This window comes from Anolis carolinensis, chromosome 1 (genome assembly GCF_035594765.1).
Source record: "Anolis carolinensis isolate JA03-04 chromosome 1, rAnoCar3.1.pri, whole genome shotgun sequence".
In the NCBI taxonomy this organism is placed as follows: domain Eukaryota; kingdom Metazoa; phylum Chordata; class Lepidosauria; order Squamata; family Dactyloidae; genus Anolis; species Anolis carolinensis.
This window is the reverse complement of record NC_085841.1, coordinates 307,427,060-307,571,238: the sequence shown is the minus strand read 5'-3', so window position 1 is coordinate 307,571,238 and position 144,179 is coordinate 307,427,060. Positions and strand designations below refer to the sequence as shown.

The window sequence follows — 144,179 nt, the reverse complement described above, 5'->3', positions numbered from 1 at the left end:
CCCATAATATTCTTGCAAACAAGCTAGTAAAATGTTGGATAGGCAATGCTACATTAGATCTTAATTGGTTGTTTGACTAAGGGATGCATCTACATCAGGCATGGGCAAGCAGTTTTGCTTTGGGGCCACATTGTGAGCCTGACCAGAAGGGCTGGGCCGGGCCAGGAGGGAGGATGGCTGGGCACATGCTGGGTGTGGCAGCCCTGGGAGGGGGAGGGTCTAGGAGAGGACGGGGCCAGGAGAGGTCAGGGCAGGGCCCGGGTTATCCTCAGGTTGTCATCCCAGCATAGGGACAGAGCTGCTCGTCACATCCTTATGCCACCGGGAGGAAGGCAAAACGTGCGGCAACTGCTCGATCCTCCTTCCCATCCTCCTCCCCTGATCCTGGGATTGTCATCTTGGCATTATGCTGGGAGGAGGGCAAGACAAGCATCTGCTAAGAGTGCTCTGAAGGGCTCTCAGCTGCCTTGTGCTTTCCTGGAGCCATACTCAAGCGTCCTCCCACCATAAGGACGTGATCCAGAGAGCAGGCCACCGTGTCCTTATGTCAAGAGGACAGGGAAAATTAGGAGGGCCTGAAGTAAGCATCCAGAGGGCCGCATCCAGCCCCCGGGCCTTAGTTTGTCCGTGCCAAATCATTCAGTTTGATGCCATTTTAACTGCCAAGACTCAATGCTATGACTTCATATGAGTCGTAGTTTGATGAGACACCAGCATTCTTTAGTAGAAAAGTTAAAAACCTTGTAAAACTGCAACTGCCATGATTCCATGGCACCCAGTCACTGGTGCCTCATTAAACTCCCAACCACATGATGCCATAGCATTGAGACCCTCTCTTCCAAAATAAAAACTGCATTAATTCTACAGTATACATGTACTACATGTCGGGGTGCTTTGAATGTGATTTTCCTGCTTCTTGGCAGGGGTTTGGACTGGATGGTCCACGAGGTCTCTTCCAACTCTATGATTCTGTGATTCCATGATTCTGCATGATAAATCTAGACCAGAGGCAAAACATGCTCATCAAGGTGTTCTAATCCAATCACCCTGCTCCCTCCATGAGACCCATTTCCTCAAAGGAGAGAAGAGGCAGGAGCCAGCATACAAATTGTTCAACAGTTACCATGCTTTGACACTTTCTTCCTGAACAGTCATTCCAAATCTTTGTTATTTTCTGCAAGTAACACACTATCCTCTGAACATCTTAAATTGTTTGTTTTTGTCCAGTTTTTACACACCCTTCTTCTGAGTCTAATCCATCTTATAAATTGGACAGATATGGTAATAAAATCCAGCTTTGCCCTATCATATTGCTAATTAGAAAGCATGCCATTTGTCCATGCTTTGTTGTTTCAGTGTCCTCTTGTCTCGAGTGTAGATCAGAACAAACAAATTTTGTGGCATACCAATTTATTTTAGAGTTTTAATGATCTACAGAATCAAAACATTTGCTATAATCTATCAATCATGGATTGATTTTTTCCTGAAATTATTTGATGTACTTCATTATTCAACATAAATTTGTAATATGATACTTAATGCCTTTTTTTAATGAAAACAGCTTGACATTGAACATTCCTGTTCCATATATGGTAAAACTCCTTCTTGTACATCACATTAACAGCATGGGAAACTAATCCAGTAATCCAGTGATGACTGCAATTCCCAGTATCCTTTTTCTTGCCAAATGGAATGTACATAGAATCATAGAGTTGGAAGAGACTTCATGGGCCATCCAATCCAACCCCCTGCCAAGAAGCAGGAAAATTGCATTCAAAGCACCCCTGACAGATGGTCATCCAGCCTCTGTTCAAAAGCCTCCAAAGAAGGAGCCTCCACCACAGTCTGGGGCAGAAAGTTCCACTCCTTAACAGCTTTCACGGTGAGGAAGTTCTTCCTAATGTTCACGTGGAATCTCCTTTCCTGTAGTTTGAAGCCATTGTACTGTGTCCTAGTCTCCAGGGCAGCAGAAAACAAGCCTGCTTCCTCCTCCCTATGACTTCCCCTCACATATTTATACATGGCCCCCATCATGTCTCCTCTCAGCCTTCTCTTCTGCAGGCTAAACATGCCCTGCTCTTTCAGCCACTCCTCGTAGGGCTTGTTCTTCAGACCCTTGATCCTTTTAGTCGCCTTCCTCTGGACACATTCCAGCTTGTTGACATGTCCCTTAAATTGCGGTGCCCAGAATTGGATATAGTATTCCAGGTGTGGTCTGACCAAGGCAGAATAGAGGGATAGCAGGACTTCCCTGGATCTAGACCAGGGGTCCCCAAACTTTTGAAACAGGGGGCCAGTTCACGATCCTTTAGACAGTTGGAGAGCCGGACTATAGTTGGCCACAGAGCAATAATAATAATAATAATAATAATAATAATAATAATAAAAAGAGGGTTGGAAGAGAACCTTTGGGCCATTGAGTCCAATCCCCTTCTGCCTTTGTGCACCGAAAGCACAAACAAAACACCCCTGACAGATGGCCACCCAGCCTCAATGTTAATTATTATTATTAATAATAATAAAGAGGGTTGGAAGAGACCCCTTGGGCTATTTAGTCCAATCCCTTTCTGCCTTTGTGCACTGAAAGCACAAGCAAAGCACCCCTGACAGATAGCCACCCAGCCTCAATGTTAATAATAATAATAATAATAATAATAATAATAATAATAATAATGCAATTTTGTGATACAAAATCCAGCATATCTATCTTGTTTATTGTGTCATACAATATAATAATAATAATAATAATAATAATAATAATAATAATAATAATAATACAACTGCAAAAGGCCACCCTGCTGGGATCTGCGTGCATCATCCGAAAATACATCACACAATCCTAGACACTTGGGAAGTGTTCGACTTGTGATTTTGTGATATGAAATCCAGCATATCTATCTTGTTTGCTGTGTCATAATAAAATAATAATAATAATAATAATAATAATAATAATAATAATAATAATAATAATGGTTGTAAGAGAAGAAGAGACCCCTTGGGTCGTTTAGTCCAAACCCCTTCTGCCCTTGTGCCATGAGGGCCGGATAAATAGCTTTGATGGGCCGCATCCGGCCCCCGGGCCTTAGTTTGGGGACCCCTGATCTAGACACTAGACTCCTATTGATGCAGGCCAAAATCCCATTGGCTTTTTTGCTGCCGCATCGTGTTGCTGGCTCATGTTTAACTTGTTGTCCACGAGGACTCCAAGATCTTTTTCACACATACTGTTGTCGAGCCAAGCATCCCCCATTCTGTATCTTTGCATTTCATTTTTTTCTGCCTAAGTGGAGTATCTTGCAAATATTTTCATTGTTTTCTCTTCCTTATTTCTTGGCAGACTTTAGTTGAATTGATTCTGTCTCTGTGGCTTGAAACAATTCTAGCAATATGAAGTCTATTCCTAGTGATTTCTTTTCCCCGTGTCCTTTGAAAATGGCTTCCATTTCCTTTTTTAAAACCAAGGACAAAAATTCTTCTTTGGGTGAATCTTTAATCCTTTCATCTCTTTTACATTGTTCTTCAGTGTATTGCTTCTATCATCCCTTTTATATTTTTTTTTTCTGATCCTGTTCCCTTGATGGTCATAGTGCACTCTCTTGAACTCTAGAGTCTTTAGCAGATAATTCTACAGAGTTTAATAAACAGTAACTGCAAATTCAGTTGGATGACACTAGGGCCACTTCCACACTGCTGCATAAAATCCACATTCAACCGGATTATATGCAAATGCAACGTAAACCCAGATAACCCAGTTCAAAGCAGAAACTTTGGATTATCTGCCTTAATATTATGGGTTAGATGGCTGTGTGGAAGGGCTGTGGGACAGAAAAACTGGTATTAAAATGCTATAATTCTATGCTGTAGATACCCACCAGCCCCTTTCTTTATATAATGTTAGGGAACATGAAGATTCTCATGTAGTATATGCTGTGCATAATGTTGCATTTTATGGAGAGACAAGGTCTTACTGTATTTGATTTCATGCTTTGGGCAAATGGCTTGATTGCATTCCTGCTGTCTTTTGAGTGTGTAGATGGATTTATTTATTTTTATTTTGGGAAGGACATTTTGGGAAAGTTGCTTGACAAAAAACATTTAAAAGAAAGCAAAAGTAATATGAATTTATCTGATCAGTGGGTGCCCCCTAGTGATGAAAAATATTTAAATCCTGTACAGGCAGTCTCCAGGTTAGAAACACGATAGGTTCTGTAGGCTTGCTCTTAAATTGAATTTGTGTAAGTCGGAACAAGTACATTTTAAAGTGTAACTCCAGTTATATATACGCTTTAGATAGCACAGGGAAGGGTTAACACCCCTGTGGTGTTTCTTTTGCTGTCTGTTCAGAAGATTTCACCTCATCTTCTGTCCCTGTAATAATTGGATTTTGAAAAACTTGACTTGTGGAAACAAGGATTGGTGAGAAAGATTCAGTTGAGACACCTTTAATAATAATAATAATAATAATAATAATAATAATAATAATAATAACAACAACAACTACTACTACTACTACTTTATTCTTGTACCCTGCCTCCATCTCCCTGAAGGGACTCGGGGGCTTACATAAGAAAAACAATCCATACATTTAAAACATTATATAATAACATAGTTAGAAAACAACATAACATGACAATTATTAAAACCAAGACATCAATTGCTATGTACAGAGGGTGATTAGTGCAAAACTCTGAGTAAAGTCCATGAGTAAAATAGAGACAGGTGGGGGTTTTACCTTTTCATCATGACAATTATTTCAGGAGTGAATTTCCCTTCCCGGGGGTAGATTTCTCTCACCTCCTGTTGTCTGTCCCATACTTAACTATGAGCCGTTTGTAAGCTGGATGTTTGTAACTCAGGGACTGCATGTATTTATAAACTGAGAAATAATCTTCATGCCTGCCTATTTGGCTTCAAACTACAGGAAAGGAGATTCCACCTGAACATCAGGAAGAACTTCCTCACTGTGAGGGCTGTTCGACAGTGGAACTCTCTCCCCCAGACTGTGGTGGAGGCTCCTTCCTTGGAGGCTTTTAAGCAGAGGCTGGATGGCCATCTGTCGGGGGTGCTTTGAATGCGATTTCCTGCTTCTTGGCAGGGGGTTGGACTGGATGGCCCATGAGGTCTCTTCCAACTCTACTATTCTATGATTCTATGATTCTATTTAAATTTTCTAAACATCTCCTTTGGGACAAGATGGGAAATGTGAATCTGGAGCTGACTCCTGTATTTGTGTGTCCAGAATTAGAATCATGGCACAAATGTAAGCAGGGCAGAGCAACCATGGAAATGTAGAAACTGGTATTTTCTATCTGAAGGGATGGGTGTGCTCCAAAGCTGTAGCTAGATGGGAGGGGCCAAAATGAAGGCACTGATCTCTCCCCTTAAATTTTTTTTCCCCAGATACCATGAATTTTTTTCCACCCCCAAATTTCTAGAATTGCAGTAATGTAATAAGGAAGGCTGAGCAAAGGAAGATAGACACTTTTGAACTGTGGTGTTGGAAGAAAATTCTGAAAGTGCCTTGGACTGCAAGAAGATCCAACTCCGGGAAATAATGCCTGACTGCTCACTGGAGGGAAGGATATTAGAGGCAAAGATGAAGTACTTTGGCCACATAATAAGAAGAGAGGAAAGCTTGGAGAAGATAAGGATGCTGGGGGAAAAGGAAGAGGGGCCGACCAAGGGCAACATGAATGGATGTTACCCTTGAAGTGACTGGCTTGACCTTGAAGGAGCTGGGGGTGGCGACAGCCATGAGGTCAGGAAGAGTTGGAAGTGACTGAATGAATAAACAACAACAGATTATCCAATTAAGCATTTCGAAATGCAGTTTAAAAATTCAAAGAAAAGGGACAAACAAATTTAGCAAGGGAATGGAAGGCAAATACATACAAGTATAAGAATTCATGGTGTGAAATGAACGTGGAGAATTAAGAAAAATTTGAATTGGGGATAGCAACATTCTGATAAATTCTGTCTGGAGAAATTGAGGGTCACAAAAAGCATTGAGGTTCTGATTTGATCCTAGGGCCACACTTTGCTTCTTCCCTTGCTATAAATGTAGCTAATTTGTCTTATGCACAAATCTGATATAAACATGACAGAATAACAATTGATCTTGTGCTTTTGGGGGGGGGGGGTTGCTGGATTCTTACCTCTTGCTAGATTATCACCTTGTTGTGATGAGCAAGCTTGTGCATTCCAGTGAACTTATGAGCAAAGTCGTTGGGGGTCATGTGCTCCCAGAAGGATTTCCCTTGGTGGTGAGGTCACGGATAGGGGAGGGGGACACAAAAAACAACTTGAAGACCTCAACGGCAGAGCAGGCAGATGAAAATATGGTTCATGAAAATCTGATTTCTTGTTAAAATTTGTGAACATCCTGTGCAGCTTCTTCATAATGATGATGGTTATTATTATTATTATTATTATTATTATTATTATTATTATTATTATTATTATTATTTTACCTGTCTCTCCTCGTGGTTCAAAGAGGATTACAGAATAATTAAAACACATAAACATTGTAAAAATACCACAAATACACATATTAAAATATATCTCTATAAAAGATACATATTAAAACATATTTCTATAAAATGTATATTAAAATACACAAAATAAAGTTGAAACAAAGGACACATGTTTAAAATTCGTGTTAAAAAATTGTTTGGGTAGGCCTGCCAAAAGAGATAGGTCTATAGATGTTTTTTAAATTCTGACAGCTCATTTAGCTGTTGGAGCTCTTCTGGCAGGTTGTTCCACACTCTTAGAATGGCTGATGAATACGTCCTCTGGGTGACATGATGGCAGCAGTCTTGGACAACAACGGCTCCCAAAATGACCCACTTAAGGTGGGATCAGGTGTCAAACAGGGATGTGTTATTGCTCTAATTTTATTTTCCATCCTCATGGCTATGTTGTTGATGGGAAGTTTCCCACCGGTGTGAAAATCACATATTAGACAGATGGCAAGCCCTTTACCCTCAGCAGGCTGAAAGCCAAAGGTAGGGTAACAACGACTTCTGTTATAGAACTCCAGTATGCTGACAGTAATGCAGTCTTTATTCTCAGCTCTAGAATGGATAATGGTGTCGGAGGACAGCAAAACAGATTTAAAGATGGGCTTAAAGCTAACCTTAACAAATGTGGAATAAACATTGAGAACTGGGAATCTCTGGAGGTGAGCTGTTACCAACTGAGGAGGCATGAATAGAGAGCAAAAGGGATAAACGTGCAGAGAGGAAAGCATGTCAAGCAAAACCTTGTTTTTACTGGCTTCTATCTGGAAATCTATGTCCTCATTGTGATCCAGGATAGGTTTCTACAGTCACTTTTGGGTCCACCATAGACTCTACCCTTGGAAGACAATCATACTCAGGCATGAGTGATAGCCTATAGTAATTTGTCATCACTCACTTTCTGGAGTCAGGAAAGGAGAAGGTAGTTTGCTAGGAATCTGCATCTCCTCTTAACAGTAGTCTCTTTGAGTTGGGGGGGGGGGGAGTGGCTTACAGGGGGTCCAACACCTCAACATGAGGTTGCAGATAATGAAGACCCATTACCATCATTCATTACATGACAAACTTTAATTGGGCACCATCTCTTGAAACAGTTGCCATAAATCTCCCAGCAATTCCCTGGTAGCTTTATTGCTTTCAATCTTCCTTTCTGGTGATTAGCAATACTTTTCCATGTTTAAGTTTTCCTTACCTTGAACTAACTGTGATTTATGATGCTGTTTTACTTCTTGCTGGCTTTGCTTATCTGAACTGCATACATGCTGAACAACTTCTGGACCAGCTGATGACCACTCTTGTTTTTCCATTCCTTCTGCTGAATAACCTGTGATTGATCTGTACTGAATGAACTCAACAGTCTTACAGTCTCCTGTGGAGAGAAAAAGAGAGGAATAAACATAAGCCTAATAATAATACAGTTCCGAGATCACTTGCTGGTTCCTGGGTCATTTGCTGATAGGAACATAGGACAGTATGCCAGACGACTGATTCATCTGGATTACCAACAGTCAGCTGGCATAACTCTATGTGAATTATGGTATCAGTGGAACTGTCTCATTGTATCCTCTATATCAGGGGTCCCCAAACTACGGCACGCGGGCCACATGTGGCCCATCTGAGCCGTTTATCCGGCCCCCACAGCGGTAACTCCCTTCTCCTCCCCCAAGGAAGGCACGCAGGGAAAGGCGCTCTCACCTTTCCCGCCTCCTTGCTTGCCCCACGCACTCCTTTCCTGCTGCCGCCGCTGAGGAAAGCACACACGGAGCGAGGGAGCAGGGAAAGGTGCTCACCTTTCTGGCCTCCTTGCTCACCCCGTGCACTCCTTCCTCGGCAGCGACAGGGGGAAAGGAGCCCGCAGGGCGGGCAAGGGAGCAGGGAAAGGCAAGCACCTTTCCCTGCTCCCTCACTCCATGCATGCCTTCCTCAGCAATGGAGGAGGTGAAACAACAACAGAGGTGTGCCTGTGGCAAAAGGAAGAGGCCTCCTGTTTTATCTTGCCATGCAGACTCCCTCCTTGTGGATGTGCGCGTGGCAAAACATGGAGGTAGTCTGCGCGGCGAGGTAAAGAGAGAGGCCTCTTCTTTTCGCCACAGGCACGCCTCCGTTGTTGTTTCATCGTGCACGTGCATCCACTAGGAGGGAATTCACACAGCCAGAGTTAGAGCGAGGTGCGTGCGTGCACAGTGAAACAAGCACGGAGTCTGTATCTGCCTCTCTCCCTCCTCCCCAGTCATTCCAATGTGAATGACTGAAAGCCCTGTTGTGGATTCATTTTTCTTGAAGGCTAGTGGTCTCTTCCAACCCTGATTACTTCAATATTATTATTGTTGTTGCTGTTGTTGTTGTTGTTGGTCAGGGATACTTAGATTATGTTTTGGTGCACAAAAGCAGAAGGCGGTTGGACTGGATGGCCCAAGGGGTCTCTTCTTACCATGTGTATTACGGTATTATTATTATTATTATTATTATTATTATTATTGGGTGGCTGTCTGTCAGGGGTGCTTTGATTATGTTTTGGTGCACAAAAGCAGAAGGGGGTTGGAATAGCTGTCCCAAGGGGTCTCTTCCAACCCTCTTTATTATTTTGATGATGATGATGATAATGATGATGATTATTATTAACAACAACAACATTGAGGCTGTATTTGTTCCCTTTTTGTTTTGTTTTTGTTTTTTTGTTTTTACTTCAAAATAAGATATGTGCAGTGTGCATAGGAATTTGTCCATAGTTTTTTTAAAAAAAACTATAGTCTGGCCCTCCAATGGTCTGAGAGACCGTGAACTGGCCCCCTGCTCTATATTGTCTTCCCATTAAAAAAAACATGTAACTGGCAAAAGTAATGGCACTTGGTCAGAAAAACAATTTTGCCGACTGATGTACTCATTAACTACAGCAGCCCCATTAAAACATGTCCCTTTAAAAAAGGCCTAGCAATTAATTTTCTGCTTACGTAGTTTATTAATTTATAATCCCTAGATCTAGATTTATTCAAAGGAAGCAACTAAGATTATGATATGTAGCTTCTGTATTGTTTTATGTGGCAACTGTGTTGTATATGTCCTACTGTTTCCACACCAGTGCAATAGGCTATTGGTTTTCTAATGAAGCTTAAATGCTGTCCGCTTACCTTTTGGAAATGGCATTAGGAAGACAAATGTTTTTGTTTGTTTACTCAGCCTTGTAATTAGAAGACAAAATTAAAAATGTATACATCACACAACCATTTTTCTTCTGATTGTAGATTATATGTTCTGTGTTTGTCTCAGTATTTTTAAGAAAAAGGTAGTTCATTTAATGACCCAGTAATGAGAAAATATCTAATTAACATCAGTGCAGATTTCCTTACAAGCTGATTCCAAGAGTAATACATTTGAAACACACTGACTTCCGTATATGTAGGCTTAACTCTTCAACATCTGGTACAGTGTGGCTTATGCCAAGCATTATCGGAGTTCAGAAGATTTCCTTCCAGCAATCTCCAGTGTTGGCAGCTTTCCGAGATAGCTATGGAATGAAAATTTGAATCTGCGTGGCTCAGATATACAATTTGCATGAACATATACTTCAGCCAAAATATGTTGATCCCATTAAAAGCAAAGGATCCCATCCATCAACAAGCTGTCCTGCTCAATCCTGCTGAAATGAATAAATGCTGTACAATAACCTGGGCTGAAATTAACCAAATGTCCTTGATAAGAATTTCAAACCTCTGACATTCAAAAAAAACCTTGGGTTTTGTGGTGGGGATCTCTTAATGAGGGAAGGAGCATTTTTGGGAGCACATACTCTGATTTTGAAAATCTTGTCTGTCATGTGGATAAGAAAAGCAGTTCAAGGCATTTTTACTGAATCCACAAACTGACAACTCCAAAAGATGCTTGTTGACAAATCCCAGAAATGATGCATGTGTGCACAACTTGTAAATATTTTTGGGAAAAATGTCTGATTGCCTGTGGTATTGTTAAGTGGAGTAAAAGCCCTGTGAAATCTGTAGCAATGCTACCGAGCCTAGACAAGATCTGGCTAGTTATTTGAGCATTGTAAGAAATATTTTACTAGGAACCAAGTCCAAGCCGTTTAGCATCAGAAAGAACAGGTCCTCAAGTGACCCTCTGCAACATGAGACTGGAGAACTAGTAGTAAAGAACGAATCACATCCAAGAGGACAATGTATTAAGCGGGAACAAAGGCACGAGGGACCATTTTTTCCTCCCAGTTCCTACAAATGGAAATATCAGTGTGCACAAACATTTGTAGTTCATTACAATCAAATGAAGTTTTATTTACGACTTACTTGGAAGTATGAAGAACTTGGACCAAATCACTTTCCTCAATCAGGGCATAGCAACCCTAAGAGATTTTTTTTCCCAGTAAACCCACCACTAGCAAACTTCTGCTGGCTCTCTTAACTATGGTAGTGTGTTCTTCTTCATTAATAATGATTGCCACCATAACCCCATTCTGATGGTCCTTGGCCATATGCATCCTAGTGCTTAACTTGAAAGTATAAGAGCATTTATTTGCATCTATAATTCCATTTTTTTTAAAAAAAAGGAGAACTAGAGATGGTTGGATCAGCCAGTCTTCCATAGAAACGCCAATTCCACTTGACAGTAGCCCTGAAGGAGTTGCATCTGAAATAAACGTACATGCTTAAGATGAAAGATAGGTGTGGATAAAGTGCAGTTCTGGACCGCATGCAGCCCCCAAGGCTATTTTTGTTGTCCCCGATTTCCCTGCATATATTCTTTGTTACCAAAAGGGAGGTGCTGTGTGAACCCTGGGCACCTGGAGGTGTGTTCAACAAACTGTAAACTTCCCCTTCTCCCAAGGTTGAAGTTTGGGTCATTTCTGAGTTTAGATTTGTTCAAAACTTCAGAGAGTCTTAGGGGCAGAAAACTTCCCAATCTATGTGACAGGTTACCCTCTGGTCAAGGCATCAGAAGTGGCCTGAATGTTAAGTCGACTAACACGCAATCATCACACTTTGGACACATGACTCATTAGATGGTAAAGACAATAGGAAACTATGATTCAGCGTGCAAGACCTGATAAGCCTCTTGAAAGCAAAGGTATTGAAAATGTTCAGTTCATAGAGTCTCTATGTCTTGTTTTTCTTGTGGAGTCTTTAAAAATCTATGTATAACAGACTCTTCTTCTGTGTATGTAGCACCAAATCAACCTTAGAAGCTGTAGTTCCATAGATTTTCCTTATTGTTTCCCTCAAGATATTTATTTATCTCAATGCTGTCTCAATAGCTGGGGGCAGACCTGAATATCCCATAGATATCAGTCATTTATTGTGGTTATATTCAAAGCTGTCTTCTTTTCTAATGAGCTCAGGGCATCAGGTATGGCTCTCCTCCTGTCTTCACACCAATCCTGTGAGGTAGACCAGACTGAGAAGGAGTAAGCCCCAACAAGATTACTCAGTGAATATTATTATTCAGTTGGGACTAGAACCTGGATTTTTCTAGTCAATCTTGAACAAACAGACTAGTTGTGTAGAACAAGCATAAACTTAAGCCCTATATTTTGCAGGAACCCCCCCCCCCCCCCTCTTGCTCTACTAACGTTCAGTATATGCCAGTGGCAAATTAGTCTATTTTAGAACCATGAATCTGGTCTGAACTTCAAAGGGGCTATCCCAGGTGCTGAATCTTATCACACAAATAGATTAGCACCCTGAGCAGCTCTTTTAAAATTCAGGCTGCCACTGGAGTAAATTTTCATCATAATCAATTATTTTTAAAATGATATTGTAGGCAGATAGAAGCATTACACAGTTATAGCAGCACGACTCCATTTTTACTGCCACTGCAACATCCTGGGGCAGTTTACATAGTGGAGAGTTCTACAGCTTCATCAAACTACAAATGCTGTGATTCCATAGTTCACAGCCATGGCTGTAAATGTATTTTAGTTTTTAAAAGATTTCGGTTGCATTCTGTCATGTGCTTTGTAAATCTCAGCCCTCCTTCTTGTCTCTTAGTGGCCCTTCTTTGATGATACACCACTTGAGTTGAAGTTATGTGGTGTGATCTTTGTGTATATGTGCCTTCGAGTTGCCTGCTGAGTTATAAGGACTACAAAAGTAAAAGTTGACACTCTCTTCATTTGAAATTATACCAGGAATTCATGTACAGTAGGTCTTTGATATCTTCTTGGGTTTGGTCCATGGACTTGACCATGGATAGTCAAGGCCCAGTATATACAATGGTGTAGAAAAATGGTGTCCCTTATATAGTCAGTCCTCCATGTTTGCTGGATTTAAGGACATAGGGTCCCTGTGAAAGTAAAAAATCATAAAGGAATTGTTACTCTTTTATTGCAATGGTTCCCAACCTGTGGTCTGTGAACAACCAGTGATCCACAAGAACTAAAATATGGTCCACTACCTCACGTTACTACAGATAATAACACAACACAACAAAAAAAATGTCTTGGTGTCTTTATTTTTAGACCTGTTACTGGAGTTGTTTGGGGTGCTGATTCAGAAAATTGCATTGGATAGACCACATCAGCTCTAGATTATTAAATATGACTTTATGTTGGGGAGCAGATGGTGACTACTGTATGGCATATGTTCTGTATCAGAAACTAGAGCCAATGTGGTCTATCCAATTCACTTTTCTGAATCAGCACCACAAATAACCAAATCGAATCTAAAGTTGACCAAAAACTGATTTGTAACTCTTTTGGTACTAATGTTGGAGAGTGGTCCCTTGTCAAAAAAAGGTTGGGGACCACTGTTTTATTGAGAAAACACCTCTCTTGGAGAGGTCACACCTGCCAATTTTTTTTTCCGTGTCAGGAGCAACCTGAGTTGCTTCTGGGGTGAGAGAATTGGCCGTCTGCAAGGACGTTGCCCAGGGGACTCCCGGATGTTTTGATGTTTTACCATCCTTGTGGGAGGCTTCTCTCATGTCCCCGCATGGAGCTGGAGCTGATAGAGGGAGCTCATCCGCGCTCTCCCCAGGTGGGATTCGAACCTGGCAGCTTTCAGGTCAGCAACTCAACCTTCAAGTCACAAGGCTTTTATCCCCTAGGCCACCGGAGGCTCCATACACCTGCCAATGTGGAGGCAGAACTGAATTGTCAAGGGAGAAAATCTGCCAGTTTAGCTCTAGGCTGAGGGGGGAAAGGAAGAGGCCTGAGACTGTTTAGGAATGGTGGGAGTTGAAGTCCAAAACCCAGGGAGGGTTGAAGTTTGCCCATGCCTGGGTTAACCTGTTTTAATGTTGGCCCTCTTACTATCTATCGCCAAATGGTGCAGGCCTGCCTTAGGGCCCATTCCTGACGGGTGCTCCTCCTTCCTTGTCCTCCTCTGACCTCTCTCGCAGCGGGTCCTCTCCCTTTTGGGGGAGATCTTCCTCCCTCCCTCCCTCCCTCCGCCCGTTCGGAAATCCCTCGCCTGGTTCCTTTGCAGCAGCAGCAGCAGGCGGCGCTCTGGAGGCGGCGAAGGGATTGGGAGGGAGCCCAACCTGCCCGGCGGAGGTCAGTTCCCGGCAGCGGAGATGGGCAGCCGCTCTCCCCTTCCTCCTCCTCCTCCAGCCTAGGAGCCTTTGGCCAAAATGCTCGGGGTTTCCCAGCAGCAACCGGCGCCTCGCCTCCTCGGGGCTGCGGCAGGTAAAGGAGCCATGGAGGGGCCGCCTTTGCTGCTCTGGCTGCCCATCACTTGAGCCGCCCGAGGTCGGTGCTGCTGGGGGTCCCTCTGTACCGGAAGCCAAGCGACGCCCAGGAGAGGGTGAGTGGAGCCCGAGCCCGAGCCCTGCACAGACAGGGCGAGTGACGGTTCTATGCCAAGCAGCCTTCTCCTCTCACGAACTCAAGGGGCTGCACTGCAGAGAGAAAGAGCGGGCGAGGGAAGGGGAAGGGGCGCTCAAAGGCGGGGAGGACAATCCGGGAGATGGACGGGGTCTCCCTTGGCCAGATGTTTTGGGAAGGGGATTCGGGAGGTGGATCTTTCTACCGCCAGGCCTCTCCTTCTCCTCCCGCTTTTCCCGGGGAGACCCTGGAGGTTGCTAGACAACAGCCTGCGAGGAGGAGGAGGCAGGAGCAGGCGGCGGGAGGGGGGCTCCTGGCCTTTTAGCTCCACCCCTTCTTTGGCTCAAAGGCACCCCTCCTGGTGGGGGGGGGGCGCCCAACGGAGGGCGAGGGGCTTACGACCCGCTCCCGGACCCCCTCCTTGATGCCCGCTCAGGCCTCCCCCGCTTCTTCTGGACCAGCATCCCAGGAGCCATCCTACACAAGAGAGGATCTTCTCCCTCCGCCTCCTCCTTTCTGCCGCCACACAAGCAGCCCTGGGAAATGTGTTGTCATGGCCGGAATCACTGGGTTACTGTGAGTTTTCCGGGCTGTATGGCCATGTCCCAGAAGCATTCTCTTGACGTTTCGCCCACATCTACGGCAGGCATCCTCAGAGGTTGTGAGGTACTGTATATTGCAAACTAGGCAAGGGTGGTTTATGTATCTGTGGAAGGTCCAGGGTGGGAGAAAGAACTCTTGTCTGTTGAAGGCCAGTGTGAATGTTGACATTAAACACCATGGTTAGCATTAATGGCCTTGCCAGCTTCATGTCCTGGCTTCTTCCAGCCTGGGGGAATCCTTTGTTGGGAGGTGTTAAGTGGGCCCAGGGATTACCCTGTTTTTTCAATGTTGTTCTTTATTTACTGTACAGATTTTAGAGTTTTTTAAAATATTGGTAGCCAGATGTTGTTCATTTTCATGGTTTCCCCCTTTCTCTTGAAATTGTCCACATGCTTGTGGATTTCAATGGCTTCTCTATGTAGTCTGACATGGTGGTTGCTAGAGTGGTCCATTTCTGTGTTCAACATTTTTATTAATGACTTAGATCAGTGGTTCTCAACCTGTGGTGTTTTGACCTACAACTCTCAGAAATATCATCCAGTTTACCAGCTGTTAGGATTTCTGGGAGTTGAGAACACAGGTTGAGAACCACTGACTTAGATGAAGGGTTAGAAGGCATGATCATCAAGTTTGCAGATGATGCCAAATCGGGAGGGATAGCTAACACTCCAGAAGACAGGAGCAGAATCCAAAATGATCTTGGAGAGATGGGCCGAAACTAACAAACCGGAGTTCAGGAACAAATGTAAGATACCCCACTTAGGCAGAAAAAATGAAATGCACAGATACAGAATGGGGGACGCCTGGCTTGATAGCAGTACATGTGAAAAAGATCTTGGAGTCCTCGTGGAAAACAAGTTAAACATGAGCCAACAATGTGATTGGCTAAAAAAAGCCAATGGGATTTTGGCCTGCATAAATAGAAGTCTAGTGTCTAGATCAGTGGTTCTCAGCCTGGGGTCTCCAGGTGTTTTTAGCCTTCAACTTCCAAAAATCCTAACAGCTGGTACACTGGCTGGGATTTCTAGGAGTTGTAAGCCAAAAACATCTGGGGACCCCAGGTTGAGAACCACTGGTCTAGACCCAGGGAAGTCATGCTGCCCCTTTATTCTGTCTTGGTCAGACCACACCTGGCATACTGTGTCCAATTCCAGGCATCACAACTGAAGTGAGACATTGACAAGCTGGAACGTGTCCAGGGGAGGGTGACTAAAATGTTCAAGGGTCTGGAGAACAAGCCCTATGAGGAGTGGCTTTAAGAGCTGGGCATGTTTAGCCTGCAGAAGAGAAAGCTGAGAGGAGACATGATGAAGGCACTGTATAAATATGTGAGGGAAAGTCATAGGGAGGAGGAAGCAAGCTTGTTTTCTGCTGCCCTGGAGACTAGGATGCTGAACAATGGCTTCAAACTACAGGAAAGGGGATTCCACCTGAGCATTGGGAAGAACTTCTTGTCTGTGAGAGCTCTTCAGCAGTGGAACTCTGCCCTGGAGTGTGGTGGAGGCTCCTTCCTTGGAGGCTTTTAAGCAGAAGCTGGATGGCCATCTGTTGGGGTGCTTTGAATGTGATTTTCCTGCTTCTTGGCAGGAGATTGGGCTGGATGGCCCACGAGGTCTCTTCCAACTCTATGATTCTATGGTTCTCAAATAATATGCTGTGTTTAGGTTGGTTCATAAGGTGCTCTGCTATGGCCGACTTCTCTGGTTAAGTTAGTCTGCAGTGCTTTTCATGATCCTTGATTCGTGTTTGGGCCGTGCTGCTGCATTTGGGGATCTCTACGTAGACTTGTCCACAGCTGCATGGTATATGGTAGACTCCTGCACAGGTGAGAGGATTCCTCTTGTCCTTTGCTGAACATAGCATTTGTTGGATTTTCTTAGTGGGTCTGTCACCTCTGCAGGAGTCTACCGTATGCCATGCAGCTGTGGACAAGTCTACATAGGGACCCCCAAATGCAGCATTGCCTAACTCAACCAGAGAAATCAGCCATAGCAGAGCACTTGATGAACCAACCTGGACATAGCACATTATTTGAGAACACAGAAATGCTGGACCACTCTAACAACCACCATGGCAGACTACACAGAGAAGCCAATGAAATACACAAGTACTGTATGTATGAAACAAATAAATAAATAATTTTAAAAACTCTAAAATCAGGACAGTAAATAAAGAACAACACTCAGAAAACAGGAATTCCAGGCATGAAACAATCAGGGCCAGCTAACACCTCCCAACAAAGGATTCCCTCAGGTAGGAAGCAGCCAGGCCTTGAAACTGCAAGGCTTTTCAATGATAATCAAGGTGATTAATATATTAATTACATGGATTTTTAAACTGATTCTATTGTAATAGAGCTTGTGTTATCCAATTTATTTACCTGATTTATGTAATGTTATAATTGTTTTCATGTTGATGCTTTTTTAATTTCATGCATTATCTATTTTATGCATGGCATCTTTGTGTGCTATTTTGTAAGCCGCCCCGAGTCACTATGGGAGATGGTGGCGGGGCATAAATAAAGTATTATTATTATTACTATTAATTGCAACATTCAGTCTTGCCTCCAACAGGCAAGACTTCTTTCTCCCACCCTAGACCTTATACAGATATACAAACCTCCCTTGCCTAGTTTCCAGTATACAGTAGAGTCTCACTTATCCAACATAAACGGGCTGACAGAAAGTTGGATAAGCGAATATGTTGGATAATAAGGAGGGATTAAGGAAAAGCCTATTAAACATCAAATTAGGTTATGATTTTACAAATTAAGCACCAAAACATAATGTTATACAACAAATTTGACAGAAAAAGTAGTTCAATACGCAGTAAAGTTATGTTGTAATTACTGTATTTACGAATTTAGCACCAAAATATCACAGTGTGTTGAAAACATTGACTACAAAAATGCGTTGGATAATCCAGAACATTGGATAAGCGAGTGTTGGATAAGTGAGACTCTACTGTACTTCACAACCTCTGAGGGTGCCTGCCATAGATGTGGCGAAACGTCAGGAGAGAATGCTTCTAGAACAGGCATGGGCAAACTGAGGGGGAAAAGGAAGGGGCCTGAGGCTGTTAGGAATTCTGGGAGTTGAAGTCCAAAACACCTGGAGGGCCCAAGTTTGTCCATGCCTGTTCTGGAACATGGCCATACAGCCCCGAAAACTCACAGCAACCCAGTCCTGGGGAAGATGACCCCCTTTGGAGGACACCTCCCAGCGGCCAGGCTGTGTGGTGGATTCTGGGAGTTGTAGTCGCGCTGGACCCAGACTTCCCGCCGTGGAGAGCGGAGGCCACCCGCCCTGCCTGCCCCGCTTCCGCGCTATCTCTCCCAGAGAGCCTTTTCCCGGCCCCAGGGCAAGGCCGAGCCCGGCTAATCCCTGCTGAAATCCCGGCCAGGTTAGTGTCGTGACGGAGCCCCTCCCTCCGGCTCCTGCGCGTGGCTTCTCCTCCCCCGGGAGAAAACAATAACACTCTCCTTCCTTCCTTCCTTCTTTCCTTCCCTCGCAGATGGTGGACCCGGTGGCGGAGGAGGAGGCGGGCGCGGAGAAGGGCGGGAGCGCAGCAGGTGGAGGAGGAGGAGGAGGAGGAAGCGGCGGCGGCGGCGGGGCGGCGGCGGCAGCGGATGGGGAGGCGGCGGCCCCTTCCTCAGCCGCGGATGGGGCGAGCGCCTCTCTCCCCGGCGCCGCGGGGCCCGGCGCGTCGCCCTCTCCGTCTTCTCCGGCTCCGGCGTCGGCGGTGGCGGGAGAGGCGTCCCCGCTGCTGCACCTGGACCTCTTCAACTTCGACTGCGCGGAGGCGGAGGGCAGCCGCTACGTGCTGACCAGCCCCCGCTCGCTGGAGGCCTGCGCCCGCTGCGCCGTCAAGCCCGTGGAGCTGCTCCCGCGCCCGCTGGCCGAGCTGGTCAAGGAGGCGCCCGGGCGGTCGCTGCGGGTGGCGGCCGGCCTCTACGAGGTCTACGAGGTCGAGCGGCAGCGCAAGCTGCTCCAGTGCCGCGAGGAGCGGGAGCGGATCCTCCGCGAGGAGAAGCGGCGCCTCTTCGCGCCCCTCCTGGGCTCCAGCGCCACCAGCCTCCCCGCGTCCCCGGCCTCCGCCTCCAGGATGGCCCTCCGCGGCGCCTCCTCCGCCAGCCTCGGCCTCAACGGGACCTGCAGCCCCAAGGGCCACCAGCAAAGCAGGCCTGGCCAGCACCCGCCCCCTCCTCGGGCGTCCCGGGCCAAGAAGAGCCACTCGCTGGACTCCTTGCAGAAGAGGCGTGAGGGCCTCTCCGCCAAGACCTCCTCGGACTCCGGGGCCTCCTCCTCCTACAGTGGGGACAGTTGGAAGGACAAGTGGCCCAAGGGAACGGGCCCGCCGAGGACTAGGACCGTGTCCACTATGACCTCCCTGGTGGGCCGCAGCTTCAGCCTGGGCGACTTGTGCCACTCCCCGCAGACCACACAGAAGGTGGAGCGCATCGTGACAGAGGTCAAGCGGCGGGGGGGCCTGCGGGAAGTGCCCGAGAGGGACCGCAAGATCGCGGCCCTGATGATCGCCAAGCGGCAGGAGGAGAGCCTCCTCAGCGCCCAGCGGTACAGTGCCCACCTGCAGTGGGACACCCAGCGGCGGAGGGCCGAGCAGCGGAAGGAGCAGGAGGAGCGGGAGAAGCACCGGGCCCTGGTCCAGGGACAGCGCATGTGGGAGTCCCGGCTGGAGAAGCACCGGCGCCGGCGGAGCTCCGAGCAGGAGGAGGCGGCCTTGCAGAAGCAGCGGCAGAGCTTGATGGTGGAGGAGAAGTGGCAGGCACACCTGGAGCGGCAGGAGGGGCTAAGGAAGGCCAAGCTGGAGAAGGCCGCCCAGGAGGACAAGCGGAAGAAGCGCCACCAGGAGCACAATCTTAAAGCGCAGGAAGAAGGCAAGAAGGAGGCGGTGGAGCGAGAAGTCCAGCTCCTGCAGGACAAGTTGACCCTGGCTGCCCAGAAGAAGCTCCGGAAGGAGCAGCTGCTGCAGAAAGAGAAGCAGCTGCTCAACCAGGCCGAGAAGCGGAAGCACGAAGCCATCCTCAAGGAGCTGGCGAAGCAAGAAGTCGAAGAGAAGGCCATGCTGCGGGCTTCCGTGGAAGGGAGCCTGAACAAGGCTCAGGAGAACTATGAGCAGCTGGTGGAGAGGAGGAACCGGGAGCTGCGGGAGAGAGCCAAGCGGGAAGACCAGCAGATCCAGAGGGCCAAGCTGGCTGCTGAGAAGAGGGAGAAGGAACAGAAGGAGCACCTGAAGGCCTTGGCCAAAGTGTCCGAGAGGAAGCTCCAGCATGCGACCCAAGTCGCTGAGGAAGTTGTCCAGCAGAAAGCCCGGAAGGTGGTCCAGAGCCGGCTGGAGAAGGAGAAGGTGCAGAAAGTCAACAAGAAGAAAGTGGAGCAGTGCGAAGACATCCGACGCAGGGAGCTCCTCCTCTCAATTGAGAAGAAGCTAGAAAGGAGTGAACAGATTTGTAAGGAGAAGAAGAACATTTTGGAAAATGCCAGGTCTGTTGCTCGGGCATCATTCCATGTTCGGGAAAAGGTCCGGGAAGAGATGAATATCCGTACGTTTGACAAGATGGCCTTTGAAGCAGAAATGCAGGCCACCCTGGTTAAAAAATAGATCCTCCCCCCTCCCTTTCAGATTAAGTGGAGATATATCTTCCAATGGCCATTGTCAAAAGTTTGGACATTTGAAAACCTTTATGTATTATTTTTAAAAGCACACAAACTATGGCAGCTAAGTCACAGACCTTTTTCCTCTCCTTTTGTTATACATATGCAAAATCTGTTTCAGGTGTATCTCATTCTTTGTTGAACAAAAAAGTAGTATACAATTAACAAAACAGGGACATGCCATTTTTTTATATAGCCGAATGCTATGCTAATAACTTCCCCGAAAGCTAAAGGCCATTGCAATTTCCCTTCAAATAATGAAATAGCAACTTTCATTGAAGACCTTGAAGACTTAATTTGAATGCCATTCACTTTAGAAGCAGGCTGCTTGCTGGAACTTGTACAGAGTGGCCCAGAAGTCACAAAGGGGTCCTATATATATTGTATATGACATTATAGTATTGGATGCCATTTATGAAATATGATTTTTCACACGTAATGTAAATTTATTTCCTATATATACTGTATATGATGCTATGCTATTGTAAATTAAAAGTAAAAAATAAAGGAGTTATTAAATATTGAAATCCCTTTGTGACTTTTCGCCCATCCCGTACTTCTTTATCCTATGTGTCCTTACTTAAGAAGGTTTTATTTTTTAGTGTTTGGTCCATACAGTGCACTTAATCCATGCCATTGGAAACATTAGGGCTTATAACATAATTTAAAAATTAAATGCAAATAGACATCTGATTAGTCCTGATCCATGACACAAAAGCAATGTTCAGACATTTTATTCAAATAAAATGACAAACACTCTAAAGGTGTTTATAGTCCCTTTCATTAATTATTTGACAACAGTTGTATCTGATTAATGTTTGCAAGAAATGGCAGTGATAGCAGGCATCATTAGTATTGTCCCACATCCTAGTACGCAATTGCTTATTATGCCAAGAGTGATTGGAACCAAATTCAAAACCACACGTAGCTGCATTCAAGTGTATTTCATTTGTGTCATAACCAGTTCTGACCAATGTACCCAATATAACAAGAGAGCATTGTGTCTGATTGTGGTGCATGGAAACTAGGCCATATGCTGAAGGTAACAACATCTCCACTTATGCAGAGCATGAACAGGAATGCAAATACAACTTGCTGCAGGGGAAAGCTTATGAACAAACCACAGACTAATGATAGCATTGTTTCTTCAGATCATCAACAGTCTGCAACAAGGTCTCTTGGAGTGTCTTTTGTTTATTTGTCCAACGGTGCTATAGTGAAACAGAAATACATAATTTTGTTTTGTTTTGTTCAGCAGATATATTTAAAAGCCTTCTTTTGTGTGTGTGTTTTGGGGGGGGGGGGGTTGAACAGCGGCTGGATGGCCATCTGTTAAGGGTACTTTGAATGCGATTTTTTGTGCTTCTTGGCAGGGAGTTGGAGTAAATGGCCCATGAGATCTCTTCAAACTTTATGATTCTATGATTCTAGATTATGCATTTTGAGGAACCAGTCTCTGGAAAGTGTGCCTGTTCCCCCTTAGAATCATTCTTCTAGGAAGAAAATTGTTATCTTCATTCTCTGTTTAGCACTTAACTTAGTTATATACTTAGGTGATCCCTCGTTATCCAAGTATGATGGTCCTCCAAGTGTAGTGCCTTGGCGGTGGGTACGTAGGTGACTGTGGAGTCCTATTCTTGACCCGCATGTTCTTCCATAGTGAGGGCATCTGTTTCCAGGTGGAAGGCGGTCTCAGTCAGGGTTGACCTGACTCACCTTCCTCTTGGCACATTTCTCCTTTTCCCCCTCCATTTGTGCCTCTTGGAATTCCACAGCACTGCTAGTCACAGCTGACCTCCAGTTAAAGTGCTCAAGGGCCAGAGCTCCCCAGTTCTCAGTGTCTATGCCACAGTTTTTGAGGTTAGCTATAACCCCATCTTTAAATCTCTTTTCCTGTCCACCAACATTCCATTTTCCATTCTTGAGTTGGGAGTATAGTAACTGCTTTGGGATATGGTGATCTGGCATTCGGACAATGTGGCCAGTCTAGTGGAGTTGATGGCTTACGAGCATGGCTTCAGTTCTGGTAGTCTTTGCTTCTTCCAGCACATTGATATTTGTTCACCTGTCTTCCCAAGGGATTTGCAGGATTTTTCGAAGGCAACACTGGTGGAATCGTTTCAGGAGTTGCGTGTGATGTTTGTAGACAGTCCACATTTCACAGGCATATAAGGGTTTGGAGGACAATAGCTTTATAAACAAACACCTTGGTGTCCCTACGGATGCCCTGATCCTCAAACACTCTGCTTCATTTGGAGGAATACTGCACTTGCAGAGCTCAGGTGGTGTTGTCTTTCAGTGTCAATGTTGACTTTTGTGGATAAGTGGCTGCTAAGGTTGCGAAAATGGTCAACATTTTCTAATATTACACCATTAAGCTGTATTTCTGGCATTGCAGAGGGATTGGCTGGTGCCTGCTGGGAGAACACTTTGGTTTTCTCGATGTTCAGTGAGAGGCCAAGCTTCTCATAGTTTTCTGCAAAGATGTTTGGAATAGCTTGTAGGTCTTCTCTGAATGCACACAGCAAGATAAATCTTTTGATCTGTTCCTTGTAAATCCAAGGTATAGCAGATGCTTCCAAGCAAAATATATTCTCTATTTGTGCTATTGCAAGCTGCTGTTATGAAAATGCAAATGTCACGAATGGAAGAGTTTATCACTTTAAATGTATAAATCTTTATAATTCTGTTTTTATGCCTGTGGATGCAAGAAGGTTGAATATACAGAATTATGACAATATCTGGGCTGGGTGGGTTTTGTAACGGGATGTTTCTTTAAAGTTGTCTTCAAACCAACTGTGATATTTGATGTTATTTTTAAAAGCATACAGCAGTGTGGCACATAATAAGAGTAATATGAAATTGGGCAGCAGCTAAACATGAAAAGGTGCAACACAGAAAGAAAGAATGTTAATGAATGTTTATGTATGAATCTCCCATTTGCTCTCTGTGACTCATATAGTATAACTTGTAAAAGGGGTCCCCAAACTAAGGCTTGTGGGCTGGGTGCAGTTCTCCAGGGTCATTTACCTGGCCACTGCCCTAAACTTTAGACATAGGGCTGCCCTAAGTCTGAGATGTCTTGAAGACACACAACAGCAATCCTAATTAACATGACTATCTCATCAACCAAAAACAGTCCCATATTTCCCATTGAAATACTGGTTAGTTTATGTTGGTTAAAGTTCCTAGGAACAAACTCAGGATGTGCTGTAGTTCATTAGCCTGCTTCCAGCGTATTTATTTGGAAACAAGTTTTCACTGCTAAATTGGATTTTATTGTTGTTATTGCATGCCTTCAAGTTGTTTCCAACTTAATGGCAACCCTAGGGTGAACCCATCATAGATGTTTGTGGCAAGATTTGTTTAGAAGGGGTTAGCCATTGCCTTCATCTGAGATATGACTAGCCTAAAGCCATCCAGTGGGTTTCTATGGCCAAGTTGGAATTTGGATCCTAGTCTTCAGAGTTATAGTCCAGCATTTAAGACACTAAACCATGCTGGCTCTCTAAATGGGAAATATTTTATTTGCCAAATCAAATTAAAAGTGGTGTGAGATGCTGCAGTCTTGAGTAAAAGGTCAGCATACATCAGAGGGAATACTTAGCCTTTTTCTACCCATTTCCCAACATTGTGAATAGCAATTTGGGAGCTGGTCAGGAAGGTATAACTGTGCCCACATAAACACCTGGTACTCATTGACTGAAACTAGCTGCCTCCAATGCTATTTCTGGTTTAAGAAACAACACATGCATGCAGTTGTGAAAACTATAAAGTTTGGCTGCCTGGCACCATGCAGGTATATTGGACTACAACTTCCATCAGCCCAGCAGATGTGGCTAATGTCAATCAGGCTGGTGGTTTTCCATTAAAAGAACAACAAAATAATAAAATGCATGTATTTATTTAATTGCATCTCAGATTATGTATATTACCTTCTTCTCAATTAGTGTGCAGCAGAGCTTGAAATATTATTTTGAAAGCAATTAGTTATTTTACTATGATTACAAAACAGATCATCACTTGTTATCGTTACTGCAGTCCAGAAGGGTAATGCATAGAGTTAATCATTGCTAATGAGGATTTATTGCTGTTACTATTGTTGTGGCCCTTAACAAATTGGGATATACATCAAGTGATGATGATAATAATAATAACAATCTTATATTGCCTCCAACTCTATCTGCCCCAGCCACTTTCTCTAAATCTGATGCCTCAAGTATGCAGAGAATCACCTCAATATATATATAAAAAGCAAACATTGAATTCACGTTTTATGTAAGGGACATTTACTATGACACTGTATATAATAATAATAACAACAAGAACAACAACAACTTTATTTGTATTCTGCCCTTCCTCCCCAAGGGGATTCAGGGTGGACTTAGACTTAAGCATTCATTGATTTTAGTATCCATGGGCTCCTGGAACCAAAGCCCCGTGGATACTGAGGTCCCACTATATTTCCTAGCTCTGCTGAGACCACAACACAATCTATTATTTGTTTCCATAGTTTGAATCTAGAAGGAAATCCTTTAAAAATTGTAACTACAACTCGGAAAATCAAACTGATAAAAGATAACTTTCTTTGACAATCCTGACGAGAACACATTAGATTTCTGTAACATTTTAAATAAATATGCAACATGCTGGGTGATTGGGTACCCTATTTTAATGAAGACCATCTTCAGTACTGGGCTTTTACACCAAACAAAGCACGTGTTCTATCTGGGTGGTAAAGTATCAGAATTGGCTAATTATTCCACCACCGCAAACCAAGAGGCACTCAAGGCAGGGATGATGTGTGTCTTCAACTGTCAGGCATTGTGACGCTTTCTGCTACCCCTGACAGTCTTCTATGTTAACTTCCACCCATGTTAATATTCCTTTTCTTTCTTTGTAAAAAATCTATAATTTAAATTGCTGTACATATTATTGTCTGTTGTGGACATGGAGCCCACAGTCATGCAGTAGCCAGTTAGGGCAGCTTTCTAGTCACAAATACTAAGTTCAGTATGGCATATTTCTCAATTAGTGGATATTGGATTGCTGACACTCATGTATAAACTGGCTGGTCCATGACAGTAATATGATAACTTGGTAAGGTTTCCAGAGTGAATGCTGGAGAAGACCCCTGTCCCTTTTATGGTTGTGCAGGAGAGGGCATTTCAACAAGTGTTGTTTCATATATGATTGCAAATTCCTGGTGAATTTTCCTTTTCTGCACCACCATTAATTTGCTTATTAATTATTATATAACAAGAATTATTCAGAATGCACCATTTTGGATTCCCAAGCACAGCTTTGGACTTTCGGGAAATATACATTACAGAAGAAAACACATGCAGCTTTATAGTATAGTTCATTTGATAAATCTATTATGTATAACTATTAGTTCAGTGCAGTTACATACCTCTCATAAAGTTCTGTCATATCAGATTGCTATTTCAATCTAGCTACATTTCTCTTTCAAAGACATTACATAATGTAGGAATATATTTTTTACAAGGAACATTTCTATACATTTAAGGCAAATGGACCTTATACATTTGCTAGCAGTGAGGCATTTTCCCCATCTTATGCAACATATTTGCAATACATTTGTTTTATGAGGCATCATAGATGTCACACTTAATCGGATGAAGAATTTCAGTTCTCATAAAGATTATTCACATAGGTTCTATGGTGTCAGCATTTCCTTATGTTCAATACAGTGCATTAGTTAACTATGGCTACAATAATTGTTTTAAAGTGTGTAACTGCAAAACCATAATCAGAGCATTCATGGTTTTTTTCTTGTCAGGAGTGATTTGAGAAACTGTAAGTCACTTCTGGTGTGAGAGAATTGGCCATCTGCAAGGATATTGCCTAGGAGATGTCCGGATGTTTGATGTTTTTCCATCTTTTGGGGGAGCTGGAGCTGACAGAGCAAGCTCACCCACTCTCCCTGGATTCGAACCTCCAAACTGTCAATCAGCAATCCTACCGGCACAAGGGTTTAACGCATTGCACCACTGGGGGCTCCTTTAAGTATTCAGTGAATACTGAATGCTCAAAGGAATGCACTGAATACACTGAGCACTGAACAGGGTATTCAGTGTAAATTGTGCAGTCAGAGTAATGTAATTAGGATAAATCTTACCCTATATTCTGAAGGTTGCAATTAGTGTGAAAGACTATTTATTTTGCTTGGTACTTTGATAGTTTAGTAAATAATTGTTGCAGTTATAAAGTTCATATAATTGTGCTTTTCTGTAGTTCCTCCTCCTCACATGAGTCAGTTCTCTTGTACTCTTCTTGTTGGGTTGCCAGGGTTGTATTTTTTCTTGAGCAAATGGAAATGTTCTATTGGGATTTCTGATAGGACAACTCCTTGTTTCTGTAGTGAAACACCAGTGTTAATAATGTAAGGACCTCATCACATGGAGGCCAAGAAGGAAACTGGGGCAGCGTACCACTTCATTCCCTTGGTCGTGGGATCCCTTCCCACGACATTTCCTTGCTATACCCGGCTTCCTCCCGCATCTCGCCCAATTCATCGGGGCTCCTTGTCTCTGTGCTGCTGGCACAGAGCCCAACTGAGCCCCGCCAGAAGTAGCCCTGCGTCATCTGATGGGCTCCGGTGGACTCCATGCTGGCAGTGCCGAGAAGCAGGGAGAAGATGTTTCTCGGTCTCCATGTGATGAAGTTGTAATTATCACTGTATTATTTCCTCTCTGACCTCCATGGCTACAATCACCATCCACAAGCACAGCCCTATTCAGGTGTCATGTTATTTAGTTTAATTAAACTAGTTTAATGACACTTAAAAAAAATCATGCCAAGTGCGACTTGTGGCAAGTCGCTTCTGGGGTAAGAGAATTCACCATCTACAAAGACGTTGCCCAGAAGATGCCCAGATGTGTTACCATCCTGCTGGGAGGCTTCTCTCATGTCCCTGCAAGCTAGAGCTGACAGATGGGAGCTCACCCTTTCTCGCGGATTCAAACCGGCAACCTTCAGGTCAGCAGTTCAGCCGGCACAAGGGTTTAACCCATTGCGCCACCATAGCTTCTGACAATTAAACTATATAATGATGTTATTCTCTGATTATGAAGAACTATTGTCCTCATAAGATAATCTCCTCTATATGAGGAGGCTCTCTACATGATCAGGAACTCTCTTTTCAGAGACCCTATATGCTGGGTGGTGTTGTACTTTGATTTCAAAGAACTAGAGTTTGAATCTCAGTCAAGCAACAAAACCCAGTGGGTAAGCTTGAGTAAGTTACATTCCACCAACTTCAGAGGAAGACAATGGCAAACCTCTTCTGAATAAAGTTTGCCAAGTTCTGTGATAGTGGTCACCATAAGTCAGAAATGACCTGCAGACACATAATAATGCCTTAATAGAGCTTTAGTCATGTATACCTAAAATTCTGAGTAATACTCCTGCATCTAAAGAAGTAACCTGTAGTTCATGCTATAGTATTTGTTAATATTTAAGATGCCACAGGACTGTATTTTTTTGCTGCAACAGACCAGTATCTCTATTTTGGAAGCTGATTGTTAATCTCTTAAGTGTTTCAAGACTTTCCATATCTACACAATGTTTTCATTCATCTCACATTCATTTAACAGTGTAGAACCCATTCCAAACCATGAGGAAGGAAGGAAGGGAAGGGAAGGGAAGGGAAGGGAAGGAAGGAAGGAAGGAAGGAAGGAAGGAAGGAAGGAAGGGAATTTTTTCTAATGTGAACTGTGCACATATCAGCTATCTTTGGACTCAGTGGACAAAAATACCGCTGGGATGCTGATGTTTCTAAGCCTCTGTACAGTGCAGACTTCTCTGCCATATGGCTACATACCCACAAAATCAAAATGTCCTACTTAGGTAATAATAATCACCAAGCCATCACTGGATGAGGAGATCATCATAATGTACAAAAACATAGCTTTTACAAGATCTCACATATAACAGAGAAAGACGGCGAGGTCGTGCTCTGGGGAGTGGAGGACCCCTATTCTGAAAATGTGGTCAAAGATATGCAAAATTTTGTCTAATACAATATTTTAATTACACAGCAAATCCTTCATCTCCTGACCCCTAGGTTAAGGATTTGTCTCTGAGAGATAACACAGCCAGCGCTTAGCACATGCACGAGAGGCTAAACTCTCACTATCAGATTGGAAGAGGATTTTACCTCTTATGGACTTTGGCTTTATCGTTGCCTCTGGAAACCCCTCAAGAAGTCAGTCAGTAGAGATATGTAGAGAGGAAGGATGCAACCTCCTTTGACTTCAGTGACCTCCACTGACGTGATACGTGGAGACACACGCCCCTTTGCACATGCATAGGCATACTATCTCCAGCACTATTTTTGACTGCCAAGTGTAGTTGGTATCAAGGGCTTCGGAGGGCTAATGCCACACAGGGAACAAAGCTTTTAATAGTGCCAGTGGTTATTAGTGAATTAGTGAGCCCAGCTCAAAGGAGAGATCACGTGTCCAAAATAAGATTTTGGGAAGGGCAAAGGGTAACATGGGCATTTGCAAGCAATTAAGACATTGGGGAGGTTCTATATCACAGATTTATGAATGGACAGGAACCACAGACTAGCAGCTTCTGTAAGGCTATAGCCTGCCCATCCATGGGCTCTATCATTTTGTAATAACCCTGTTAGGCTAGGAGAATGCAAGGCACACAGTAACTACTTTCCAATATCTATCTTTGAAGGAATGACAACTGAACTGCTGGCACAGTTGTGGGGAGAAGCATGCATGCTACACATCCTCTCCCATACTGTCTAAAGCAGACATAGCTCACTGCTTTTTCCTGACTGTGCACTGAGGAAACAACCCAAATGAGCTGGCAAATGTAAAGAAGCCTCTCTTTTCCTTTGTCACCAGCAGGACAAGAGAAGTTGTGTCCAGGCTGGACTGAGATGCTTCATGATCCAGATGTTCCCTGCCAAGGTATTAAATCTACAGTTGACTCCCCCCAGCCCATTTGTGTCAGATTTCATGATCCTGAGCCTGATGCAAACATGCATACAGTAAATAAAATCCCTCATCATTTAAACCGAAGGATTAAAAACTGTCTTGCATCAGCAACTACTCCTCAAACGTCCTTATTACAAAGTAAGCAATAAGTTATCACCTGAGCTGTTTCCCTAGATTAGTTTTAAATACCAGCCTTTCCCCCCAGCTCTTTCCTTTTATCTCCTCAGATCTACCACACTCACTTTGCTCATTTTCATAACATAAGAATCCACAGCGGCTTCACTTTTATGCTAGTATAATATGGTATAGCTCTGCAGGATCACAATCACAGCACACCACCACCAGCAGCATGTGAGCCTCACACACAGAATGTGAGCCTCACACACAGAAATCATAATTGATATGACAGAATGTGTGGAATGCAGCTCATGTCACATCTCACAAACTTGGAGCTTGCGATTCCCTCCATGAAGTTTTTTTTCCCAGTCTTCACATTTCTAGAATGGCAGAAAATGAGACACTGAAAACATTTCATATCTAAAATCATCAAATACAGATGGCATCCATATAGAGCTGTTTTAAGTTACAGAGAAAAAAATTATAATTAAATTTTAATTAGAATTTTGTCTCTGCGGCTTAAAACAGCCAAAATTCTAATTAAAATTTATCAACAGACTGAAAACTCCCAGGCCCCATCTGCACTGCCACTGCTATATAATGCAGTTTCAGAATTTATTTACATTATTTACAGCATTTATATTCCGCCCTTCTCACCCCGAAGGGGACTCAGGGCGGATCACATTACACATATTAGGCAAACATTCAATGCCTTTTAACATAGGACAAAGACAAACAACAACATAGCTCCGAGCGGGCCTCGAACTTATGACCTCCTGGTCAGTGATCCATTGCAGTTAATTGCACTGGCTTGCTCTCCCGTCTGCGCCACAGCCCCGGGAGCTGTTCAACTGCACTGAACTGGATCATATGAGTCTACACTTTCATATAATGCAGTTCAATGCAGCAAAACTGCATTCCGAAACTGTTATATGGCCGTGTAGATGGGGCTCCAATATGCTTTCCAATCCCAAAGAGAACACCAGTGACTATAGTAAACATAGAACTAATGCAGTGATTCCCCATGCAAGCAAAATGATGTTGGGGATTTTAGAAGAAATATTTTTTATTTTATATGGAGCAAATTTATTTATTATTTAAAACATTTATATTCCGCCCTTCTCATCCCAAAGAGGACTCAGAGAAGAGCACAACATATATACAGCAAACATTCAATGCCAGAACATAAAATAAACCATAAATACACATAAACACGAAAATCAGTTATCTTCACATTACAATAATTATTTTAAACCATTACAAATCAGCCACTTTTATTTTCAGATGTTCAAGCTGGGAGTCTATTCATACTACAGAATTTTAGCACTATTATTCCACTTTTAACTGCTGTGGTTCCATCCTATGAAATCCTTGGCTGTTTAGGGAGATATAGGGATGAGGCATTTAGAATGCTGAGCTAGAGAGCTCTAGTGCGCACCCAACTACAAACCCCAGGAATCTATAGGCTAGAACGATGGCAGTTGAAGTGAAATTCCTATCTTGTGACAACATGACTCACTGAAAAAGATGATGATGTTTGGCAGAGTAGTAGGAAAAGAGTGAGACAACATTACAGGTAGATTTACTTGATCAAAGAAGCCACAGCCCTAAGCTTGCAAGGCCTGAAGAAGGCATTTGATGATTTGAACTTTTGGGAATCTCTTACTCATGGAGTTGCCATAAGCTGATGTTAACTTGATGGTAAATAACTATAAGAAGGACCTGCATTTCAAATGAGTACACCGCTCATCCAAAGAGTCAAGTGCTGAATATTTCCCAGCTAATGACTACTCTGTTTTTCCCTTTGCTCTCCAGGGGTCTATGATAATAGGATACACAAACAGCCTATTCTGGAATGATCACAAATAAAACCAGTTCTTCGTCCAGCAGCAGTTATCAGGATCTTGCTGGCTGATCATTCATGAAAATGAAGGAGTCTTAAATACAATTAAGTGAAAACTGGTGCCACAGATAGGAAGGGAGACAGGCATTTCACTATGAAAGGATGGCGAGTAGAAGGAAAAGAGGAAATCATTATATGCAGAAGGCAAAATTGCACCAAAGAGCTTAATACAATAGATACTATGGGCAAGAAGACTGCTGGAAGTCAAGGGCACTCTAAGTCACACTCTCAAGTGGAGAGGTAAATGCTGAGAGTAGAAGAGGAGACTGCATTTCACTTATTGATTGAATTAATCAGCCCAGGGTTAAGCTGCAGGTCTCTAGGGAATCTTTATCATCTGTCTGTAGGATTGAAAGATTATCCATTATTTAAGGCAGATTTTGAGTTAGCCCAAAGATGGGTTTAAAGAAAAGGCAGAGTGTTCATTATTCATGTCTAGTATTCCAGTAGATGAGAACTTGCACGCTGTGGTTTCTTCTACAAATTTGGCTTTATTCTGCAGAGGAAAGGTATGACTAATTCTTTTTTCAGCAACAGCAGCTCTTTTGCTAAAAAGAGAAAAGAAACCATGGTTTCTATTATATTTAGAATCAATTCTAGGGTGGCCACTGGCCATGAGGCCAATTGTACTCTATTTCAAGCCGTGCCAGACTGCTGTTTTCTATTTGTAGGTGACGTTTGTTTGAAGGGACTGTTTAATCTAAAGTAAGAAATGAGACAAATGGCCTTCAAGGTTCTCATCAACACTTAGCACTTGGAGTGGAGAAGACACAAGTCTGCACAATGATAGTTTTATTGAGTTTATTTTAGCAGTAACATCTGCATCTTACGGAATTCCAACGCTGGTCTATGACCGTAATAAAGATTTTTGATTTGATTTTCATTTTGTAGTTTGGTGAAGTACTAGTTTTTGGGTGCTCCTAAACACGAAATCTCAGGATTCCAGAAGATGTTGCCATGACAGTTAAAATTGAATCATTTTGCAGTGCAACAGACCTCTGGCTATGGCCTTTTCCATTATAATGAAATTCATCAAATTGCTTTGTAAATTGTGGTACGGGTTAAGTATCCCTTACCCCAAATGTTTGCTACCACAAGTCTTCTGTATTTTGAATTTTTCCAAAATTTGATACACTTGCATAAATACAATGATATATTTTAGAGATGGGACCCAAGTCTAAACATGATATTCATTTACATTTTCTATACACCTTATACATATACTAGCCCTAGGGGTAATTTTATACTCAATTTTTAAATAATTTAATGCAGGAGACAACTTTTATATCCATTGAACTATCAAAAAGCAAAAGTGTCAGTATGTGAAGTACCCATGTTAGGAACCACGGTGGCACAATGAGTTAAACCCTTGTGCCGCCTAACTGCTGACTTGAAGGTTGGATTGCTGACCTGAAGGTTGCCAGTTTGAATCCGTGAGAAGGGATGAGCTCCCATTTGTCAGTTCTAGCTTGCAGGGACATGAAAGAGGCCTCTGAGCTAACACATCCGGGCATCCCCTGGGCAATGTCTCTGTAGATGGCCAATTCTCTCACACCAGAAGCAACTTGCAGTATGTTCTCAAGTTTCTTCTGACACAATTTTTAAAAAGTACCCATGTTGGGCAATTTTAAATTTTGGAGTAATTTAAATTACCTTATAAGGAATACTCAACTTCATTTGTATTGATATGTAAAATAAATATATGGACATTTTTATGCTGCTGAGCAACTTCTTTCCTCTGTACATAAGTAGAAGCCCTGGTTACAGTAGCCCTGGGGTGAGGAGGGATGAATGACAAGGACAGTATACATGGCAGATGCTCACCTTCTGCCTTGCAGCTGAGGACATGGATCACTTTATTCTCCCTGGGGTCTCACAGGGTCTTTCAAGAGCAGATGGCCTGAGTTGCTTCCAGATATTCTGACTAAGTACTAAACATGAACACATGGCTCCGTTTTCTCTCTCTCTCAGCCTAACCCCAGCATTGCTTAGTGTGCCCTGTATTATTTATGTCATTTGCTATTTCCCTAGAAAGGCTCTTGATAAATGTCATGCAGCCTTTTTATAACCATGTTTCTGTGGAAAGTACATCGCTATTTGATATAACAATAATAATAATAATAATAATACTTTATTTGTATTTGTATTCCAGCCTATCTCCCCGAGGGGACTCAAGGCAGATTCCAGCATTCAAAAACACAAAGTCAAACATTCAATGCCTAGAAACAACGAAACACAGATAAAAGTAAAGGCTTCCCCTTCCGACTCTGACGGGTGGTGTACATCTCCGGCTCTGGGGGTTGGTGCTCATCTCCATTTTTAAGCCAAAGAGCCTGCGTTGTCCGTAGACACGTCCTAGGTCATGTGGCTGGCATGACAGCTTCCCGCTGAGGTCACATTTGCACGTTTCTGAACTGCTAAGTTGGCAGAAACTGGCACTAACAGCGGGAGCTCACCCCGTCCCACGGATTTGAACTGCCAACCTTTGTAATTTAATTCCAGGCAGGAGTGGTGTAGCATTTTGAATATTGCACTCTGACTCCAGAGAGCTGGGTTCGAATCTCCGCTCAGCTGTGAAACCCCACTGGGTGACCTTGGGAAAGTCACACACTCTTAGCCTCAAATAAACCACGGTAAGTTCACTTAAGGGTTGCCATAACTCAGAAAGTATTTGACAGCACACAACAACAGAAACAGAAATAGTTGGGACTGTAGCCCTAATAGGATAACAGACTCTCCCCCAAACAAATCCCAGCCTTCATGGCCTGCTTTTTCAAAGCTTGATGCCTTTATGTTAGGGCCTAACTGTCCTCTTTGGTATTATTGCTATGGTAACCTGAAAGTTATCCTTTCTTTCAAGCTATATTCACACACCTTTGTCCCACCTCTTAATATCCTATTGAAATTCTGCTGCCTTGCATTTTAGCCCAACTCAGACTGAGAGATGTCAGCAACACCCTTCGTGTGTGTGTTTTTTGACTGAATAATTTGAAAGAACGAAGCAGTTTTGTGAACAGAAACAAGGCCTTTTGTTTGTGGTTTGGCTGTGTAAAAGCAACATTTTCAAAAGCTGCTCATTTTGCAGGCTTGAATCCTCAAACTCTTTTTAAAACATATACCAGAGTAGAATTGGTCTTCTGCACAGTTTAACCAGTGCAGATGTAAGGATCTTTCCTTATCTGGGAGGTTAGCATCTGCAATTTTTCTTTGGCATTGCCATGGTTGTAATTCCCTGTGGCAAGATGTAGAAACATTATGATTTGTAGGTATTTATTAAACAGTTCAGTCAGCCCTCCATATTCACTAGGGTTAGGAGTGCAGGGCCATTGCAAACGTGGGAAAATTGTGAATTTGGGTTTGTTTTTTTAAACTTCAGAGTACAACTTCTCTAGGAATCCCTGGGTCTTCCAGTACCAGTGCCAAAGTTTGATCATAGAATCACACTGGAGGACCTACAAATTCTTACTGAAGTGTTTTCTCTAGGAATCTCTAGGTCTGCTAGCACAACTCTATGGCAGAAGTCAAGAAATTTTGTGAAATTTCCAAACTGAGGTTAAATCAGAAGAGTTTTTGAAATGGCCAGATTAAACAAATTAAATTGGGCTCCAATATTTGAGGAATTGAAAGTTTGGCTTCAAATCACACACACACACACACACACACACACACACACACCAGGAAAATGAGAATCCAAGGGTTCTAGGCAGAAAATATTATTACTATTAGTGTTGTATGTATATACTTGTGTTTCGTACTAAGCACCCATGCAAAAGTCAAGAAATTTTGTGAAACAACAAACTAATAAGATTGAGATGGGCTATAAAATGGATTTGTTATTTAGAATTACAGTATATAGATTTGAGGTAATACAAAAAGAGAAAAAGCATGATAATGATAATGATAACATAACATAAATACTAACCTACAAACAATTTAAATGACTAGAAATTTCTTCATGGATAATAATAATAATAATAATAATAATAATAATAATAATAATAATAATAATAATAAATTTAAGAAAAGATTTAATGTGAAACAATCTGTTATGAAAAATTAAGATAAATTTTCACTGAAGAAGAACTGGAAAAGAATATCTGAAAACCAGGAGACAAAGTAAGAAGACATAAGAAGAAACAGCCAATGGACTTAACATTAAAATTGTTAGAATCTTCAATATTTATGAAATTTGTGTTAAAAAAATAGAGATGGAGACTTAGTTGTAATAATGGTAACTTTGTAAAAAAAAATTCCCCATATCTCAGCAATCCCCACCCTCTTTGTTTTCTCCTTGTGACATTCGATTTTTGCAAAGATGCAACTAACCAACAACAAATCTACTATCCCCAAATATTTCTTTTTCCTTTACTCCCGCCCCAACTCTCCTAGTTAAAGTTCATTAAATAATTATTTGTAAAAAAGAAAAGAAAAGCCTTTCCCAACTTCAGGAAAATCAATAATATGGAAGTGAAATGTTTCTTCTTTGGAAAGGAGTGCAAATACGTAGGCACAGCCATGAAAAAGTAGTGATTGGTCCAAGATCATGATGTGAAGTTGGTGCCAGAATGTGATTCTGAAGCTGTTCCTTATCTGACCAATTTGCCATCACACTACATTGGCTGTTCAGTTGGAAGAACATAAGAAGAGCCATTCATCAGGCCAAAACCCCATTTAATGCAGTGTTTTGTTCACACAGTGTCCAAACAGATGCCAGATCTGAAACCAACACATCCATGAATACAACAGCACTCCCAAGCTGTTCCATCAAGAATGCAATGCTGCCAAGTAACTATTTCTTTTCATTGATAAACTGAACTTGCTTGTAGCTCTACAGTGTGGTGGCCTTTTGGTTTGATTTCACCAGCTTGGGTTTCAGTCACAACTAGAAAGAAAGGATGGGAATAGTAACAGAGGACAATCTATGCCGGGATCAATGCAAGAGAAAATATGTGATACTCTGCAAGCTGAGCTGCAGGTCACCGAAGAGATCCACTCAGCATGCCAGACAGTAATGCATGGAAAAATAAATGAAAGACTCACACAGAAGGGGCTTCCCTGGAGATGCCACGTAGGCCTGTGAATTGATGAAAGCATCCTGCTAAGCTGTCAGCTGAAGCACAGGCAGGAGGGATTTGTTAAAGCAGGCTCAAAAATCTGAGGGGAAAATACATCTGTCTGGCAGAACAATAATTGATACACCAGGAAAGAAAAACCATTGTTAAAATCATTTCTCATGTAAATTATAACAGAATGTACTCAGAAAAAAACGAATAATAATTTTTAAACACCCTATTATTTTTCTATAGGAAAAGACATTGCAGTGATACTTTTAGAAGGCCACCTAGAGGTGCAAAATTAGATTTCAAAGTTGATTTGCTTCATCAAGAAAAATTATTTTTAAAAAAATTAAGAAGGGTAATGTTTGGGTCACTTTGGCTGGCTTGTTTGTTAAGCCGACTGTGAGGCCAGACCACACTCCCATGACCATGAATGATTATAAACTAAAGCAATGAAAGAAATGCAATAAATTTTTCATTCTCCATTGGCAGCAACAAAGCAACTCACTTTGAGAAGTGGTTCTTGTTTCTGTCTTGTGTGAGACCATGGGACCCTTTGTAGGCAGGAGAGACCACAAGGACCATTCAGACCAAACCCATTCTGCCATTCAGGAACATACCATCAAAGCACTCCCAACTAATGGCCATCCAACTTCTGTTGCTGGAGTTTGTCATACAGTTAAAAGGGGAAGCCAATCATAGTCAGACGTTAAGAAAACTAGTTTCTGTAGAGAATGTAGGGAAACATGGTGTGATCCTGAAAGAGAAGGGAGTTCATGATGGGCAAGAACACATGATGACTTCATCCCATTAGCCACTGTTGGCTAAGATAAGAGATAAAACAGCTCATTCTCTTGTTTTCTCTTCCATCATAAGGACAATGTGTTGTGTCCTTCAACTGGAGGTATAGACAAAATGCCAACCTGTTTCTAAAAGTCCTTTAGATTACTGCCAGGGGCTCACAATCCCTGTTATTCAGGTCATCCATCCACAAGTATTTATATTGTCCAGAAGACAAATTCTAAAATACTCCATACTTTCCACATTTCCTGATTTGGCAGGAATAGTCCTGAGTAACCCTCTGTCTTGTCCTTCCCACGTTATGGTTGCTTTTAAAATGTTCCCCACTTCACCCCTTTTTCTTATTTCAGTTTCTTCAAACTAATTTCAAAATGCAAACATAGTTTCACCTCAGTTAACTCAGGTGGCCCTCTTCTAGCTTATATGTTCTATTTTATTATAATACCTTTTGCCTTCTTGTCACTTCCTTTGGTTAATACAGGCAGTTATATCAAAAGAGAGGCTTTGAGGGGAGTTTTATCACTCAAGAAGCATGCACAGGGTGAGAATCACTTTTTTGTGACCAGTACAGAATATGTCAAGATTTATTTGTTTGTTAATACAGATGTTTCCATGGCCTGGTATTGTATGTCTTTAGATACTGGTTGTTGACCCTGGTCACATAATATTGCAGTTACAGCATTTCTAGCATAGCTGAAATTACAGAAGTCAGCAAACTATACAGGCCATAGTGAGATGTCAACTATTGTCAAAATAGAGTCAGTTAGGCCTACTGAAACAGATCAACATACAATTGAATCTTTAAGTCTTATTTTTCACCATCAGCAGGACCAGATTATCAAACAAATAAACAAGGTTATGGTGTAAATTCATGGTCTCTGCAATACAGTGCAGGTGTGGTGTGCTTAATTTATCCCTCATCTTTTACCAGTCACACAATTTTGGTCACACAAGCACAAGCCTTGTGTTAAGTGCAAGTCTACCATTATTAAAGACAGTATAAGATTTAATTTCTAAAACCAGAACAATGCTTGAGGAGTAAAGATGAATGGTTTCCAATCACATAAAGTACACTTGGAACATTACTTGTAGCCACAAATCCATTTTTGAGATCCCAAAAAAGGACTCCCCCCTCCTAGTTTTAACATTTTAAATTTTTAAACTTGAGATCTCTCAGTATCTCTAGAGGCCTAGGGATCCATATGTGAGTAGATCAATAGGTACTGATCCAGCGGGAAGGTAACATGCAGTCATGCCAGCCACATGACCTACAGACAACGCCGGCTCTTTGGTTTAGAAATGGAGTTTGACATGATTAGACTTAATGTAAGGTGAAATTAAGGGGACTTAATGTTACTTTTACCTATAAAATAATTCAGAGGCAGGATGCTTTTATATATAAAGTGCTTAGAAGTATGAGATGGAAGGTTGAACATAATTTCGCTATGGCTTGTGCCATAGGCAATTGGTTGACTAACTGATCTAGACCAGGCAGATCTTTGGTCTAATCTAGTTTGGCTTTCTTTGTTTTCAGATAGCTGGCAAAAGAATGAAAGGTAAGGGAATGCTATATTCTTACTTGTTGGCATCAAAAGAGATACAGTTTAACTAGATTATTATTATTATTATTATTATTATTATTATTATTATTACTATTATTATTATTATTATTATTATTATTATTATTGACACAAAGACATAGTAAGACACAGCAAACGGGACATATACGCTGGATTTCGTATCACAAAATACGAGGACTGTGTGATGTATTTTCGGATGATGAGTGCAGATCCCAGTAAGGTGGCCTTTTGCAGTTGACAGATTGTAATTTTGTCAATGTTTATTGTTTCCAAATGCCGGCTGAGATCTTTTTGGCATGACACCCAGTGTGCCAATTACCACCGGGACCACCTGTACTGATTTACGCCAGTGCCTTTGCAGTTCAATCTTGAGGTCCTGATAACGGCTGAGTTTTTCCGGTTGTTTTTTGTCAATTCAACTGTCACCTGGAATGGCGACATCAATAATCCAAATCTTTTTCTTTTCCACAACCGTGAGGTCTGGTGCTTTGTGTTCAAAAACTTTGTCAGTCTGGATTCAAAAGTCCTACCATATTTTTGTGTGCTCATTTTCCACTACCTTTCCACTACTGTATTATTATTATTATTATTATTATTATTATTATTATTATTATTATTATTATTGACACAACGACGTTGTATGACACAGCAGACAAGATAGATATGCTGGATTTCGTTTCACAAAACCACAAGTCGAACACTTCCCAAGTGTCTAGGACTGTGTGATGTATTTTCGGATGATGCGTGCAGATCCCAGCAGGGTTGCCTTTTGCAGTTGGCAGATTGTAATTTTGTCAATGTCTATTGTTTCCAAATGCCGGCTGAGATCTTTTGGCACGGCACCCAGTATGCCCATCACCACCGGGACCACCTGCACTGGTTTCTGCCAGAGTCTTTGAAGCTCAATCTTGAGGTCCTGATAGCGGCTGAGTTTTTCCTGTTGTTTTTCATCAATGCGACTGTCACCTGGGATGGCAACATCAATTATCCAAACCTTGTTCTTTTCCACAACTGTCTGGTGTGTTGTGTTCCAGAACTTTGTCAGTCTGGATTCAGAAGTCCCACAGTATCTTTGCGTGTTCATTTTCCATGACCTTTGCTGGTTTGTGATCCCACCAGTTCTTTGCTGCTGGCAGGTGGTACTTGAGGCATAATGGATCATTTGGGCCACACAGTTGTGCCTCTGTTTGTAGTCTGTCTGTGCAATTTTCTTACAGCAGCTGAGGATATGATCAATGGTTTCGTCAGCTTCCTTGCACAGTCTGCATTTTGGGTCATCAGCTGATTTTTCGATCTTGGCCTTAATTGCATTTGTTCTGATGGCTTGCTCCTGGGCTGCAAGGATCAGGCCTTCTGTCTCCTTCTTCAGGGTCCCATTTGTGAGCCAGAGCCAGGTCTTCTCCTTATCAGCTTTTCCTTCAATTTTGTTAAGGAACTTTCCGTGCAGTGTTTTGTTGTGCCAGCTGTCAGCTCTAGTTTGTAGTGCAGTTTTCTTGTACTGGTTTTTTGTCTGTTGTGTTTTGATGAGTTTCTGATTTTTGACTTCAATCAATTATTATTATTATTATTATTATTATTATTATTATTATTATGTTTATGTTTATGTTTATGTTGATGTTTATTTAAACCCCACTTTCTCTCTCTACAAAAGACACTCAAAGTGACTTACACTAAAATCAAATGAAACACAATTAAAACCTAATTGTGAGAATAAACATTAAAGTAAATGCTGACAATAATGTTTCTTTTAATGCTTTTACATTCCTTTATGTTGATTATTTTGAGGAGAAATATGGAAAGCTGAAAGGAAGTTAATATTTTGGGGCTCTGTGAAAGATTGGGATGCCTTGTACTTCCCAAGCTGCATTAAAAGGCTGTTCTGATGAAAAAAAGGTCAAGGGCAGGAGAAGCTGGCTTCATAATAGGCTGCCACCGCCTCTAGCAGGCCTTTTGAAGTTCTCTTTCCATTCAGGTTCAAGATATTTCTGGTAACCCAGGATTGAAATTCAAAGATACTTTGAATGTTTGCAGCTTTCCAGTTTGCTGGTAAGTTCATTATATAAGCCTTTGAAAGGATTTCTGCTAATGAAACATTAAAAAAAACAGCTTTGCATCAAGCTGCTGTTTTCACCAACACAAGACCTTTTTATCCTTCCCTGATACCGTGTACAAACCATTCATCCTGGTCTCAGATCAGAGCCTGGATGTTCAGCTTTTGGTGGTGGCTAGGAGTAAGTTGGCATTGTTAAAACTGATGTGCCACCTGCACCCATTCCTGGATGGGTCTGATCTAGTTCTAGTAACATCCCATTTTGATTATTTTAACAGGCCCTGCATGAGGCTGCCCTTTGAAACTATTTGGGAAGATAACTGAATCCAGAATATTACAGCCAGTCTGCTGAGTCTGACTGATTACAGAAAACTCCCTTACTGCGACAGCTTCAGTGGCCATCATTCCTTTTCCAGGTAGAACCCAAAGTACTTGCTGTGACATTTAAAACCCAGACTTAGATCTACAGTGTATAATGGATCCAGCATGTGTAAAATACGGTATCTCCATATACAAGCCTGCCCAAGTTTTAATGTGGAAGATCCTTCAATGGGATGTCATATGCTTTTATCCTTTTGTATTGGTTGTTTTGTCATATGCCTTCAAGTTGTTTCCAACTCCCTAAGGCAAACATATCAAGGGATTTTCTCAGGGCTGAGAGTTTGCAACTTGCCCAAAACCACCCCATGAGTCAAACCAAAATGTCCAGAGTTGTAGTCCAATGCTCAATTTAGCATTATGCTGGTTCTTATCTTTTAAAATTATAGATTAGGCATCCTTTATCTGGAATTCTGAAATCCAAAATACTCTAAAATTCGTAATTGTCCAAATGGGTGGCTGAGATAGTGACACCACTGGTTTCTGATGGTTCATTGTATACAATCTCTGTTTTGTGCACAAAATTATTAAAATATTGTGTATAAACTCACCTTCAGGTGTGTATATAAGATGTATATGAAACATACATGAATATTATGTTTAGACTTGGGTACCATCTCCAAGATATCTCATTGTATGTATGTGTGTGCATGTGCACACATGCAAATCAAGGTATTTCAAAATTTGAAACCCAAAACACTTCTGAGCCCAAGCATTTTGGATAAGGGATCCTCAACCTGTATTAACACAAAAGTTGTAGTTTTAAAAGTAACTTTTCTGAGCTTCGGTGTAATGTAATACAGTGCAGAACCATTGAATAAAACCTGATAAGCATTTGTCACTGATGGCACTCACTGACTAAAGTTTGGCAATCGGAAATGAGTCCAGGTGGTCTTTCCAATGCACAATTCAGTTTTATCTTCCACCAATGGCTCTGTTTGTAGAAAAAGATAAATCACTCCTGAGGTTCTTGAAGGAGTTTTCACTGCTCCTGTCTGAAGCCACTCAGAATGTTCTGTCCTTCCAAAGTGAAATCTAAAATAATTTGTTACATAAAGTGAATTAAGTCACAGCTGACTAGTGAAGAGTTCAACTGATAGGTCTCAAAAGACAGAATGGGAACACGTATAGACCTGCAGAGAGAATGCAGCCTAGGAAACTGCCATGCACTGTCAGAACCACACAAAAGTTACGTGCGGGTGAAGGTGGTACTCACAGTATGTTTGCATTCTGCCCCTATACATATTTGCTTGGGCACTTACACAGAACTAGAGCAGTGCCCAGGATCCACAGATAGCAGGGGAATTGTATCTAGATAGATAGATAGATAGATAGATAGATAGATAGATAGATAGATAGATAGATAGATAGATAGATATCGTGCCTTTCTCTCAACGTGGGATCTAAGGCAGCTCACAACACTGATAAAAACAAAATGTAGCTTTTAAAAAGCCTCATAACAAAACAATAAACTTCCCTAGTAAAAATACACTATTTTGAAACATGTTAAATGCATTTCAAATGTAACAATGAAAATGAAAGGATAGTATACCCCTCCCAATTAAGCAACCCATCAATAGTCACACTTTTGTCGAAGTAAAAAGATCTTTGCTTGCCAGTCAGTGGAAGAAAAGCAGAGAGGGAGCCAGTCTAGCTAATGTAGGAGAAAGTTCCAGCATATAGAACTTATCCTTACCAATCATGCCCTTTTGTGGTCCAAAAAGTAACTTTTCTAAATTCTGAATGTATTTATCTTTTTTTCTGATGAAAAAGTCAGTGGAGTTTCAAAAGCTTGCATGATGTTGTTTTTCGCATTTTGATTCAACAATAAAAGTATTATTTTATGGATTTTGTTTTATTCCTCTGATCCATCAGTGCTTGGGAAAGTAATTTATTTTACTACAACTTCCAAAATCCCCCATCCAAGATGGTGCAATCCCTCGCTGCCTAAAGATATCACATGCAGAGCTTTAAATTAATGTATTTTATAAGATTTTTAAAATACTCCGATAAATAAAGCAAAAAAGTGATCAGGGGGTCCATCCCCACAATTAGATCAGGGTGGACAAAGAACATTTTGGTTTCATGACAGAAAATCTAAATTTCATGTACCCTGGGTTGTAAAAAATAATGATCCAAAACTCATTAATTGACACTGCTGCCCTTTGATAGACTTGAAAATTTGCCTCATGGTGGGCCAGTTCTGGAGAAAAGCCTCTTTAGTTCATCACAGGAGAGGGTTGCCAAGCGAAGACCAGAAAGAAGGCCCCTATTCCTTTAATAGTTGTGAAAAAGAGGGAATTTCAGCAAGTGTTGCTTGTCAAGAAATCGTACATGTTTTGTGAACTGACTTGGTCAGATTCATGCACTGAGCATTCACAAGGATGACCGGCCACATAAGTCTCTTATATGATTAGGTGAACTGACATATGAAGGAGTAAAACCTAGGGAAAAAAACTTTTTGGGAATATCATTTTGACAACCTTCTAGTCAGCATGACCACTGGCTGTAGATGGCTGAGGTAATCTGCAACTCCTGTCCAAAAAGAATAATTTTTATAAGATCAGGAAATAATGAGATATAATACAATGTTTACTGTATTTGTTTGCTTTGTGACCCAACCGTCCTTTGGGCAGAGAGCATGGCAGCCAAATTGTCACTTGTGTGTTCCAGGGATATAATAATACCACAAGCCACTAGCTTTTAATTTGACATGCTGTCGCATCTCAGCATCATGAAAATCTCAAACGTTGGTCCCTGAAAGGGTTTGGTAAAAGCCTTGTAGAAGTGACCCTACTTGCTCCCAGCAGAGATGTTTCGAGTTGACAGGTTTCAAAGATACTTTGAACTGCCTCATCAACTCCTGGTTTTGTCAAGCGTTCACCGGACTTCTCTCCATTCGCCTTTGCAGGCACACACAAAGCTTCTCCTCCCTGTGGCAACTACACAGCTAAGAAGACTCTTGAGGAAACACAATAGGAACATGCTTCATTATTCTTAATTGCTTCAGTATTGATTCAGGGACCTGAGGGCAGTTTTTTTTCCTTCTCCACTGGTTCTTTTGTACCAGTGACTTAGGCAGCTGAAGTGACTCCTCCTGGTTTTGAATGTTGATGCTATAAACATTCCTGAGTTGGGGTTTGTGTAAACCAAAATCAGCAGCTGGAAAAGCAACTGGGGACAGAATCAGAACCAACCAATATAGAAAATGCCAATTATTTGCAGCAGATTTAATGACTTTGCAGCTTGGATTTATTGGAAACATTCCATGTTCAGATTACAAGTTCCAGAATCCCTCAGCCAGCATTGACCAAGCTTTGGGAGTTGTGGTCAATGTGTGTCTTTGTGCTTTCAAGTTGCCTGTTACCTTATGGTGAACCTATGAATTTCATAGGATTTACATAGGCAAGAAATAAGCAATGTGGTCTTGCCAATTTCTTCCTGTGTTGCTGCAGCAGCTGGTATACTCTGGTCATCTCCCATCCATGTACTTACCAAATCTGGCCCTGGTTAGCATTTAAGATTTTTATTAATTTTATGCAGAAATGAAGAAAAAAACAGAAAAAACAACAATACAAAATAATATATGAAACCAACCAAAGTTCTACATCTAACAATCACGCTAGCCTAAAGCACACCTACATGAATTAGATTTATTATTTTTTTAATTTACTTCATTTTTTTACCCCTAGCTGCAAAATTACTGGAACTATTCTACTTCTACTCTTTATAACATTCCTTTAATTCATAAATCCAAATTTCTAAGATTGTGTTATATAAAACATCATCTCATAAATGCTTTGCTCACAATCCTCACCATTCTAATATATATGCCTTTATCCAAAATATCCTCAAAACACTCCTTCAATTTTTTTTTACATTTGTCAGCAACTTTTCATTCTGAAGATGGTTTCATTCAGCCTCCACCTAAAAAGATCACCTCCTCTTCTTGATAAAGACACTGGATTATGATCTGAGAACATCATAGGATCTCCACCTTGACTAGCCAAAGTTTTAGGGATCAAAACCATGTCTATTTTTGAATGGGAGATCCAGGCCTTGAAACACCCAGGACATTGTGCAAAGAGAACTCTGTTTACCTGATGGTCCTGAATAGACATCTCAGCACCTTCCTGTTATCTGTTCAGTCTGAAAATAGACAGCAAAGATCAACACTTATTGTTCACAGGAGAACTGGACGTAACCCTATCATTTGCGCTGTTCTTCAGGTCCCTGCTATGAGCACAATCCTGCCAAATATGGATTGCACTTCCTGTGGGCCCCTCTCCACCCAGGCCAGCTGATTTGTGGCCTCAGGTCTGCCCAACACAGCAGGGAGGAGAACCCCGGCTGTGTCATCAAGCCTTGCTCCATTCACAGCCCAAGCCAGCAAAAGCCTGCCTCCTGACCAATCATGGGTGGAGGCAGAGCTGGACAGCCTCAGCTCTCAGCCAATCAGAGACTTGGATAGGAAAACTTGAGCACAGATAATGTTCATGGATGAAATTTCTACTGTATAAGAATGGTTGCATGTCCCATAATCCCCACACTTGTACATTTTGGGCACCCGTTGCAGTACATGTGTCCTTTCTGCAGATTGAATAAGGCTTCTCTCATTTGCCTTCTACTGGTGAGTCTAATCTTCCAGGAATATTGGGTTAGCTGGACTTGCCAGGCCTGGACTCCCGTAAACAGTTTCCGCTGTCTATAGAACCAGTAACCACAGTCTATAGGATTCCAGTTCTGACTTCACTGGCCATGTGGGAGGCTGGTCTTCATTGCACACTCTCTCCTGGGCAAGGCTGTTGGGAGATGGACTCCCAATGTTTTATGGGGTAGAAATAAAGAAAATCAAAGGGTGCAAGTATTATCCATATCTCCATGGTAAAACATGTCAAAAAAACATCATTCTTTTTAAAACACAAACATACACACCTGGTGAGTATGTTATTTTGCAATCAAAGAGTACTGTGCCAAAAACCAGATTATTCACCAGAATAATGGAAGATAATCAGCATTCCAATTTAGCTATATTTACCTTTGGAAACCAATGTTAGATGAATGAATTGCTACATCAAAAATAGAAACGTTTGCATCATTATGTTCCTAGGGATAATGGGAAATAGTTGTGCAATAAAAATTCATTGATTTCATTGCCCCATGTTAGGATAATACATTGTACACATAGCAATATTTCACCAGTCACAACGGAGGTATTCCCAATAATAATGTGTGTTTATTTGTCAATAATACTTCATAGTAAAGATCTAGAAAAGCACTGTCCCAAATACATCTGCTAAACTGATATTTAATAATTTGACATTTGTTCTTTATAGCTATTACAGTGGAGTTAGTCCCATCTCAGCCCTCCAAATGTTAAAACTGAAAATACAATAATCCAGGTCTATCTGTAACACATTGTCTTTTTCTGCAAAGTAATCAGTGGATGCAACTGGAATCTAAACAGGGAAAGAATTGCAGAACACAAAAGCCCAAAAACAGGCAGGTAGACAGATAGGCAGGTCTCTATGCTGATGTAAGCTAGCATCTTATGAACTAGAAGGGGCAAGAAAAATTGCCAGTATAACCATGGCTTTGTTTAGTGCTCACAGGCAAACTACTACATACTGGAAATATATTGATGGCTGTTTCATTTACCAACTTCTTTTTCAGGCTCCTATTCCTCCCTTCTACTTTCTGTTTCATAGTAACCAAATAGTCATAACATCTGAATCAAGCAAACTATGGTTCCACAAACCACAATTTGTTTCCTACTCAGAATTTGAAATGTAGTTCAAACCTTTGTTTTGAGGAAGCCATGATTGGTCAAACTGCAAACTATAATGACTGAAACCAGGAAACAGGAGAGAAGGAATCAATCTGTAGCATTTTCTCAACTGTCCAACTGCAATTTTGTCACAACATCTGAACTCAATCCATGATTTTAATTGAGATATTTAGACTATGCATCCGTGGAAAACATGGACTCTATTAATCAAGAACTTAGATTTGTATTATGTACAGAGCCAGTCCAACAATGAGGCAAATTAAGCAGTCGCTTTGGGCACAAAACATACGGGGGCGCAGTCGAGACTGCTTTTTCTGTTGATTTGTTGCAAAACATGATGTTTTGGTGCTTAATTTGTAAAATCTTAATGTAATTTGATGTTTAATAGGCTTTTCCTTAATCACTCCTTATTATCCAACATTTTTGCTTATCCAACGCTTTTATTTTTCAGTGGTTTCAGTGATTTTTCAGGATTGGGGCGGGGGGCAAAATTCTGTTCGCCTACACTTGAAAAATACCTAGGGCCGGCTCTGTGTACAAAGCAAACCAGCAAGGCAGAGGCACTATCACAATTGTCACCATATTCTTTGCCACAGCCAGCCCAGCCTCACTACTAGGTTTTATAGATTGGGAAACTGGCATAATGAATGAATGAATTCACACTGTTCCTGGGTTCTAAGCAATACTACTTTGGGAATCACATTTTTTTTTATTTCAGCTTTCTTGTCCCTACAACAGAAGTCACAATTCAGACAAAGTGAGACATAAGCGATGGTAAGTGTGAATGAGCTCCCAGGAGTCTCAGCTTTCCATGCTGCCTCTTCTTCTCATGCTCTACAGTTGCACCCTACTGAATCAGAGTTTTTTATTCAACAAATACTCCAAACTATGGCAAATTGTTATCATTGTTGTATTACTACTGCCAGAGAGGAAGAGATGTGATTTTGAGATTTGCTGCTTGGGGTACCAAAATGAGAGGCCTAGGTACGATGCTGTTTGACTTGAGGTGGTGAATTTTGCTGCTGCAGCAGCAAGAAAGGCATGACTCTTTAAAAGCCAAGTTCTACTGAAGTGTTAAGAAATGTATTGACCTACCATAGAAGCAGGCAATGAAACTTTAACAAGCTTTATTGGGGTTATAAAATGTTCAGCACATGTGGAACCCCCTTCCTCACTCACATTAGACCTTGTAATTCAATGCTTCTCCAATTTACTACCAGACTTATTTGAGGGAGACTGGAAAGTGGTCAAAGTCTGTAATAAGCTAAATCAATCCCAATATCCTTTCAAGTTGCCTGGCCCCATTGGTAGCAAGAACAGTGTGGTATTGCTTTTTAAACAAAAGTTCTCTTAGCTGTCTAATTTGCATGAACACCCACATCACTCTTTAAATAAACTGTATGGTACTACACTGATGGCATGATTGCGTCAAGGTTTGCACTGACAATGAAAAGAATACCTCTAGCAGCTCAATGGGTAAAGCTAAGATGGGAGAGAAAAAGTAGATTCTCCTATACATTCAAAGCATCACTTGTTTTCATGGAGGCATTCTTTATGTCTGCAATCTATTTGCATTGTTATTGCATTTGTTGTTGTGTGTCAAGTATTTTTGTGACGTTTCCTGGACAAGACTTGTTCAGAAGGGGTTTGCCTTTACCTCCCTCTGAAGTAGAGAGTGTGACTTGCCCCAGGACACCCAGTGTGATTCCATGGCTGGATGGGAATTCAGATTCTGGTCAAACCAACATACTGGCTCTGCATTTGCAGTCTCGAAAGGACTGAGGGCAGTATTCTAGTTATGGAGTGCCACTAGAGGGAGCCAATGTTCCTCAAATTACATGTCAATCACTGCTAACCCAATATTTCTTCCACTTTCTATTACTTTTGCTAAGATAATGCAAACAAGGTATCAAAGAAATACTGATGTAACTGGGTTCAGTTGCCAAAGTTCCTCATCTCGTGGACTATCTGCACAATTGTATTGCCATGTTCTATTTCTGTCTCTAACCACGGTTAGAGAGTGCAAAATTATATTGAGGTCAACAGCTGTGCAATTTGCCACTGACCATTATGCTGAGCTAGTCTATAAAAAGGCCTTGAAGAGTACATTTCTAAGGGAGCTTTTCAAAGCTATGTGTGTCCTGAACAATAATATATTCAAAGTTTAAACGACCATACGCATTCAGCACACACTGCCAATCAACATATGGTGATACTATAGATTTCACATAGTTTTCTTAGCAAAGAGGTGGTTTTGCTAGTTTCTTCTTCTGAAATGTAGCCTTCAGTTCCTGGCATTCATTGGTGGCCTCTCGTCCGCACACCAGCCAGAGATTACCCTGCTTAATTTCCAAGATCAGAAACAATGTGGTGCATTTAGGGTATTTAGTACGGCTCTAATACAATACTTATTTGAATTTGATCACATCCAGGCCTGCAACTTTATGTCTCTGTTCTGGTTCTTCATGTTCCCTTTCTTCCAGAAGGAAACTTCTGAATATGTCCCTCAATAGAGCAAAAGCAAGAAAGACACTGAACAGTTTAGCTAGACGTTATCATTATTAGTTTGCTATATTGCTTGGGGGCAGATTAATCAAAGGGCAAGGCCTTGTTAGGAAATGACTCACATCTGTATCAAGTGAAGAGAGGATCACATACCAAAGCCAAGGCTGGACAACTTCTGAGAGTCAGGGAACATATTGTCATCAGGGTGGTATTTGCTGCTCTTGTCCCAGTACTCAGACTGGTTGGTGGCAAAAGAAACCCCACCTTAATTCAAACAAGCATTGGTTTTGAAACAAGGCAGGCAAAAAGCATGCACCCGGTTCTGGAGTAAACACATTATTCTGGGGAAAATGGCTGCACATTTAAAAGAAAGGGAGAAGGGTCTTCTCTTTATTACTTTCTTTTGTTGTGTTACCAGCCCATAACCTCAATTTTTGGACAAGTTGGCTAATGGGTAGTTGCTCTCCCCAAATGCTTGGAAGGACCTGCCAATCTGTAAGTGTAGGTAAAGGTTTTCCCCTGAAATTAAGTCTAGCCGTGTCTGACTCTGGGTATTGGTGCTCATCTCAATTTCTAAGCCAAAGAGCTAGTGTTGTCCGTAGACATCTCCAAGGTCATGTGGCCAGCATGACTGCATGGAGCGCCATTACCTTCCTGCTGGAGTGGTACCTATTGATATACTCACATTTGCATGCTTTTGAACTGCTAGGTTGGCAGAAGCTGGGGCTAATAGTGGGACCTCACCCTGCTTCCTGGATTTGAACCACTGACTTCAGCAGCTCAGTGGTTTAACCCACTGCGCCACCGGAGGCTCCAACTTCTCAGTAAGGGAAAGTGTGGTGAGGGCAATGAAGTACTAAAATGTAGGTAGTTAATAAAACATGAATGTTTCATTGCTAGCCAGTAAGACAGAGCCTTGGGCAAAACTCCAAAAGCATTAGGATTGCTAGATGCAATAAGAGAATGGGCTCCCATCATCTAATGATTGCTTACCTCTGCCAGATTCCCTCTTCTACACAACCACTAAAGGGACAGTTTCCCTATCCTATGTTTCATCTGGCAACTGCAAAATGTATGCTGTTGTTTAAAAAAAGAAACCTCTGACATGTAGCACTATCTTAATGTACCCTTCCTACTCTGCTCAGTTTGCATAATTCATAGCAAACACACAATTAATGCCATAAATCCTCCATGAGAGATTGGCTTTTAGAAAGTGTTGTTACCACTCAGAGAAAATAGGGAGTATAAAAATACATTCATTGCACGTATTTGTGACATGTACATGGGTTCTGAAACTAAACTTAGATTTATACAGCTAGCTATCCCTCAAATTTTATTATTTATTTATTTATTTATTTATTTCCCCTATTTATACCTCGCCTTTCTCTACCCTGAAGGGGACTCAAGGTGGCTTACATATGGCAATTATTCAATGCCTTAAACACATACCAAACATTGAGCTTAAAATAAATTGAATTAAAATTAATACATATTAAACATTTAAAATTGCATTCACTATTAAAATCATGCCATCCAAAAATCGTAGTCTTAGGCCATTCCGTAATCATTGCACATATTCCAAATCTATTATTGATCATCTGAATAGCAGTCTATTTAATGTACAGATGAAAGCAGCATAAGAATATAACTTGCATCATGTATAGTTTGTTACCTGCCATAAAAAGTTATTAATTACCCAGTAGAATCTATGTCTGCATCTGTTCTAAAATAAGAAGTTGGGTATTTTCTAAAACCAGTCTCTCTCTCAATCTGATCTCCTCTTTCTGTGGATGGTGGGAATTGTTATCCAATACATCCGGAGAGTACTGAGTTGGGAAGGGGTGATTACAGCCAACTCTGTGGCTCACATTCACCTTAACCTCGAAGAATCCTGCTAAAGCAGATCTAAATGGGAGTAGAATTAGCTGATGTGATGGTAGTGCAACCACATGTGCCAGGAGACACAGCTCGTCTTCACTTGGAGATAGCAGCTGAACCACAACCCTCCCCAGTGAGAAATGATTCATTCACTGCCTGCTGCATGGAAAGGGTGCCCCTCTGCTTCCAAGCATAGACAGTCATTTGGCCTTTGCTGAGTGGAACAATTGCAAGCTGAGGTTAGATTCTCTATGTGGACAGGAGAAGGAAAGCTTCACTTTTTGTTGCCCAAGGAGGAATCTTGACGTGAAATCATGATTTTATAGATGGTTTCCCGGAAGTGCTGGTCCTCACTCAACTTTTTGGCAGCTTGCTTCAGATCTTCTATGTTTTCAGCCTCTGAGTACATGAATGATTGTGACTGGCGCACTGAAAACAAAAACAACACACAATAGTAGCTGGAGTTCTGCACCACACTCAAGGCTAACTGTGAGCAGTAGACATAAGAGGTCATTATGCTATGTTCCAAAGAAATGAAATTGTACAAAAATGGTGCTTAGTGCCTGAGGCCTCACAATATACAGACTTTTGTGCAAATATAGTGTAGCAAAAAACCAATTGACACAATCATATTAACCCACCAGAACTGATCCTAAACCCGGGTTTCACTACTGAAATCTGAATGTGCTAGACACTCTTCTTCAACATTACTTGAATTTATACCCAGGGCTGGTCCTATCATTATATTGGCACATAAAAATAATAAAATTGTAGAATTCATCAAGTCCAGCTCTATGCAGGATATCTGCAACTAAAGCTTCCTTGACAGATCACCATCCAACTTGTTTTAAAATCCTCCAAAGAAGAAGAGTCTAACACTCTCTGAGGCAGCATACGCCACTGTCAAAGGAGTTCTTACTGTCAATTAAATTAATTAAATACAACATTCTTTCTTGTCATTTGAACCCAGTGACTGGGGTCCTCTGGAGCAGCAGATCACATTTTTTTCTTCTCCTTGACAGCCTTTCAAACATAGGAAGGTGGCTGTCATATCACCTTGAAGTCTTCTCTCCTCCAGGTTAAACATATTCCATCCCTTCAATCATTCCCTCAAAACTATTGGTTTTCATCCCATCATTGTCAACCTCCTGTGGACATGAAGAACTAATTTACCAAATTTTTTTAAAAAATCATCCATGATTTTGTAATCCCTTCTTGCATACCAAACATGCAAAATACCTGGATATGAAAAGGGACCCATGGGATTGGGGAGATGTTGTAATTGGGTATTTTACTGATCCAAGACACTTTGAGCCCTCTGGATATTGTGTGAGGGTAGATTATAAATAAGTAAATAGAAAGCCTGCAGGCCATGCACTGCTTGTTAGTTCCCCCACCACCTTCAGGATAAATAACTATGTGGAGAGAAGCCTGAGTCTCAGAAGAATGCCTTCTCAGGCCAGATGTAATGGGGCTAGAGTGTTAGAAGGGAATTTGGAAACCACAGTTTAACTCCATGGACTGAATCCAGATTCTAGTCAATCACTGAGCCATGAAACTCACTGAGTGACTTTGAGCCGTTTGCTCAATTTCCTATAAATTAAGATTTATTTTGTGGAGTACTTACAGTCATTCCATGTATTGCTGGATCTCCTGCGGTGAAATCGACAGCTTTTTATCCTGCGGGTGGCAGCCTTGTGGAGATACACAGAGTTCTTCATAATGACTGGCATCTTGGCTTCCAACTCGGCATTCCGGATGCACTCCTCAAAGAATTCTGCAGGGAGATGGCACCCAAAGGAGACATGGTTAATCCAGAGGACACCAGGTCATAGGAATAGTAATGGGGAAGGAGAAATAGGATGGCATTGACCACCCAGATGGGAATTCCTCCAATCCACAAATTACTATCATTGCAGTGAAAATCCATTCACACCTGAAACTCTTATGTTTGCCATAAGTGCATTCCCTTGATAATTTGGCCTCCTCCTTTTCTTTGAGTGCCTAAACTGTAATTCTAAATGCTCTATATTTTGAGATTTTGATTCCAAACATCTTCAAACTTTGTTTTGGGAATTTAACTTTGAGCTATAATATCACAGAACATGGCCCCTGGGATATGTTTGAGGCAACAATATTGGCTTTTTAAGCATTGTTATAATGTCTAATTTATTTCCCTCAGAATCTTATATCCATAAGAAAATGGGGGGATAAAACAGGAGAATATATATTGACTTTTTACAAACTATTCTCAGTTAAGAGAATGTCGTTGTTACTTCATAATTGCCTCTATGAGGTTTTGGGGACAGGAATTCCCAAAGGCAGTGAAGAAGATACACTTTGTTCTTGTCTCATATTCTACTTGCTTAAATCACTCACAAGATAATTTTGGCATTTTGGGGGGCATGTAGGGATAAGAACCAGAGCAGAGCTTTTAGCAGCATTCAGCTTTAGAAAGAGCAGTGTGGGTAAATAAGCCAGATTTGGGTGCAAATTTTCATTTTTCTAGAGGCCATTTCTCTGGATCAAAGACAAACCCGGAAGTGACATGATGGGCGTACCATTTGTTTGGAGAATAGAGAGAGGAAATCCATTGTTTTGTGGTGAGTGTGAGTTGTTTCTGACCATTTGGAACTGAAAAAAAAATAACTCAAGGAGGGTGTTTATGGCATTAGGGAATATTCCAAGCAGACAGGGATTTAGAGATCAAGGACTGCATGGAGCTTATGGATCACAGTTTTCTCATCTCAACACAGAAAATATGCTTAGAATATGTGAACTAATGAAAGGGTTTCTCCACGCATAAGCACAGTATTTTCTTTTATGACACTGCACCTATAGAGGGAGAGGTGAACATTTGGCCTAGTAGACAATTTGGCAGATAACTCCATCATCCCATGAAGCACTGTCAACAGAAAGGGGTCGTTCTACAAACCATCAGGATGATCACTCCACAGGTATTACAAAAACCTAATCTATGTGACAAAATAGATACTTGAGCTCTAAAAAGATAAAATATTAAATATGGATGTGCCAACTGGAACTCCCCTTCCAATGCAAGTTGCGACTACAAATGAGCTGTTTTCATGAAGAACAAAGCAGCAAAGGGAAACAGTAAATTTCCCCTTCCTCGTCCACTCCATTCACAATAGCAATCATTGTATACCCAGGCACCAGCAAATTGCTTCTTTAATAAATATAAGTTAGAAGTTCAAAGATGTATTTAATATCATGGCTAGCTTTGCCTTCAGTTATAATGTTCACACACTCTCCCCACTCTCACTCGTCTCTTAGGCTATGTTGTGTTCTGCTTTACAAATGGTAAACTGTTGCAGGAATGCTCAACATCTCTTCAGTCTCAGTATATACCATCCTGGCTGGTGTTTGTCAGGACTGACTGGTTCATCTAGGCTTTCTACCTCAGGAGCCTTTAAGGGATACTAAATGTAAGTCCCATCATCACCTACCAGCACTATCAATTGTCATTCTGGTGGGTGACGATGACAACTACAGCTGGAAGTAGCCAAATACGTGCCAGTTTGGGAAGACTGAGCCTCACTCCTCTTTCAAGGTCATGGCACCAACTGTGGAACCTACTTCCCAGTAGTTTGAAAGATTATCATCATCATCATCATCATCATCATCATCATCATCTTATTTCTATCCCGCTTTTCTCCCGAAAAGAGACTCAAAGCAGCAAACAATACGCAGACAAAAAAATTACATAACCATAGAAAATAAACATAATTAACAAACCACAACATATCTAATGAAAATTATAAAAAAATTGAAAACCTGCAATATGCATAATAAATAGACTATAAAACACAATTTAAACAGTGGGTTGCTGTATGGCCATGTTGCAGAAGCATTCCCTCCTGACATTTCACCCACATCTATGACAAGCATCTGTCATTCAGTAGATTAAAAGTCCATCTAAAAGATGGCAAAAGTTAGTCCCTCTGCTCACTTACTTTTCAGATTGCTGACATCTGCTTTCATTTTTTCCTCCTTTTCTTTGTTCCGGTGCTTACAATTCAGGCCTTGCTCCAGACTCTGCAGGGCTTCCTCGGCCTCTCGCAAGCGTTTCTCTAGGTCCATCCGCACCTTTACCTCTGCCTAAGGAGGAAGGAGAGAGGCACAAACATAACAAGGACTTTCCTCATTATCTTTTGTGCATATTGATGTTTTCTACCAGACACAAACGATTTCTGTAAAAGTGCCCATCCTAAACTTCTTTGCCTCAAGTCTATTTTTACTGTTTAAGTGTCAGTTAAAATTGTTTGAGTTTTTCCAAGCTTTTGGCATGATATATTATAAAACTATGTTATTTTATTCATCAGCTGATTATTATTATTGTGATTTATTTTTGTTTGTTTTCCTAATATATCTATATTTTATTTTATCTTAATATTTGCATTGCAATGGGGAAATGGATTATGTAAACAAACATCTCAAAAAATCACCTAGTTTTATTATTGGATAATTAGAGTGAATTGCAATTAAGTGGAATTAACATATTAAAGTCTGCCAAAATTCTCATTACAAACAGTGGAACCGGAAAGCAAGGCAAAATGTGTGATGCCTCTGAGGAAAGATAAGCTTCATTTGCAATATATGTGGAAGCTTACCTAAATTATTGATTCTCTACGGATGACATTATTTTCCTGTTCTATTACTTTTATTGTGAAATTCTTCTCTTTATAAATAAATTATATAATGTAAAATATAGACTATGTTCAGATCTTGGGGAAGTAGCAGAAGAGAGCCTGAGATCAGAATTTAGAAAAGTTACTTAGGGGAGGAGTGATAGTCCACAAGGGTGGTTTTTCAAGCTCAATATGAAAGGCAGTTTGGTACCTCATTATCTGCTAACATCACCTTAAGGTCTCTCTCTGTCTTCTGCTTCTCAGCTGTCAGCTCTGAGAGTGAACTCTGCAAGGCCCGCGACTGAGAGGAATAAAATTCCCGCTCTTCCTCCAGGGCTCGGGAACGCTCTTCATTCTCTTTCATTCTGCAAATCAATGTAGGAAAAGAGAATTAGTCTTCATCCTAATAATTTTTGTTTGCCAGGTGGTAATAACATACCCTGCAATATTGCACGGTTAAAAACTAGAACACATGTGACTTAGCATTAGAGTCCAGTGAGTAGGATACAGGCAGAAGTTATAAATGAGGAAGAACATGCAAAACTACTAAAGCAAGAAAACTTGAAATGTATGTGCTGTGTTTAAGGGCACCAAGATATGTATTTTACACAGAGATGTGTGCAATATTATATATTTATTTATTTATTGTCAAAAGCATAGCGTAAATAAGTATAAAACTGATAAAAATAGAGGGAACACAAGCGGTTAAATAATTTTTGACCAAAACTGGGCAACAGTTTGTAGCTTTAAACAATTATTCCTCTGTGCAGTTGTCTATGCGGAGTTGTCTGCTTTGCTCCACAATCGCACAAGATGGAGGATTCTTTTAAGTAGTGACATTTTGCCAGGTTGTCTTTTGATCTTCCCACTCTGCTTTTGAGTCTGTTTAGGGACTTCCAAGTTGTCCATTCTTGGTTTGCCCCTGAAGGCAGACCCTCATGGGAGGCCATCCAGTTGAAATTGCCTGGTTTAACTGCCCAGAGGGATACTCTTGATGTTGCTGGGGGAACGTTAAGAGGAGTGGTGGTTCCCATTAAGCTTTTCCTTGATTTGAGTCTACTGGGAAGAGGCTAATAGCCATGCAGAGGATGGCTTTCACAGTGTTATTTCTCTCACAGTTGGCAGCAACTTCCCGTCGCACATTGGGGATCAATGCCAGCTAGCTTGTAGAGTTTATCAACTGGTGTGGGTTTAAGACATCTTGTGATTATTCTGCATGTTTCATTCAATGCTATGTTCACCTGCTTTGCATGGACAGACTTGTGCCAAACAGGACAGGCATACTCAGCAGTTGAGTAAGGCAAGACCAGGGCTTTTATTTATTTCGTGTCAAAAGCATTGCATAACAAATACATTTTAAAAATGATGAAAAAATAATAATAGAGGAAATCACAAAACAACTAAATAGTTTTAGACCAGAAGCGGGCAACAGCAACTGCATTGTCTGTAGCTTTAAGCAACTCCTCCTCTGTACATGAGGCAGGGCATTGTGGGCAAGCATACATATGCAGAGTTGTTTGTTCTGCTCCACAGTCACACAAGGTGGAGGATTCCTCCAGGTAATGCCACCTTGCCAAGTTGTCTTTAGATCTGCCCACTCCGCTTCTGAGTCTGTTCAGGGACTTCCAAGTTTCCCATTCTTGGTTTGCCCCAGGAGGAAGACCCTCGTGGGGGGCCATCCAATTGGAATTGCCAGACCAGGGCTGATGTTCTTACTAATTTTGGGTCTGCACCCCATGCATTACCAGTAAGTTTCCACAGGATGTTATTGTGTGTATCCACTTTGTGCTTGGTGTTCATACAGTGTTTCCTAAATGTTAGTGTTCGATCTAAGGTGACACCAAGATATTTAGGATGGAAACAGTGTTCGAGCTCTTGACCTCCCCAGGTAACTTTCAATGTCCTGTTGGTTTTACGGGGACATGGAAAGAGCCTCCTCAAAGACTGAGTAAATATAGTTGGGCGACCCCTGGACAACGTTTCTTGTAAACAGCTAATTTTTCCAACTCAAAAGCATTCCTTTTAAACATTTTAATTTGCTTTAAAACATTTTTAAACAATATTAGATATTACAAAGCTGAATGCACAATAATATGCATACTACAAAAATGGAGCATAATAATAGGGTTCAATCTGGGAGAAATTTTATGCAAAAACACAAACATTTTGAAAGAGGTATAAAAATGTGTGCAGAATCCATACATTATATGAAATATACATGGAGACAAGGTACATTTATGCAGAAAAAAGACATGACAAACTTAACAAATAAAATTAGAAAATGCTGCAACTAATTTTGTCCATCCTTAGCTGCAATCTGACGATTTCTAACTTCTCCAACAAAGTGGCAATAGCTGCTCCCATACACTCCTCTAGGTATTTCCCCCTTCCCCTATTACTAACTGTAAAAAAATGATATACCAGTATGATATACCATTTCTAAGTCCTGCTCTACAGGCAGGGCTTAGAAATATTATTTCTTTGAGCTAGAACACCAAAAGTCTTCCAGTGAGCATCGCTACTGATTGTAGATAAAAAGGGGATCTTTCCCAAATTTTATATTGGGCAAGAAGGAGCAACTGTTGGTAAATAGGGAGAAGCATTTGACTCCAATGACACTGTGGAAGGCTGCACCCACTGCCACACCTCTGCACGAAAAAAAATCAAAAACTTTCCTCCACTCCAAACTGTCTCTAGATGGCTCAGGGGGCTTTTTGCCATATTTTTGGTCCCCACAGGACATTTCAGGTCTAGGAAAAGCATTTTTGCACAATCTTGACCCTAACATGGCCCAAGCCCTTCATAAAACATGATGAAAATACACTAGAAATCATAAAACAATGCTAGAGGTTGTATGTGACCTGTCAACCACATTTTGCCCCATTCTGTGGCCTGTTCACACTGCAGTTATAGCACCAATATTCTACTTTTAACTGCTATGGTTCCATCCAATTGAATCCTGAGATTGGTAGTTTGGTGAGGCATTACACCTTCAGTCTGAGAATTTTAAATGCCCTATCCTAAATTGCCAACCTTGGGACTCTATAGGGTGGAACCTAGCCATTAAAATGCAATAATAGAGCTATTATTGAACAATGTCCACAGCCCCTCGTCTAATGCATGCATCCATAGCAAATGTAACAGTAAAGAGCAAACCCCAGTTGCAATAACTTGGCAACTCTGCCCATCTAGAGCTGCCTCACCTTTTCTCTGCCAAGAGCTTCTCTTCCAGCAACTGGTGCATTTTTTCTTCAATTTGGTGTAAGCTGTTCTGCAGACAACCCATAGCATCAGGTAGCTCACTAGGGCTGGCCGTGGGCTGCAGCTGATTTTCCTTCTCTTCCAGCATTTCAAGAGTCCGCTGTTTTTCCAGGGAGAGTTCCTTAGAGCCCACACAAACAGATTAAGCAGTGGCCACATTGCTTTTCCTTCTCTCTGCTTCCCATCCCTCATCCTTGGATTGATTACTCTTTCAAACACAATTCAAAACAAATATATTGCCCAGGCAAGGCTCCTTTGCCCTTGACAGAATCAGAAATATAGTTTTTCACCATCTTATTGAGGAAAAAGATGAGCTGCTCAATCTTTATCTCTCGGGTAGCTCCCACAGAGGGGTATAATGCTGTTTGTAGGCCACATTTGATCCCTGGATTCCACTTCTGTGGCTCTACTTGTCTGAAGTTAACAGTTAAATGTGCATGTATCTTACCAAAAAGAAGTTGAAAATTCACAGGAAATATTTTTCATGTTGAAATGCAAAACAGAATACACATTGGGTGCCCTTAATTAGAAATGCTTGAGATCAGAAGTGTTTTTCGGCTTTAGGAATATGTGTATTTGCATATCTGTACATAATGAGAAATCTTGGCGATGAGATCCAAGTCTAAATAAGGAATTCATGTATATTTCATATGTATCTTATACACTTAGCCTGATGTTTTTAATACATAATATTTTAAATGATTTCATGCATGAAACAAAGTTTGCGTACATTAACCCATCAGAAACCAAAAGCAATTCACGTAAATAATTTTGAATTTTGGAGTATTCGTGATTTTGGAATTTCTAATAAAGAATGCTCAACTTTGAAAACATTTCTAGAATTTCAAGGGTAGAACAGTATTCTTTGACTCTAATGATAAAAAGTCAACCGTGGACCCTTCAAAGTTGCAATTCATAATAAGCCCAAAGCTTAGGCTGATTATGGTGGAGAGGTTTCTTTTTATGTCTCTTACATGTTCACACATGAACGCATTGAGAAAAGGAGCCAGGTAAGGCAGGGCTGGGAATGTTACCTTCTTGAGGCACAGTGGCAGATGGCACTGCCAATAAGGATTCAATATGTATAGCACTACCAAGGGCTGTCAAAAAGATTTTGTCAACTGAGTTAACAACATAATGGTTACAGGGAAAATGTTTGCATTCTTAAGACTTCTAAAGGTCTCAGTTCCCATGCTGTATATAAAAACTAATTCTACAGATGTACTAAAGACAAATTAATTCTCAAAGTGCAAATTCTCATGTAATCAAAATATCATACATGTGCAAGAGAGAGATCCATAGGCTCAAAAGAACCCCAAGAGTCCCATAAATACCTTTCCCTCAAAACAAAAACTAGCAAGAAAAACTAAAGAAAGAAAGACTCTAATATAAGCCAAGTATCAACTGTGTGTGCTCAATTAGCAGAGAATCGTGATTGGTTTGGGCCAAATGAAATAGATGGACTACTGCTGCAATGAGTTCACATGATGTACAGCTGGTTTTGCCGCTGAAGTGCTGCTTCCAGCCATTAATCCAGTGCAATGGCAACTTCCTGGAAGTTCTGGGGGTGATTTTGGTACTTTTGAGTTGTGGATATGGCCTGATTCACTGTCCACACATCAAACAGACCCACCACTAGATTGCCACCTAGAAACAACTCTCCAACAGAGCTTTGCTGGAGATGCTGCTTCTGCTGGTCAATGGCTGGGCACCCTATTGAGACTTCACCAGAAGGCTCTGCCAGGGAATTGCTTTTGGCTGGTGAAACAGCGGAAGCAACACAAATGCACTCTCAGCCTGCCCAGGCATCTGGATACCGGAGGGCTCTGGGAACAACCCCATCCTGCATCTGGAGCAGCTCTGCAGTACAGCTCTCTGGATTACTTTGGCACGTCTAGATGCACCTTGATGGTGTTGATGGAATGAATTATTCTAGAAGGAGGCGCAACTGGCTGACTGGCCTCCTGTACTGGAGCACTCCACACTGAAATATTTTGAGGTTTCACTTGCATGTTAAAATGTTTTAAAGAAAACTGATTACTGAATGCTGTCATCAAGAACATAATCAAGTACCTACGTACTTCCAGTGTCTTCTGCAATGTCTCTGTCAGATTCCGAAGCCCTGTCTTTTCTTCCTCCACTCCTTTGAGGGACTGGGCTGTCATTTCCAGCTCTCTGTGAAAAACATAAAGGATATTGAATCAAATCTCTAGAACCTTGTCACAGTATTGGTATTACTACTAGATGTACAGCCTTTTCTCTAGGAAGATCCCCATGCTTTTGACAATCTACACAACATATAGAAATGCAAAAGATGATCTGCACACCCATATTCTCAAAAGCTCTGGATACAGGAATTTCTACTTTATATACACCTTTGAAAGCTCAAGATCTTGGCCTTTTTCCAAAATATCCGTACTATAAGTGATACATTTTGCATGGCTATTATCAGAAATACACATATAACATCCCACAAATAAGCATTCTTTTCCCTACTTTCACATGAAATATTCCTTCAATTCAAAAATTTCTAGCACTGCAACTATGTAGAACTTCAGTAGAACATTTGGAAATACTGCTTTAACAATAAGAGAAGCAACGTGGCATAGGACGTTTGAGTGTTGGACTAGGATTTATTTTATATGTTTGTTGTTACATTTGTATGCTGTCTTTCTCCCAGAAATCCAAAGATTCAAGTTATGACTCGGCCATTGAAACCCTCTGGATGACTTTGGGTAAATTACATTCCCTCAGCCTCAGGGCAGGAAATGGCAAACCTTCTCTGAACGAATCTTGTCAAAGAAATACCTTAGGGTTGCCATACACTGGAAATGTCTTGAAGGCACACGACAACATGTTTAAGCAGTGGACAAAGGTAACAAGGAATGCAAACACACTAAATAGAAGAGGTCTAGGTGTGATCAATGTTCAACATCACATTCTGCACAAAGTTAAAAAATTTGGAATTGAGAAAAATTTCATATGGAAGCCAGACTTCTTATTCTAGAGATCAACACTCATTTTGTGTCCCTGTTGTATAAACATGAAAGTTGGGAGAATTCTGGTCTTGATAGAAACATGATGTCACTATCATAGCCAATAACCATTGAAGAGCCCATGGAAAATTGATCTTTTGATCTACACTTCCTAGGAAAGTCCAGCCAACATGGAGGAGTCTAAAAGTTGTGATTGAAAGAAGGAAGTCAACCTTCTCATGCTCTAGAGAAATGGAATTAGTAGAAATTCATATAATCTCTTTCTTCTAGCACCAGAAGAACTTTGATGCGTACAAATCTGGTTCCAAGAGAAGGATTTTAAGCTAAGATCTATCCTAATATCTATCTTAAGATGCCAACAGCAGGATCCACTTCTTAAAATATAATAATGGAGGGCTTTTTATGGCAAGGATATATTACTGTTTAATCTGGTCTTGTTCCACCCGCAAATCTTGCACCACTTCCTCAAATTGCTGCTTCTCTGCTTCCAAGACTTGGTTGAGACGTTCCAGAGCCTTAAAAGAAAAAAAAATGTAGGTAAAATCCAAAGGGCCACAGAATCCATTATTTGCAATGTACCCAACCTACACTTATGTCAGGACTATTTCAATCATGATAAATTCCTCCACGGAAAGCCTTTCAATGTGGGATGCAACACCACACTCATATGTCCATCCCTAAGCAATGACTGCAGTCTGTGAAAATTATGCACTAAAGCACACATAGGGAAGCCAAAGCCAATCACACCATCACAGTGTGTTCCTGTAACTAGCAAGAAATGCTCTTTGGAGGCTTTTAAGCAGAGGCTGGATGGCCATCTGTTAGGGGTGCTTTGAATGCGATTTTCCTGCATCTTGGCAGGGGGTTGGACTGGATGGTCTGCGAGGTCTTTTCCAACTGTATGATTCTATGATCTACAATTAAAACTAGTTACATTAGTTAGTGTTTGAAGGTTGAAACTATTTAAATTTTGTCATTTTCAAAAAATGTTTGTTTTTAAATGAGGTATCTTTGGTCAGATTTATTTGAAATAATAAAAAAGAAAAAAACTGAAGAACAGCATTCATCTTGTATTTATTTCCATTTATTTCTTCACTGATACAAGCACCTGTTATGTGTATTTCATTTTTTTCTAACAGAATGGACTTCATTCGAAAGACTTTGGTTAGTGGGCAATTGTTTAAGCATCTGTCAACAACTTTGAAGACCAGGATTCAAATCCCGGCTTGGCCATGAAGCCCACTAGCTGCACTTGACCAAGTCACACTCTCCTAGTCTCAAAGGAAAGTAATGGCAAATCTCTTCTGAACAAATCTTGCTAAGAAAATGACTTGAAAACACACAACACTACAATTCCCACAGATATATCTAAAGCAGTGAGTCTCAATTTGTGGGTTCCCAGATGTTTTGGCCTTTAGCTCCCAGATATCCTAACAGTGGATAAACTGGCCTGGGATTTCTGGGAGTTGTAGGCCAAAACACCTGGGGACCCACAGGTTGAGAACCACTGTTCTAAAGCATGTTTTTCCAACTCATGCCCTCCCATCATCCCTTAGCCAGCATAGTCAATGAATGGTAGCCAATGCTATTTGGAAGGCAACTGGTTGCATCTCAAACCCCTGTGAAGGGGTTGGGATGGCGAGCACTGTCTAATTTTCTGCGATTCTGTGTAGGTCTTGTCATTAAGAGTATTTAAAATACATTGAATAAAACAAAAGAAGGGAACTGGAATGAACAAACCTCTTTTTGCTCCCTTTGCAGACACAGCTCCTCTGTTTCTTCCATTAATTTATCTACAAACAAACAAACATAAATGATAGCAATCAAAAACAGAAAGATTCAGAGAAGTGGATTGAACACACACTGAATGAACTTTGAAAAAAGCACCATTGGTTCTTGTTCTGAACTGCATGTTTATCTGATACTGTGCAATAATGATTGTTTTAATGCAAACTCTCCTAACCTGGTGCCCTCCAGATGTTCCCAACTACCCCTGATTATTGACCAAAAAATATATAAATGGCAACCATAGCTTGGTCTTCCTCATCACCATGCTAAACTTTATAACCTTCCCATCAGCTATGATGGCACCATTACCTTCAATTAACAGATAAGAAAGAAACATTTAAAAAACATAGAACAAAGCTCAAAAAAGAAGGAACAGAAAAACTTTAAGGCCTTGATTCAATCACATGACCCTCCAGATGATGTATGAATCTTAGTCAGCATAGCCAATGGTGAGGAATGCTGGGAGGTGCAGTCTAACCACAGCTAGTGAGCTACGTGATTCCTTCTGCTTTCCTAAAAGGTGACGCTTTTGTCAATAAATATAGGAAGGGGACACACACATTTTGAAAAAGCACAGTGTTTGGCATTCCTGTGTGAATATGGAGGAAGGAGTATTTTCACAAAAAACAAGTAAGTGGGAAGGGAGGTGCTTAATCTTCAGTATAATTTGTTAGCTTCATCCACTGCAATCATAAGGTTAGAGGTCCAGAAGAAAGAATGAAAGCAGAGCAGATGGAGAAACATCTGCAAAGGTGCCAAAGGCTATAGCGCCCTATATAATTACGATATTATGTTTGCCCTTTGACTACCATGCCGTCATCCTATTTTGTGAAGTTTTGTGATGCACCAGAGATCTCTAGCTGAAGGTGGCATGCCTTCATGTTATTTCTAATTTATGGAAACCCTAAACCAACTCTGTCATGGGATTTTCCAGGGCCAAGAGTATGATTTGCCCAAGGTCATTCCAGTGAGTTTTCATGACAGAGCAGGGAAATCAACAATAGTCTCTAGAACCATAGTCCAGCACTCAATCATGCTGTCTTTCTTTCGCTAAACTGCAAACCCCAGGATTCCACTTTATGGAACCCATGGGGCTATAACTGTGCACTTTGAAAAGGTCTATAGATTCCTGCCCAATTTTCTCTAATAATATTCCCCTCCTTTTCTTCAAATTAATCTGGAGGCTGCAATCACAAATAGAAGAATATCTCTGAATCTAGGAACAGCCTGGACCCCTGAGATGCTCATTAACTCTGCTCTATTTTTGTCGGCTGCAATGGCTTATTATTAGAACGTGCTGAATGAACTCCCTTTAGGTAATGTCTTGAAAGGTATTTGGTAGAAAGATTGTGGCCTCCTCGGCCAAATTGTAGCTAAAGAAATCAAATGACTGTGAAGTGAATTTCTAGTCCTGAATGCCCTTATGCAAGGCATTCAAAAAGGTTGTATATTTACCCATATTTCTTGGACAATTCCCATGTTGACTCATCAAAATTTTCCTGATCAGTCACTGAGATCTGAAGTTGCAGAAAATTTTACAGGATAAAAGCAGTACAGTACTTTAAATTGGGTCTGGAAATTAATTGCCAGAAAATTGGTTAGAAAAAAACTACCTTGTTCTGCCAGCTCCACTGGCTGCCAGCCTGCTACCAAACACAGTTCAAAGTGTTTGGCTCTAGCTTATAAAAACGGTTCCAGCCCAGCTTACCTGTACGAATGTATCTCCTTCTATAAACCCTGCTCTCAGGCCCACCTGCTTCGCAAGCTCGGCTGGCGGAGACAAGAGACAGGGCCTTCTCAGTGGTGGCTCCTTGGCTGTGGAACTCCCTCCCTAGCGACATTAGATCAGCTCCCTCCCTTCTAGCCTTCGGAAGGAAAGTAAAAACTTGGCTCTGGGATCAGGCTTTCGGTGATTAGTATAGGGCAAAAATAGATTTGGAATATGTAGAATGATGGACTATGGTTTTTGACCTTGGACTATGATTTTTGGATGGTGTGATTTTAATACTGAATGTAACGTTTTTAAATGCTTAACATGTATTAATTTTAATTTATTTTAAGCTTACTGTTGTATGTGTTTTAAGGCATATAATAGTTGCCATATGTAAGCTGCCTTAAGCCCCCTGCGGGGTCGAGAAAGGTGGGGTAAAAATAGGGCAAATAAGTACATAAGGGCTGAGAAAAACATATCCTCCAACTTCTTGCTCTGGCAAGGAAAGTCCTGATTAATTACCCATCCTGTTCCTTTTTCAGTTGCCTTAAATGTGTCCTGGTTTCTCTCTCCTCCTTCTACTTTCCCCCGTTCTCCTCAACTTATTTGAGGACTGTGTTCAAAGTGCAGAAGGAGTTTGTACTCAATTAACTCAAGGGGGGAGTTCTGTTCCTTCCTGTAGACTCAAGCTAAAGCAAATTGCTACAGCCTCTACTAGCTTATATGTTTTTCATCATTAATAATTTTGCCATCTTGAACACAACATTGCTTGTGTCCTGGTTTTCATCTATGGTACATTAGCATGGTTTGAGCATAGAACTACAACTCTAGAGACCAGGGTTCAATTCCCTGCTCAATCATGGAAACCCACTGCATGACCTTGAATGAGTCACACACTCTCAGCTCCACAAACCCCTGAGATGGGTTCACCTTGAGGTTCTTGTAAGTCAAAAATGACTTGCAGGCACACAACCACAACCACAACAACAGGGGTAAGAATTGGTGTAATATGTTCCTGTATCAATGCTAAAAGAGGGCAATAGTCCTAATGTTAGTGGTCCTGAAAGGTGATTCATGGAGGCTCCACATTTTTTTGTTCCAACCTAAATATTCCTGTTTCTCCTTGGCCAGCTGGAGTCCCTGAGCTTCCAGGCTCTCGATCATGGCTTCTCCCAACTGAGCATTTCTCCAGGTGCTGAAAGCAAACATGAATGACAACACACGTAAGAACAATTGTGGCCCCCCTCTAAAAATATCCTCCTATAAAAATTTATGTACTTACCTACTTCTGTACCTGTGAAGTGCTGGAAGATTGGAAATCCTAAGTTTCTTTTTATTATTTAAAAGACTGAGGGAAATCCTTGTTCTCTGAAGAACAGTCAGTGTTGGCAACCCTGTCTACTCCACTACTATTAACAAAAACTGATAAGACTGGGATATTATGACATTAAATTACCAACATGGAACAGGGACTTCATTTCTCTCTAGAGAGCAAAAAGTCAGTAAAAACTATGTTTCAGGACTCCCCATAGATATAAAATCCATGGACATTATATATAATGCTGCAGTAAGGTGGTGTCCATTATATAAAATGGCAAAATTAAATTGTGCCTTTTCAAAAAATAAAATCCATGGTTGGTTCAATGATGCAGAATCAGTTGATCTGGAGGTCCAACCATAATTCACAGTGTCCCTTTGGTTTTCTCTTTCAGTTTAAGAAGACTTGAAGTCTGGAAACTCTGGCTCTTGCAACTCCAGACCTCCTTTTGTGTGACAAATCATGATTATCAGCCAGCGCTCTGGAAGGTTACTTTGTTCAGACTACAACTCTCATAGTCTTCTGATTTCTTCTTTTGGCTACCATGCTGAACATTGTATGCAGATTGTTTCTGCTTCTTGCAAGGCTTCTAAATGGATTTCTGACCTCCAAAATGAGCCCAATTAGGATACAAAGCTAACTCTACATTACAAAGATACAAAGCCCGCATTTATATAAATGTGCTTCTAACTGCTGAGGAAATGCTACTGAATGGTATCAGGCTTTCAGCACTGGCATGTCTGTAGTGGTAAATTCCAAAGAGCACGTCCTCACCAGTACAGTCTCTATAGTAACACCCTCATGGAGAATCCAAAAGGGTAGTGTTAACCTAAAACAATGTATAGCATTTTCTTTATCAGGAATGGGTATTTGGTAAAGCCACCCCTAAATAGTTTGTGTCACTTCCGAGATAGCTTATAACAATGCATCCTTGCTAGGAATCTATTTCTCATCGAGCTGTTGTGGGAGTTACAGCTAAATTCAGAGGAAACGGGACAAAAGGGGGTGGCAGATGTCATCATAGTCCCTGCTAATCAAAAAGTCCCAAAGTTGTGAGCCCTGTTTCCATTACACCTCTCAAGGGACCTTGTTACACGATAACACTTCTGGTATCTGAGGCCTTTGTTGCAGTACCCCTATTTCTCCCCTGCCTCATGGGGCTTGTGATGACTACATGGAGATGAATGGTTTTGTTGCAAATTGCCAGTGTGCAAGGTACTGTTTGCTGAACCCACATTTTTCAAAATGTTCTTTCAGCTTGACAGGCATGCTCTCCCAGTTCTCGCCTAATGAAGCAACTGCATGACTGCTAGAGCAAATCTTCAGAGTTATTTTAAACTTTCTTGAGCAGCAAAGGTGCTCTTCAATTATTGTGCCTTGATGCATGGATGGTACATATCAGTGTCTCAGAGTAAGCAGGTTTGCAAATACTTGAGGTCTAGTACAGTTCAGTGTTGGTCTGCAAACAGGCAAATACATTAGTGTTCACCTGATAGTGGCGGAAAGCCAGAAGCTAGAATCCAAATAAAGAGTAATAAGTCATCTCAGATGGGCAGAGGTAGGGAGACCATAGAAAGAAGTGGCAGGACTGGGGTTGATATGTCACTCCTGCAAGAGTTGGGGTAGGGAAGAATTAGCCTTTTTCCTGGAATATATTTCCTATAACCCTTTACCATTGGCTTTGCTGGCTGGTCCAGGGTGGGAGCCACCAAAGTGGTATGAGGTTCTTTGACAGAGATAAAAGTCAAGATTAAGAGTCAAAACTTGAATGATGCAGTTAAACTCACAGTTAAGGTTAAGGTCCAGACTTGAGTTTAGGGTTGTATTTCACAAGTCAATCCACTCAGGATAAATTATCTAGGCTCTACCCTCCCAGTCATATCTAGTTTGGCTCTTGATATTTCTCAAATGTCCCATTAACAAGAAAACAAACAATGTTGAGAAAAGCTCCACATGTCCACAATGTTGTGAGATTGACTGTGCTCTGTGATTTCAGAGGGATCACCATCTCTTAAGGCAACCCTTTAAATATAAGTTAATTTGGATTTTGGAGAGAGATAAGGGTAAGTTAAAGAGCCTTTGAACTAACTAGGCGCCTGCAACTCTCTTCCAGGTCTCTGATTTGATTAAATCAGCCTCCTGCCACTTGATGCCTTCAGATTTGTTGGGCTGCAACTCCCATGAAGCCCAGCTGGCTGGAAATGATGGAAATTGTAGCTCAACAGACCTGTGGGTAAAAGCTTTAACTGAACAATACATTGCTCGTCATAGCCCTTGGCCGACATAGAATAGCTGAGATCTCAAGCATGCCACTACTGGAAGTACAATCCAATGTATGTTCTCTCCTAAATCAATCTGACTTTGTTCAGTGGACCAGAAGCCCCCAGAAGTGTGTGTGAGGCCAGATTGCTGCCTGGGTGATGATACTATGATGCCACGTCTCATGGCTGGTTGGCTTTTGATGGATGGTCAATAAATGTGCCATCCTCGTGTTTTCGCTCAAGTGTCATATTCCTTTCCTAGCTTGAATTCACACACACATTACCTGAAATAAGCCCTATTGGGAGGAGAGACCTGTTTTTAATTGTTTTCTGTAAACCCTGATAGAATAAAACCTTTACAGCTGGGTATAAACTGCTGATATGAAACAAACAGCTATATTTAAGCAGCTTAGCTGATTATTCCTACAGGGCACTGAAAGTTCCCCATCTGTTTTGGGAGAGCCTCTTCATCCAGCTACCTCACTAGTTCTTGCCCTGCCTGAATTCTCATGAACTGGACTGAGTTTGCTTGTCATGATTTACAGCAGGCTGAAGGATCACGGACTCATTTTATTACTAGCAGCACACTATGGAGAATGTCACAAGAACAACAGTGAATGCTACCTGTAGCCAGAGGCTGAAAAATTATCACATTCCTGTCTCTTAACAAAAACCCACTGAAATAAAATAAAAGAACCCAACTTGTATCTACTAGGATTAAAGGTGAGTGGTCTTTTTCTTCAAAGAGATAGTCATGTTAGTTTGTTTCAGTATAAAAAGGAGGCATAGGGGAAGGAATCCAGATGCTCCTTTCGATTTACAGATTTATTTTACCATGAGCTTTCATGCATTCTAATCCACTTCTTCAAACACACTGATAAATTGCAATATTCAAATCACAGGCACCAATACACTGTGTAGAGGCATATACTTATGTAAGTGACCATACTTTTTATGATCAAATCTTTTTAAAAATTGGGTTGCTGCGAGTTTTCTGGGCTGTATTGGCCATGTTCCAGAAGCATTCTCTCCTGACGTTTTGCCCACATCTATGGCAGGCAACCTCTGAGGAAAACTCACAGCAACTCAGTGATTCTGGATATTAAAGCTTTCGACAACACATTGTAAAAATTGTTTTTAGCCTGTGTTTTTAAGCAGAACTTTGGTTTTCCTAGCTTTTTAGCAGGACAACTACAGCACTTTGATACCACTTTAATTACCATTGTTCCACTCTATGGGGTTCCTGGGGTTTGTCAAGCTTTCTGGGAAAGAATTCTCTCTACCTCATGAAGAAATGCAACTTCCAGGATAAGATGGAGTTACAGCAGTTAACGTAGTATTAAAGTGTTATGGTTGAGCCTTATGGCTCCAATACTGGGAGACGTGGTCGTAAGACTCCTCGAGAGTCAGACTCTCTTGAGGAGCGAGAGAGGAAACGGCTGCGAGACATCTTTGCAGAACCATCTGACGAAGACTCCTTTGAGGGCTTTACTGAGAGAATGGAGGAAGAGGTGGTTAGCTCAGAGGAGGATGACATGGAATGGACTCGTGTGAGGGAGGATTTGAGTGTTCCTGGTAATGATAGCATGGGAAGCGACTGGCGGGTTGCAGGATCGGACCCGTGGACGAGTTGGAGGGATGGGACAGGATCCACAGCTGGGGATGCTGTGGGGCGTAGTCAAAGTTGTTTTAGCTCTGATGAGGATGATGATGATGAGGCACCTGGAATTAGGGTAACAGCTGATAGCGATGAGGAGTTGTAAACTGGCATAAAATGGGGTTTGGAATCCAGGGCTAATTGCGTTGGGCAAGGTAATCTGGACGGACGCTTGGGATCTTGTTGGGAAATTCCTGAAGACGGGTGTGTTTTGTTTGCTGACTACGTAAGTTACCAAGGACACTGGGCATAGGCGGCGGGAGGAACTGTGTGGGCTTTTGTTGTGCAACCTGTGTTTAATCTTATTAGCTTGGACCTCCGTCGTCTTCTTGACGGACATTATTTACCTACTCGGAATTGACGCTGGACTGGCTGACTGACTACGATCTTGGACGACCCTTCCTTTGTCTATCGGAGGATTTCGTGGAACCTAAGACGCCTGCACCTGGTAATCGACCTCGGACCGGATTGGGACCTCGCTGACCGCTGCAACCCTTGATTGATGTGTTTGGACCCGGAGTTCGCCCGCTGCACGGAGGAGTAACAACTTAGTTGCTCAACCACAGCTGTTGAGCAGCAGAGAGGAATCTTCTGCCAGTATTTATGTTCTATTGAATCTTTGTTTACCGGCTTTTGTTTGTTTAAGGTCCCAGGCTGAAGTAACATTTTTTGGTTTAACCCGGATTAAACTCCTGTTTAATCCGGTTTATATTTTGAACCGTTTTTGAGTGACTTTTCATATTGAAGGCGAGTGTTTGCCTAGCTCTTTGTTTTTTATGAGCATTTTTGGTTCTGTACCTTTAATAAACTGTGTTGAATCTTATCTAGTGGCGTTCTGTCCTTGACATAAAGTACTATAATTGTATAGTGTGGAAGAGACCCAAGTAAGTTTGTAAGGGACTGTGGTCATAGCAAAGTAAATATTTAAATCTTTCAGCATCCTGGGAAGTCATAGGTTGCCAACCCCAGAAAACAGTAACAAACCATGCCCACTGGAGGTAGCTCTCCAGAAGTTTAGAGAAGAGTCTTCTCCAGCCTTCCTTGATGAGGTCACAATGCTGAAAACCAGACCTTTGCATACAAAGCATATGCTCTACCATTAAATTGTAAGCCTAGCATGGAATGTCAATAATAACCACAATGCTTGTGGTTTCAAAGCTGTGGAAGCTTCACTGTATTTCAAAGGAAAGACATGCACAATGGCATATCAGTTCACATACTTACACTTTTCCAGATTCCTGTAGCAACTCCAACCATTGGGCTTGCTCATACTTTGATTCCGCTGCTAGGACAATGTTCCCCTTATAAAAGAAAAGTCAAAAGGAAATAAAGTGTCTATTTAAGAAGATAAGTGTAGGTATGCTACTATGTCATGTCAAGAAAAACTAACAAATGCTACATCTATTCTTGCATATGAAAAACAAACAAGAGGAATGTAAACACCCTTTGAGTCTGTTACACAAACAGGCATTTTAAAAAAACTTTCATACATTCTGATACTTTGTATGTACTTTAGACGTATATTCAATTTCACACTAAGTTTAATTACTAAAGCTTTTTCAGAGCAAACTTGGGAAATACCGTTTTGTTACAAATTCACACAACTACAATTTTTAGCAATCACTGGTAAACACATTTACGTTGGTTATCTAATAATACTCCTCTTTAAGGGTGTATCTACACTGTAGAATTTATGTAGTTGGACATGACTTCATCAGCCATGGTTCAATGCTATGGAACCCTGGGATGTATAGTTTAGTGAAGTACCGGTACTCTTTAGCAGAAAAGGCTAAAGATTATATAATACTATAACTCCCATGATTGTATAGCACTAAGCCATGGAAGTTAAAGTGGTGTCAAACTGCATTAATTCTACAGTGTAAGTACACACAGAGTCTCAGGCAGTTCAGGTACTTGCACTACTAGCTCCCTTTGAGGAGGCTATACTTACAGAAAACACAGGCATGTGCTCTGATCTTTCAGATAAAAGAATCAATGAAACTGATATTGCTACATATTTATCAGGACGCTGTATTTCTCACATAATGTTCTTCCCTATTCATTTGGCAACTTACTCCATTATGGAAAAATATATATCAGGGTGAAAAAGAAAAGGTTATCTTTACATGGAAATCTTCGTGGGAGATTTTCATGGCATAAGGCATGCCGGGCTCATCCTTGGCTTCTACAATACAGCCTCCAAGAGGTATGACACCCTGGAAAGACACCAAAGATGTAGCATTAGTTGGTAAGAATCCCCAAAGAAAAGTTACAGAATTATGTGCTATGTGCCTTCAAGTCATTTCCAACTTGTGGCAATCCTAAGGCAAATATCATGGAGGCTTCTTGGCCAGATTCACGTACATGGAGGAAAAGCTGGAATCAACATATATCTATTGCTTCTGGTTTATAACAGAACAGATAAAATGATGGGTAAATGAGAATCAGAAAGCCTCTAGTTCAGACATTGAAGCATTACTCTGCTCAAAGCAAGGGCATGCCCTGTATATACCTTTGGGTGGATATTAAAGTAGCGATGGTTTTCAAAATTCTTTTTTTCGTTTTCAGCATAGTAAAGTAGAAAACTCTCCTTGATTATGAAGAACCTGAAAGAAAGGGAAAAGGATATTATTGAACTTTATATAAAATACAATATTGTCACAGTGCATAGCAGTATCATATGGAGAATGATCCTTCTGAAGGTATTGTATATCTGTATTTAGGAGGTACTGTGGAAACAATTTGCTAAAACCTTAGGTAGCACCTAAAGGTAACTTAACCATAAGCATCATATACCTATGCAATGAAATTATAATCTGCTAATATAACCCCTATTAATTAGTTAGGAGCAATGGGTGGCAGAACCCTTAGCAAGGGCTGTATTTATTAGTTGAGTTTGGAAAAAGAGTGGGAACTGGAGGGGAAATACAGTTGCCGGGGATAAGGATTGGGCCAGTTTCATCTTGAATAAAGTTATGGAGTTTTATCCATTTAGGATAGAACAAAAAGGGTAAATTCTTTGTAGTGAAAGTTTTGTGTTGCATTTGCATCTATTTTTATTTATATTTAATGCCTTAGGGTTGCATTTAAATGTTGTAACACTGTTGAGGACCAAAAGCAGAAGAGTCCTACAATCATGTCCTGCACTGGGACCTCATTGGATGCATGGAACTTTGAGGATGATGGATATGTGTCACATTTGACATCTAATGTGTTATATGGCTGCTGAAATTATACAATAACAACCTGATATCTACTGGAAATAGGTTCCCTGCTGGACTGTGGTTATGTGAAACCATAGATACAATTTAACACCAGATTCAGATTCCAGATCCAGCATATCACAGGGCTACTTTAGAGGACCTAGAGATTCCCAGAAAGCTATCCTCTCTCGGAAACTAGAATGTCCTATAATGCACCTCTATGGTAATTTCTGAGGGAAACATACCACAGAATCCCCCGGAGGACCTAGAAAAAGCCTAGAGAGGCCATTCCCATCCTGGCATTTGTAAGCAAAACCACAGATATGGGTTTCGTGGTTTTGAGAATCTCACTGTATTGGCATTTACCTTGTTCTCATGTTTGCAATATTTAATTATATTTGGCCCCATGAAACCCATAATCACTTACACGTTTTGGAAAATCTGCTTCCCCATAAATTTTTGGGAACAGAATACGTTCATTTCTTATCATTATATTTGTCCCCATGAAACCCAGAATCACTTAAACGTTTTGAAAAATCTGCTTCCCCATAAATTTTTGGGAACAGAATACGTTCATTTCTTATCAAGCCCTACGGTCATGAATCCAATCAATAAGTAGGTGCTATTAGTCCTGAGAGGTTTAGGGCAGGAATGGAGATTATGTGACTCTCCACTGGCATTGTCTGTGTGTTCAATCCACAAAGACAATTGTAATGAGTGCTGGAAACTGTAGTTCAGCATCATCTGGAGATCCACACAATTCTCACTCCTTGTTTTGAGGATAATCAAAGAAGATGCAACTCTTTTTATTGCTAATTACTCAAGTATAAGTATTGGAAAATACATGCAAATATCCCTGACCAAGAATGTGCATTTAAAATACAAACATGTGGATCTTAGAGTGGTGGAACAATAATATAATTTATTTTTCACTGTTGGATAATAATAGTGATAGAAGTCAAATGTTGATTTTTTTTTTTTGCTATCAAACAAATCCAAGTAATTAGATTGCCAACTTCAGTTATCATTTCTACAAATGCAATATAATGTCATTGTGATATTGCTTAGCAGCTTATTGTTAATTTTCTCTCTTCTGTATAGATTTAAATTTTGTTCTGAAATTGTATAGACTAGAAGCTTAAACAGACGCTTTGGATTTCCAGGAAGCCAATTTCTGAAAAAGTATAGTAGTCTCCAGTGATTCCCCTAATGTGTGGAATAACAGAAACAGCTCTGAGAACATATGGTAAATTGAATCTTGGAGCCCACTGATTGGGTCTGGGGATCCAAAGCCTAAAGTGGAATGTAATTATCCAGGGTGGTGATTTGTTTTGACTATATTCACCGACACAAAAGGAGCTTCTGAGCTTTGCGGCCTCTAATATTTCTTTAGGTGATGGGTTTGCTTGGCATTAATTGTGTCCTATATTTCAGCGTGATTTCTATTCTCCATTTTGGCAAAGGAAAGGCTTTTTCTGTCTAAGCAGAATAAAGGCCTGTCCTGATTCATGTTCCAAGAAGCTCTTGCTTGGGTAGCTGTTTTCTCTGGCTTCCCATAACTCAACCCAGAGCACTTCCATTAAGAGTGGCACAGCCAAGGGCAAACTGTTGCACTTCAAAGTCAAATGTCGGTTTGGAGAACTCTGTTCAGCAAAGACAGGCAAAACTGCATATATTTACCAAAACATATCTGTCTGAGTCAACAAGTTCACTAGCACACTAACAGCATACTGAACATTCTTTTTTTCTTCTCTAATATTTTTATTTTATTTTATTTTATTTTATTGTCTTATCCCACTCCCACCCTCCACCCCTCCCCCTTGATATACAATTTATACAGTAAACTACAGAAATTACATTTGAAATATCAATCTCAATTTTTCTACTCCACATCTTAATATGTTATCTAAATAATTCCTAATTGGATCCCACATGCTCTTAATTATCATAAAATTTCTTTTTTATCCATATTGTTCAATTTTAAGGTAAAGGTAAAGGTTTTCCCCTGACATTAAGTCTAGTTATTTCCAACTCTGGGAATTGGTGCTCATCTCCATTTCTAAGCTGAAGAGCCAGCATTGTCCGTAAACACCTCCAAGGTCATGTGGCCGGCACAACTGCATGGAGCGACATTAATTTACAATTTGTTATTTCCACAATTAACATATTTACTATATAATTATACTAATTTCTCAGAGTTCACTTTGTTTTATCTTTCTAACCCCTCACCAAAACAATTTGCTCACATGCTATTAATTTGTCAACCACTCTTTCTTTTTGCACATTATACATTCCTGGTATCCTTGCAGGCAATACATTTCTATTAGCTATTATAATTTGAAGATTTAACATTCTATTAATTTCTCCTACAATTGTTCTCTAGTATGTCTATATTCTGTCACATTCCGAAATCATGACTTTCTTTACATATGTGGCGAAGTGCGTTAAAAGCGCTGAGCTGCTGAACTTGCGGACCGAAAGGTCCCAGGTTCAAACCCCGGGAGCGGCATGAGCAGGCCACTGTTAGCTCCAGCTCCTGCCAACCTAGCAGTTCGAAAACATACCAATGTGAGTAAATCAATAGGTACCGCTCCGGCGGGAAGGTAACGGCGCTCCATGCAGTCATGCTGGCCACATGACCTTGGACAATGCCGGCTCTCCGGCTTAGAAATGGAGATGAGCACCAACCCCCAGAGTCAGACATGACTGGACTTAACGTTGGGGAAACCTTTACCTTTACCTTTACCTTTCTTTACAACCATGCCAACACCTGTCCTTTACCCTGGTAAAAAAGTGAAAGTTGTGCAGGAGTCCTGTACCATTTTTGTAACATTTTCCTTCTTGCTTCCCTAAGTACATTATATATTTTTCTTTTCTATATTACTTTTGATATCTTCCTTCTCAATTTCAATATCCATTCTCCACGTTTGAAATATTTCCTCTGTTATTGCTTCTTTTACTATTATAATTTGTTCGTACAAGTCTCCTGCCACTTTTTTCTCCTCTCTCAGGCATTTTCTAATCACCTTCTCAAAAGGACTGTTCTGTTCCCTAATTCTTTCCCGCTATCTATAGATATTTTTTTTTTATAGTCCAACTTTGGATCCAATTTCCTGCTCCTATCCAATTCTGATTTTTTTTTTTGCTCTAAAGGATTTCCATTCTCTGAATACAAGTCCTCAACTAATGTTTTCCCTCTACTTTTGATTAGTCTCCGTGCTCTGTCTACATTTACATCTAAGTTGCCATATTGTTGCCAGCTTATTCTCATTGTTTGGACTCAATTTCTTATTTCTTTTCCCCCACACTCTTATTGTTCCTTTATATGGTTCCTTACATTTTGTTTCCTCTCGCCTATTCCATTCCTTAAATATTATTTCCATACTGAACATTATATCTTCCAGTTGAGTGCAAAACATCCCCATTCCCATTTGTCAGAGGCTGGCATTATGTGGGGATGACTAGTAGCAAGTATTCTGGGCATTGCAGGCCACCAAGGGTCGCTGGGGCTTTTATTAGAAACCTGGAAAGGAAAGGAACCACAGTCTGACAAAGGAGAAAGTCACCCGATTCTTCTTTATGGATCAGAGCAAATCCCTTCCTGGTATCAGCCATATTGTGGTGCAATGGAAAAAGTCCAGCATCTTGGAGATCTCCTTTCAAGTTCAGATTAAATCCAAGAGTGGATTCACTGCCTATTAATATGGAAACCACTCAGTATCACTAGCCCTTCTCCTGCGAGGTAGATGAAGCTGGAGAGACTATACCTAACCCAAGTTTACCCAGTAAGCTACATGGCTAAGTGGGAGATTTGGGTCTGGCTGTCCTCAATTCAGTGCTTTAACTACTATTTTTTAGGATCTTTCTGCCTCCTCCTACAGCATGATATGACATCTTTCCTTATTTTTACTTCACCCCTGTCAAAATCACATTGAAGGTGGTTCTATTTGCTGTAAGGAACATGTTCTTGTTAAGCAGAACTTTGTCGCCTCAGTGATTTGTTGATACAATTTGAGCAAGAGGAGTGATGGCTTCTTTCCCTGGGCCTCTTCTGCTGCTTCTGCCTAGAAGAAGGACTCATGCCTGGGCAAGAATGTGCTAAAGAGGCAGGAGGGTGCGAAGCCTATGAGCATTTTATTTTTTGAAGATGCAAATGTCTCAGCAGTGGCTTGTCTGAGGATCTCGCGATGCATCCAGTTTTCCTCAGCTTGCTTCCCTCCAGACACTATAAACTCACATCTTAGAAAATGTACTCTTTAAATACACTATAGTCCCATTACTTGCAGACTCAGTAGTCATAGCTTCATTTAGCCATGCTCCAAAAAAAATCCCTCCCAGATATGTTTGTGGGACTTTCTAGGTCCTCCAGTGCTAGTCTGTAGAGTGCTTTCATCCCAAGCATAGTAAAAATATAGGGTTCACTATTACCCATGGTTTCAGATATCCATAGGGAGACTTGTCACATATCCCAATGGATACAGAAATCATGTTGTATGCTGCTCCCAGTGTTGGTTGGGGATTCTGGGAGTTATTGTCCAAAATAGGAACTGGCCCATCAGGTATATTCTAGCGTAGCTGAGAGGAATATTTCTGTATGTCATATAAACTAATAAATGTATGTGAGGGGTTTTGTTAGGAAATCTGATAATGTTATTTAAAATCCTATGTGTTGTTTCTCTGTAATTATTTCATACTTATAGTAAGCTCCAGTTTAGATATTTTTCTCCCCACTAGCCACTACTTAAACCAGATAAGCCCACATGACTATGATAATGATGGCTTAATGAAGTTTGCAAATCCCATCTGCAGCTATGCAGAGCACATCATTCTGGGCTATAGTTACCATTATGGATTTTAAGCGTCATCTCATATTTCATAACATCTCCGCTGCATGGAATTCAATAGGACAGAACCTATCTGTGCCATGCCTGCCTGCCCATTTCAAAAAGGTTTATATTTGGCAGCAAGGTTTGCCACAATCAATGACATTACTTGTCCTACAGAATTTCTCACTTAAGAGTATAAATAACACATTTCTTTGATTTTAGGACACACGTTTTCCCCATATAATCATCTCTAAAAATGGTGTGTGTCTAGTATATATACTGTATATATGGAGCTCCCAGTGGCACAGCGGGTTAAATTGCTGAGCTACTGAACCTGCTGACCAAAAGGTCAGCAATTCAAATCCAGAGAGCAGGGTGAGCTCCCGCTGTTAGCCCCAGCTTTTGCTAACCTAGCAGTTCGAAAACATGCAAATATAAGTAGATCAATAGGCTCTGGCAGGAAGGCGATAGTGCTCCAGGCAGTCATGCCAGTCACATGACCTTGGAGGTGTCTATGGACAACGCCGGCTCTTTGGCTTAGAAATGGAGATGATGAGCACCAACCCCCAGAATCAGACACGACAAGACTTAATGTCAGGGGAACCTTTACCTTTATTTATATATATATATATATATATATATATATATATATATATATATATATATATAAAGCTTTTTCTCTGTTGGTGGTACTAAAATTAATGTGCAACTTACAGTAGATGCGGTCTTAGGACTGAAGAAGTACAGTAGTATGCAGATACCTTTGGGGTAAGTATAATGTACGCATGCCCTCCAATATTCCACAGATGAAAACTGGGACGTGTGGCCAAGCAATGCTAAAGTGTGGTCAAGAGGGAAGAAGTGATCAGCGTGGAAGAACACACAAGCTGGGAGAGGCTTCAGAGGTTTGCTTTTGCCTGAACCCACTGTGAAGAACAAAATTTCATCCTTCTCTGCTCCTCCTTCCTGAATCAATGGAATAGTTTGCACTTTGAACTTAGTTTGCATAAATTGAAGTAACCTGAGGACAAAGATGAAAAGTGGTAGAAGGAAGGTGAAACTGGGGCATTTTAAGAGGAATTGGGGGGGGGGGGGAGGAATGGCAACAGAGGACAATTAAAAGTGTTTCAGGCCAATTAGGACAGTGGGAGGAAATAATGCAGTAGCTATGATTATTTTTACACAACAATTGATCTTTTAAAATATTTTCAAAGCACTAACATCAATCTAGCATTAATGGATAGACTGCAGATCACAGTGCCTTGTCTTTCGGTCTTATAGGGAAAAGAAGAAATCACTAGGTGAGAGCACTGTCTTAAAAGCATGTGTATGCGTATATGTAGGCATTATATGCACATACACATATTTATTAACTTGTTTTTTTCTTTTATTTAAAGGTCACACTTTGTTCAACTGTACTTCATACTAATGACATCACAAGGGACTGCCTCTGGAAACATTCCCCTTGTAACATCACCTAAGTCTACACACACACACACACACATATATGCACATACAAAACACATACTGTGACATAAAAAGGGGCCATCTTCTATCTCAGATTTAAGTTCCAGAAATAGCTTTAGAACAGTGGTTCTCAACCTGTGAGTCCCCAGATGTTTTGGCCTTCAACTTCCAGAAATCCTAACAGCTGGTAAACTGGCTGAAATTTCTGGAAGTTGTAGGCCAAAACACCTGGGGACCCACAGGTTGAGAACCACTGCTTTAGAAGGATGTGTAGAACAGGGAAGGTAAAATTGTGGTGTTCCAGATGTTGCTGAATTCCAAGGATGAGATCACCCTAGAATTGGACTTTTTTACATTTAAAAAGTGGATAAACTATATGGATAAATTAACATCTTTAATAAAGAAAAACACTGGAAGAGCCATGAAAGAAACAAATTAGACAACATTTGAAGAATACTTTAAAAAGGAACTTAAATGAATACCGAAGAATGAAACAAATGGAAGACAGAAGAACAGAAGTCAACATCCTCCACTTCTTTTTTTTTTTAGTAGGCTCCGTTTTCCTTGGTTCGGAAACGGACCTTCCAACCCCATTTTCCCTCCCCAACTCCCCTGTTTATTTTACCGTACCTCTTTGCTTCCACTTTTCCCCAACCCCCATTTTACCCCTAAGATCCTCCCCTTTTATCCCCACACCCTTAATTCTTCACTATACCTTACCTTTAGAAACACAAATGTACTATTTTAGAAATCTTTCAATAAAAATCATTTTTTAAAAAAGTGGATAAACCGATACCCAATATATCCTATTCACAGAATCCTCCCTAAACTTTCCCTGGACTTTCCTCCATATACTAATGGTGCACACACATGACATAGCTAACACTGCTAACAGTAGTTTGTGTCATCCGGCTGTCTAAAAAATACGTTGGACTGTAGTTCCCATCATCCAAACAGATTAAATTGAAATAATAGACATTATAGTGCAACAGTTCTCCAAAGCACCAGGTTACATTAGCCCCTGAAAAGCCTGTTTTCCAGAGATCAGGGTTTTTGTTCCAAATATTCACGGTCAATGAGATTAATCAGATAATATTTGCAAAATGTTTTTGAAAGTATAAAAGAACCATGTTAAGTATTCCATGCGGATTATAACATTACCATTGGCTTTGTAGCAAATACTGTTTTCTCCCTAAAAATAACTCCTGGAGCAAAGTATAGCTAATAATGAATGTTTGGGGCTGTTTCTATCATTGGGGAATAGCTTAATAAAAGTGGAACAAGGCAGCCTTTATAGCTGTCTAGATCTGCTTCATGTTCCATCAAAGTGGCTAAATCAGCAACATATTTTTGCCACACAAATTTTGTAAGTTGAAACAAAAGAGATAAGACTGACAGAACTAAGTGGAAGAGGGACATAATTCATGGGGATTGAGATTCATCACTGTGAATTCCATGCTTGGTTTTCAGTTGAAGCTGAAGAGACAAAAGCATGTTTCCAGCCTTATCTTGTTGAACTTAGGGACATGGTGGAATTCATTATGGACCATATTGTTTATACTACAAAGCAGCAAAGACACACACACATGGGAATGATACCATGCAGGAGAGTTTACAATGGAAAACGATGAGCATCCTCAGTATCTCTCAATAAGGGCTGAGGGAGAATTCTTTGCTTCTATAAGGGTTGCAGGAGGATCCTCAGCAGATGAGGAAGACAGAAGCTGTAAAGCACTGAATAGCAGTTTGGGTTCGTTGTGCAGGGCGAGAAGGGAGGAGGGAAAGAAGTGTGTGTTGTATGCTGCACAGCTCATGTGAAATCAAAAGCAAGCCTAAGCACCTTTCAAAGGTCTGGAAGCCTCAGGATGTGTGGCAGATGGCAGGTCACACTTCAGAATTTAGGTTTTGGCTCACCTCATAAGAAATTATGTTTCACTCTAAAAGAATTGGGAGTGCCACGATATCTGATTGTCTTGATGCATAGCCTCTATTCTGAAAAATAGGCAATTCTGGAGAAACAAAGTGGTTTCCAATTGGCAAGTGGGTCACACAAAGTTGCATTTTATTGCCCTAACTTTTAAGGAATCTGCAAGATTTACTACACATAGTAATTTGGTCACTACCATGTCACTAGCAGAGAATAACAAGCTACTGATGAAAATTAAGAAAGAAAGTACAAAGGCAGGATTACAGTTGAGTATTAAGAAAACAAAAAACAAGCCTTTGAAGATGTCTAGCTCCAGATCCTACCCTGGCTGCTACCTAGGACCCAGCTTGCACGTTACCCACTTCCTGTGACACTTTACTGTGCTAGTTTAAACCTTATTGGAGTTGCTTAACAGGCTTTGAGATTGAGAAGTACAGGCTCTATCCTGGCCACCAGTTTGCACTTTATCCAACCCCATCTCTATGCTACTTCATAGCACTTGCTCTGGCTCAGCCAATGGAATCTTGTCCATTGGCGGTTGAATTTAACCTAATGGATCAGCAATTGAATGTGGTTGAATGTTTGCATGGGTATGTTATGTTAATAGTAATTATACTGATATTTTAACATGGTTGTGCTGTATTTCTGTGTTTGGTAACTGAACGTTTTATCTATGTTGGAAACCGCCCTGAGTCCCCTTGGGGAGATAGAGTGGTATATAAATAAAGATTTATTATTATATTATTATTTATGAATTTCCAATTATTACAAATTTGTGGGAATGTTGGATAGTAAAGAAAGCTGACAGAAAGAAAATCAACTTATTTGAAATGTGTTGATATAGGAGAGAGTTCTGCAGATGTCATGGATTGCTAGAAAGATCATTGAGCACATCAAACCCAAACTAGATGACTAAACTGACTTTGTTGTATTTTGGCAACATCATGTGATTATGTGACTTATTGAAAAATATGATAATGGGAAAGATGGAAGTTGTAGTCCAGCGCAGTTGAGCATGCAGGTTAGGAAAGGCTGTATAAAAGTTTTAAAAATGTCTTGACCCTATGCCAAGCCAAGAAACTTTAACAGAGTGTGGTAGTTTCTATTCCTTAGTCCTATACATGCCAATGGGTGTGGCATAATAATAATAATAATAATAATAATAATAATAATAATAATAATAATAACAACAACAACAACAACAACAACTTTATTTTTGTACCCCGCCTCCATCTCCCCGAAAGGGCTCGGGGCGTCTTATATATGGCACAAGGTGCCTAAAACAATGCATAAAATAAACACATAGTACAATACAAAATAAAACCAGTAGTATATAAAACAATAATTTGAACTCAGAACAGCGCCCAATAACCTATAGTGTTATCTCTTGAAAAAACATGGCCAACTGTAAACAAGAAGAAAGGAAAAGGATAGTGCAAGTTGTATCTAAGGAACAAGGGAATGGGATGAAAGTGCTGTGCTGTATCATAATTGCAGACCATTTGGCTAGACATTCTCAAAGGCTTGTCTAAACATCCAGGTCTTCCAAGGCATGTAAGCTCTCCATCTTTGCCAATGCATTTCTTTCAATATTGATCAGATAATGCAAAAGAAATCAATCTACATGATAGGAACATTTCTTGCTTTTGACGCTTTCAATTATGGCTTGAGGCAGCACAGCAATGCAAGCTGGAGAGGGTTTGACCCACCACCAAGGCCATCTGTGCTCACATACGGCACCTGCCTTCTTTTGGATCACTAGGCAACAAGCAGGTAAACCATGGGAAGGGGACAAGCAGTTGCAAGTGTCTTAGGTTCACGTTCTTGCTTTGCTGAGAAGTTCACTAGAGATTTTGATCAAACCTCTGTTTTCTCAGCACGGCTGAACCTGCTCATAGAATCATAGAATCATAGAATAGTAGAGTTGGAAGAGACCTCATAGGCCATCCAGTCCAACCCCCTGCTAAGAAGCAGGAAATCGCATTCAAAGCACCCCCGACAGATGGCCATCCAGCCTCTGCTTAAAAGCCTTCAAAGAAGGAGCCTCCACCACGGCCCGGGGGAGAGAGTTCCACTGTCGAACAGCTCTCACAGTGAGGAAGTTCTTCCTAATGTTCAGGTGGAATCTCCTTTCCTGTAGTTTGAAGCCATTGTTCCGTGTCCTAGTCTGCAGGGCAGCAGAAAACAAGCTTGCTCCCTCCTCCCTATGACTTCCCTTCACGTATTTGTACATGGCTATCATGTCTCCTCTCAGCCTTCTCTTCTGCAGGCTAAACATGCCCAGCTCTTTAAGCCGCTCCTCATAGGGCTTGTTCTCCAGACCCTTAATCATTTTAGTCGCCCTCCTCTGGACGCTTTCCAGCTTGTCAACATCTCCCTTCAACTGTGGTGCCCAAAATTGAACACAGTATTCCAGGTGTGGTCTGACCAAGGAAGAATAGAGGGGAAGCATGACTTCCCTGGATCTAGATGCTATTCCCCTATTGATGCAGGCCAGAATCCCGTTGGCTTTTTTAGCTGCCGCATCACATTGTTGGCTCATGTTTAACTTTTGTCCACGAGGACTCCAAGGTCTTTTTCGCACACACTGCTGTCAAGCCAGGCATCCCCCATTCTGTATCTTTGATTTCCATTTTTTCTGCCGAAGTGAAGTATCTTGCATTTGTCTCTGTTGAACTTCATTTTGTTAGTTTCAGCCCATCTCTCTAGTCTGTCAAGATAGTTTTGAATTCTGCTCCTGTCTTCTGGAGTGTTAGCTATCCCTCCCAGTTTGGTGTCGTCTGCAAACTTGATGATCGTGCCTTCTAACCCTTCGTCTAAGTCGTTAATAAAGATGTTGAACAGAACCGGGCCCAGGACGGAGCCCTGCTGTCCCAAAATACCCCAACTCAGCACCACCGCACACACCATTATGTAATACCAGCCAATAAGATAGTCTAAATTTGATCAGAACTGTAGAAGCAAGCAAAAACCATTCATTCCTCTTCCCTTTCTAAAACAGATGATAAATTCATCACATAGCTTAATCCAAGTGTGCAAGCTTTTAAAAAAGCCTTAGGAGCACACTCATATAAGAACTTTAGCATATGGAGTGAAGACTTAAATACTTTGGGACCTCTTCTAAACCACTTGCTATTGTTAGGTAAAGGTAAAGGTTTTCCCCTGACATTAAGTTGAGTCGTGTCCAATTCTGGGGGTTGGTGCTCATCTATATTTCTAAGCCAAAGAGCCGGCATTGTCCAAAGACGGCTCCAAGGTCATGTGGCCGGCATGACTGCATGGAGCACCATTATTTTTTAGCCGGAGCGGTACCTATTGATCTATGCACATTTGCATGTTTTTGAACTGCTAGGTTGGCAGAAGCTAGGATTAACAGTGGGAGCTCATCCTTCTCTCCGGATTCAAACTGCCGATCTTTCGGTCAGCAAGTTCAGCAGCTCAGCGGTTTAATTCGCTGCACCACCAGGGCTATGCTAACTACCAGCAAATCAATTTCCATTTATGGTGATCCCACAAACAAGAAACTTCCAAGTCTCCTTGTAACCAACAGTCCTGCTCAGATCTTGCAGACTTAGTGCTGTGGCTCCCTTGGTTGAGACTTGGTTGAGAATGTGGTCTTCCTCTTTTCCTATTGTCTTCTATCTTACCAAGCATTGCTATCTATTCTAGTGAGTGATGCCTTTTTATGATATGGCCAAAGTACAACATTCTCAGTCTAGTCATCTTGGCTTCAAAGATATGTCAAAATTGATTTGCTCTTGGATCCCTTTGTCTTTTTCGCAATCCATCCACAGAACTTGTCCACACCAGTTGGCCCTGGTAATTTGTATCATTTCCCCTCCCCAGTGGCCTTAGTCCCACCTATGCATTCTCCCACATGGTCTTGCCTGATATGGATGTAGGATGATTTGTAGCCCATCACATCTGGAAGGTTCTGGGTTTTAGAAGACCATGTTTGCAACAATATCTGGGATTTCAAATAAATTAATCGTAAATGTGTGGTGGTGGTGGGGAAAGCAATGTGTAACCCTTTATCCTCTAAGTGCATGTCAGTCAAAAAGCCCCTGCTGAGCTCTGAAATTACCAAGCGAGAGAGAGAGAAATCCTAGTCAACATTCCTATAATCTTGTTATTATATCCTTTTATTTGATTTTTCATTCTTTCTAGCTGTTCACTCTCCCCTTTGGACTTTCCTCAAAGGTCACTTTAAGCAACCTCCATATTTATATGCTACATCAGCCAGCTTCTCATAATTCTAGCTTTACCACCTTTCCCCAAACTCAAGCCCTTCCAGATGTGATGAACTACAAGTCCCATTATCCAATCCACTCCATCCATACGTGTGGTGCTGGAACTCCTATTATACGTAGACAGCATGCCCTTTGCTTTAAATATTTGAGAGATCCTGCATATGCTGAAAGAGAAAACATCTATGCTAACTTAAGCAGGGCTCTCGGGATAATTAACTGACCAAAAGATTCTGGGAGTTGTTGTCCAGAAAAGTACAGTATTTACTCGATTCTAATGTTCACCCTTTTTGACTAAATTACCTTCCCAAAATTAGAATGCACATTAGATACATGTAATATGGTCAATACTTTTTTGGGTTTCAGGGTTTTGAAAACTGAGGTGTGCATTAGATTCAATGGCACATTAGACCTGATTAAATATGGTAACTGTCCAACACTCAGGATCAGGATAAAATTCATCCAGTAAATATATAATAGGCAGTGACCTCCATCTCTCACATTGGATAAGTGCCAGCCTTTGGCTCTCTTCACAAAAACAATGACTATGGCATTTTAGATATTACTTTCTTCCTTTCTTCTCCTTATAGAGTAACAAAATCTGTGTTATGCTAAATTTATGGTAGAAAAGAAAAAAAATGACAAGGCATAAATTCTCCATCAGCCGACCTTGTTGGAACAGTAGAATTAAAATGGTGATATTTCAGGTAAAGTGAATTTTAGATGTTGGCTCAGCAGGATTTTTTATTTTCAGCCCCCAGAGTCCATGATCTGCAACATCTGGGAATCACAAACATCTGGGAGATTAAAAGATAAGAACCACTGATCAGTGGTGGCTCTGAACTTTTAAGGAGCTAACCCAAGATGGTGAGCCTTGCCCCAAAATAGCTTTGGCACCTTGGATAGCTCCTTTAAAGTCCAAAGTATAATCCAGGATGGATTTCCCACCCCACGGATATGGAAGCCGCCAGCTGCCATTGGTATTGCAGTTTATCCCAATGACACTTCTGATCTGCACATCTCAATTTATTCAACGTTAAGGTCAATTTAGTTCTACAAAGTATTGTAGCTTCCAAGACAGCAACCTGTTTGTAGTATTTTCAAACAACTCTTGCTTCAGAAGTGGCTAAAATGTTATCCTCTGCTAGTGAGCAAAAATTCCCCTCTTTGTTTCCGCACTGTCACGGAAAGTTCACTTAGGCAGCTCTGAAACCACAGGCAAACATGTGTGAAGGGTTAGAGGAGAATGAAAACAGCCACGTGGCATGCCTCCTCCCACCACCCTTCACACAGTTTTTTCCCATTGATATTCCTCATACCCTGCTTCTAAGTAGATCACCAGCTAAAAGCTTTAACTGTCCCCCTTTTCTCCCAGCAGAGCAGCTTGCATTTATATGGAGGGCTTCAGTTGTTTGTACTAGATGCATGAGAATTAGAACTTCAAGATTTCCTTCCTATTTCACTTACTCGGCAAATGGTCAGATTTTTCAAGCACTGGCCCTGACCCTTTCTAAAATGAGCTCTGACAGCAAATTGAAGTGCCATAAATATTGTTGGACTGCAGCTCCCATCCTCCCTTACACTGCCTACATTGGCTAAGTCTACTGGGGGCTGTAGTAACATCTGGATGGCCCCATGCTGCCTGCTGTGGAGATCAATTCATAGTAAGGGAAGAACCCCTTCTCTCCAGATGTGCTGGGCTGTAATTCCCAACAGCCACAGACAGAAGTTGGAGATTGTGATCCTTGTAGTCCAGCACATCCAGAGGTCAGACAGGAATCTCAAAAAAAACCCCACCATTTTTGGAATTAGTTTCACCCATCTCATAACCAAAAGCATATAAAAATGAATACTTAAGTTCTTGGGAGTTTGTGGCTTAGCTATGCCTTGCAACCTATTAGAACTATATGGCACTAAAGGCAATATAATGCAGTGGGCAGAGTGTTGGAGGGGCACTTGGGTGCTCTAACTTCTAGTCCAGGGATAGGAATTATGCAGTGTTATAAATCTGTGGCTCCCACCATCCATCACCATTGGCTAAACTTGCTAGGCCTGCTGGAATTTGTAATCCTATACAGGCAGTCTCTGAGTTAAAAATATCAGAATACAAACAACTCAGGTTTAAGATTGGGGATGAGACAACAGGAAATGAGAGAAATTTACCCCTGAGAAGGGAAATCCATTCCTGAAAGGTATCTCCACTGAAGCTTTATCACTAATCCTTGTTTCCACAACAAGCCAAATTTTTCAAAATCCAATTATCACAGGGACAGAAAGTGAGGTGAAATCTTCTGAACAGGGACACAGATAACAAAACAAATGTCAAAAGGGTGTTAATTTTTCCCTATACTATCCAATGCTAAAACACACACACACACACACACACACACATATATATATATACAGTAGAGTCTCACTTATCCAACATAAACGGGCCGGCAGAACGTTGGATAAGTGAATATGTTGGATAATAAGAAGGAATTAAGGAAACGCCTATTAAACATCAAATTAGGTTATGATTTTACAAATTAAGCACCAAAACATCATGTTATACAACAAATTTGGCAGAAAACGTAGTTCAATGAGCAGTAATGCTATGTAGTAGGCTTGATCGATCCACGAAAAATTTGATTCTAAACTCGTTTCAAAACTAGAGGGGGGCAGCTTTTCGTTTCTGATGGTATTTCCGAATTTGGCCCCCCAAAAAATTCGAAATTAACGAAAATTCGTTATTTTCTAAATTAATTCGTTAATGGCGGACGCGCATGCGCAATTCCCAAAAACACCACAGAGGGAGAGGACTTTACAGGACTCTCCCACCCTCATTTTTTGAGTGATCTTCTTCCAACTTGGTACAGTGGTAGAACACATTTAACACTGATAGCTCACCAAAATTTGGAACGTTTCCCTTATCCTCTGATTTTTGGCGAATTTTCATAGCTTTTATAATAAACCATTTTTTAATAATTGCAGAAATCTGTTCCTGGTTTGAAAGTCTTATTTCCTGTTAAATTGGGTTGTCTTTACTGTGAAAGTCATTGTTCTACTTCAGAAACTTTGTTTTTGTGGCTGAAACTTTGTTAAATTGGTGTGTGTGTGATATATACTGTGTATATAGTCCCTGCATAATGTGTGTGTGTGTGTGTTTGTGTGTGTGTGTGTATAGGTAAAGGTAAAGGTATCCCTTGACGTTAAGTTCAGTCATGTCTGACTCTGGGGGTTGGTGCTCATCTCCATTTCTAAGCCCAAGAGCCAGTGTTGTCCATAGACACCTCCAAGGTCATGTGGCCGGCATGACTACATGGAGTGCCATTACCTTCCCGCCAGAGCGGTACCTATTGATCTACTCACATTGGCATGTTTTCAAGCTGCTAGGTTGGCAGAAGCTGGAGCTAACAGCGGGCACTCACTCTGCTCCCGGGATTTGAACCTGGGACCTTTCGGTCTGCAAGTTCAGCAGCTCAGTGCTTTAACACACTTTGCCATCGGGGCTCATGTATATATAATATACATACACATACACACAATGTGGAGAATATGTGGAAAGGTAGATAGATAAGTTGGGAGCCACAGCGAAGGCACCTTCCTGGGAGCAAGGTCTAATAATAATAATAATAATAATAAATCCCTTACAATATCCAAGATGGCTCACTGCTACAGAATCTTGGGAGGTTTAGTTTGATATGGTACCATTATTGGCAGAGAAAGCTAAGCTGTAGGAGTTGAAATCCAATCATTTATCCTCCCTATAGAATCAATTTTATATGCATTTTTAGCTACAGAAAAGCTAAAATCAGGACAGTAAAAGAACAACACCCAGAAAATGGGAATTCCAGACAGGAAACAATCAGGGCCAGCTAATACCTCCCAACAAAGGATTCCCCCAGGTAGGAAGCAGCCAGGCTTTGAAGCTGCAAGGCTATTCAATGCTAATCAAGGTGACCAATTGCAACATTCACACTTGCCTCCCACAGACAAGAGTTCTTTCTCCCACCCGGGACCTTCCACAGATATATAAACCCCACTTGCCTAGCTTCGCACAGATGTCAAAACCTCACCGCCGGGCCCCTCTCTGTCTCTCTCTCCCATCCGCCGCCTTCCCGCCTCACAGAGAGACACCAGGCCTGAGCTGAGGCGAGGCGGCGGCGGCGGCGGCCATTTCCCCCCTCCGTCTTCCTCCTCCTCCTCGGCCTCCTTCCCCCTCGCCCCCTCCCATTGGCTGAGCCCGTGACGCCCCTTTTGCTGAGGGGCAAAAGGAAAGGGCCTGAATGGTGGGAGTTTGGGTGATTTGCAAAAGCTGTTTTTTCCTAACGAAAAAAACGACGACATAACGAAAAACGGCCTCTCGCGATTCGAAACCGCGATATCCAGATGTGTGGACAACCAATGCTTCAAAATTGCTTCAAAACAAACGAAAATAACGAATTAATAACGGTTAACGGGGAAAACGAATTATTTGAGCAAGCCTACTATGTAGTAATTACTGTATTTACAAATTTAGCACAAAAAATATCACGATGTTTTGAAAACATTGACTACAAAAATGCATTGGATAATCCAGAATGTTGGATAAGTGAGACTCTAATATATATATATTTGACTGGAGTTACACTTAATGGCACTCCATGCCAGCCACATGACCTTGGAGGTGTCTACGGACAACGCCAGTTCTTCAGCTTAGAATGGAGATGAGCACCAACCCCCAAAGTAGGACATGACAAGACTTAAAGTCAGGAAAAAAACCCTTTACCTTTACCTAACACTTAAAAAATGTACCTGTTCCGTCTTACATACAAATTCAACTCAAGAACAAACCTACAGAACCTATCATATTTGTAACTTGGAGACTGCCTGTACCTTATTCTCAGTCTTTTTATTCTCCCTGGAATTAACTGCGCCAGTCGCACTTTTGCAGCCTAAACATAAGACTGTTGAAAGGGTAAAGTGGGGAAGAGAAAAGAGATGCATGGCGGTTTTGGTAAGCTGGAGGAAAGATGGGGTTTAAATGTAACTCAAAGAGAAAGAAAACAAACAAATGAGCTAACTACATTTATACACACCCCTACCCAGAGCTTGCCCTTTTTTTACCTGGATGTGCTGTGGTCTTATCTTATTACTGTGTTTTATGGGTGCTATTTAACCTATACTTATCTGTATTTAGATCAAGACTTTGCCAGCCTACTGATTTCACAATGCGCCACCTGATTATTACCATTATAAAAAAATCTTAGAGCAATATGGTTAAAGTGTGCTCCTCTGCTGGCTAGGGCAAATTGAGTTGCAATCCAGCAACATCTGGAGGGCTACATTTTGCCCACTCATGCCTTAGACACACCCTGCTGAACGCTGCCTTTGCAACGTCCTGAGCTCTCTAGGACCCGTCTGCAGCCACAGGGACTAGCCTGAGACGCCCTCAGAGGTGCCTCCCTGCCAACACACCCTGTTTCCCCCCTGGTTCCCCCTCCCCAACCTTTTTTAAAAACAAATTACAGCTCTTAACAAATAAACTATCCAGCTTACCTCTTGGACCATTTGGCCGAAGGCCTTCCGAAAGGTCTCTTCCAGAGCACACCATAGAGCTGTACTTTGGTGCTGATATCCAAGGCATCTGAATCGGCAGGGTCCATTGAGGGAGAAGGAGAGACAGAGTTAGATTTTGAAGTGAACATTGCTGGGAGACGGATTTGGGGATCTAATTCTCTGTATTCCACGCAGCACAGGGAATCGGATTAAATGCAATGAACCAGAAAGATGCAGCCGCTCCAGGGAGGGAAAGGGAGAGAGACTGAGGCTATGCTTTGAATCAATAACTGGTAGGCTCAGTGTTCAGTCAATCTTCATATCTCCGATGCAGAGGCTTTCTCATTACACATCAGCATCTGATGCATTGAAAGAAAAGAGCCTCCCAAATCAGCTCCGAAGAGAGTTTCTTTCATCAGATAGAATGAGGGTGTTCAAATCAGAGCAGGCCAAATGCAAAAGTTTGTACGTCACTATGAGCACTCACACAGTACAGCAGAAGTAGGTATGTGCTTAAAGTGAGCATGCACCTGGTTTTATTCCATAAGAGGTTGGAGACTTAATGCATTATACTGACAACCCAGTAATACAGTGACAGCCAGCGCCAAATAATACACCATAATATTTCACCCTCACTATAATGTCAGGTAAGAAATAAGCAGCCATTTCACATCTCAAAAGATAACCTTGTTATTGAGCCATGGTTACTCCCCAAAAAGGATTTATAGTTCATCAAAGGCTCACAAACAAATATATGTTTTTTCCTTTTTTATTAAAAAAGGCTTTTCCAGGGTCTGGAACTGCACAAGTTCATGGCTTCAGAAGATCAAGAATCAACCTAGCAGCAGCTATAGCCCCATAAACTATATCATATTAAACCCTTTAATTAATTGTATCTGTTTCATTATTTTGTGTAACTAGTATCTTTAAACTGTGTATGGTATCTAGTTCTTATATATGAAATACATATAAATAGCTTCTTAGAAATGTATCAAAATGTAATTTAGAAACAGCCATCCCTCTTTAACACTGTTCAGATGATCTCCTGGGAATATAAAAGGTTGGGCAAATTGCTCTGAGTATTCCCCAAGCCAAATAAGGACAGGTTGCTCACCTGTAACCATGTTTCTTCGAGTGTACTCTGTGAATTCACACTAATGGAGAAGCTGCGCCTGCGCAGGTTCCGACGGAAACTCTTCCAAGCTGAAGTGCAAATTTTGGCGGTAACCACGCCCCCCTTCCCAAGGGGCATATAAGGCAGCCCCAGGCGCCCGCTCTCCAGTTCCTACGCCGCCAAGGCAACGAGAAAGGGAGAGGTTTGCCAGAGGGGAAGGAAGGGCGGGTTTGTGTGAATTCACAGAGTACACTCGAAGAAACATGGTTACAGGTGAGCAACCTGTCCTTTTTCTTCGTGTACTCTGTGAATGCACACTAATGGAGACTGACACGCTAAGGTCCCGGATGGTGGGACAAGGCAAACTCGACAATTTAGTGAATGTCCAAACACATATTTATTAGGACATAATGAGATAACAGTCCCAAGAGACCAGTGCAATCAATTGTCCGAAAGGACCAGTGCAATGCAAACATGAGCATAGTAGAAGAGGAAAACATAACATAGAAATTTTCAATAAACATGATAGAAAAAAACACTCAATTGCGTATAGTGCATATAAACGCTCTCCCATCTGCTAGGTCGTTTTGGGCGCCCGGCAGGTGGATTGCAGAGACCTGTACGTCGTGGGCTATGCACCAAACCCAGAGACGGGAGGAGAGGAGCATCAATTTCCTCGAACCCGTACCGCCCTGTTTGTTGATGTAGAATACTGCTACGAGGTTGTCCGATTGAATGAGGATGGATTTGTGACGGATGAGGCGGGAGAATGCTTTCAGGGCTTTGAGAATGGCGAGAAGCTCGAGAAAGTTTATGTGGTTGGCCCTCTCGGAAGGGGACCAAAGGTCTTGAACCGTTAGACCGCTCATGTGGGCTCCCCAAGCGTAGGTGGAGGAGTCCGTGGTTATGGTTAGCGACGGCGGGGCTGGATGAAATGGGAGGCCCTTGCACACGTTTTGGTGAGACGTCCACCATGAGAGGGACTGGCGGACGAACGACGGTACCGACAGGTATCTGGAGTTGTGGTGGTAGGACGGCTTGAAAGTGTCTATAAACCACCTTTGTAGGACCCGAAGGCGTAGCCTGGCAAACGGGGTCGTGAGAACCGTGGAGGCCATGTGGCCCAGAAGAACTTGGATGGCACGGGCTCTGACCCTCCGGGCAGATCGACAAAGGGCGATGTGGTGGCGGAGAGCTAGGAATCTGTCGAACGGAAGTGAAACAGTCTCTGTGACGGAGTCGAAGAGGGCCCCGATGAACCGGATTCGGGTTGATGGGGAGAGATTTGACTTCTCGGAGTTGAGTTGGAGGCCGAGAGATTTTAGAAGACGCAGCGTGAAGGAAACGTGGTTTTCGAGAAGAACCGGATCGGGCCCGACGAGAAGCCAGTCGTCCAGATAAGGAAAGACCGTGATGCCATGTAGCCTGAGGTGGGCCGCTACGGCGGCGACGACCTTGGTAAAGACCCTCGGGGCCGTAACGAGGCCGAAGGGTAAAACGGTAAATTGGTAGGTTTGGTCGAGAACTTTGAAACAGAGGAACCGTCTGTGCGCCTCCCGTATCGCCACGTGGAAGTAGGCGTCTCGTAAGTCTATGGAGGCAAAGTAGTCTCCCCGCTGCAGCATCGGGAGGATAGAGGCAATAGAGACCATCCTGAATTTGGAAGGGCGAATGAATATATTGAGGGCCCTTAGGTCCAGAATGGGGCGTAGCCCGCCTCCTCTCTTCGGGACTGTAAAGTATCTGGAGAAGAAACTTAAAGGGTCCAGTTGGGGAGGGGAGGGACGAATGGCGCCTTTGGCCAGTAATGCCTCGACTTCGGCCAGAATCTCTGGGGAAGGAGTTGAGTGGAGAATGCGACCTGTAGGTGGGAGGTCCGTGAACTCTAAGGCGTAGCCGTCTTGGACAATGCGAAGAACCCATGCATCTGAAGTAATAGACTCCCATTGATTGAAGAAGGGGGCTAGGCGGTCTGCAAAGGCGCCGGAGGGTTGAGGCAGCGTGGGCTCTGCATCGGTAGCGGGCGAGGAGCTTTGGCAGGGGTTGGCGTCAGGTACGCCGGTTAGCCTGCGGAGGAGCGGGGGTGGTTCGACCGCGTTGCTTTTGCGGATGAGGTCCCCGACGAGGTTGGTGATGGGTCTGATTATTCGAGCCCGAGGGCCGCCTGAAAGAGTGGTGTCTGAAAGATTGCGGCGGGAAGCGGCGGGAGCGGTGCGGGAACCAGCGGGTGCGCTGAGGTTGCGGTTGGTCGCCACATTTAGACGCAAGAATTTTAAAGTCATGATTAGACTTGAGTTTGTCATCGGTACCGGAGTTAAATAGTCCGAGCACGTCAAAGGGAAGGTCTTCAATGACCTGTCTGGAAGATGAAGAGAGACCCGAAGACCTCAGCCAGGCGTGGCGGCGGATGGATATCGCGTGGGCAATCATCTTGCCCGCAGTATCACCTGTATGTTTCGCCATTTGTATTTGGTGGTGAGCAAGCGAGTCTGCTTCCTGTTGGAGGGTAGTGAGGACGGAGCGGTCTTCGTCCGACATCTTAGCGAAGAAGGGCTGTGCCTTCTCCCAGATAATCTGCTGGTAGGCACCCATGCAGGCTCCATAGTTTGCCATGCGGCAAAGCAAAAGGGCTCCGGAGTAAAGTTTTCGACCCACGGCGTCGAAGCGCTTCCCTTCTCTGTCGGCCGGAGTGTTCGACTGACGACCTGAGGATTGAGAGGCCTTAACGACCAGGGAGTTGGGGTCGGGGTGGTGTTTGAGCCACTCCAAGGTATCATCGTCGGTACGGTACCAAGTCTCGATCCTCTTCGAGGTCGGAGGAATGGAGGAAGGGGTTTTCCAGGAGGCCTGGATAACGTCCAACAGATAAGGCAGAAAAGGGAGTAGCGTGGCCGGCGGAGCTTGGGCCTGCACCCTTTTGAAAACTGGATCAGACACCGCTTTGGAAGTCTGCTTGATCTCCAAACCCAGGGCGTCGGCCATTCTGACCATTTGATCAGAGAAAGCACGAATATTGTCAGTAGGAGAAGGCGGGTCCGCCTCATACGCATCGTGGGGAGGAGAGAGGTCGAGACCGAGAGAGACCACCGAGGCCGAGAGGACAGAGTCTGGGCGGTCAACATCAACATCTTCCTCCTCAGCCCCTTGGGGGGACTGAGGGGGAGAAGAAAGCACAGTCTCGGGAGGAGGCATGGCCTCGCGGGAAGAGAGGGTCGGGAGCCGAGGATCCTTGGAGGCTGAGGCCTGAGCTGCTCGAGCTAGGCGAGCCGTTTGCCTGCCACGTTCCGGTGTCGAGGTGGGAGGGAAGAGCTGTTGGCGCGACGAGTGAGGCGGCGCAAGGGGCTCCGGTAGCGGCACCCTGACCACCGTTTGGGTAGAGTGGTGGGGTGAGTCCTGCAGCTCCCCGTCGGACAGGGGGTGCAATGGAGATTGGGAAACATCTCTAGGCCTCTGTGCTGGCACAATTGGAGAGGATCTTCTCGAGGAAGTTGCCGAGGAAGATGGCTGGTCTCTCCTTGAGGAGGCCGAGGAAGAGGAGCGCTGAGTCAGCCGTTTCTTTGCCGGCGGTTGCTTGGAAGCAACCCTCAAGGACTTGCCAGGTGTGGGAGGAACCACAGCTGAGTCAGATTGCGCTCGACGAGACTCCTCGTGGGCCCTTTTAAAGGCTATTTTGATAGCAGAGGAGGACGGAGGGGAGCCGATACGAGAGCGGATCGAGGTCACCGAAGCCAAAGAGCTCGACGTCGAGGAAGGCCCCACCTTTCCGGAGCGGGTCGATACGGTAGCCGTCGTCACGGTACACGGTGGCTTGACCGGCTTAGCGGCCCTGGAGGTCTTGGACGCCCTGGACGAGACCGAGGAGGCTTTAGCTGACGGAGGCTTAGCTGGTGGCGCCGACATAGCTCTTAGGGCTGAAGACGACGACGTACCCGACGTCGACGGAGTCGGTTCTGGCGCGAGAGATTTTTCGTAAAGTGCCGCTCTAAGCCTAGCGGCTCTGTTCTTTCTGGCCTGAGCCGTGAGAGCTAGGCAGAAACGGCAGGTACTGACCACATGAGCCTCGCCAAGACAGAAGAGGCACTTGGCGTGGCCGTCCGAGTCAGGAATTTTAGCAGCACACTGCGTGCAACGCTTGAAACGAGTAGTAGACATGCGAAGAGTCCGAAGTGAACCTTGCGGCGGAAAAAAAGGAACTGGAGAGCGGGCGCCTGGGGCTGCCTTATATGCCCCTTGGGAAGGGGGGCGTGGTTACCGCCAAAATTTGAACTTCAGCTTGGAAGAGTTTCCGTCGGAACCTGCGCAGGCGCAGCTTCTCCATTAGTGTGCATTCACAGAGTACACGAAGAAAAATCATCGGATTCGTTTTGTGTATGCAAAGATAGGTGATTTCCTTTGTTAGTCAGATAAGCCCAAAATGTTTGTACAGTTCACATGAAACAGAGCTTGCTGCTCCTTCATGGAAATGGAAAGTTAGAATATGTGCATTTGTTAAGATTTTTATAGACAGCCAAGCCCTTGACTACCCAAGATCAGCACTTTTGTCTCTTGAGTCTTGCATTTTTGTTTCCTAAGATCCATATCTTTGTTTGGCATGGGACTGGACATTTGAGCTAATCAAAAGCTCATCAACATATCTTTACCATGTGTTTCCTCCGGACTGTGCCCTCCAGGAGGCGTCTCTGCAGCTGATGGGTCCTTTACTCTGACCAATCCCCAGCTGCCATTCTCTCTCCCAGCCAATCTCAGCACAGATCCTAGCCAGCCTCTCTTCTAGCCAATCAGGGGAGGGAGCAGGAAGTCTGAATAGCTGTCAGAACTGTATAAGATGTCTTCTATTTCCCTGTATGTTTATGTTTGTACATTTTGAAGCATCTTACTCCGACTTGCAATCCTTTGGGCCAAATTGTATTAAACCTCTGTAGCTTATTTTCAACCTGGTGACATGGTTTCTCTGTCCTGGCTGATCTGGTTTAGCATACGCTCGCCAGGCACGGATCCTCTTAACTGCAGTCCTAGCTAAATCACTACTACCTGGCAGAAGTAGGCATGTTTTAAACACACAAACACTCAGTGAGAAGAGGGAGGGTGCTCATGTGCCCAGAAAGTAGGCATGGTTCCCAGTTGGTATTTTCCAAGCAGAATGGAAATCTTTAGATAAGGTTGACATGATTACTGTGACTTTGAAGACAGGGTCAGTATGGCCTTGCCTTGTTCGCAAATGTATTGTGTGATCACTGGGTCAAATAAACATTTTGTGTGGGTTTCCACAGTTGCTGGGAGGACACAAGAGGTAAAATAGAGAAAACAAGGATTCTAGAACAGTGCAATTGTATTTTTTTTTTTAAAAAAATTAAGCACTGTCAATTTTTTTTTAAAAAAAATGTGAGATCCCAACTATAATCCAAAAGCACTGCATTTCCACCATGACTTTCTGCAAGTTTCATTTCTGCAAAACCAGCTCTCTAAAATAATTTACTTTATATTTTCCTCTATCTCCCCGAGGGATCTCAAGTTAGATTACAAAACATATATACGGCAAACATTCAATGACGTTATGCAGTTAACAAGGACAGACAATATATAAACAGAGGAATATAGGCGTTTCTCATCTTTTTCCATCTTTAGCATCTGGAGGCTGTGCTCGCCTCCAGTCATGAGGTGGTGCTGTCGCTCCATCTTTCGTGTCGTGGAGCTTTTTGTTGTTTGTAAACGTCTTCCCAATAGAATTGAAGGCATATTCTTATGGGTGTCTTTTATTACCTCCCCGCTAAACGGTACCTATTTATCTACTCACAATTGCTGTTTTCTATCTGCTAGGTGAGCAGAAGCTGGGCTGATGGTGGGAGCTTACCCCAACCCAGGCTTGAACTGCTGACCTTTCAATCGGCAAGATTTTCTACAGCTGGCGGTTTAACCTGCTGTGCTAAAACCTGGGACAAGTTTATAAATGTGAAGGAAAAAGTTTGGAAGCTGGTATGGGAGGTGCAGGGTAAAGCCATCTGGTGCCTTGCTTCAATCCTCAGTTGTTTCAAATTACAATTGTCCCTTCACATTTGCAATGTTAACTTTGCAGATTTCATTTAAAATGTTCTAAGAATCTCTAGGCACTCCAGTGTGACTCTATGGTTAGCTTATTCCAGTCATGATGGAGGACCTAGGAATTTAGAGAAACCATCCCTCTAGGAGTTTCTAGGTCCTCCAATGTAAATCTGTTCATCTTCCAATGGAAGTTGACCAGAGTTATGCTGGAAGAGCTAGAAATTCCCAGAGTTCCCAGAAGTTCTTTGGTTAAAAATGCATTTTTTCCCATTTTCAGGGGGTCCTGAATCCCAGCTGACTGTATACCTCTTATAGAACCTGACCATTGATCATGCTGACCAGACTTGATAGGGGTGGTAGTGCAAAACATGCATAGAGCACAGGGTTGCTTACTCTTATACTGCAGTGCATTCATGCTCTCAGTCTCTCTTCACACTGCTCATTGATTTCTGGGCCCACACTTCACTTTTAAGCATGAAAGCAACCAGTTACTATAAAAATATTACAACTCCACTGTGGTCTCCTCCAGAGGAAATTAATTTACCCAGTAAAAGCTACTAGGAATTCCACATCATTCAGAATGAGAGAAGCACAGGAAAGAAGACATTTTGTATTTTAGTAACTGTTGTCTGCAGTGATATGGTGAGGACTGTCTGAAGCTGCTCAATGGTTTGCCACTGGGGAGTCATCTTTGGTTTTACTCACATTAAAATGCTGGCTCCTTCAATCAAACTGATGGATCACTGTTTAAGTTGAATAACAGGCACCTCCTTTATGCTTACTGTTAATGATGCAAAAAATCATTAAATCCTTTATAGCTTATTGAGAGTAAAAAGGCAGTCTCAACTTGTTTGTGTCTGATTTTGCTATTGTGGGAACCATGAACACATTTGTCGGCTGAGAGCCACATGGAGATGTTTTCTACATCTCAGAATATTTCAAACATTGTTTTACAAAAGAGCTTAGAAATCCAATGACAACTTAAATGTGCATGGACCTTCATTTCCTTGACTGTTTCTACATGCATGTAATTTTCATTCCTAAACAATATAGAAATAAATGCAATAGTATCCATATTTCCAGTGAGTCAAAGGAAGCATGAGCAACCATTCTTCCTCTTCTGTTGCAAACTCCTGAGCTCTCATAAAACCTCTTTTGAACATTGGGAGCTAGTCTGTTCCTTGTTTCTAGTGCAGAGGCAATTAATTTATCAATTAATTTGAGGCTATTCCCTCTTTCACTGTCATTGAGGGGAAAGTCCAGAGAAATTAATATTGACTGCTGGCCAAGAGTTCAGCAAAGATGGATACAACCTTATTTATCTTAGAATGAGAAAGCAGATGCCTCTAAGACACAACCCAATATATTACCTCTCAAAATCAGGTTGGAGAAGTATTAAACGCTAATTTAGGCAAATTGCTGCCATCTATTATAGGCTCCATAAATAGTTTGCACAAGCACTTAGGATTAAACTTTCTCATAGTGGTGGAAAAGCGCAGTAATGTGAAGTCTACTTTTACATGGATTACATAACCAGGCATTTTCATTCTCAATGTAATTTTTTCAATTCTTTAAACACACTGCCCCATATCATGGGCTGCAGATTTTTAGTCCAAATTAATTTCCAGCTCAGGCCTATGAAGTGGGAGAAAGTAATGAACTGCTCAGCTACCATTTGCACGGGTGCCACTGCTGATTAAACTGATTCAACCCACAAGGTTGTTAAATTTTAAAAGAGCAGAAAGTAGTAGATGGGAAAGCTGGAAATGTCCTTTGATCAAATATAGATGATCAAAATGGAGCCATAAATGTGAAAAGCCTACAAAAGGTCACCCTGCCAGTGAACTATCTGGTTAAGAGGACTCCATATAACTGGAAGACCTGATTCATGCTCCTTCAGTGCTCCTTCTGCTTCCAATGACAGTGACAGTGACATCAGCAGAAAAAAAACCAACCACTATGCCAAGAATACTGTGCTGCAGTGCTTCTTGAGCTATTTGATGTAAGAGAACAGGGCACTGTTTTCCAATCTGCCAAGTACCAGCTCTAAATTAATAACCAGTGGGTAAATTTCTTCTTTTATTTTCTTGGAACTTACCAAGAGTCAATGGTTCAGTGACCAGCATTTTCTATGGCACTGCTATACAATAAACCAACTACCACCTCTCCATACTGCTGCATACTTTAGGATAACACTCAAAACCATGTGCACACTCCTAATATTTACTTACTAGCTCAGAGAAAAACCTGGAATTGCTCCTCATTTTTTCCCTTAGTCCCAATGCCCCAAATTTAAACTTGCCAAAGCCTATGTTTAGCAGCCTTTTTGCTGTTTTTTTTTTTTGGGGGGGGGGGGGTACTGTTCCATTATTTGGGCAGAGATCACCAGGGATGCTAGAGAGAGGACTGTTCCACTTATGGGGTGGAGGGTGGTTGAAGGAGGAAAACCTTTCCCCCCATTTTCCTATTATTCCCCCCACCCATGTCCCCAACAAGGGCAACCATTGAGAACTTCACCTGCCTTGAATATGCCCATAGGGAAACAGCTGAGATGGACACCCCACCATACCCAGATATGGGAATTTTAGAAGGATTTCAATTTAACTTGTCTATAAGATGGATGATGCTATGGAGAATTTATATTACTCTTTGGGTTTTTTGAATCAATGGTTTTGTTACATTGTATATTTTAAAGTTGTTGTGAGCTGCCTTGGGTCTGCCAGGAGAAAGACGGCATAGAAATTCCCGAAATAAATAATTTGGGACAGTCGTAAAGTTGTAAGATTTATATTCTGGAGAAAAGAAAACGCTGTTCTCTGTATCAAAATAATGAATGCAAATAAAAAGCTCCCTTCTCCATAGGAACTACAAACAAATAACTGAATATTTTGAGCACAACCATTGAAAAGAAATGAGGCCAATTCCTTCCAGCAATCCAGCTAATAAAAATTTTAATATAATAAAAACATTTTTAAACCGTTCACAATTAGAGTGAAAAAAATTAAAAATAAGGCAGCCATCCATGGAATGATTTTGTGTGTAACGAATGATCTGGAAAATACATTAAAATTACACTTTAGTGCACAAAATCTGGTATACAGCTATGTCCAGGGAGGACTGTAACTGCAAGTCACAGCTGTTCAGAGACATAACTGAAGCACAGAATAACTTGTCTCTTTTTGAAATGAATACTCCACTTCTGAATGCCAATGTAAAGGGTATCCCAAGTCTCCTGTGGTTCATCACAATGAGTGTAATACAGCAGCACAATACACAAGTTCAAGTTTTCCCATTCCAATATAGCTGGCTATGAAGAATGCAACTAGCTATCAATGAATGGACCTGAAAAGACAGTTTGCACCTTACCTAATAAGCAAGGAAATGTTCTGCCATTCAAGAAATTTCAAAAAGCATTTTCCCATGTTTGCCAGTTCTACACTCCCTTTGACATGTGCATTATCACCTCCTTACAGGTATTATAAACTAAACTTTAATTCAGACCTTTAAGAATGGCATATTCTGTGAAATGATTGAAAACAATGTTGCACAAAGATACAGCTTAATTCTAAACTGATTTCCACCATTAGCCCATGTCACCACTGATTCAATGAGTAGAAACATAAATTTATGAGGCTGTAAATAAATCATCCCTTCCCATAGTTCATAGTTCCCAGCAGACTAATGTGAAGCTTACACTAGAATGCATATTGTGGCTAATAAGACTAGAATTAGACTAGAAAAAGGCTTGATTTCAAGTGCTAATTCTTTGGGTGGGCATAGAAAACTCCTCAACAAGAATGTATCTTAAGATTCTAACAGCGAGAAGAGACTAAACACCTGGTGCTTTGTAAGACCGTGTCTTTCATAATCTTAAGGAATCTGTTCTTGCCACTAGATAATTGTTGTACTCTAAAATCTGTTTAACAAGGCATCCTTGCCACTACACTGTAATTAAGATTGTAGCCGCACAAGCCTTTGTTATATTTCCTCATGTTTTAGCTCTCCTAGGCTTCGCACGTTATGCAAACAATACATTTACATTAAAAAAAAATCAAAGGTACCAAGCCCAAAACTAGTGAGGCAAGTAGCTAGAATAGGCAGAAGTTGTTTTCATAAATATGTGATTCAGTAGAGGCAGCTTCTACCCAAAACAGTAATCCAAGGAGTACTCTCAAATAGTAAAATCCCAGGAAACTGAAACTTTCATCGCATCTTTTATGCCAATGGGTTTTATACAGCATTGGATGTTCTGTTTGAATCTGTTCTTCGCCCGGAACTTTCCATTTTGCTACTCAGCTTGTTATTTTGTCCACTACTATGAACCAGTGGCCACCTTTAGTTCACTTTCGATGCCCACTTTACTTTAAACCAAGTAGACAGGTCTGATGCACATGTAAGCCATTTTTGTTCACACATCAGATAAAACAGTTGCTTTTTGTGAAATTGAGCAATTTTGTGATATAGTATCTTATACTCATTATGCCTTTCAAAAGTTAGTATTAGTAAAAACCCTGTAAAGCAGGCCCATAGATAAATCAAATTTGCCATCTGATACAGCTTATTGCCTCTTTGACAATTCCTATATTCCTTTCACTCCAGGCACATATTTAAAGAATCAAAAGACACCAAATGCAGTTTATCCCAGCTTCTGGTAGACCCACTTCTGAACTGAGTTTTCCTGATGTGCTGGTTTAGCCATCTAAAACCAATTACAGATTCAATTTATAATTAGCCTTCACAACACATGTATATGCATATTATTCTGTGCCAATTAAAAAAAATTAGGGAAATCCTGATCTTGATTATTGCGGCTGCACAAACTAAGTCAGCAAGCAGAGGTGACCTACTGAGAAAAAGTAAGTCCCTCATGGAAAATCACAACGTGTTTCTCTGTTAATTTGCCAGGATGTTACCAAGAGATCCAAATTATGTGGGCCACATACGTTAAGGAAACAAAAGAGGGGAAAGAGACCTATAATATGGAATAACTAGTACTACAGAAATGAGTCCATCCACTTTTTATCTTATTTGGAAACACTGAAATTGTAATTATTAATTGAAGAATTTTTGGCAATGGGATAGAAGATTGAAAACTCATTAAAATGTATGCCAAGAATCTATGCATACTTTCAAATCCTTTAAGGTTACTGTCCATTGCTTTTACAACAATTTCTTTCATAATGCAACAGAATAATAGCCGATAGGCAACAGATCTTACATGGAAAGGCACCAGTGATTGGCACTGCATTCCAGAATTGCATTTACACTTAAGAGTTAACTGAAATAATTCAGAAAGTGGCTCAATTTAAACAGGCTGAAAATAAATTAAAATGTTTCTTGCTTGGGATAACATTAGTTATCATGAGCTTTGCTTCTGCAGAGGTTGATGCTTTCAGGGTCCTTCATTCTTCCTAGCCTATTTTCCCTTATTGTATTTTATAAAATAACCCGTCATAAATGAATTAGTACAGTGCCTGTTTCAATGGACACTGGGTCCTTAGAGATCAGAACAACCTAAACTTCAGGTCTATGTGGCTCCCGCATTCTGCTGTATAGATTGTTACACTGAGAAACACCACAATGTGCTTTCTAGCAATCCCCAATGCAAGGTTCCTATCAAGCTTTTAAACACATACAAAATCTTGCCTAGGACTTCATTCCACAAACATTTATTTTCTGGATGCATCCTCTTAAGAGAGTTCATGCCATTGCCACCAAGTGAAAAGAAGTAGTCCCACATCGCTGAAGGCAGAGTTTAATGTCAGTTGCAAATCTGCCAGCATACGGAAATGCTTGGATTATGATTTCACAATGAGGAATTGAGTTCTTCCCAAACGAAGTCTTAATAAATGTCTTCAAAAAAGGGAAGTTATACAGAATGTATATCCATCTGTCCTGCTATATTGGTATTTTTCGCAGCATCCTCTCATATCATGCTTCTCTCCAACTCCTTAAAATAGATGGGATGGTTAAATGGATAAGAGAGACAAAGATAAAAGAGCAGCTGCCACCTGAATGCTGCTCACATCGGATTGAGAATACAACTGGATTCTGGACCTTTAATGCTGGTGTCCAATGGACAAAATGAGTGGGATCAGGCAGCCCAGAACCAATGCTGCCACCTCCAGGCGGCTGAGTCCTTTTCCTCCAGCAGATTCAGGCTTGTGGCTATGTCCTATTCCGCCCACTTCTGGGAGAACATGAACTGTGGCAACATACAGAAAAGTTCCAGCAGAGAAGAGCATGGCAACTCCAGTTGCATTCACTTCTGAAAGTGCTTGTTTGCTGCTCTGTGATATGGAAAGGTAAGAAAGGAAGAGAATAATACAAAGATGATTCCTCTTTAACAAAGGTATTTCTTCTTTAATACTATATTTAAATCACTTATTCTACTGAATGCACAAATTCAGTGTCTTCAGTAGATGATCAATATAACTGCCTGCTCAGAAATGCTTTCAGTCACTGAGAAGCAGATTTATTTATTTACTTTATTTATATCCCGCCTTTCTCTACCTCGAGGGGGACTCAAGGCAGCTTACAAACGGCACTTATACAGTGCCTCGAACATAAAAACAAAATCTTGAGATAAAATTAGGTTAAAACTGATACATACATAAAGGCAAAGTTAAAACACACTCCAATGATGTTATTGCAACATTTTCACACCAATGAAAAGGGTCAAACCACTGTCAAACATTTTTGACAAGCATTTGACAATGCAAAATAGAATTTCATGGGTAAAACTGAACAATACAGACTAAGCAATTCAATATCTGCCACAACCCCAGCTGTTAATCCTTTTGAATAGGTCAATGTGAAAACTCGTTTACCTTGCTTAGTCCCAGGTAGGTTACCATTGACAAGACAGGTGCTGCTAGTGCAAAAACCAGCAAATGCTTCCTGATTCGATTTCGTTCAAGACCAGCATGCATGAGGAAAGAGACAAGGCCAAAGGCAGCTGGTGCCTATAAAACAAGATGGAATCACAATTTCTCTACAGCGAAACTGAATGTTAAGGTAGCTCAAATGATACTGCTGTAGCTCCCTGCTCCACTTTTCTCCTATGCTTATGGCAGTATACCTGCAACACAACATATACCTTAAACAATTTGCAGATTCAACAACTGAAGCTGCTATTTGTGTAAGCACTAGAATACCAAAGCTGAATAGTTTTTAGCAAGTTAAAGCCTACTCCAATTCTGTTTTCATTTGTTATAGCTTCTAAAGAGGGAAAAATTTTACACTGAGAGATCCCTTTCCTTTTTATCAATAATGGCAAATGTTATTAAAATGTTTAAATACCTGTAGCAGGAAATCATGATTTAAGCACGAATAAGGTCTTCATATTTGAATTTTATTTTTTAATTAAGAAATAAATTATGAAGATATTTTCTGTATAAGTTTACTGATCCACTCCCTCCAAATGCTCTACTATGAAAATCTGTTCTCTTTCCCTGCAAATTAGAAGAATTTGTACACACAAAGCAGCCATCTGTTTGAAATTGCCTATTTTTTCTCCTGTGCTATCAAAATTAACTAACGCAGCACTTCTCCTCAGAAGACTACTACTGATCTGAAGGGAAAAGGCAGTTAAGTGAGATACACTGTGAAAATAGAAGTGTCTGGGGAAGGACAGAGATGGGTTGACCTGCTTTAAAGTTCTTATGTATTTCAATATCCCATGTTTCAGAAACTAGTTGCCAACATTTTCCCTCAGGTCTTATGGATATTTTCCTCTTTCATTTGAAATATTAACCAAATCAAGTTTTTCTCAAATTAAAAATATATTGAATAGCAACAACATTCTGAGCTCCAATACTATTGTTGCTTTTGAATCATATCCATTTATGCCTCTTGATGCAAATGAGAGCTGGCACTTACAGGTAACAGTAAATCTTAATTATCATATGTGCATAGGTAGATTAAAATTGCCTTGTCAAGTCAGCCAAAGAGGTTATCCAGTCTACCATTATGCCTAACTAGCAATAAGCTAGAGGTCCTTCTGCTCTTGAGTTCCCCAGAAGCAAAAAGATTGTAGCTGTTGTTTCACTCCACAATATGGCAGTCAAAAACACAGTACATTTGAAGTTTGAAGTCCTTTAGGCATTAAGGCTACAGCGAATCACCCAAGATCATTTAAAAGTCAAACGTTCATGGAAACCACCACAAGCTATCACCTTCATAACCTGTGTTAAAGAATTACACATTTTATGAAAGCATACCCCTGTCTGCAATCTATCAATTGGTCAGTTTCCTTGACTGACATGAGTTTTAATATACTTATGGCACCTAAAGCAAAAACATGGTATATTTGAGTGTTTGACTATGACACTGGAAAAAAAGGGTTTGAATGGCTACTCAGGCATGGAAACCCTCTGGGTGATCTTTGGCAAGTCACACTCTCTCAGCCTCAGAGAAAGGCAATGGCAAACCCACTCTGAACAAAATCCTACCAAGAAAATTCTATGATAGGTTTGCTTTAGGGATGCCATAAGTCAGAAATGACTTCAAGGCACATAACAACCCTATTCACATAAATCTTTGGCTTGGATGCAGCACTTCCATCTGCCATGGGAATCAGCAATCCCATTTTCTTATGCAGCCCCAGCACCACTTCCCAAGTGATTCCCCTACCCCAACCCTTTGGAACATATTTTTGAAGGATGAAATGGGGGAATCAGAAGTCACTTTCTCCCCATTTCTGCCAGGAGAAACACTTTAGTGAATTCAGGGTTGGTTGATTGAATCCCTGGATCCAGAACCTATGAATATGGAGAGCCCACTATAAAAGCAGTTCTTTCTCCAGGATGATAATGGTCCAACAACACAGAATATCTATTAGTGTAGCAGTGGGATTTATGCATTAAAGAGTTACATATAGAATACACAACAACTTCTGTGTGAACATAACTGCAAGAGGGAAGCACTGTTGTGTGCTTTCTGCACATACAGTGTATACATTAAATAATTGGGTTAGCAGAAATTCTCATATATTGGAATGCATACCTTCACTACTGTTGATGAAGTATCCTATACATCTGCTGGAGGAAATTTTATTTATTTATTTATTTATTTATTCAATTTATATGCTGCTCTTCTCCCCCAGGGGGACCCAGAGCGGTCTTACATGATGGCAAAAATTAAATGCCACATATAATATAAAATGGATGGCTGCCTTAAAACGCACCGTTCTTGAAAAACACTTTCTGCCAGTAATTCAGTTCCATGACTTCCAACAATGAACACCATTCATATATGGGCAGAACACATAAAGAATTCACACTCAAAACGTACCTTATGTAACATAATTGCAACAAACACTATTAGCTGGACACTGGTCTGAGATGTGGAAGCAGCTGCACCCAAGGCAACACCATCAGCTTAATGAGGGGAGGGAGAAAAGAAAACAAGCCACACAGGAGTAAACCCATAAGTATATCAAAGATTGGCTGAAAGTAGTTAACACAAAGAAACAAGTCTAATTACACTATTTTTTTTCTTGAAACTTAAAAATGTCCTTTCCTTGGAAAAATTATTTTGTTCCTATAAAGAACAGCATTGAGGGGACATCTATAACTACAGTTTGGAATCATAAATTGACACAACATTCTTTTGAGTGGCAATATGCACAATTCTGTTTTACTCCTTCACTGGTTTAAAGCATGTCAGATTTCATGTCTTTCCTTAAAACTGTTGCCTAGTTAGAAGTCTGTCATATTTGCTGTTCCCTTTCAGATGAAATAGACCAGGGCTTCCTTTCTGTAAAACTCAAGTGTGCATTTGTAGGGAAGGTGTAGACTTTTGAGGGCTTAAAAATAGTTCCTCTCTCCTGCAGGACCCCATTTCTCAACTTCCAAGCAAGTAAATCAGAATTGAATCTAAGTTAAGCAACTTGTGGCCTGGAATATGTTGTGTGAACACATTACTGTCAAAGATATTGAAAAATTAACAGTGTATTTTTAATTACAAAAATGATATACAGGCACTGTAAGAGGTAAAATAGTGCACTGACTCAGCTAAACTAGTAGGTTGTTATAAGCAGGTGTGCTTGTGGAGTTCGAGAGAGAGAGAGAGAGAGAGAGCAAGAGAGAGAGCAAGAGAGAGAGTGCGCCAAGAAAGTGAAAAAGAATGAAGGAGTGAGCTGCTGTGTTTGGTGTAGCTGGTACTGTTTGGTTTGTTTGTAGTTTGAGTTACCATGGATAGAAGATAAAGCATTGGATCGAGTAGGTGAAGATAAGGCATTGGATTATGCCCAGTTGAGTTTAATGAACTTTGTTTGTGTTGGAAGGAACCGTGTTTTGTAAATATTTCAAGAGTGTTATTTTTGTTACAAGAAAAAGCCTCCAGGGGAAGTGAAATACATATTAACATGGTCTGTGTGTATTTGTTCATTTGGTCGCTTTCTGGCCACTACTGCTAGGTTATGCTGCTGCTGTTAAACTGTACTACAGTTTATTTATAGGGAAGGTCTTTTATTTGTAAGCCCACTCATACACCAATTCTCTATTAGCCTCCATCACAACAGGAGTTGCTGTCCACTCTCTGGAGAGCCAAAGTTTGCCTCATCCCTGTCACAGCCATTGTGGTAGTAAATGCTTCGAGTTGACAGTGAGTCTGACGCAGAGCTCATCAGTAGGCATGGGGCCAGGTGTTATCAGTATGCTGACGTCACCCAAATATATTTCTCCATGCCTTCAAAAACGGCCTCAGCTAAGGACAGTGTGTCTTCTCTAGTAATGGCTGGATGAGAAAAAGCAAATTGAAACTGAATCCAGACAAAACAGAGGTGCTCGTCATCAAGGGTCTTAACCTGGGGATGGAGGTCTGTCAACCAGTTCTGGGATTAGTTACACTACTCCTGAAAGACTGTGTCCACAGCTTGGGAGTGCTCCTGTATCAATCTCTCCAAATGTCAGCCCAGGTAGATGCGATGGTCAGGAGTGCTTATTGCCAGCTTAAACTGATACGTCAGTTTTGCCCCTTCCTAGATTTGGAGGACCAAATGATGGTACTGCATGGTAACCTCAAGATTGGACTTTTGCAATGTGCTTTATATTGGACTATCTTGTACCAAGTTCAGAAACTTCAACTGGTTCAAACTACAGCAGCCAGATTAATTACGGGAACATTCAGGAGTGAGCATATTACATCTATCCTAAAGTCACTCCATTGGCTGCCAATTAGTTTCTGGGCATAGTACAAGGTGTTGGTTTTGACCTTTAAAACCCTACATAGTTTGGGTCCAGGTTACCTACAGGATCACCCATACAATTCCCCCATACAATCCATCTCAAACACTTAGGTTCTCTGGTGGACTGCTAATCTAGCCTGCCAGAACTCGACTGGTGACCATCACCAAGAGGCCACTCCAAGACTGGAACGACTTGCTGGAAGAGCTCTGACACCTAAATGAGCTTCAGAATTTATAACCCATCTAAAGACCTAATACTTCTGGCAGACTTACCCAGCAGGTTTTAAACATAAATTTTAAACTTGTGTCCTGTGTTTTAAACTCTGTCCTATGTATTTAATATGTATTTTATAGAAATACTTTTAAATATGTATATTTTATAGAACTACATTTTAATATGTGTGTTTATAGAATTTTTGCAATGTTTGTGTGTTTTGACTCTGCTGTGACCCGCCTCAAGCCACAAGGAGAGGCAGGTAAGAAATAAAATTATAATAATATTATAATTAAAACTTCCACCCAGAGCCCCATTATGGGGCTCCTCTGGGTCCAAAATAAATATGGAATTCCTTGCTACTGTGGGTGTTTCATACTTCAGAAGAACTCTTCAAGCATAGAGATATAAATAATCATTAAGTACATATCTGAGGTTTATGCCAGTCTTTTTCTCCATCTCTCTTTATCCCATATAAGAATATAATCAGTAAACTTGGGAGGTCTGGCAATCATGTCACAAAACATTCTTTTCTGGCTAACAATGTCAATTGTTAATATCACATCCTGCCAAGCAAACTTAATTTTAACCCACGTATGCAAACAATACTAGAACACCTTGACTTTATTCCAAAAGAACAACAAACAACAGTTTTACCTGCAGCATGAACAACTAGTCCCAGTGTGGTAGTGATTTTGGAATTGCCCGACCTTGCTGCTTCTGGGTCTGAAATAATTAAGAAATCTTAACCAAATAAGTGATGAACAAACATGTAGAGAACCCTAAAAGAAAAATATTACAGGTGTTTATGCACAAACTTTAAACTAAACTAAGCTACAATGTATTTTTCACCACTTTCAGATTCTTAAGTCTTTTGAACTAGGGAGGTAAACCAATTAATATGTTTTCTTTTTTTAGAGTGCTTGCATTTCTTATTACTCTCTCCCTTATTTCACAAGATATTATATCTCAGCTATCACCACCAATAGGATTTTCACAGATCCCTGAGCTTTAGTTAATTTTGGACTTACCCAATACTTGTAGAAACCAAATTGTCATACTGTTCACTGTATGATTTAACAGTAACAATCTAAAATGCTATATTTATTTTAAGGTTTTAAGGGGAAAATACTCATAGATTCTATGCACTGAGAGACCACCACTGAATTTTACAAAATCTTTGAAGACGAAATCTCCTTTAAAATCCTTTCAGTGTAACATTTAGTTTGTTTTACAGGACATACAAGACTTCTGAGAAAACTTTATTTAAGAGCTTTAACATTTTGATTTAGTAGGAAATAATCTTGTTCTGTCTTAAGAAACCATACTTAAACTTGTCAAAGAACTCTCAAAGAAAATTTAATCTAATGAAGCATTGGTATACACACTGCCCATGTATATTATACATGTATATAAACTAACGTAGCATTCTAAGTAATAAGTATTTTTATTTTGGCTAACTAAATGGCTTGCTTTTACTGAGGCTTCAGGTGCCTGAAGACTACCAGATTCACTCATTCTTCCTTTACGGTATCACTTGCTTTGCCTGTCAAGAAAGATTAAACTCACCGTCTGCAGTGTGGACATGAGAACTTCCAATTTGATCCACCAGAAGCATAAAGACAAAACCAAGGACGAGGGAAACACCAATATAGGCATGTAATCTCTCATGGTCATGACTGTGGTCATGGACATGCACTTCTGGTACCTCGACTGCTTTCTCAGATTCAACCATCTTTTGAGTCTCACTGGCTGGGTGATGCTTTGCTAAATGAAACAAAATAAATAAATAAATTGGGAGTTATAATCGCAGAGACTTGAGTGCTATATTGTGAGAATATTTTAATTATCAACAGACCATTATCCCAGGCAATTTTACAGTCAAAAGAAACTCTGGCATAATTTTAAATTATGCTGGAGTGAATCTGAAACTATGAATTTTAACGTTACATGTTATTAGTATTGGTGTTTTAATTTTTGTTCTATGTATTTTTATAGACTTATTTCAATTGTATTGTATTTTATATATCTCTGTTTTAACTATATTCTACCCCAAGCCATGGGAAGAGTCAAGTAACAAATAAAATTTATTATTATTATTATTAAATGCAACTTAATAAAAAACAAAGATCACTCTTCTATTAGCAGCCACATGGTAGCAGCTTCTATCTGCCAAAAACGTGCTAATTTGAAATATGTATTTTCAGTTTTTGACTCATGGAATACTTCAGAATACAATTTATTACATAGTGTATAAGGAAACAGGATTTTAATAGTTATATTAGTTATTACCAGCACACATGCCTTATTGTAAACATAAATATGTTCATTAATCTCCAACATTCAAGCAAATGCAAAAAAGAGCTTGGCAGATAGGGCAAGTACACAATGTGTGTCACATGTGGTTTCTGTAGGAATCTAGAACTTATAGATATCAGCAACAAGCATTTCACGGAAAATGGATGATGGGTCTCCAAGGTCCTTAATGGAACAGCCAGAACCTTTCACTGAATTTCTACATCTGGCAGTATGTATTACAGCTCCTACTAGTGCTAAAAGGCTTCTTCAGATATGACATTCTGTCCTAGATACTGGGCACAGCCATGTTCAATTTCCGTGCCCTCTGCAGTGAGTAGTCTATTCTCAATTATGATCTATTTCCAATTGAACCTAAATAATATAGTACATCCATTTTAGTTACCATTTAAAAAAAACACATTACCTCTGATGCTTTTCATAAGGGAGCAAGCTAAGTAGGGTAAGTGCTGACATGCCCTATCTTTCCCTTTTCAAAACTAGCACTGTAGTATGAGCCAAGAAATGTTGCCCCATAAGTCCCTAAACACTTGCTCTAGTTTCCAAAACCGAGGAATTGCAGGACCATGCCACTTTTCTCTAGGAGCTGCTTCAGAGTGACCATCAATATAAATGCATGGTTTTCTTTACACATCAGGAAGTGCAACAGTATTGCTCCCTAGGTATACTACAACAAGACCATATCTGTTGGCTCATAGCTCTGTGCACTAATCATTTTGTCACAAACTTTGCTAGTAAAATGGAATAAAAAAGGAGAAGAAATGAACACTTAACAAAGATGATAGCAGGTTAAGGTATCAGTGGTGTGCACTTTATATATTTCTTCCTCAGCAATAGATAGCTCCAACCTTTATCCACACTTTACTTACTGGGTCAGTAAAATAATAATTTATCAGTTAACCAAAATGGTTGTTTGCTTTATGTCAAGCTTTTATCATATCACAAAATATTGTTTAAGACAGTGGTCTTCAACCTAGGGTCCCCAGATGTTTTTGGCCTACAACTCCCAGAAGTCCCAGCCAGTTTACCAGCTGTTAGGATTTCTGGGAGTTGAAAGCCAAAAACATCTGGGGACCCCAGGTTGAGAACCACTGGTTTAAGAGAACAAGTCCCATTACACATCATCTGTCTGGGTGCGACTTAGATTTTTCCCCACGTATGTATTAATTGTTCTGAAATATGTGCTATATATGCACACTACATCATCAAATATAAAATATAAATACAAGATACAGTAGAGTCTCACTTATCCAAGCTAAACAGGCCGGCAGAAGCTTGGATAAGCGAATATCTTGGATTATAAGGACTGATCAAGGAAAAGCCTATTAAACATCAAATTAGGTTATGATTTTACAAATTAAGCACCAAAACTTCATGTTATACAACAAATTTGATAGAAAAAGTAGTTCAATACACAGTAATGTTATGTTGTAATTACTGTATTTACGAATTTAGCAGCAAAATATCACGATATATTGGAAACATTGACTACAAAAATGGCTTGGATTATCCAGAGGCTTGGATAAGCGAGGCTTGGATTAGTGAGACTGTCAAAGACAGAACGCCACCAAATAAAGTTCAACACAGTTTATTAAAGTTACAGAACTAAAAAATGCCCGTAAGAAACAAAGGACTAGGCAAACACTTGCCTTCAATGTGAAAAGATACAAAAAAAGACTCCGCTGGTACTAAAAACGGTTCAAAAGATAAACCGGATTAAACAGGAGTTTAATCCGGGTTAAATCAAAGATGCTTACTTCAGCCTGGCAATTTAAACAAACAAAAGTTGATAAACAAAGATTCAATGTAACACAAATAATTGGCAGCAGATTCCTCTCTGCTACTCAAAAGCTACAATTGAGTAACTAAGGTTGTTACTCCTCCGTGCAACGAGCGAAATCCGGGTCCAGGCACATCAATCAGGGTAGCAACAGTCAGCAGGGCCCCAATCCGGTCCGAGGTCGAAAGCCAGGTACAGACGTCTTTAGTTCACAAGTTCCACCGATAGCCACAGAAGGGATAGTCCGAGGTCGAAGTCAGTCAGTCCAGCGTCAATCCAGAGTAGGCAATTAATGTCCGTCAAAAAGACGACGGAGGTCCAAGCTATCAAGATTAAACACAAGTTGCACAGAAAAAGCCCACACAGTTCCTCCCGCCGTCTATGCCCAGTGTCCTTGGTAACTTACGTATTCAGCAAACGAATCACACCCGTCTTCAGGAAGTTCCCCAACAAGAGCCCAAGCGTTCGTCCAGATTACCTTGCCCAACGCAATTAGCCATTGATTCTAGACCCCATTTTATGCCAGTTCATAACTCCTCATCGCTGTCAGCTGCTATCCTAATTCCAGGTGCCTCATCATCATCATCCTCATCAGAGCTAAAACACCTTTGACTACGCCCCACAGCATCCCCAGCTGTGGATCCCGTTCCATCCCTCCAGCCCGTCCACGGGTCCGATCCTGCAACCCGCCAGTCGCCGCCCATGCTATCATTGCCGGTGACACCCAAATCCTCCCTCACACGAGTCCACTCCATGTCATCCTCCTCTGAGCTAACCATCTCTTCCTCCATTCCCTCGGTAAAACCCTCAAAGGAGTCTTCGTCTGTTGGTTCTGCAAATAAGTCCCGGAGCCGTTTCCTTTCACGCTCCTCAAGAGAGTCTGACTCTCGAGGAGTCTTACGACCTCGTCTCCCAGTATCGGAGCCAGAAGGCTCAACCATAACACTATCCCCTCTCACAAAGGCCTCCTCCTCCAAAGGTGGAGACACAGCAGTGATCTCCTCGGCTACAGTGTTACGGCGCCCAGAAGTATCTAACTTCAATAAAGAACGGTGAAAGACAGGGTGGATCTTAAAAGAAGATGGCAAGCGCAATCTAAATGCCACAGAAGAAATCTTTTTAGCAATAGAAAAAGGTCCCAAATACCGTGGCGCAAACTTTCCCCCAGCATGTTTAATATATTTAGAGGATAACCAAACCAGATCCCCTTCCTCCAACTCCTCCCCGGCTTGTCTATGGCAGTCGGCTTGAGTCTTCTGCGCTGCCTTAGCTTCTAATAACAACCGACGAGCAACATCATGTAAGGCAGCCATTTCAGAGGAACGGTACACCGGATCAGAGGAAACCACATTGGTTGACGGCGCCACCCCTCCCCGCGGATGGAAGCCATAAGTTAATTCAAATGGTGTGTGTTGACTAGACGTATGTACAGCGTTATTATAGGCGAATTCAGCCACCGACAACCATTTTACCCAAGCACTTGGTTGTTCTAGACAGAAACAACGTAAGTACTGCTCCAACAACCCATTAACTCTCTCAGATTGACCATCCGTTTGTGGATGAAAAGCAGAGGAGACATTCAATTTGGTTCCCAAACACTCATGGAAATGCCTCCAAAAACGAGACACAAATTGAGGAGCTCTGTCAGAGATAATAACCTCAGGAGCCCCATGCAACCGGAAAATGTGCTTGGTAAATAGTAAAGCTAATGTAGGAGCCGCTGGAATTGTTGAACATGGTATAAAATGAGCCATTTTAGAAAATAGATCCACCACCACCCAAATACATGTATAACCCCCAGACCTAGGCAAGTCAGAAATGAAATCCATGGAAATAATCTGCCATGGTCTCTCAGGAACAGGCAAGGAAGATAATAATCCCCTAGGGCGCCCGACAGGCGTCTTACTCTGCTGACATACTGCGCAGCTATCACAAAAACGGAGAATGTCCTGTCGCATTTTAGGCCACCAATAGTTTCTGGTAATGAGTTGTACAGTCTTAAACCTGCCATCGGTTCATCATGATGTGCCCTAATGACTTCCAACCGGAGTGCACCCGCCGGCACATAAACCTGTCCATTACGTACCAATACCCCCTCCTGATCTTGTAAATGAGGCAGCACAGTACGAGTCCCTACCGAAAGTAACATGAGTTGCTCTTGAGTCCAGTTATCGTCCTTCTGAGCCTCTAGAATTTGAGCGTGTAAACCAGCCTCGTTTTCTACCACGCATAAAGAGGCAGTAGGCAAAATTGTCTGACACACTGTCTGCTCGCAAGTTTTAAACTCAGGCTTACGAGATAATGCATCCGCCCGCAAGTTTACCTTCCCTTCCACAAACTGAACCTTAAAGTTGAACCTAGAGAAAAACAAGGCCCATCGAATCTGACGTTGATTCAATTTCTTGGCAGTTTGTAAATGTTCTAAATTCTTGTGGTCAGATCTGACCATAATTTGATGACGTGCGCCCTCTAACCAGTGCCGCCACACCTCAAAAGCCACCTTGATAGCCAACAATTCTTTTTCCCAGATGGTGTAGTTTTGTTCGAAAGGTGTTAATTGTCTGGAGTAAAATCCACAGGGACGCAAAGTCCCTGATGAATCCCTTTGAGATAATACAGCCCCCAACGCATAACTAGAAGCGTCTGCTTCTACTATGAACGGTCTATCAATGTCTGGATGGATTAGTATATTATCAGCCTGGAAACTAGACTTCAACTGAAGAAAGGCATCGTGAGCCTCCCGTCCCCACACAAACGGTTGCTTTTTACGCAAGAGTTGCGTTAAAGGTACAGTGAGTTTGGCAAAGTTTGGGATAAACTCTCGATAGTAATTAGCAAACCCCAAGAATCGCTGTACATCTTTTTTAGACTTGAGTTCTTGCCACGAGTTGACCGCGTCAACTTTGTGCGGGTCCATTTTTAGTTCCTTTCCCGAAACTACATGTCCCAGGAACTCAACTTCAGACACGTGGAATACACATTTGGAAGCCTTAGCAAAAAGCCCATTACCCCGTAGACGTTGTAATACCTGCTTCACATGCTGCTGGTGTTCCATTTCATCCTTAGAGAAAATTAATATATCGTCCAAATAAACCACCATAAATTGATCAATTAAATCCCTAAATACATCATTTATGAATCTTTGAAAGACAGCAGGTGCATTGCATAATCCGAAAGGCATCACACGGAACTCGTGACATCCGAAACACGTGTTAAATGCCGTCTTCCATTCATCACCTTCTCGTATTCTAATCAAGTTATACGCCCCCCATAGGTCAAGCTTGGTAAAGATCTTAGCCCCTTGCACTCTCGATAGTAATTCCGAAATCAAAGGTAGCGGGTATCTATCACGAATGGTGTGCTTGTTAAGAACCCGATAGTCACATACTAGTCTAAGCTCCCCTGTCTTTTTAGCTACAAAGAACACAGGTGCAGCAGTTGGAGAGCTAGATGGGCGAATAAACCCTTTAGCTAGGTTCTCGTCAAGAAACTCCCTCAAGGCTTGTCTTTCTGGTACCGTTAAAGCGTACAACCTTCCTGCTGGTAACTTAGCGCCCTCTATTAATCTAATCGCACAATCGTATGGTCTATGAGGCGGCAACTTATCCGCTTCCTTCTTACAAAACACATCTTGAAATTCCCTATATTCAGCAGGCACTCCCTCCATGTCAATCTGAGAAGGATTTAAAGCAAAACATTCCTGCCTTTTAAAAGCTATAGTACGCTTCACCCAATCCACTTGAGGATTTACTAAAGTTAGCCAATCCATTCCCAGGATTACATTGTATCTTGGTAACCGTGTAATGTCCCATACAAACTTTCCAGTTACTCCTTGTACCTCCCACGTTATTTCTGAGGTCTCACGATTAACCACCCCAGACTCCAGTAGTTTCCCGTCCGCTCCTTCCACCCATATATCGCATGCTTTACGTACTGTAGGAAGCCCATGCTTCCTCGCAAACCCAACATCCACATACGAGACCGTAGCCCCTGAGTCCAGCAGTGCCAGAGTAGAAGCAAGTTCTTTTCCCCAAACAGATAAGGAAATGGGTACAAAAACATGTATCTTCCCCTCAAGTGACTGCTTTATAAGCCCTAATGCGTTGGACTCATGTCGCACTAGGGCTGACCTTTTCCCGAAAGCTGAGAAGGCTTAACATTACAATTCCTAGCAAAATGCCCAGCAGTCCTGCAATATAAACACAATCCCAATTGCCTTCTACGGTCTTTTTCTGCCGTTGACAATTTTCTAAACACCCCAAGTTCCATAGGCGCCTCCCCCTTTGCCACAGGTGCCCTAGGCGCAGATACAGATGGCGCATACATTGCCCTAGACTGTTTGCGAGATTCGAACCGGGCGTCCAAACGCAAAACCTTAGCCACCAAAGCGTCCCAGTCTTCTGCCGGCTCTAAACGCGCCAATTCATCCTGGAGATAATCATTCAAGCCAGCAATAAGCAAAAGCATAAACGCGTTCTCCCCCCAATCTAGTTGATGACGAAAAGAGTTAAACTTATTTAAATAGTCCAAAACAGACCCCTTTCCCTGTTTTAACCGATAAAGAGCCCAGCTAGCATTCTCCATACGGAGGGGATCCCCAAAAGTGTCAGATAATAATTTCTTGAAATCATTTAAATTGTCCTTGACTGGGTCATTTCCCAAAATCAAATTAGTGGCCCATTGTCCCGCAGGACCGGTCAATAGACTCAAAATAAATGCCACCTTGCTGGTGTCCGTAGGAAAAGCTTGTGCGCTAATCTGAGAAAAATAAAGTTCAATTTGCGCCAAAAAAGTGGGCAATTTGTTTCGAGACCCATCAAAACGTTCAGGAGTCATTACATGTCCTTTAGCTGGCTGTGCTGCTTGTGCAGCGTAAAACGCAGCCTGCAGCTGGTCAAAACGGGCCTTAAGCTCCTCCATCGTCTTCTTGACGTTAATACCTAACTAGAAAAACTTTTTTGTGGGGCGTTGGGCAATCTGTCAAATACAGAACGCCACCAAATAAAGTTCAACACAGTTTATTAAAGTTACAGAACTAAAAAATGCCCGTAAGAAACAAAGGACTAGGCAAACACTTGCCTTCAATGTGAAAAGATACAAAAAAAGACTCCGCTGGTACTTAAAACGGTTCAAAAGATAAACCGGATTAAACAGGAGTTTAATCCGGGTTAAATCAAAGATGCTTACTTCAGCCTGGCAATTTAAACAAACAAAAGTTGATAAACAAAGATTCAATGTAACACAAATAATTGGCAGCAGATTCCTCTCTGCTACTCAAAAGCTACAATTGAGTAACTAAGGTTGTTACTCCTCCGTGCAACAAGCGAAATCCGGGTCCAGGCACATCAATCAGGGTAGCAACGGTCAGCAGGGTCCCAATCCGGTCCGAGGTCGAAAGCCAGGTACAGACGTCTTTAGTTCACAAGTTCCACCGATAGCCACAGAAGGGATAGTCCGAGGTCGAAGTCAATCAGTCAGTCCAGCGTCAATCCAGAGTAGGCAATTAATGTCCGTCAAAAAGACGACGGAGGTCCAAGCTATCAAGATTAAACACAAGTTGCACAGAAAAAGCCCACACAGTTCCTCCCGCCGTCTATGCCCAGTGTCCTTGGTAACTTACGTATTCAGCAAACGAATCACACCCGTCTTCAGGAAGTTCCCCAACAAGAGCCCAAGCGTTCGTCCAGATTACCTTGCCCAACGCAATTAGCCATTGATTCTAGACCCCATTTTATGCCAGTTCATAAATCCTCATCGCTGTCAGCTGCTATCCTAATTCCAGGTGCCTCATCATCATCATCCTCATCAGAGCTAAAACACCTTTGACTACGCCCCACAGCATCCCCAGCTGTGGATCCCGTTCCATCCCTCCAGCCCGTCCACGGGTCCGATCCTGCAACCCGCCAGTCGCCTCCCATGCTATCATTGCCGGTGACACCCAAATCCTCCCTCACACGAGTCCACTCCATGTCATCCTCCTCTGAGCTAACCATCTCTTCCTCCATTCCCTCGGTAAAACCCTCAAAGGAGTCTTCGTCTGTTGGTTCTGCAAATAAGTCCTGGAGCCGTTTCCTTTCGCGCTCCTCAAGAGAGTCTGACTCTCGAGGAGTCTTACGACCTCGTCTCCCAGTATCAGAGCCAGAAGGCTCAACCATAACAGAGACTCTACTGTAGCTGTAAGAACGGCAAAGCAGCTTTGGAGAGTGATGACAAGTACCCCAGCCAAGGACATTATTTCCACACTTGAAAGCAAAAAGCACTCAAACTATCAAGGCCAAAAGAGCACATTTAATTTCTCTCAGCTAAAAACGTTGGCAGATCAATGAGCATAACACAATGCACCCATTTACAATGCCCTGGTTGCAAATTTAATATATGTATAGACCAGTATAAAACAGCACCCATTCCAAAGATGGCAACAGGTTGTTAAACAATAATTTATTTATTTATTAATAATTTATTCAGTTATGGTCTGAATAAAACACTGAAAATTAATATACTACCCCTGACACATCAGAAGTACAGCTGTACCATATGTATTAGTATATTAAGTACACCGTTTATTTTGAATATTTTGTACTACTACTACTACTTCTAATGGCAAGAAAAAGACTAAGGAGTTAAGTGTCCACTGATGCCATGATTGCCAATTTCAGAAAAATCTTCAGACTTTCCCTAACCATTTTCTATTAAAACTCTAAGGGAAATGGAGAAAGCCGAATTCCACAGGATGCTGAGGTATACCAATACTATCAGCTGCTCTTGCACAATATCATCAAATAATTATTACATATACCCTGCATGGGATCAGCTCACAGAATTCCATTAATATTTATGAAAGCTATGATTGTTACTATACTAAGTCATAGACCTAGATTTCCTACAGCCTAATTCACCTCACAGAGTCCCTGGGTGGGGAAAATGGGGGCTTGCTTAGAAAATAGATGGAATAAAAGTCTGAGAAAGAGCCATGTAGAATTGTTATGTATCATTATTAAATTGCTAGAGCACATCATAATCTGTAATTCAAAGCCTCCCCACAAGTCAGAAGACCATAAGAGCTATTTAAGGATAGCAAATAGAAATCCCCATGGATTCAAGACACAATTTCATGGCTCTCTAGATCCTGGCCCTGATCTTTAAATTAATACAAATTAATACAAAGATAACAATTGTCAAACATATGTTGAAATTCAAAATAGATTGTGACAAACACAATTTGAAGTGAAGGTAACCAAACATGCAAGGATGTGTGCCATAGGTGCAGGTACTTGATATATGAGAAAAATGTCATCTTCAATTATGCAGAATACTTTTAAGCAGAACAATATTTTTGGTCTCTTACCCTCCAAAACATCTTCATAAAGTGCATGTACACCTTCAGGCACAATGACAGCCAAAGCAGTTCCACAAAGGAGCCCTGCACCAAGAACAGTCACCAACTTTAGTCTTTCCTGCAAGTAAAATTCAGATTGTTAGTTTATAGGAAGCAAATTCTTCACAAATTCAACATCTGAGAAAATGTTGATTTTTCAGATGCACATGAGAAATCAATAGTAGCTGAACTTGGAATGTTGTTGCTGATTTTTAATTAGCAATCTGGGAAACTGCTTAGAGTCAAGGGAGGGGAGCAGTGGCTTGTTTGGATGCAAATCACTTTAAGTGCCTGAGTAACCTTCACTTCCAGAGTAAGAAAGAAAGTGCTTGCTACTTCACCCACTCTCAAAAGAACTACCTCCAACTGTCTTCTCTACCTTGGAGCTGAAGAGGGGCTTACAAATCTATCTACGCAGCATTCTGAAGTTCTGTGCAATTACAGAAACAAGCTCTGCCCCCTGCCTTACAAGCTAGGGAAAAAGATAGGCAAATCTTGCTAGCAGGATTACAAAACCTATTAAACTTAACCAACATGGCCCATGATGAGGAAAGCTGAGAGATACACTCTAACAACATCTTGATAGGCATACTTGGCCTATGCCGGTACAGAGGAAGGTTGGACTCTGTCTCATGATTTCACCATAGCCAGTCTGAAAAGCTGACATGAGGGGACAATTGTTTACTTAAATTTGAAATGGAATGAAAAACAGTTCAGAGTATTAACACTGAAGTATTAAACATTCATAATTAAAAATAAACTCTGCATACATAAAAAAAACCACCCACTAGCACACAGAGGCCATTTCCCTCCAGATCTAAATAGGCATAAATCAAGTCTGAAAATACACCTCCTAAATACTGCAGACAGAATGTGATGAACTTGCACCAAGGTCTGATGGAGTATCTCCATTTTCCATTTTTTTGAGGGACAGATAAAGCAGCTGCAAAGTCCAGGACAATACCTAATTGAGTTTTTCTTAAAACCTGAGATGTCTGACCCATGGTGGAACACACATTATTTACATTCTGTTCACACTGATACACTCTATGTAGGACTGTTCTGAAACCTCCCCTGGTCCCAATCCTACCAACCATTTGTAACGAGTGCCACGAACAGGGCATATGTTTTAGTCTGCTTTACTCAAGCATATCTCTGGCAGACTAATAACTGCAATCAGTGAGCTTAATTATTTCTTCACTAACAACTGTTTTTACTGATATACATGGTCTTGATTTTTAACATTTTACATTTTCAGTGTAAAAAGGATTACATGAATGCATAGCTTTCATTCTGTAAATTATTCTTTCAGAAATAAAGCATGTAATTTTAGTTTCTTAAAATTGAACCACAGTAGCTATGAAACATACCTGAAGATGCTTTTCTGCACAACACAGAACTATTTATTAACAAAGCACCTGATATCTCGGCATAAGATGTACAAATAACAAAACTAATGAAATGCTATTTGTTATTTGGAACTACCAAGGTGTTGCAGACACTAAAATCCAGGAAATGTAACACTATTTTATTTATTTTTTCTCTGATCATTACTTCCAAATATTCATGGTGGTTCACCTTCAAGGCTTTTGCATACAAGGACTGGGGAATCCATCCCCCCATGCTGTTGATCTCCACTTTCCATAAACTCCCAGGCAGACTGGCCAATAGTTATAAGTATAAGTAATAAGTAATAAATAATAACATCAGGAACGCTGGGAAGTTTGTGATCTATGATTTGTACGGATCTGGTAAACATCATAAATATCAGAGAGAGAGAAAACTTCCCACACACCTATAATCAGCATAATTTCCATGTTGCATATTACTTTTTACCCATTAGTATACATATTAGAATAATCTACAGTGCTCCCTAGAGTTCTTATTCTGGTACAATCCCATACTTCCCTAGAAGCTCCACTGACCTCAACAGGACCGATTTCAGAGTACATATGTACAGACTGAAGTATGTGAAAGTTACAAACAAGACAGGTTCCATAGGCTTGTTCTTAAGCTGAATTTGTAAATCACAACAGGTACATTTTTCAGTGTAACTCCAGCCAAAAGTATATTAGCCTAGGTAGCATTGGGAAGCATAACACCCCTTGGTGTATGCTTTTCTGTCTATGTCCTTGTTCAGAAGATTTCACCTCAGTTTCTGTCAATGTGATAATTGGATTTTGGAAAAAAAAATGCTTGCTGTGGAAACAAGAATTGGTGAGAAAGCTTTAGTGCAGACATCTTTCTTTCATGATAACTCTTCCAGGAGTTAATTTTCCGCTTTGAGTCCCTCATCTGGGGTGAGAAAAGCGGTATAAAAGTGAAGTAAGTTAAGTAAATAAATACATTTCCCTTCCAAGCGGTAGATTTCTCTCACTTCCTGTTGTCTCATCCCCATTATTAACAGTGAGCCATTTATAAGTTGGATGTTTGTAACTCGGGGACTGCCTGTAGTCACATTTAGCACACATGCTTTCTTTTTAAAAACATGCTAACATTTTAGACATCTCATACACAAAAACTGGTATGTTCTGTAAACATTCAGAAAAACTGTTGGTTTCTAATTGCCACACATGAGATCTGAAATGCACAATAATGTCAATAGACAAGCTATCAATTTAAGCTATTCCGGACTTTATCTATAGAAGTATAATGTTGAAATTGAGCAAGTCATAGTCCTGCTCAAATCAGCTTTGGTCAAACCTGATCTGGAATACTGTGTTTAGTTCTGGACACTACAATTCAAGAAGGATATTGACAAGTTAAAGTGTGTCCAGAGAAAAACAACCAAAATGATCGAAAAGCAGCTGGGAGAGATGGGTATGCTTATCTTGGAGAAAAGAAGGGGACATGACAGCCATGATTAAATATTTGAAAGGATGCCACATTGAGGAGGGGGCAAGTTTGTTTTCTGCTACTCTAGAAACTAGAAAATGGAGCAATAGATTCAAATTCAGGAAAAAAAATATTCATTAGGAAAAACTTCCTGATGGCAACAGCTGTTTGACATTGGCAGTGGAATATGCTGCTGCCTAGGAGTCTGGTGGAGTCTCCTTCTCTGGAGGTTTTAAAGAAGAGGTTGGATGGTCATATGTCAGGAATACTCTGATGGTGAGTGTCTGCGTGGCAGATAGTTAGACTGATGACCCTGGTGGTCTTTTACAATTCTATGATTCTATATTTATTTTGCAGTTTCACATTTTGCCCATCAAACCAGAAACCTTTTGAGAAGATTTTACTCAGAAAGTGCTTACTGCCATACATTAGTAATCCTAAGTAGTGCCTTTGAGCTTTCAGTTATTTTCTTCTTCTTTTGCAAAATAGAATCAAAGAATCACAAATGCAGTTTGAATTGATGTCAATTTGATACTGATTAAACAAAAGAAAGGAATATATTTAATGAAAGTTAAATAAATAATGAGCACCAAACAATACCCACATTACTCAAGACTTTCTTTTTAAAGAACCTGAGCTTTTGCCACATCATCTTACGCCTCAAATAATTGTACCCAATCAGAACTAACTGGAACGTGCAGTTTTCTCCCTCCCAGTAGACTTTCGGAACATCTGCTAAACTCCTTATCCTCAAGATCTCGTACTGGTTTCCCTACTCCTTTTAAGAAGCCTGCAGTTACAAGGATGTCTCTCTCATCCACCAAAACTTCATCCACTAGGAATGCATCTTGACTGGAGAATTAATGCAGTTCGACTCCACTTCAACTGTCATGGCTCAATGCTATGGAGTCCTGGGAGTTGTACTATCACAAGGCCATTGGCTTCCTTTGTAGTGTGGGTGCCTTAACAAAATACATTTCCCAGGATTCCACAGCATGGCAGTTCATAAAATCATAGAGATAGAAGTCCACAAGTGCCATCTAGTCCAATTGGATGAGATCCTATCACATTCTGAGACCCTTCTACATTGCCATATAAAACCCAGATTATCTGCTTTGAACTGGAGTATATGGCAGTGTAGACTCATATAATCCAGTTCAGAACAGATAATGTGGATTATCTGATTTGATAATCTGGATGATACAGCACTGTAGAAGGGGCCTGAGGCACATCAAGAGATGTTCATATTTTGTTGAACAGTGCTTATTGTCAGGAAGTTCTTCTGAATGTTCCGGTGGAATCTTTTTTTCCTGCAGCTTGAATCCATTACTCTGTGTCCTAGGCCCCTTCCACATTATCTGCTTTGAACCGGAATATATGTCCATGCAGACTCTGATATTCCAGTTCAAAGCAGATACTGTGGGATTTTCTGCCTCAATATTCTGGGGACCCTTTCCACATAACTGAATAAAATCCCACATTATCTACTTTGAACTGGGATATATGGCAATATGGACTCAGATATTCCAGTTCAAAGCAGATATTGTGGATTTTTTGCCATAATATTCTGGGTTATATGACTGTGTAGAAGGCCCTGGGTTATAGGATGATGTGGAAGGGCCCCTAGTCTCCAGAGCAGCATAAATCAAGTGTGCCACTACCTCAATGTGACATAGAATCATAGAGTTGGAAGAGACCTTGTGGGCCATCCAGTCCAACCCCTTGGCAAGAAGCAGAAAAAATCACATTTAAAGCATTCCCGATAGATTGGGGAGGTAGGTGGCACATTCTAATCCAGCCTCTGTTTAAAAGCCTTCAAAGAAGGAGCCTCCACCACATCTTTTCATATACTGAAACATGGCTGTCATGTCCCCTCTCAAGCTTCTTCTCTCCAAACTAAACATCCTTAGTTCCCTCAAGGAGCTTGGACACGGATCATTTTGGTTGCCTTCTCTTCTCCAAGTTGAACATAGTATCAGCGTGCACTGACTCAACAGTATACATCAGGCATGGGCAAACGTGGGCCCTGCAACCTCATTCCTAACAGCCTCAGGCCCCTTTCTTTTCCTCCTCAGCCGTTTAAGCGAAAGGGCCTGAGGTTGTTAGGAATTGTGGGAGTTGAAGTCCAAAACACCTGGAGGGCCCAATGCCTGGTGTAGATGTAGTTCCTTCTCAACACTCTGACGTGAAAAGGGAGGACGGGGCACAGAGGAGATGGCCTGCTTACCTCGGAAAAGTTTACGGCTAACGGGATGATGCCTGCCACATAGCAGCCCACAAGCATCGCTAGAGACAGCAGGCTGATCGACAAGAAGTCGTCCATGGCCGGCTCCTCTTACGTTACAGTTTTCCAAGGAAGTGGCCTTCACGGCTCCAGAAGGGGAGGCCTCATGGGCCCGAAGGACCCGGGATGGGCGACAGGAGGGCGGGCAGCACCCTGCTTCGAGTCTGGGGGCCCCTCTCTCGAGAAGAGGCACGCCAGGCCTCGACTCCCGCCCAGGAAGGTCGCCAAGGCCCTCACACAACCTTCCTGAGGAGGAGAAGGGAGGAAGTGCCTCGGGCTCAGCACTACCTGTCCCTCACTTTCCCGCCGCCGCCATTGCAGGTGGAGTCCTCCTCCTCCGCCTCAGCAGCGGCCATAAAGGGCCAAGTGGCAACTTCTCCCTCACTTCCTTTTCCTTTCCTTAACTTCCGGAACACTTGGCGGTGAAAGAGAGACGTACGAGCGAGCAGGCCTCACTGGATTCGCTCCTTTCTTTCCCGCCCAATTTTAAGATGGCGGCGAAGGAAAAGAAGGTCAACGCCGCCCCGCCCACCGCTATACATTCTTAAGGACACGGGCGCCCTGAACAAAGATGGCCGACGTTGCACAGTGCTCTGGTTGCGGCTCTTCCGTCTCCCGCGCAGGGGAAAAGTCGACGCAGAAGTGGGATCTCGCGAGGCTGGCACAGTTGACGCTCTACCTCCTGCAGCTCGCCTCAGAAAACGGTGGCATCTCTATGGTGCTAGTGCGGGATTTGGAGTCTACGTTAGGCCAAGCGTGCCGCGCTTTCAACGGCCGCGGAGCATTGTGGTCGAGAAGTCGTTAGGAGTTCGCTTCGCGCCCGAGCTGAACAGAAAAGAGTCGCCATGGTGAGTTCAACGGGAGGGAGTTTTGGCTTCGCCATGAGGCTGAGCCGCGGAAGAGACTCAGAACTGACTGAAGGCGGCGGAGGCTTTTCGCTTGGCGCCTCGCAGTTCACTTGAGTCAAGGCTTCGGGCCTAAAGGGGGCAATGGCGGGGGAGAGGATCTGTATCGAGAGGCACTTGTCTGTCTACACAAAGCCTATCATGGATGGCCTCTGAGGAGCGGCGAAGCCCTCGTCGCCCTCCTAAGACCTCCCTAAGTCTCTCGAGCTTACCCAGACAGTGTGCCTCCACACTGGAGAAGTAATTCCACTTTAACTGCCATGGCTCCATGGTATGGAATCCTGAGATGTGTAGTTTCGTGAGGCACCAGCATTGTTTGGTAGAAGAGGCTAAGAACCTCCTGTGATTTCATTGCCTTGACCCATGGCAGTTGAAGTGGTGTCAAACTGCATTAATTCTACAGTGTACATGTATCTTTGGAGTGCCCTGTGCTATCTAATCACATACATCCTAGGAGCCCCCGATGGTGCCGTGGGTTAAACCCTTGTCCTGGCAAGACATGACTTGAAGGTTAGGTAGCTGACCAGAAGGTTGCTGGTTTGAATCTGGGGAGAGTTCAGATGATCTCCCGCTGTCAACTCCAGTTCCCAATGCAGGGACATGAGATGCCTCCCACAAGGATGGTAAAACATCAACATATCTGGGCGTCCCCTGGGCAACGTTCTTGCAGACAGCCAATTATCTCACACCAGAAGCGACTTGCGGTTTCTCAAGTCGCTCCTGACATGAAGCTAAAGATTTTAGAGAACAAGAAAGTAGGAAGAAACAAATACTTTGAACTGAATACCATACTTGAGTCTAGTACTCACTTTTTTATCCTACATTACATCATGGAGGGGCATGGCTCCCCAAATGGAGAAACATTCATGCTGCCTGCCTCCCTGATGTGCTAGGCCTGCGGTTGGGTGCATTACATTTGAGGGCAAATCCATTTTTTGTAAAGGTTGCCTTATACTTAAGTAAATATGGTAGTGAAATGAAGAAGGATTTATTCCAGTAGAATAACTATTTTTAGAATGGACAATTCTTACAATACTAGAAACTTAAACCCTTGTGTTGGCAGGACTGCTGACTGACAGAATGGTGGTTTGAATCGGGAGAGCAGGTGAGCTCCCTCTGTCAGCTCCAGCTCCCCATACGGGGACATGAGAGAAGCCTCCCACAAGGATGGTAAAATATAAACATCCGTGCGGGCTCTGGGCAATGTCCTTGTAGACGGCCAATTCTCTCACACCAGAAGCGACTTGCAGTTTCTCAAGTTGCTCCTGACACATAAAAACCCCACAATAGTTTACAGTTGGACCTCCGTTTCCATTGAATTTGCATCCATGGATTCATCATTCAGCTGCTTGAAAATGTTTTTTTAAAAATATAAAAGACAAGTCTTACTTTTTGCCATTTTCATAAGACACATCATTTGACTTGTGTATAAATGTAGTCTAAAGCTGTAGGTTCTCTTACATAAAATTATGCTAGTATATTTTCGTAAATGTCCATCTTAAAAAGTATTTCACACATTCCAAATGAGAAAGATTTCTTTAAAAGGTCTTCTCTCTAGACTCTGAAAAAAGAACCCTCTCACAAATTCTTTCTTATTTTTATTCGATGTATTGCTTCTAGTAAAATATATGCTTGCTTATTTTCTTTAGAGAACTTGTTAAAGTTCATAATAGGTATATCCATAATTTAAAAGTAATGTATGGAACATATACAACTCTTTCACGCACAAGGTTTTACCTGTGTAGCCATAATACAGTGGTTCTCAACCTGTGGATCCCCAGAAGTTTTAGCCTTCAACTCCCAGAAATCCTAGCAGCTGGTAAACTAGCTGGGATTTCTAGGAGATGTAGGCCAAAACACCTGGGTACCCACAGGTTGAGAACTACTGCCATAATAGATGCGTAGTTGGCCTGTTGTTATATGTGCACTTAACTGAGAGTAAGCCTCATTTGATCTTTTCCTTTGTGAACATGGCTGTTACACATAGTCTGCTACTTACTAACTGAATCAGAAACTTTCAATGAGTGACCAAAGCAGTCCCATGTTTCTATGTAGAAAGCTTGCTATCATCCTAATATTTAAAAATAATTTCCTTTGGCTAGTGACTAGTAGTTGACACTTCAATAATAGCCGGTCTGTTTAGTATACAAAATTAAGATTTTCCAAATCTTAAATTTTATACATACAGTAGAGTCTCAGTTATCCAACATAAACGGGCCGGCAGAACGTTGGATAAGTGCAAATGTTAGATAATAGAGATTAAGGAAAAGCCTATTAAACGTCAAATTATGTTATGATTTTACAAATTAAGCACCAAAACATCATGTTTTACAACAAATCCACAGAAAAGGCAGTTCATTACACAGTAACGTTATGTAGTAAATACTGTATTTACGAAAATAGCACCAAAAATTGCAATGTATTGAAAACATTGACTACTAAAAGGCAGGCTGCGTTGAATAATACAGAACATTGGATAAGCAAGACTACTGTACCACATTTCCTTCATTCTAAGATGCACTTTTCCTCTCATATAAGTACCTCTAAAAATGGGGTGCATATTAGAATAATGCATTCTTTTTTTTACATATAAATAAAGCTTTTTGTTGGTGAAATTAGTGTGAAATTGCATCTTATTTTCTGTGTGTGGACATAACCTACATTCAGTTAAATTCTGTCATGAAGTTTTCCCATTTTGCAGTGCATCCTGAAAAACCTATCTTATGTAGAAAATTAAAATAGAGTGGGCGGGGGGAGGATAGCCAATGCTTGCATGTCTGCCCCATTGTGTCTTGTGTTTTGATTGCATTGTCTAGTGGCATTCTTTTTTCTGTGGCTTCATTACACTACCGTCTTGAAGTGCTCCTGGAGATCATACATTTATGTAATGCTGTATTGGAACCTGTTCTTTCCAGATGTTGTATTTTTCTAAACTATAAAATGTGATTCATTTGGTTTAATTTAGTAACAAAAAATAGGTTGAGCAAATATTACTTTCTGTATGATCAGTACACTAGCATTTGCTGGAAGTAACGTGCTTTGTTCTAGTACATTCAGAAGCCTAAATAAATGTTGTGTTTGCTTTTGTACAGTCTCACACAATTTTGCTTGTTCAGCCTACCAAACGACCAGAAGGCAGGACTTACGCTGATTATGAATCTGTGAATGAGTGCATGGAAGGTAATATTCCTGCTGTAGATTACTTGATGTTAAATAAATGTTTAAAGTTGGACCCCTTTTAAACCCGACCAGTTAAACCAATAAAAATTATGGGCTCTTGCATGATTGTGTGTATTATTTTGGAGATCTCATAATGACTCCTCTGAACTGAATCAGATCTTTTTTAATACAGTGTTCCCTTATCACGGGGGTTAGATTCCAGGCCCACCCGCAGTAAGTGAAATCTGCAAAGTAGGGATGCTATATATTTATACATTATTTTAGTAGCTTTACACTATTTTAAGTCTTTTATCAACCAATCGTGTGTTGATAAATTGCCTCCTTCTCCTGTTGCCACTTGGGCTCCTTTTCTCTCCCTTTGGCTTCTCCTTCCTCCCTTCCTTAGGCTCTAAATTGCATTTTTTTTTACTGATTTATAATATTATTTTAGAGTTTATTGAAAAACTGCGAAACAGCGAGTCCGCAAAAAGTGAACTGCAAAGTAGTGAGGGAACACTGTATAGTGTATCTAGGATGCTATATGCTCCTTTGCTTGAAAATAAGGCATTTTCTATTAGAGCCAGAGATCATTTGTTAATTTCTACCCCATCAGAAGATATGAGAAAGTGTATAATTTTAATAAGAATAATAAATTGATACATGGATTTAACACTGTTAAAAAGGTATTTGGTCCTGTCTAATGCGAAAGGGAGGAAAATCACTTTGAAAGCCAAAGTTAAAATCTTCAGATTCAATCTGTATTTCAGTGTTTGACCTTTTACTTCTGCAGAATAATTTATTTGTAAATTTATCTACATGAAAGCTTAATTTGCTAACATTCAGCTGATCAGATGTCATTTGCTTGGATCCATACTGATTGTCTTTTCATATACAGTAGAGTCTCACTTATCCAAGCTAAACGGGCCAGCAGAAGCTTGGATAAGCGAATGTCTTGGATAATAAGGAGGTATCAAGGAAAAGCCTATTAAACATCAAATTAGGTTATGATTTTACAAATTAAGCACCAAAACATCATGTTATACAACAAATTTGACAGAAAAAGTAGTTCAATATGCAGTCATGTTATGTTGTAATTACTGTATTTAGAAATTTAGCACCAAATTATCATGATATATTGAAAACATTGACTACAAAAAATGGCTTGGATAAGCGAGGCTTGGATAACTGAGACTACTGTATTTGACATCTAGATTTTCTGTGGCAGTGTGGGGTTTGATGAGTGCCTCTTTTAGATGCTGGATATTCTTTTTTTCTTAGGAGTTTGCAAAATGTATGAAGAACATTTGAAGAGAATGAATCCAAACAGCCCTTCAATCACATATGACATTAGCCAGTTATTTGATTTCATCGATGATTTGGCTGACCTCAGCTGCCTTGTGTGAGTATTTCATACTTTTAACTTCTATAAATATATATTCTCTAGCTTAGGCATTTATGATTGTATTTTTATAGAGGCTTGTTTCTGTGTGTCTTCAAGTCATCTCTGGATTATGGCAGTCATAAGGCAAACCTCTCATGGGTTTTCTTGGCAAGATTTATTAAAAAGAAAAACCTCATTGCTTTCCTCAGGCTGGGAGTACCTGGTATAGTCATGTATAAGTCTAGAAATTTTATCCAGTGGGTTTCTGTAGTTGAGTAGATATTCAAATCTTGGTTTCCCAGAATCCTAGTTCAGTATTCAAAGCACCATTGTCACATAGGCTTTTATACAATCAGTGGGTTTTTACTACACTTTATTCAATAGCTGTTGTTAAAATAGTGCTTGGATTGTATGTTTAGTGCATTGTGAATCCCAAAATGGAGCAGCCAATCCAAATTTTGGTTGATATTTATTGCGCATGTGGACCTCTTCACATATAAAATGCTGCAGCATTGAAGACATTTTGTGCCATTTCTATTTAACTCTAATTTAACTATCAGGAGCCCAAAACCTGTGTATTAGGAATACACTATACTGCTAAAAACCATATAGGTGGTTCACATAGGTTTGGAGATGATGATGATAATGATGATGATGGTGATGATTTATTTGTATACCACTCTATCTCCCCGAAGGGACTCAGGGCAGTTTCCAACGTAAGTAAAGCATTCAGATAATTAAGAAACACTATAATTAATGTCTGAATACAGCAATTTCAGTAGTCTTATGAATTTGATCTCTCAGGAATTCAGGAATATTTGAAAGCCAGAGTCTCTTGAGAAGTAATTGTTTCTCTACAAATACATATACAGTAGAGTTCCGGTAATCTGATTTAAACGGGCGGACTGAATCTCGGATATCCGGATCTGTCAGATAACCGGATCTGTGGGCAAGCGCCCCGGTTTGGGGAAGCGCGGGGCGTGCTGCTGCTTAGCTACACGCTCCGTACTTCTGTAAAGGCCTACCAGAGTTTCCTCTTCCATGGCTGTCTCTGCCGCTGCGTCTGCTTCCCTCTCCGCCGCCTCCTCCTCCTTCGCATCCTCCTCCTCCTCAAAGGTGAGCAAGCGAGGTGCGAGGAGAGCGCTGCCAAGCCCCTGGCAGTGCCTCGGATAATACAGAGTGTTGGATTAGCGGAGCTCTACTGTAATTGCATTTATCTAATGGCTTTGGGAAAAGAGCTTTATAGTAAAATGACCCCATATTCATATTGCTAAGTAGACTATTGCTCAATCCTTTGAAAACATTAGTCACTTAGAATGATTACATTGCTGGCAATTGAGAGGGGGAAGATAATTACTGTGTCCAAAGCAATATTGCTGGAGGATGGGTAGTCCATAGTGTGCATATGACCCCTCCAGATTATTTTGCAGGCACCACATCTTGTAATTACACCCACCCTGAATTTTTGAGTTTTTGGACACCTAGCCACACTTATACACCTAAGGAGCCTATCCTATTCATTTTCTATTTTTAAAAAACAATGCCTAGAAAATAAAGAAGTAGGACATAATATGTTGATTGCTAACATTTATTTTTATTTTTAGATTACTTAAAGAGAGGAGGGCTTTAAACTAAGCTGTAGCAAAAATACAAGAAAGTCTCACTTCTCAGAATGATAACAGTGCTGGTACACCCTACATGTGCAGAAGGAAGAGCTTTCTATGGACACACACCCTGGCACTGTGATCCTGATTTCTCCTAATGGAAACACACAAAGTACCCCCTCATGGATACATAAACTGCAGTCTTCCTCATTAAGGAAGATTGCAATCCAATTCAGAGTTGGCATGGCTACACCTGCCATGTATCCAATGGCAGTACTTCTGTGTATATGAATTAAACTATTATCTAGCTTGCTGTTAGTTCTAGGTTCTAGTTCAATATTTTAACTATCTTATTTAATTGTTTTGGATTATAACCTTAAGAGTTGACTTTACTGGAATTGCAATTCAAAACATCTGCTGAGGCTGGATCTACTTAAGCACATTAACACATTAACTCCCCCAAGAGATTTATAGGAAGCTAGTAGTTACAATTCTCTGAAAATGGGGCAATCTTTTAAAAGTAGACTGGGAACTGTCTGCCTTCTTTTTATAGTGCAAATTACATTTAACATTCAGTTAGCTCTCCTACATCTCTCCCCCCCCCCCTTTCAGTATAATCAATCAAGAAAATAAAGTGTTGATCACACATTTGTTAATCTACATCTCCCAGTACCTTGTGCACATCAATATGTTAGAATGAAAGGTTTACATCAGGGGTCCCCAAACTAAGGCCCGGGGGCCACATGTGGCTCATCAAAGCCATGTATCTGGCCTCTGAGAAGGGTGCATGCACCTTTCCCGTCTCCTCCCTCGCCTGATGCGTGCCTTCCAAAGCTTTGCTTGTTTATAATGGTATTTTAATTGTTGTTTAATTAATATTTAATTATTAAGGGGTGCTTTCCTAGTGCTTTTGGTGAACAAAGGCAGAAGGAGGTTGGACCAAATGGCCCAAGGGGTCTCTTTCAACCCTCTTTATTATTGTCACAGACAGAACGCCACCAAATAAGGTTCAACACAGTTTATTAAAGTTACAGAACCAAAAATGCCCGTAAGAAACAAAGGGCTAGGCAAACACTTGCCTTCAATGTGAAAAGAAACAAAAAGACTTTGCTGGAACTAAAAACGGTTCAAAAGATAAACCGGATTAAACAGGAGTTTAATCCGGGTTAAATCAAAAATGCTTACTTCAGCCTGGCACTTTAAACAAACAAAAGTTGATAAACAAAGATTCAATGAAACACAATTAACTGGCAGCAGATTCCTCTCTGCTACTCAAAAGCTACGATTGAGTAACTAAGTTGTTACTCCTCCGTGCAACGAGCGAACTCCGGGTCCAAACACATCAATCAGGGTAGCAGCGGTCAGCAGGATCCCAATCCGGTCCAAGGTCGAAAGCCAGGTACAGACGTCTTTAGTTCACCAGTTCCACCGATAGCCACAGAAGGGATAGTCCGAGGTCGTAGTCAGTCAGTCAGTCCAGCGTCAATCCAGAGTAGACAATTAATGTTCGTCAAAAAGACGACGGAGGTCCAAGCTATCAAGATTAAACACAGGTTGCACAGCAAAAGCCCACACAGTTCCTCCCGCCGTCTATGCCCAGTGTCCTTGGTAACTTACGTATTCAGCAAACGAATCACACCCGTCTTCAGGAATTTCCCCAACAAGAGCCCAAGCGTTCGTCCAGATTACATTGCCCAACGCAATTAGCCATTGATTCTAAACCCCATTTTATGCCAGTTCATAACTCCTCATCACTATCAGCTGCTATCCTAATTCCAGGTGTCTCATCATCATCATCCTCATCAGAGCTAAAACACCTTTGACTACGCCCCACAGCATCCCCAGCTGTGGATCCCGTTCCATCCCTCCAGCCCGTCCACGGGTCCAATCCTGCAACCCGCCAGTCGCCTCCCATGCTATCATTGCCGGTGACACCCAAATCCTCCCTCACACGAGTCCACTCCATGTCATCCTCCTCTGAGCTAACCATCTCTTCCTCCATTCCCTCGGTAAAACCCTCAAAGGAGTCTTCGTCTGTTGGTTCTGCAAATAAGTCTCGGAGCCGTTTCCTTTCGCGCTCCTCAAGAGAGTCTGACTCTCGAGGAGTCTTACGACCTCGTCTCCCAGTATCGGAGCCATAAGGCTCAACCATAACAATTATTTTTATTATGATTGTTATTAACATTGAGGCTGTATTTCTTCCTGTTTTGTTTTTTTACTTCAAAATAAGATATGTGCAGTGTGCACTGCATAGGAATTTGTTGATAGTTTTTTTAAAAAAACTATAGTCCAGCCTTCCAACGGTCTGAGGGACCGTGAACTAGCCCCCTGTTTAAAAAGTTTGGGGACCCCTCGTTTACATAAACTCTAGATATTTACATTGAATTAGACTTTAGGAGGCCACAAGAGGGCATACTTGGAGCATAACATTTTGTTTGTGTCTAATGTCTGTGATGATTAAAATCATTGTTCTGATGGAGCCCTTATACGCCTTGCAATCAATGTTATTCAATTAATGGCATTTTAGCAGTTCATGGCTGAATCAAAACTGTAAGAAATATAAAGATAACCATATTAGTTTCCTGCTTTTATACTGTTCATTGCTTGAGGTGTAAATGTAATATATATTGGAGATTAATTTTAATCATTTTTATGCCAAGTAGTTGCTTACTGCATGCACTGTTTCAGAGACATAAGATTAATGGTATTGGGACACAAGTGAATATCACTTAGCTCCTGGGATTTAGCCCGTCTGCTCCCAGGCCACATCAGTCTTGCTGTTTGACACCTGGGCATTACTATCTGCTTTTAGAATTATAATGAGTATTTTAATGGGGTTATAATCTTCTGGTTTCTAGAAGAGAGACCAGAGTGTCATTAATATATTTGGCCAATGAGATCGTTTTAGTTCTATATATTGTGCACTGGGCCCTTGGTATACATTGGAGGTTGGTTCCAGGACCCCCCGCCTCCAATGGATACTAAAATCTGTAGTAAAATTATGCACCTTATAAAAAAGCAAAATCAAGGTTTGCTTTTTGAACATTTGTTTTAAAAAATCAACACTGGATGCAGAATGTGTGGCTATGGAAGGTCAGTGTATTATCCTTAAATATCTTGATTCAGCAAACTGAATGTGAAATTAGTCTTCATTATCATCTATGGAGGACAAAAGTGAGCACTTGAATACCATGCACAGAGAAAAGACTGAGCTGGATTGAAACACTTCTCTTTTCCCTTGCATTTTGACTCCTAGCACACAAGGTCTATCCATCATCATACTGTTTGCAAACTTATATTCTGCTTCTATTCCAAGTTGTTGAGGCATTTTGGCTCTGAGAAGTTGCTTTGAAGAGATGCACGGTGAAATGCATAATGCAGTATGATGAAAAGTTTATACAATATTAATTGGCCTGTTCTTTTCCCCACCAGTTATCGTGCCGATACTCAGACATACCAACCCTACAATAAAGATTGGATAAAGGAGAAGATCTATGTCCTTCTCCGCAGACAAGCTCAGCAAGCAAGCAAATAATGAGCCAGGATGGCTAATGGGGATTTTGAGGGAGGGGTTTGGAACAACAGGTGTGTACAGCATTCTGTAGTGAAAGTTTTGTATTGTAGGCCTCCTGGTCATTGCTGTTAGTCTGTATCTGAGGCAATTAGAATTTCAAGATTGCTCAGTTTGAATTTTAAATAAAAAACATGCCTTCTGTGAGTATTTAGATTAACTGTTCACTTTGTTTATGCAGTTAATTTTTTTTTGTTTCATTTCTCCAAGATTGTCCATTTATGTTTTACCACAATCACTGTGTGTACCTCTTTCCTAGAGGGATCTGCATTGTTGTTACTTGGAGGCAATATGTCATAGTGGAAAATAAAATAAATGCTCTTTAGTTAATTGTGTTGATTGGTGGATTTATACGCTTTATAAATGAAACATGGCCAGTTTATCGCAAAAATAACTTGATGGACTCAGTGTTGATTGATTTGTGAAAGATTTTGAGTGGCCACATCCATCATGCTAATATTCTGAAGCTTTTTTTCTTCACAGCGGTGACTACAGTATAATCCAGCTACCAGAGCTTTTCAGTATATTTACAGCCATTGCTTTAGAGGTAATTAGGAAAGATGAGATAGGAATATTGTGTCCATGGAAGTTACAGTCATCTAAAGCAGAAACAGTAATTGCAGTTGCCCTGCATAGAGTGCATATTAGTAGAATGCATTAGTAAAACATTCCTGACAGTAAGAGTTGTTTAACAATGGAATATCTGTCATGGAGTGTGGGGGATTCTCCTCTAGAGGTTTTGAAACAGATGCTGAATGGCCATCTTTTGGGAGTGCTCTGATTGCATATTCTTGCATGACAGGGTGTTGGGTTGGATGACCCTTGAGGTCTCTTCTAACTCTTATCATTAGTCATCTTCCCCTTTATTCTTGGATCACTGTGGCCAGGTTATCCCAATCCAGCCAAAATTGGTGCTTCTAGCCACTGGGCTCTCTTGGGCTCCAAGTGACAACAATGATCTTAAAGGCTCCCTGAGATAGTACCTATTTCAGAAGATGCAAGTCAGTTCAGAATAGGCAGTTGACTTATCTCTTACTGACATTCAAGATCAGTTTACTGGTTACATCCAACTCACTAATGTCTAGCTTCTGAAGCCTCGCCTGATTAACATGTAAAGCCTCTAATACAAATTTGTATACTGTTCACAATGTTTTCATATATTAAATAATGAGAGACTTATGCCCAAGGGCCTCTAGGATAAGTGGTATATCTCATCATCCCTAGTCTTGGCTGAATAGCTCAGTGATTCCTAACCTGGGGTTCCCAGATGTTTTTGGCTTACAACTGCCAGAAATCCCAGCCAGTTTACCAGCTGTTAGGATTTCTGGGAGTTGATGGCCAAAAACATTTGGGGACCCTAGGTTAAGAACCACTGGAATAGATAATGTAAACAGATTGTGTTTAGCATAGGCATCCTTACAAACCTCTGCTTGCTTGGGAAAACAGGAAAAGGCACGGTTCTTGCAGTTGCTTGTGCCATTTGTTACTGTTCTCAAGAGTCCTCTGAACTTCCAAGCAGCTTTCAGACATGGAGCTGCAGAGTGAAGGAGGAATTTGCAAAAAACACTGCTCTGCTCCATCTATTACAAGTAAAAGACTTCAAAATGCACCTTTGGAGTCAACTCTAGATTCAAGAGGTATTGGAGTAGAGTAACAGCTGCTTCATCATTCATGCAGCATAATTGCAAAAGTCAACCATTTTGTCATGGCTAGCTGCTCAAAATGTTCAGTACTTTTAGATTAATAAACAGTGGTCTTTTAGACATGAGATCACAGGTTTCATTTTAAAAGATGATAGAGCTCAATAAAGTGAAGAGCAGTAGAAAAAGTGAAATGCTACATGCTATGGAATCGTGGGAGTTGCACTTTTACAAGGCTTTTAGCCTCTGCCAAATAGTGTGTGTGCCTCACCAAACTACAACTCCCATAATTCCACAGCATTGATCCAATTGCAGTTAAAGAGTCAACATTCATTACAGTAGAGTCTCACTTAAACAACAGAAATGGGCCGGCAGAACGTTGGATAAGTGAATATGTTGGATAATAAGGAGGGATTAAGGAAAAGCCTATTAAACATCAAATTAGGTTATAATTTTACAAATTAAGCACCAAAACATGTTTAACAACAAATTTGACAGAAAAAGTAGTTCAATATGCAGTAATGCTACGTAGTAATTACTGTATTTACAATTTTAGTACCAAAACATCACAATGTATTGAAACATTGACTACAAAAACATTGACTACTAAAAGGCAGACTGCACTGGATAATCCAGAATGTTGGATAAGCGAATGTTGAATAAGTGAGACACTACTGTAATTCTACAGGGTAGATCCATCCTTAGTTGAGGAAGCAAGAGCCCTAAGTTTCCAAGCTCTGAGCAAGGCTGTTAAATAAGGTGTCTTGGAGATCTCAATAGGGTCACCTTAGGGTCACTAAGCTAATTTAATTTAGTGGGCTATTTGTTACTTCAAAGCTACCTGTAACCACTATTCATTTTTATGAGTATTGAATAGGAATATGTGCAACCCATTATGCATATTTACTTTAACTATATTGGTTAGAAATTATGCTTTAACAAAGGCCTGCCAATAATGTCAGCACCAAAGAGAATTGATTCCTGCATTGATTCTCTACTGGAGCACATGGGTGTTCCTTGGGAAGAATCGGTTCTCAGCCCATTTAGGTCACTAGGATCCACACTGGAGAATGTTTGTGGAAGCTCACTTTTCAAGGTGCAGATTGTCCTCTGCTAAGTAACAGAGCTGAGCATCCCTTATCTAGAATGCTTGGATTTACATTAGATATCTTGGAAATGGAACCCAAATAAATATGAAATACATAGGTTTCCTATATCCCTTATACACAAAGCCTGAAGGTAATCTTATACGCCATATTTTTAATTTTGTGCATGAACCAAATTAAAACATGAGAAAGCAAACATATCACTATATCACCCACCCATATGGACTATGTGGAGCATTTCAAATTTCCGTATGGCCAACCGGTAGGTGCATCCCAATGCAAGGTGATTATTGCTTCTTTTCTATGCCTTTCATTCCATGCACCCCTGTGTTCAGTAGCCTGGATCACAGCCATTGTCTCAGATCCCTAACAAGTGGACTCAAATCTCTGCTTTAAAGTCTAATTTAAAAGGAGCAGCTGCCAATTCACTTAGAGGAACTGTATAGAAGATCAGAGTTTTTCAAGTTCAAAGTGTTGTGTGGTTTTTGTAAATAGGTGCACTCACTGAAAAGCTGTAAAACAAATTGTCTTTGAAAGAATTGGGTATGTAGCTACAATTGCAACATTTGTACCTGCTGAATGATAATGTTACTATTCTGGTGCAAATGACTGTGACAGACTTCCAGAATCCTGTTGAAAAAATAAGAACAAAACAAACACTTCATTGAAATCACCCTATAAAAGATTGGGAATGCCAACAAAATAACTGTTGGATCTACCATTTCAGTTAAAGAGACCAATTTCCATCCACCACACATCAGCAATTTTTTTTTGGCTTTGATGCTTCTTTTAGAGGTCAAAAGCACAACAAAGTCTTGTTTGTCATTTTCACACCAAGGACATAACTTAGGAAAGTTCCTTTTTTGAGGGACCAATTCTCAATATGTCCTTAGCAACTGATCCACTGGTTATTCTATATCCTTGAATTGTTCCAATTCGGTAAGAACTCTGTCATTCCCACATTTTTAACTTCAGTATCTCTCAGCTTCCTTCAGTTGCTGTAAACACAATTTACTCAATTTACTCAGGCCCCTTCTACTCAGGTCCTTATATCACAGGATCTGATCCCAGATTTTCTGCTTATACCAGATTATATGGCAGTGAATACTCATATAATCCAGTTCAAATCAGATAACCTGGGATCAGATCCTAGGATATAAGGACAGTGTAGAAAGGGCCTCAGTAGGGGGAATGTAAGAGGAAGTGGACCCTTGTGATTCCCAATGGACTTTGGTAAAAACAGCCTGCTATAGCCTCTCTGGGCTTGTGTGCTCTTCCAAGTGAATTGCTTTTGCCATCTTGCATATAACCTGATGTAATTTGGTCACATATGTCCCAGTTCTAGTTTGTGAAATACTATATTAAATTGGGCTCCTCCAGATGTTTTGGACTTCTGCTCCCACAATTCTTAACAGCTGGTAAGATGGCTGGGATTTCTGGGAGCTGAAGTTGTCGTGTGTTTTATTGATTTGTTTTACTGTTTAGTTACGATAAATCGTCGTTTTAATTATCTGCATTTAATTTATTATTTATTTGTATTTTCACTGTGTATTGTATAGCACTGAATGGCTGTCACTTATGTTGTAAGCTGCCCCGAGTCTCCAAGGGGAGATGGGACGGGATATAAATAAAGTTGACTTGACTTGACTTGAAGTCCAAAACACCTGGAGGAGCAGAGTTTTCTCAAACACTGCCCTAATGGTACCAGATCCTAATTTTCAAAGCTAAACATGGTCAGCCCTGGTTAATATCTGGATGGAAATATCAGGTGCTGTAGACTATTTTTCAGAGGAAGGAACTGGCAAAAACACTACTGTGCATTCTTTGTCTAAGAAAACACTATGAAATCCATAGGGCTGCCATAAGTCAACAGGCAACTTGAAGGCACATAAACATACATATGCTACTCTGACAGCAGCTAGTTATGATAATGGGCGCTGTTATTAAAACGAGAGAGAGATCCCCCAAGCTCCGGAAACAGAATATTGAGACAATTGCAGAAAAGCCTTTGTGGAAATCCCACAGCACAGTGGAATGTGTCATAATTTTTTCTCTTCCCATTTAAACCATAGAGGAAATTGGAAGGGTTGAACCAGTCCAAAATGGATGGGTGGGAGGGGGTCAAGAAGGGATGATAAGGCAAAGATTATTTCCCTCCACATTGCTTCTACTGGGTTGTTCTATCAACTCAGAAGCCTTCCAAGCAATAAGCTGCTTAGGGCCCTTCCAGCTCACCCCTTTTGTGGTTTTTCCTGTTGTATTTGTGCAGCCCTTGCTGAGGATCCAGGTATTTATTTCTAAAGGTCTGCACACCTAAATCGGAAGCCTTGTGTTTTGATCAAGTCAAAATATTTGTCCTGGTTTGCATGTGTATGCATGTGATTTTTCCCCCTTTGCTTATGCCCTTCTTTGTGCAATTGTCTGCTGATGTATGAATGTTAGGGATGGCTGTTGTTTGGTCTCTATGGCAACATCATTAGGAACGATGGATATGAATCTGTCCTCAACCCCCCTGCTTGTTTCCTTTTGTGTGCATCTTGCAGAGAGGTTCCTAAAGAAGGCGAAAAATCCCTCATTATACCCTTTATGCTCAGTATTACAAATCTGTTTATTTGTAGAAAATACAAGTTATTCTATGACAGCAAGCTACCCAGTCCTTGGCTCGCTCTTTCTTTCTTTCTTTCTTTCTTTCTTTCTTTCTTTCTTTCTTTCTTTCTTTCTTTCTTTCTTTCTTTCTTTTTCTCTTTTTCTTTTTTTTCATGGTTGGAAACTGCCACACTCCTTTCTCCAGCTCCCATTTCATCTGAGAGGTGGCATGTTTATTTTCCTTAATTTAGCCATTTTTATGGATTTCACTTGGCAACCACAATTATAACATTGACTGAGACATGGAAGATTGAAGCTGGAATCTCCATTCAGCCATGAAACTACCTGGATGGTCTTGGGCTAGTTTATTTTCTTTTGAGGATAACATAGGGAGTAGTTGAGCCACATTACCATTATTGAGCTTGGCATCAGAGTTATAGTTCACCCACCTTCAGAGAACACTGAACCCAGCAAGTGATGGATCTGGACCAAACTTAGTACACAGACCCAACATGGCCAACTGTGAATACTGGCAGGCTTTGCGGGTGGTTGACCTTGGTATCAGAAAGTTATAGTTCACCTGTATTCAGAGAATACTGAATCCAGCAGATGACGGCTCTCGACCAAAAAGCCTCACAGACCC

At 41.3% G+C, this 144,179-nt stretch overlaps 4 protein-coding genes across 5 annotated transcripts; 2 read left to right on the top strand and 2 right to left on the bottom strand.

Moving 5' to 3' along the window:
* Positions 1-14,128: 14,128 nt before the first annotated feature.
* ccdc177 (coiled-coil domain containing 177) lies at positions 14,129-21,330 on the top strand. 2 transcript variants are annotated; one of them, XM_008118142.3, is made up of 2 exons: positions 14,129-14,269; positions 18,406-21,330. In XM_008118142.3, the coding sequence occupies exon 2, from the start codon at positions 18,406-18,408 to the stop codon at positions 20,512-20,514; it is 2,109 nt and encodes a 702-aa protein (XP_008116349.2). In that variant the 5' UTR covers positions 14,129-14,269; the 3' UTR covers positions 20,515-21,330. The 2 variants fall into 2 exon arrangements, with proteins under 2 accessions (XP_008116349.2, XP_008116350.2); XM_008118143.3 differs by lacking the exon at positions 14,129-14,269 and adding an exon at positions 16,903-18,294.
* A 25,318-nt stretch (positions 21,331-46,648) lies between these two features.
* On the bottom strand, positions 46,649-93,528 carry plekhd1 (pleckstrin homology and coiled-coil domain containing D1). Its single transcript, XM_003225656.4, has 13 exons — positions 92,437-93,528; positions 73,759-73,852; positions 73,373-73,462; positions 72,471-72,547; positions 67,114-67,205; positions 64,252-64,304; positions 62,932-63,026; positions 61,597-61,690; positions 59,458-59,636; positions 56,487-56,619; positions 55,580-55,724; positions 53,233-53,382; positions 46,649-52,034 (listed from the first exon to the last, which is right to left on the bottom strand). The coding sequence occupies exons 1-13, from the start codon at positions 92,583-92,585 to the stop codon at positions 51,880-51,882; spliced, it is 1,506 nt and encodes a 501-aa protein (XP_003225704.1). The 5' UTR covers positions 92,586-93,528; the 3' UTR covers positions 46,649-51,879.
* Positions 93,529-102,523: 8,995 nt separating this feature from the next.
* slc39a9 (solute carrier family 39 member 9) lies at positions 102,524-128,057 on the bottom strand. The gene is made up of 7 exons (XM_016996426.2): positions 127,528-128,057; positions 122,436-122,544; positions 112,564-112,761; positions 111,652-111,720; positions 108,884-108,969; positions 106,420-106,554; positions 102,524-105,879 (listed from the first exon to the last, which is right to left on the bottom strand). The coding sequence occupies exons 1-7, from the start codon at positions 127,621-127,623 to the stop codon at positions 105,649-105,651; spliced, it is 924 nt and encodes a 307-aa protein (XP_016851915.2). The 5' UTR covers positions 127,624-128,057; the 3' UTR covers positions 102,524-105,648.
* A 211-nt stretch (positions 128,058-128,268) lies between these two features.
* erh (ERH mRNA splicing and mitosis factor) lies at positions 128,269-138,534 on the top strand. Its single transcript, XM_008118140.3, has 4 exons — positions 128,269-128,432; positions 131,582-131,669; positions 132,927-133,047; positions 138,066-138,534. The coding sequence occupies exons 1-4, from the start codon at positions 128,430-128,432 to the stop codon at positions 138,166-138,168; spliced, it is 315 nt and encodes a 104-aa protein (XP_008116347.1). The 5' UTR covers positions 128,269-128,429; the 3' UTR covers positions 138,169-138,534.
* Positions 138,535-144,179: the final 5,645 nt, after the last annotated feature.

Bases quoted from the DNA above. Each gene is read 5' to 3' on its own strand.
- erh (XM_008118140.3), top strand. The intron at 131,670-132,926 runs GTAATATTCCTG...TTTTTTTCTTAG, and splicing joins TGTGAATGAGTGCATGGAAG to GAGTTTGCAAAATGTATGAA. The intron at 133,048-138,065 runs GTGAGTATTTCA...TTTCCCCACCAG, and splicing joins GCTGACCTCAGCTGCCTTGT to TTATCGTGCCGATACTCAGA.
- ccdc177 (XM_008118142.3), top strand. From the start codon at position 18,406: ATGGTGGACCCGGTGGCGGAGGAGGAGGCGGGCGCGGAGAAGGGCGGG.
- plekhd1 (XM_003225656.4), bottom strand. From the start codon at position 92,585: ATGTTCACTTCAAAATCTAACTCTGTCTCTCCTTCTCCCTCAATGGAC. The intron at 67,206-72,470 runs GTAAGTATGTGA...GTTTGCTTTCAG, and splicing joins CTACAGGAATCTGGAAAAGT to CACCTGGAGAAATGCTCAGT. The intron at 64,305-67,113 runs GTTGGAACAAAA...GTTTGTTTGTAG, and splicing joins GGAGAAACAGGAATATTTAG to ATAAATTAATGGAAGAAACA.
- slc39a9 (XM_016996426.2), bottom strand. From the start codon at position 127,623: ATGGACGACTTCTTGTCGATCAGCCTGCTGTCTCTAGCGATGCTTGTG. The intron at 112,762-122,435 runs GTAAGAGACCAA...TGTTTCATTTAG, and splicing joins TTATGAAGATGTTTTGGAGG to CAAAGCATCACCCAGCCAGT. The intron at 108,970-111,651 runs GTAAAACTGTTG...CCCCTCATTAAG, and splicing joins ACTAGTTGTTCATGCTGCAG to CTGATGGTGTTGCCTTGGGT.